This window comes from Tursiops truncatus, chromosome 2, assembly GCF_011762595.2.
Source record: "Tursiops truncatus isolate mTurTru1 chromosome 2, mTurTru1.mat.Y, whole genome shotgun sequence".
NCBI lineage: Eukaryota > Metazoa > Chordata > Mammalia > Artiodactyla > Delphinidae > Tursiops > Tursiops truncatus.
In genome coordinates, this window is record NC_047035.1 from 31,750,511 (window position 1) to 31,867,835 (window position 117,325).

Below are 117,325 nucleotides of genomic sequence, written 5' to 3' on the forward strand. Positions count from 1 at the left end.
GAAGATTTTTAATCACAGTTTCAATTTCAGTGTTTGTAATTGGTCTGTTTATATTTTCTATTTCTTCCTGGTTCAGTCTCGGAATTTTGTGCTTTTCTAAGAATTTGTCCATTTCTTCCAGGTTGTCCATTTTATTGGCATAGTGTTGCTTGTAACAATCTCTCATGATCTTTTGTATTTCTGCAGTGTCAGTTATTACTTCTTTTTCATTTCTAATTCTATTGATTTGAGTCTTCTCCCTTTTTTTCTTGATGAGTCTGGCTAATGGTTTATCAACTTTGTTTATCTTCTTAAAGAACCAGCTTTTAGTTTTATTGATCTTTGCTATTGTGTCCTTCATTTCTTTTTCATTTATTTCTGATCTGATCTTTATGATTTCTTTCCTTCTGCTAACTTTGGGGTTTTTTTGTTCTTTTTCTCTAATTGCCTTAAGTGTAAGTTTAGGTTGTTTATTTGAGAAGTTTCTCGCTTCTTGAGGTAGGATTGTACTGCTGTAAACTTCCCTCTTAGAACTGCTTTTGTTGCATCCCATGGGTTTTGGGTCATCGTATTTTCATTGTCATTTTTTTTCTAGGTATTTTTTGATTTTCTCTTTGATTTCTTCAGTGATCTCTTGGTTATTAAGTACTGTATTGTTTAGCCTCCATGTGTTTGTATTTTTTACAGATTTTTTTTCCTGTAATTGATATCTAGTCTCATAGCATTGTGGTCAGAAAAGATACTTGATAAGATTTCAGTTTTTTAAATTTACAAAGCCTTGATTTGTGACCAAAGATATGATCCATCCTGGAGAATGTCCCATGAGCACTTGAGAAGAAAGCGTATTCTGCTGGTTTTTGATGGGATGTCCTGTAAATATCAATTAAGTCCATCTTGTTTAATGTGATATTTAAAGCTTGTGTTTCCTTATTTATTTTCATTTTGGAGGATCTGTCCATTGGTGAAAGTGGGGTGTTGAAGTCCCCTACTATTTTTGTTTACTGTCGATTTCCCCCTTTATGGCTGTTAGCATTTGCCCTATATATTGAGGTGCTCCTATATTGCATGCATAAATATTTACAGTTGTTATATCTTCTTCTTGGATTGGTCCCTTGATCAGTATGCAGTGTCCTTCTTTGTCTCTTGTAATAGTCTTGATTTTAAAGTGTATTTGTCTGATAGGAGAATTGCTACTCCAGCTATCTTTTGATTTCCATTTGCATGGAATATATTTTTCCATCCCCTCACTTTCAGTCTCTATGTGTCCCTAGGTCTGAAATGGGTCTCTTGTAGACAGCATATATACGGGTCTTGTTTTTGTATCCATTCAGCCAGTCTATGTCTTTTGGTTGGATCATTTAATCCATTTACATTTAAGGTAATTATCGATATGTATGTTCCTATTAGCATTTTCTTAATTTTGGGGGGTTTGTTATTGTAGGTCTTTTCCTTCTCTTGTGTTTCCTGCCTAGAGAAGCTCCTTTAGCCTTTGTTGTAAAGCTGGTTTGGTGATGCTGAATTCTCTTAGCTTTTGCTTGTCTGTAAAGATTTTAATTTCTCCGTCAAATCCGAATGAGATCCTTGCTGGGTAGAGCAATCTTGGTTGTAGGTTTTTCCCTTTCATCCCTTTAAATATGTCCTGCCACTCCCTTCTGGCTTGTAGAGTTTCTGCTAAAGATCAGCTGTTAACCTTATAGGGATTCCCTTTTATGTTATTTTTTGCTTTTCCCTTGCTGCTTTTAATATTTTTTCTTTGTATTTAATTTTTGATATGTTGATTAATATGTGTCTTGACATGTTTCTCCTTGGATTTATCCTGTATGGGACTCTCTGTGCTTCCTGGACCTGATTGACTATTTCCTTTCCCGTATTAGGGAAGTTTTCAACTATAATCTCTTCAAATATTTTCTCAATCCCTTTGTTTTTCCCTTCTTCTTCTGGGACCCCTATAATTGAATGTTGGTGCGTTTAATATTCTCCTAGAGGTCTCTGAGACTGTCCTCAATTCTTTTCATTCTTTTTTCTTTATTCTGCTCTGCAGTAGTTATTTCCTCTATTTTATCTTCCAGGTCACTTATCCATTCTTCTGCCTCAGTTATTCTGCTATTGATTCCTTCTAGAGAATTTTAAATTTCATTTATTGTGTTTTTCATCATAGTTTGTTCGGTTTTTTTCTTCTAGGTCCTTGTTAAACGTTTCTTGTATTTTCTCCATTCTATTTCCAAGATTTTGGATCATCTTTACTACCATTACTCTGAATTCTTTTTCAGGTAGACTGCCTATTTCCCTTCATTTGTTTCGTCTGGTGGGTTTTTACTTTTACCTTCATCTGCTGAGTATTCCTCTGTCTTCTCATTTGCTTAACTTACTGTGTTTGATGTCTCCTTTTTTGCAGGCTGCAGGTTCCTAGTTCCCATTGTTTTTGGTGTCTGCCTCCAGTGGGTAAGGTTGGTTCAGTGGCTTGTGTACGCTTCTTGGTGGAGGGGACTGGTGCCTGTGTTATTGTGGATGAGCCTGGATCTTGTCTTTCTGGTGGACAGGACCACATCCAGTGGTGTGTTTTGGGGTATCTGTGAACTTATTATGATTTTAGGCAGCCTCTCTGCTAATGGGTGGGATGTATTCCTATCTTGCTAGTTGTTTGGCATGGGGTGTCCAGCACTGTAGCTTGCTGATCCTTGAGTGGAGCTGGGTCTTAGCATTGAGACGGAGATCTTTGGGAGAGCTCTCACTGGTTGATATTAAGTGCGGCCAGGAGGTGTATGGTGATCCAATGTCTTGAACTCGTCTCTCCCACCTCAGAGGCTCAGGCCTGACACCTGGCTGGAGCACCAAGACCATGTCAGCCACATGACCATGTATGTGGGGAGTTTCTTGCCTTTCGGGAAGTCTGAGGTCTTCTGCCAGTGTTCGGTAGATGTTCTGTAGGAGTTGCTCCACATGTAGATGTATTTTTTATGTATTTGTGGGGAAGAAGGTGATCACCACGTCTTACTCCTCCTTACTCCTTGAAGGTCCTCCCCAAAGCCTCAATCTTTATCTTTAAATTATATAGGGATATTTCTGAATAATTTTTTTTTCACCACACTATGTGACTTGTGGGATCTAAGTTCCCTGACCAGGGATTGAACCCAGGCCACAGCAGTGAAATCCCAGAATCCTAACCACTAGGCCACCAGGGAACTCCCTGAATAATTTTTTTTTAAAGTCACACAAATTATGTTTCTAAAATACAATGGTGGGACAGGCACAGGATGGACACTCTCATTCCAAAAGGGAGAAATAGGAAAGAAGAAAGGAGCGACCAGTCCCAAGTATGTCCAAAATCTTAAGGCAAGAGAATAATTAATTCTCTTTGGCTCCGTGTTCTTCCCTCTAGGCACACTGGGGATTTTGTTTCACTTCCGGATCCATTGGAGTGAAGGTCCTGCCTTCCAGATACACTGGGCTGGCAGTTCTAGGTTGGACATCCAAGACTCCTGGAGGCCTGCCCCATGGTTTTGCTGAGCACAGCCCACACTGCAGTTCTCATGGACTGAAGTCATATGCCTGTGGCTCCCCAGGCTTAAATAATGTGCAGTGGTTCTACTAGTCTGGGGTCCTGGAAGTGACCTGCCCCCATGGCTCTGCTGGGTACTACCCTAGTGTGTGCTCTGTAAGGTGGCCGCCTCTCCAGGGTCATAGGCCCTCGGCTCCAGTAATCTCCATCCTTCAAAATCTGGGTGGAATTTGCACACCAATGGAGAATGCCCAGCGTGGACACTGCCAAAGCCTGCTGTCTGTGCCTTCTAGAGGAGTGGCTACTGTTGCCTGTGCTGTGGAGTGCTGGGAACGGAACCCAAGTGTGTGGCAACTCTGTCATGCCTCTGATAAGGCATGAAAAGGTCCTGAAGGCACTGGAGACCCCTCCTTTGAAATTGATCTGATGATCTCTGGATCACCCTTTGGAGCAAGGGGGTGATTCTGCTATTGTCTTGTACATAGCTCCTGACTTGTGGAGATGACTTACTAATCTTATCAAGTGGTTTGCTTGACCACATCCTTAGTGTTCTATTCAGACCATGCTTTCTCAGTCTTTTCTATATGGATGGCCTGGGAATTTTCCAAATCTTTAAAGTTCCACTGTTCTTTGATGAATAATTCCATCTTTAAATCACTTTTCTCTTCCTACATTTTACTAGAAGCTTATAGCAAAAGGAAATAAGCCAGCCACTCCTTCAACACTTTGCTGAGATATTTCCCCAGTTAAATATCCAACTTATTTTCTAAAGTTGTACATTCCACAAAACACTAGGACACAAACCCACTCCAGCCAAACCCACTCCAGCCAATTTCTTTGCTACTTGATAACAAATGGCTTTTCCTCCATTGTCCAATAACATAATCCCCATTTCTGCCTCATTAGTATGGCCTTTCCAGTCCATATCCTACCAATCTGTTCAAGATTACCTAGGTATTTTCTAAGGTACTTTCTAAGGAGGTTGGGGGTTTTCTATGCAACTTTTCTCTTTTCTTTCTAGGCTGTCACCGAGAGTCTGTCCACAGCACTGTAGGCTTTCTAGTCTTCTGCTCAAAACTCTTCCAATCTCTATCCAATACCTAGTTCCATGCCATTCACACAATTTCAGGTAACTGTTACCTACAACAGTACTTCCAGGAACCGATTTTATGTTATATTATGTTAAGGCAGCAAAACACCATTATTGGGTGACTTATACATAAGAGAACTTTATTTCTCAGTTCTGGAGGCCAGTAAGTCCAAGATCAAGGCACCAGCAGATTTAATGTCTGGTGAGAAGCACTTCCTGGCTCATAAATGACATCTTCTCACCATAACCACACAGGGTAAAAGGGTGAAGGATCTCTCTGAGTCATCTTCTATAAAAGCACTAATCACCTTCCAAAGACCCCACCTGCTAATACCACCACCTTGGGGGTGAGGATTTCAAACGTTCATCTTGAGCACACCCCAATCAAGATTCAGAAGTTTCCCATCACTCCAGAAACTTCCCTCCATCCCTCCCTTCCCTCACATCAGGAAAAGAGTGATTTAAATTCTATTCCCCTATATTACTATGGACTATTCCAGAACTTCATACAAATGAAGTCCTATATGAAGTTTCTTTGGTCTGATTTCTTTCTATCATCATAATATCTATGAGATAGATACATCCATGTTCTTACACATGTTGGAAACTTGTTCAGATTTATTGAGGATTATCCCACTGAATGAATATGCCATTTTGTTTGCCATTCATCTATTGAGTACTGGTTGTTTGTTTCCAGTCTCTGGAATAAACTTGTGAATAATGCTGCTATGAATATCCACATACGAATCGCTGTGGGGAACGTCCTATGGCTGGAATCACTGAGACGTAGGGCAAGTATAAGTTTAACTTTATTAGAAACTATTATTATCCAGCCTACCTTTTCTACTCGTGACACTATTTATTCTTTTGTTCCGTAAATCACCCCCAACACATTCCATTTTTATAAAGTATGAGAGAATCTGATTCTTTCCTCAAAATTCTTACAAAAAGAAGCTTCCACTCTCCTCTTCCATTTCGTAATTTCTTGATTACAAATTGAAGCCTTGTCTCATTTTGGTTTCAGGGAAAAAATGTCAATCACTGTCTTAAAATTGCACCAAACCACTGATTCTTCCCCTGTGACTTCTCCAAGAGACCGTGGGACCATTAAGCCCAAGCTATACACTCCGTTTTTCCTAATTTCTCCCATGTTTCCTCCTCTCTAAGAGCCCTGTGCCAGGATCCCCAGGATCACTTAGCACAGCCCCTCCCCCTCATGAATACACCATTGTTATGTAAGAGCTTCCCCCTCCCTCCTCCACCTCTCTGGGGAGGCCCAGCCTCCAGCCTCTCTCTGCTCTCCTCAGGACTAGACTGCTTTTTAGGAGTTGCTGTTGCAGGGATAGTCTTGCCTGCCTCCCGCTGGAGTGGATTTCTTTGGTCACAGGCTTCTTCACTCATGGGGCCTGCCTGGGCCCAGGCCCACCTGGCAGGTGATCTCTGGCTGCCTCTGCTCTGGCTACTCCTGTTTCCGACCTGCTGCTCCCATGACCCCCCAGGTTGGCGCTTCACTTCCTCTGAAATTGTGATCCCCAGGAAGGTGTCCCACAGAGTGCGTGGAGCTGCAACACAAGGCCAGCTCTCCTACAAGATTCGCTTCAGTGGCCAAAGACACGTGCTTCACATGAGAGTCAAGAAGAGCTTGCTGCCCAGGCATTTTCCTGTTATCACCGATAACGACCAAGGCGCCATGCAGGAGGACTACCCTTTTATCCCCCGAGACTGTTACTACTTTAGCTACCTGGAAGGGGTTCCTGGGTCCATGGGCACACTGGACACCTGCTATGGGGGTCTGCGTGGCATGCTGCAGGTGGATGACTTCACTTACGAAATCAAACCACTGGAGGCTTCTTCCAAATTCGAGCATGTGATTTCTCAGCTTGTGTCGCAAAAAACACCAGCAGAGGATGCAAAATGTAAGATTGAAAGTGAAGATACAAATCAAGCATATGAGGAGCCGATGACTGCTGAGATACCTAGAGCAGGTCCTGCGTATTTGTGGTGGCCGCATAGGAAATACTTAAAACTTCACTACACAGTTTCTAGATCATTATTTCTTAGGAACCCTAATCATACACGTATAATAGAGTATGTAGTGATTATAAACAACATATTGCATAGCATTTTCTACCAGGGTCAACTTGAGGTTTTGATTCGTCTTATGTGCATATGGGATCGCTCGGATAAGGTGAATTTACATAGGTGGCCTAATGCTGCAACTGCAGTAAGGGAATTTGGTTTATGGAAATGGTGGGGATGGTTTAAACAAATTCCTCATGATACTTCAATGCTTTTCACAGCACATAAAATCGTTGGGTCCTCATATTTTAGCTCCCATGAAGGAATATGCAACCCCAATTGGGGAGCATCGTTTGTATTTGTTTTAAATTATCACATATTTTTAGCTGCAACTGTTGCAGCACATGCAATAGGTCATGTTCTGGGCTGTGTACACGATGGTCCAGGTTGTCACTGTTTTCGAAGAGAGCACTGCATCATGGCTCCTGAGCCTGGTCTTCTAGATATGATGAGCAATTGTACATATAGCCAACTGTATAGGCGGGTTTCTATGTGGGATCCTTGTTTGAGTATACCAAATGTACCATACAGTAATTTTCCTTATGTAGCTTCTCGCTGTGGTGACAAGATCATAGATCAGAGGGAAGAATGTGACTGTGGCACCTTAAAAGACTGTGCTAGGGATCCGTGTTGTCAGAACAATTGTTCCCTCACCCGTGGCAGTGATTGCAATGAAGGAAGTTGCTGTGTTAAGTGTAAATATGCTCAACCTGGAACTCTTTGCAGAGATACTCTTGGTATTTGTGATTTACCAGAATACTGTAACGGGACAACGCATGTTTGTGCAGCTGACACTTATATCCAGGATGGAACCCCATGTTCGCCATTAGCTGTTTGTGTGAAGGGAAACTGTAGTGACCGTGATATGCAGTGTCAAGCCCTCTTTGGCTATAAAGTAAAAGATGCTGCACCAGCATGCTATAATACATTGAATATCTTAGGTGACCGATTTGGGAACTGTGGTGTGAGGGTGCTTCAAGGAGGAGGAAAAACTGTAAGATGTGAAAAAGATGATGTTCTGTGTGGAATGCTGCACTGTGCTAATGTGAAGGTACTTCCTGGTGGTGGGGAGCACACTACATTTCATCATATAGTAGTACAAGGTACTAAACCAGAAAGCTGCTTTGGGTACGATGCCCACTTTGGGACAGACTCACCAGAAATGGGGCTTGTAGTGGATGGTGCATCATGTGGCCCAGGATCATACTGTAAGAACCAAAACTGTACTTCTTTTCAAGACATGCGTTTTGACTGTGATGTCAAGATGTGCAATTACAGAGGGGTATGCAACAACCAAAGACATTGTCACTGTCAGCAAGGCTGGAAACCACCAAATTGTAGCCAGAAAGGACCAGGCGGCAGTGTAGATAGTGGCCCCCCACCTGCCAGAGAAATAGGTGTTCGAGCCAGGCTACTAGAGAATATAAACAGAGGAACAGCTCTACTGCTTCTTCGTCTTTCCCTTCTTTTGCTTTCAGCGGTGATAGGTGCCTTTTTCCATGTAAAAGATACTATGGGAAACAAAAAATAAACTGTTGGAAAAAATAACCTCTTGAACCCAAGTAAATACAAACTGGAACACACAAAATGGAGAAAATTACTTTGGCACTTACTGGAAGAAATGATCGATAATCACTCTTACAGGATTAATTACGTAATTCTATAACTCTTCCCAAGTTGTTATCTTGAAATAAAATGACTTGGCAATTTAAAAAGGGTCTGTGTGGTTAAATGCATTTAATATTTTATATCTGATCATAGTCTTACTACTCCTGTAGATGATAGTGGGAACTGTTAGATTCAACAACAAGAGGACTTATACTTATTTATGTTGTGCATACTAAAGTTTCACAGATATGCCTGTAGCACTCCTTGTTTGAACCGGTATGCACTTGTTTAATAGTTTATTAGACTTTCCCTTAGTTGATTATGTACTAGATTTGTGTCATTCGTTCATGTTTTTGCTAGTGTTAAATAAGCCTAACATAAAAGACACCTTGACAGATACAGTAGGAAGATCAAAAATTTTGGCTCATAAGTGCATGAATATCAACAGTAGTTCAACAACCTGCTAAGTATGTGATCTTGTCCAAAGTCATAGGCTTTCAGAGGATCAAGGTTATATGTGACACGTTACACAGAGAGATGAAATATACTTTTCTGGGGTTTTGTGATGGTCCAAAGAAAGGCCCCAAGAAGGGCCTGGAATATGTTAGGCACTTAATAAATGCTGACTCTTTCATTCTCATTATTATCTTGGGTAGTGCTAAAACAGAAGTATTCCAAGTATAAGAACTTCGGCATTTGATATCTTTTATTGTAAAGCCATCACACAAGGAGCCATTGATCACTGATTTATCACTTCTTATGGGCCCTAGTTATTAATGTCATACCATCTCACATTTAAAATCCTAGGAATTGCCCAAGCACAGCGAGTCTATAAAGTACAGGATGAAACTGCGTGCCTGATGTATAATACGTACAGGAACAAAAACTTACATAAAAGGAAACAGGAAGCAATCGCTTCATCAGAGAGTATTAGAAGCAGGTGTCATAAGTGAGATGTGTTATATTCGTGCTATTAAAATGTCTCAGACGTTGGATCAAATCCCTTTCTAAATATGGAGTCCAGATGAGGGTAGCTACCTAAGGGAAGAGGCAGGATGCAGCAGTAGAGAATCAATGGGATTGCCACTCTGTGACATTTTAATTTGTCCAACTTTTATAGAGTTCTCTTAGGCAGCATTTCTTGTCCACAGAGCTTATCCAGTAGAGTAATCTGGATCTTCATCCTTGACAGGTCTGAGACCCAGTTTACTATACCCTTGTCAAACATATGTTACTGCATTCGCTCTTTGCACCAATATCTATTAAAATCGAAGTTGGATGACCATTTACGAACATGGTTACTTTGCCTTGATCCAAAGGCACCTGATGAAAACAAAGTATCTTTCTTCCTGTGGGTCGGGGTGTGTGGTCGGGGTGATTTTGTTTCAAATTAGCAGTCCATTTGCCAAAAGGTGAAAACTGTGGCCCCTGTAGCTTTTTTTCTCTATTTCTATTTTTCTGATATCTATTCATGTCCTTATTGGTCTTTTTGCACTGGTGAAGGACCTTTTGTTTCCCTCAAGGTGTTTAATTTGTAGTACCATACAGTCAATTGTGTATGTTTTCTCTTTGGTTACCAGGCTATCTCCAAAATCTTGACCTAAGTGTTTTACCCTGAGGCTGAGTGTGATCTCCAGTCTATTTTATGTTTCTAAACAACATTTGATATTCCAGGTATAGGCCATACTTTTAAAAGGTGGCTGTCTCGTGTTAAGCTCCAACATGGGTATTCCTGAAAAGCAGTTTCTAATTGGTGCCAGATACGTGAGACTGAATCATTACAGCCAAGTTCATGTGGTTGGATTATTCCCAGTCAAATAAGGGCAGACACGCTCAGGGATAGCCTTAGAAGATTTTTTTTTTCCTATTGCTAGGGCTATGGCATATCAAGAAAGGGTGAAGTTCCAGAACAAAGGTAAGTGGGAGCACCAGAAGGTGAAGAAGAGAATCAAGGGGGCAGAAAGGAAAACAGGGGGAAGGATAGGAGGAAGGTGAGAAAGGAGTGGGGTTGTGAGACACACAAACATAGGTAGACATAGAAAGACAAGGTCTCTGGGACAGGAAGAAGCAATGTGAAAGTTGTATACTAGGGGTCACAGAATATTAGAATCTGTTCAAAATCTTTCCTTTCTTGGCTTCTTTGTACCAACTTGATCTCAGAGAGACAGCAATGAGCTGTCCTGAAGAGGGATCTTAGTTCCCTGCCCAGGAATTGAACTTGGGTAGCCTGGGTGAAAAGCCAGGAATCCTAACCACTAGACCACCAGGGACTAGAGGCTAGAAGAAAAGTCCCCATGGCTCTTGCCCCCATTTGAAAGCAAGAATGTTTCAAGGAGGCAAAAACTGCAAAAACAGGTACAAATTTATTATTAGAGACACAGCTCAATAAATGGGAGAGCACCGGAGAAACAGTTTGTTTATTTAATACTGAAGCAAGACAGAAATACACACCCAGAGAGAAAGGAGAGAAGGAGTATGGGTGTCCTCTCTAATCTAATGAGGAGTGCAGTAAAGAGGTGATTTAAATCACTTATATAGGATGGTTCTTCCGGGTCTTTGTTTACCTTTGGTCAATCATCTTGTTGCTTTTTTCACACCTGATCTGTCCTAGGGCCCTCCCCAACATGCACGTGCAACATTTTGCTAAGATGGATCCCACCGCAGAGGCCCCTGGGGGTATGTCCACAGGTTATTAGGGGGTGGCGCCCCTCCCTTTTTGACCCCCGAGGAGCCTTCCTGCGCATGTGCAGACAGGGAAGTTTTCCTTGACCTCAGGAGTGGTCATCTTATCTCTTTACTTCAGCAGAGCTCAGCTCCTGCCACTAACTTTGCCCTTGGAGTGTCTGGGGCGAGAACAAAGCTTCACTTTTACTCCACTTGACAAACACCAGCTGTGCAGCCCAGGGGCTCATCTATCTCTACCTCAAACTGAGGTAGACTGCCCATGGTGTGATGGCTATTCTAATGCCCTTTCTTCTAAGGTGCCACACTCACAAGTCTGACATGCCCAAGGAACCAAAGAGCCACTACAGTTTGAGATCGTACTCAATGAAACCATGCAACTTTGAGAAGAAATTAATAGAGTAAGGATCTTTCTGGCAGACCGTATTTCTAGAGTAAATCTGACCAGCAGTTTGGGTAAAAGAGGAGTTTGCCCGGGTAAAAGAAGTCTGAGGTAGAAGGAGGGACATGACCTACCTTAGGAAAAATGCCTAATTCTCTGCTTGTCCAAAATTCTCCAGAAAGCAGAAGAAAATTACTGACCTCAGTCTGACAAAAGGTTGACCTTCAAGGGATGGTCATGGCCCCGCAACTCCAACTATGAAGAAACAAACAAAAAAACCAAAAACAAACAAAAAATAATAAGAAGAGATGGAGGACTTACCTCCACACCAAAGATCAGTTGATCAGTTCTGTTTTTGACCCCACCAGGCAGTGCTGGAAATTCTTCCACCTTCTCCCAAGCAATGGCACCAACTTTTTTTTTTTTTTTAAGATTTCTGTGACTCCAATAGAGGGTAAAGCCTTCACTGAGTTGAGGCATAACAGAGAACAACAGCAGACCAGGTGACTTCACAGCTGAAGCAGGCTCAGGGTTTCTGTAAGAGGAAGAATCGGAGGAACTGTCCTATATTTTAACTTTAGCAGCAGTTTCACCTTTAACCAAGACGAGTGCTTGAGGCTCTTTCCTGTTATCCTGCCCCTTGAAGGAGTCCCGATAACCAACAGAACACTATTGCTGAGAACTGTTTCTGCAAGCCTTGTGGTAGTTTTAGATACTCATGGGGTATGAGTATAAGAAAGGAGAAAGTAGATGGGGAAGAGTACAACATACAGGAAAAACAGGAGACTCTCTATATTGTTTGTTAAAAAATTTTGCATCTTTATCCTCGAGGAGTCTGAGACCTCTCAGGCCAAGATTGTTGCACAAGTCCATTCCAGTTACCATTGCCCAAGCAAGGGAGTTCCAGGAGTCTGGCAAGAGTATCACCTGGGTTCCAAAGGTAATCCTCCAAGCCTCTACTGAGGAATAGCAGCCTTAACTTCCCTGCTACTCCGGGTCAATGACTCCATCCATAATGGTGACTCCTGCTCTCACAAGCTAGTCTTTGGACATATGATGACTGAGGGGCCTGATGGCCACTGTACCTTGCAGTTCCATGGCATTCATGCTGTATCCCTGGCAAAAATGCATTCTCTGTAGACCAAGACCTACCTACAGCCCCGGAGAATACACAGTTGCTGGGAGGACAAGCAGAAAAACCACCAGTGGATCATTAAGAGTCATGGTAAGTAGGGCCACCCAACTTCTACTCCTTGCTTCCTGGTCCCATATATTCCTCATAATGGATATACAGTACCATGTAGCAGTCTTTGATTGAACATACACACTGTACCCTGAAGGATGGCACTCTGTCCTTCCAGGATATTGTTTCTGAGCTGATGTTTCGGCCGTGCCTTCAGTAGCTCATTGCAGTGCAGTGTGCGGGTGGTTGCCAGTGAATATTTGATGTGGTGCAAACAATGGATTCCATTGGGATGGGCCCATTCCTTTACCTCATTCACTGAAGGCTGAGGTCTCTGTTCACATCCTAAGCCACGTGGGATTCCATGGTTAAAGATCACACATTTCATAAGCAAGCCCCCAATACTGATGCTGGCTGTGGCTCTGCAGGTACAAAAGGCTACTTATCACATCTAGAATTGCTATCTATTCTTGCGAGGACCAAATGCTGGCCCTTCCAGATTGGAAGGGGCCCACGGTAGTTGACTTCCCACCAATTAACTGCTAGGTCTTCTTGAGAAATAATGACTTCTCAGGACTTCAGCAATGATCTTTGTTGTGGCAAGTTGGACATTTAGAGACGGTAGTACCTGGACTGACTTTCTTGGCAAGTGGGAGTCTATGCTATTGAGCTCAGTGTAGCCACTACCTCTGCCACCATGGCCACTCTGTTCATGTGCCCATTGTGCCAGTTCCATGGTGGTTAATGGTGAAGATTGTCTAATGTTGATTGGCTGAGTCATTTTGTCTGCCTGGTTGCTCAGGGCCTTTTCCAGGATGGATGCTTCTTGATAGGCATGAAGCTGTGCTACAAAAATCCAATCAAAAATGTGCAGAAGGGCTTCCCTGGTGGCACAGTGGTTGAGCGTCCGCCTGCCGATGCAGGGGACACGGGTTCGTGCCCCGGTCCAGGAAGATCCCACATGCCGCAGAGGGGCTGGGCCCGTGAGCCATGGCCGCTGAGCCTGCGCATCCGGAGCCTGTGCTCCGCAACGGGAGAGGCCACAACAGTGAGAGGCCCGCGTACAGCAAAAAAAAAAAAAAAAAAAAAAGTGCAGAAGACCTACATGGACATTTCTCCAAAGAAGACATACAGATGGCCAAGAAGTGTATGAAAAGATGCTCAACATCGCTAATTATTAGAGAAATGCAAATCAAAATCACAATGACGTATCGCCTCACAACTGTCAGAATGGCCATCATTAAAAAGTCTACAAATGATAAATGCTGGAGAGGATGTGGGGGAAAGGGAACGCTTGTATACTGTTGGTGGGCATGTAAATTGGTGCAGTCACCATGGAAAGCAGTATGGAGATTCCTTAAAAAGCTAAAAATAGAACTACCATAAGATTCAGCAATTCCACTCCTGGGTATATATCCGGATAAAATGAAAACACTAATTCAAAAATATACACACACCCCAATGTTCATAGCAGCACTATTTACAATAGCCAAGACATGGAAACAACCCACATGCCCATCTACAGACGATTGATTTAAGAAGATATGGTATGTGGGACTTCCCTGGTGGTCCAGGGGTTAAGACTCTGCTCTACCAGCACAGGGATCACGGGTTCGACCCCTGTTAGGGTAACTAAGATCCCACATGCTGTGTGGCGTGGCCAAAAGATTTAAAAAAAAAACCTGTGGTATGTGTATACCCTGGAATAGTACTCAGCCATAAAAAATGAAATATTGCCATTTGCTGCAACATGGATGGACCTAGATAATATTATACTAAGTGAAGTAAGTCAGGCAGAAAAAAGACAAACATTATATGATATCACTTACATGTGGAGTCTAAAAAATAATACAAATGAATCTATATGCCAAACAGAAACAGACTCACAGACATAGAAAACAAACATATGGTTACCAAAGGGGGAAGGGAGGGAGTGGAGGGATAAATTAGGAGTATGGGATTAACAGATACAAACTACTATACACAAAATAGATAAGCAAAAGGGATTTACTATATAGTACAGGGAACTCTATTCAATATCTTCTAAGAACCTATAATGGAAAATAATCTGCACCATATAGTGATAGATAGATAGATACACATAGAGATATATAGAGAGATATATCTGAATCATTTTGCTATAAACTGAAACTAACATAATATTGTAAATCAACTATACTTAAAAAAGAGAATCTTCACACTTCCTGATTGCAGCTATATGAGCAGCCACAGAGCTCTACCCTAGAACACCTTTTTCTCTGACACTCTAGTCCTTTTTATTTCAGGCCCTGACCAGCTCACAAGGCTCTTAGCCACCTGAAATAGTCTAATTGGAGACCTTCCACATAAGGTAGACGACCAAGGTACTAGCCATAAAACTGCCCAAGAATATTAGTTTTTGTTATTTCTCTCTTTTTAGAGTCATCTCTGAAGAGGAATATTATGCAGTCATCTTCCATGTTTGGTTTGAACCCACATACCAAGCCCACCCAACCATGCACCAAAGTCAGGCATTTTATTCCTCATTTAGCTGACTGAACAAAACCCCCATGTGGGCATATATGGAAGCTGAGTGAAGTGACTGGTGAAACCATGGTGAGTGATACGATGACTTCAAATACCTGCTCATACAACGTACACATGTCTTCTCCTCTTGTATGAGCTTGGTATTGGATGTTCTATTTTGAGTTTTCTGTGAATTGCTGCCAGATCCATCTGATTTTATGGATTGCCAGGCCCAGAGAAACCTAGCTGATACACAATGATTCAGGACATGTGCTCATATGGGGCCACATGGACTAAAAGCTCACTTTGCTCAGGTTCCCCCAATGCACAGAGAGCTGTTTCTCCATAGTCTGATGGCATGGCCTTGTTACAAAACCCTACAGCCTATGTTGTGATTCTCCTTTGGGGCCTGCCACAGATTCCACACCACATCTTCACCCCTACCACCAGTTTCCCACAGGGTCAAAGACATCAGCCGTGCCAGACTTTATGGCCCAAATTATGGCTTCTGCTTACACAGGCTAGCAAGAAAGCAAGGCCCTTTCTTGCCTTGTGTTCCCACTCAAAGATGGCCACCTTCATTATCATCCAGCATCATATTCATAGGTGTGAAATGTTTGCTTCAGTAATGCAAAGAAGTATATATATCAGCCAGCACCTTCCTTGTGGTAAGGAAGGCACCATGAAGCAATTTGCCTTTACTCTCGGGGTATGTCTGAATATTACCTATACCACTGTAAACCTAAATACTCCGATAATGTGAATTGTCCCTGAATCTTTGTAAGATTTATCTCCTAACCTTGCAATGTATATCTCCTTATAAGCCCTCTAATGAACTAACCAACTCACGTTCGCCTGGTCCCATCAGCATGATGCTCTTGATATAATGAATCAGTACGATGTCCTCTGTATGTTCTGAGGGTCTAAATCTGTTCAGATAATATGCCAGATGTAGAAAGGTGGACATGGCCCTGGAGGCAAATATACAAATATGGTTATCCATGCCACATGAATGCTACCTTCTTTTGATGCTTTTTTCTGATCCAAATAGAAATTAAGTAGTTAACCAAATCAATGGCTGCATGCTATGCACCTGAGGCCATTTTAATATCCTCTAGCAATGATAGTATATCTGACATAGAAGCCACAGTAAGACATTATACTTGGGAGAGTTAGTTGTCTATAATCACTCATTAGGATCGATAAGTTTCCTGTAAAGGCTGGATTGGTGATTTCAATGGTGATGTGAAACGTATAACCACTACTGCCTCTTTTAGTCTTTAATGGTGACGCTTGTGTCTACCTTCCCACGGTGAACAAATTCTAGTTGTTTCTTCTGAATTCTAGTTGTTTCTCTATCCCTATCATATTGTCTCCCAAGGAAATGGTTGTAGGTTTCTTGGGGAAAGGACTGGGAGAATCACTACATAATCTATTTGTCATGATGTTGATATGTCCTTCCTCCTAGGAGCACAGCGATCTCTTTAGTCAACAGAGTCTGTATTTGAAAATTAGCTTTGCCACATGAACTGAGCAGGCATCACTATTTTTTTTTTTTTTTTTGGTGCGACCATTCTCAGTCTCCTGCTCCTCCCACTTTGCCTTCTTCTGATTATAGATGTTAAGCAGCACTCTCTGACTACTCATCTGTTTGTCTTAGAATGACATTGTCTGTTAGCACCTCAGAAGTCCTTAGGTGAAAGGTAAATCACTTCAGCAGCCCCTCCAATATTGGCAATTTTGATGCTAATTCTGGTCCTGTAGTTTCAGGCTCTTAAGTGCAGCCCCTGACCTCTGTTACTTGGGAGAACTCATTATCCTCAGAGCTCTTAACAAACACTGGTCTGTGACAATGTATCATCAGACTGTTCTACAGATGAGGGACTCAACTGAACTCCTTAAAGATGATGTTGCCCCTTGCACCAGTACATTTTAAATAATTTGTATTGATGTATAATTGACATATAATATTCTATTAGTTTTAGGTGTACATCACTAATCATTAGGGATATTAAACACTTGTCAGAATGGCTATCATCAAAAAGACAACAAATAACAAGTGTTGGCAAGATGTGGAAAAAAGGGAACCTTCGTGCACTGTTAGTGGGAATGTAAATTGGTGCAGCCACTATGGAAAAGAGTATGGAAGTTCTTCAAAAAATGAAAAATAGAACTACCGTACAATCCAGCAGTTCCCTTCCTGGTTACTTATCCTGAGAAAATGAAAATACTAATTTGAAAAGATAAATGTACCCCAATGTTCATTGCAGCATTACTTACAATAGCCAAGATAGGGGGGCAACCTAAGAGTCCATCCATAGTTGAATAGATAAAGAAGATGTGATATATATATATATATATGTATTTATATATATGTATTTTTATATATGTGGTATGCATTACATATATATATATACACACAATACATCTATAGAGTAAAACATTACTTAGCCATAAAAAAGAATGAAATCTTGTCATTTGTGGCAACATGAATGGGCTTAAATGGTATTATGCTTAGTGAAACAAGTCACCCAAAGAATGACAAATACTATATGATTTCACTTGTATGTGAAATCTAAAAATCAAGACAGGGCTTCCCTAGTGGCGCAGTGGTTAAGAATCCGCCTGTCAATGCAGGGGACATGGATTCGATCCCTGGTCTGGGAAGATCCCACATGCCGTGGAGCAACTAAGCCTGGGTACCACAACTACTGAACCTGTGCTCTAGAGCCTGCAAGCCACAACTACTGAGCCCGTGCACCACAGCTATTGGAGCTTGTGTGCCTAGAGCCCATGCTCTGCAACAAAGAGAAGCCATCACAATAAGAAGCCCACGCACTGCAACGAAGAGTAACCCCTGCCCGCCGCAACTAGAGAAAGCCCACGCACAGCAACGAAGACCCAATGCAGCCAAAAATAAAAACAATAAATAAATTTATAAAAAAATAAAAATAAATAAAAATCAAGACAAATGAACAAACATAACAAAATAGAAACATAGTCATAGATACAGAGAACAGATACAGAGAACAGACGGTTGCCAGAGGGGAGGCAGGGGAGGAGAGATTGAGAGGTAGAAACTTCCAGTTACAGAACTAATGAGTCATGGCTATGACACGTACTCTGTGGAGTATATAGTCAATAATCATGTAATGTCTTTGCATGGTGACAGATGGTAAGTAGACTTATCATGGTGATCATTTTGAAACGTATAGAAATATGGAATCACTATGCTATATACCAGGAACTAATATAGCGTTTTTGGTCAATTATACCTCGAAACAAACAAACAAACAAACTCACAGAACACGAGATTAGATTTGTGCTTACCGCAGGCAGGGTTGTGGGGAGGGATGAAGGTAGTCACAAAGTACAAACTTCCAGTTTTACAATAAGTAAATCCAGGATTGTAGTGTACCACAGGATAAATATAATTAACACTGCTGTGTGTTATATGTGAAAGTCATTAAGAGAGTAAATCCCGAGGTCTCATCACAAGGAAAATATAATTGTTTCTAATTGCTTAATATTGTATCTTTACGAGATGGATGTTTACTAAACTTATTGTGGTAATCATTTCATGATGTAAGTTACATCATTATGCTGTACACTTATACAGAGCTGTTTTTCAATTACATCTCAATAAAATTGGAAGAAGACATTGTAATTAAAAATATAAAATAAAAATTGTATAGATAAAACTTTAAAAAAATTAAAAATAAAGTGAAGGAGGCTCACCTGCTTATATTAAAGCATCAGCCTGAGGGGCAGGCATCTAATTTAACACATGCATCCGGGAGCCTGCTGGAATACTCTCCAGCGACAGAGACTGGCGGGTGCCGTCTTTGCACTCTCCCTTTGCCATGCTCCAGAGCACCCGTTTCTCCTGGAAGGGACCTTTTCCATGCGTCTGCCGCCCAGATCTTTGCGGCTGCTGCCAAAGGCGTGCATCTTAACTGCCTGGCTCTGGAGGCCAGGGGAGTTTGCGTTCCTGTCCCGTGGGACTGTAATAACTGATGTCACCTAGAAAGGCGCTCATACCCCTCTGTCTGGCACCCAGATATTTGTGGCTGCTGCCAGGAGACACCTCTACATTGCCTGGCTCTGGAGGACAGTGGGACTTATGATCTTGGGTCCCACAGGATTGTAGCCAAGAGAGAAAGAGTTCTTAAACAGCTACCGCCCCCAGGACACAGCAAAAGGCAACAGACCCAAATGCTTGGTCTTTCTGTGAAGGAAGCCTATTAGCTAACCATCATGACGGCGATCTGAGGGGCAGGCCTCTAACTAAACATTCATCTAAGGGCTGACTCTAATCCTTTTCAGAGACCTTGGAGGGCGGGCACTGTCTTAAAGCTGTCCCTCTGCTACACTCCAGCGCATCAGTGTCTCCTGGAGGGGAGTTTTACTCCACCATACGGCTGGTGACTTAGTTTTTTATGTCTGGTGGCCTGGTTTTTGCAGCTGCCACCCATGGGACACCCCTTGTTCACCTGGCTCTGGGGGACAGCGAGGGGGTGGGGTGGCTTGTATTCCCATCTCTCCCCTGCTTAGAAATCCCCTAGAAGTTTCCAGCTCCCCTTTAACATCTAGCTTCTCCACCCATCAGTCCATTCTAATACCAACTACTTACTCATTTATGCTTCTTTTCAAATTTGCCTTATTTTCTCATTGTCACTCTAGACTCCAATCCTTCCTCTTGGGTTTCTAAATTTTCCCTGGGCATCCACTCTGGGGCTCCACAAAAAGTGGTACTTTTTTGTTTGAGGGATACCCAACATATGTAGACAGTAAAGGGCTTTGCACCTAGGGAGGACATAAAGGACAAGCCATAAGAACTCAAATTCTTCCAGAAACCTTCAAACAACTGGCAAAGGAAGTTGATATCAGGTCGGTGATGATACAGTGTCGGGGAAAAGGCTCTTGAATCCATGAAATGGTAAATTCCTTTAAGGAACCAGTAAAAGTACCTATATAATAGTCCCTAAGAAGATCTTAATAGAGGAGGAATAAAATTTTGCACTAGACTTTCTTAAAATTAATTAATTAGTTAATTAATTTTTGGCTGCATTGGGTCTTTGTTGCTGTGCGTTGCTTTACTTGCGGTGACATGGGCTATTCTTTCGTTGTGGTGGCAGCCTTGTCATTGTGGTGGCTTCTCTTGTTGTGGAGCACAGGCTCTAGGTGTGCGGGCTTAGTAGTTGTGGCTCACGGGCTCTAGAGTGCAGGCTCAGTAGTTGTGGCGTGCGGGCTTAGTTGCTCCCCAGCAAGTGGGATCTTCCCGGACCAGGGATCGAATTCGTGTCCCTTGCATTGGCCGGAGGATTCTTAACAGCTGCGCCACCAGGGAAGCCCCTGAACTAGACTTTTGCAAGATATGGTTTGGCTCAATTAACGTGAATGTTTCCTCCTGTGTCACAGCCAACTGCCTAGTTCTTCTTAATGGTAAATTTCCAATTTCCATAGTAATTGTTATGTTCGACTTTTAAATGATCATTTATGTTTTATCACCAAAACATCAATTTATCTAGCTGTTCAATTGATTTACTGTAATAGACTATAACTTGAAATTCTCATGTAATCATTTTTATTTTCTTTGACACGTTTTTATTTTCTGCCTCATCCCTAACATTAATTTGTTTCCCTTAATCTATTAATTGATTCTTTGTACCAACCAGCTTTTGGTTTTATTGATCCATTCTTCTGGTTTTGTTTGTTTTCCATGTCTTTTATCTTAGCTTTTCTTTTGACTAATTCTCTCTTTATACTTTCTCTTGGTTCTTCTTTTTCTTTTTTTGTAAGTCGGATATTTATTTTCTGTCATCTTAAATAATAGATTTCATATGAAAATTTTTTCCTTTTTATTACTTGCCACATAACTTATAATTTCTATTTTGATACCCTTTTTGATTTGGGGGGTTATGCAAAGTAGTATTACTAATAGTGTTATAGATCTTAAAAGTTCTCAACACAAGGACAAAATATTGTAACTATATGAGGTGATGAATGTTAATTTATTGTGGTTATCATTTCACAATATATATGTATATCCAGTTATGTTGTTCACATTAATCTTATATAATGTTATGTGTCAATTTATCTCAATAAAACTGAAAAAAAATTAAATTAAAAAAAGTGTTACATGATGTTGAACTGGCACTTTAGTAAGCAGATTTACTTTTGAGGTGTCAAGTTCTATTTTTATTGGATGTGCATTGTGTTTTGTTGTATAGGAAACTTTATAGTACAATGATATTTGACTTTTTTTTTAACCGGAGCAACAGATGTCACTCAAGCACTTAAAACACACATACAGATAGGCCATTTTTTAAAATATTTATTTATTTATTTTTGGCTGTGTTGGGTCTTCGCTTCTGTGCGAGGGCTTTCTCCAGTTGCGGCGAGTGGGGTCCACTCTTCATCGCGGTGCACAGGCCTCTCACTGTCACGGCCTCTCCCGTTGTGGAGCACAGGCTCCAGACGCGCAGGCTCAGTAGTTGTGACTCACGGGCTTAGTTGCTCCGCGGCATGTGGGATCTTCCCAGACCAGGGCTCGAACCCGTGTCCCCTGCATTGGCAGGCAGATTCTCCACCACTGCGCCACCAGGGAAGCCCACAGATAGGCCATTTTTTTTAATGGTTTCCTTTCCAAAAAGTTTATCTTTAGATTAAAATACACTTTACTTGCCCTGGATTCAAAGATTTGTCTTTACATTTCTAAATATGTTTTTCTGCAAAGGTTTGTAAACATAAATTTCAATAGATAAAATCCTGTTTCACCATTGACTTATATCATAAAAGCACACATTCACCTGCTCAGAAAGGAAGCCCTGGTTAGCTTAATTGACAGTATTCAGAAAGCTTTCAATGGGCTTTATAGTCCCATGGCAATTGGAAAGTTAGAATTTTCCTGATTTTCTCTACTTCATGAAACTTGTTTTTAATCAACGTAGTAAGTGTACTTCAAGACAATGCAATTAACTTTGAATTTTTTTGCTTTCACTAATCTGTACAGAAGAGATCTCTTGCACTTTTGTATAGAAGAGTTACCTTTGATTCTCTGCAAAGTGTTATGCAGCAGATTTTTGTTTGGTTTAGGAATCAGTAATGGGGGATTCTTCACTGTATAGTATGGTATGGGAAACTCTTGCCACCTTTCCAGTTGCCATTTCATTTGTTTTTCCAAAAAGTATGAATTATGGTTTAGGACTATGAAAAAAGTCATGGAGGACAGAAATGTATTAGACACAGTCCCATTCATCTTGTAGCCTATACTCTATAAAAAGTAATAAGACAACTACATGAATAATTCTAAAACTGGATTGTTAATGATCACTATCAGGAGAAATGTGCAATAAAGGCAAAACGGTGAATTTCCTAATTGAATAATGTCAAGGACTAATTTTAAGTGGTTTGAAATTGGACTGAATTGGAAACTGAGTAGCCAACTCTCTAGTTCTAGCTATAGAAATTAGTTAGAATGGAGGGAAAGACTCCTTACTCCCTCCAAAAGGAGATCTTTGTGGAATGTTGACTTTGAGGTGTTAGAAAACCATTTAGGCTACTAGAAATGTAGCAGAAGTCATGCACACTGTGATAAAATTTGAAGCCAAGGTGAAAGTTCAGTTTACCCAGCAAAGAGGATACAGCAATAGTTCTCATAGTGTAGTCCCTGGACCACCACCACCAGCAGCAGCATCTGGAAGCTTGTTAGAAAACCCAGTTTTTCAGGTCCCATTCCAGATCTACTGAATCAGAAACCTTGGGGATGGAACACAGCAATCTGTGTTTTGATAAAGTCTCCAGGGGATCCTGTGCACACTACAGTTTGAGAGTCACTGGGACAAATAAAAAAAAATGGAAGAGAGCTAAAGACCCCAGTTGAAGGTTTATAAGGCTGAAGAAGACAAAAGGAAGTCTCAAAGTTGGAGAGGATCCATGGGAGCCAAACATTCATGGAAGCCATGCGAGGAGAGAATTTCAAGAAGGAGATAGTCAGTATTGTCAAATGTTATAGGAAGTTTAGTTCAAGTTGGGGCATTTGTACTAGTTCACAAATAGTACAGATGTGAACTGTTGTGCAAGCTTCTTAACCTTTCTGAGCCTCAATGTGTGCACCTGTAAAATGAGTCTGGAATCATGCTCTTCCAAAATTTTAAGATTTTTAGTGAATTAAATTATATACTAGATGTCAATTATGAAACCAGATGATTCATGAAGCAATCTTTCTGTACCATAGCCATTAAATTTGGCCATAGTTCTAAAACCTAACTTTGGTATTAAAGCTCTCAAGATTGGTGATTTTTTTTTTTTTTTTTTTTTTTTTTTTTTGCGGTACGTGGGCCTCTCACTGTTGTGGCCTCTCCCGTTGCGGAGCACAGGCTCCAGACGCGCAGGCTCAGCGGCCATGGCTCACGGGCTTAGTCGCTCCACGGCATGTGGGATCTTCCCAGACCAGGGCACGAACCCGCATCCACTGCATCGGCAGGCGGACTCTCAACCATTGTGCCACCAGGGAAGCCCCTTGGATTGGTGATTTTGATAACAACACTCCCATATACTTGCATGAGTTAAGTGACGGTAGAGCAGATACTGGAGGATTATGTAACTTGGCTAGATATCAAGAACATACTAGTGCTGAGGGACTGGCATGGACGGTGGAGATGCCTTGTTTTCTGGATGTAAATTTTTATAAACTGCCACGTGGAAGCGTGACAGTTAAGATGGCTGGGTTAACTATTTTTCTGTTTATTAACACTAGAAACACACAGTTGAGATTTGAGTCATATTTATGGGAAAGCAACAGAAGCCATACTGATGAGTTATTTTGTGTTTTTTGTGAGAATTGTAAAATGATGACAAATATCACTTTGATTTAACAGATAGATGTACTAAGGTATACAGTAGTGATGCTTAAAGTGAGAATATATATTATTTGTTAGGTGCTTAAATTTTTCACTGCCCCAAATTTTGTTTCATGAAAATCTTCCAGCATACTTGTAATTCTTACTATTTATTTGCTCCTTCAAGATCATTTCAAGGTTCTTAATAAGTGCTTATTTGGATGATGGAATGAATGGGAGACTGAAGACCTATATTCTCTTAAATTGAATATATGCTTTATCTGATAAGGGTAACAGATTATTAGCTATGGCATTACCTAGAATACATGTATATGATTTAATCCATTATTGACTATTAGCTGAGTGCCAGCCTTTATTGGAGTCAGATCCATAAGGTGACATTTTATGTAGTGAAAAGGTAAGTAAAGGTCTGGACTTTTAGAACAGTTCCCTCGGCATTTAAGATATGAGGAAAAGTTGGAGAAGTAATACACTTGACTAACCTGGATGCTGTATGAGTTCTGAAGTATCAAAAGAAGTGACTAAGGCGAGAGGCAATGCCATATACAAATTCTTGCACACTTCACAATACATTCTCTAATAAATCCTATGGCCCTATATGTTTCTGTCTCTGCACAGAGATAAGTTAAACAAACAAACATACAACAAAAAATGTAAGCCAAACAATTCAAAATAAAATACAAAGGAATCACAGCACTGAAGGAGACTATTCATAAACCTTAGCAACCCTGTTCACAAGACCATCTCTGCAATCCTAAATTCTCCTGTATTCTACAACTGCTCCAGACTCTTTCCCATGAATCCAAATAATTTCCTCCCAGCAACTATGTAGTATGACTTAACCTCTCAGGCTAAGTCTCCCCACCTTTCTTACTGCTCCAGTCCCCAGGTTTGCAAGGTGTCTCTTTTTTGGAGAGATTGGGAGTGGGGAAGATTGGAAGAATAGGGGTAAGGGAAGGGATTAGCAGTCTTACTTTAATAAACCTTACGCTGATCACTTTATAATCTTCCTGGTTCAGTTCAGGTGATGCTCTGGGGGAGGGTGTTGATACATTTGCTCAGCCCCAAAACTCAAAACAAAACCCCAAGGTTCAAATTCAAACCCTGAACTATTCTTTCCACTCTCCTTTTTTTCATCTTTCTTATATACTGTTTGGACAACAATGACTTTGTACACCAAAACCGACAATACAGTGTGATAGAGCTCTGTGATATATTTTAGTCAAAGACTAGTGGAGCTCTGAAGAGGAAATAATTTACATTGCCTGTGGAGTAAGGGAGGCTTCAAGAACCTGGTGTCCCTAAAGCTGCATCTGGAAGGTGTGGAAGTTCATGCAATACTCAGGGAGTTAATATCTCCTCCAGGATGGAGCATGGAGTGAATGAAGAACAGTGGTAGTAAAGGCAGGCCAAAGTCATATTACAAACGCCCTTCAATTACTTGCTAAGAAAATTGGAGTGACTACTGTAGGCAGAAAAAAAAAAAGAGAATCTCATCATTATTTATGTCTCTTAGATAACTGTCAGCAGTGTGGGAGATAGACTTGAGTTCATAATTAAGGTTTTGTTTTTGTTTTTTAAGTTTTTTGGCCGCACCCATGGCATGTGGGATCTCAGTTCCTCCCCACCAGGGATCGAACTGTCGCCCTCTGCATTGGAACTGCAGAGTCTTAACCACTGGTCTGCCGGGGAAGTCCCCCTATAATTAAGTTTTTTGTTTGTTTGTGTTGCTCTTTTAGACCCGGTGGGCCTAGATATGAGTGTTAACTAGATCAGCCTAAAGGCAGGAAGGAGATCAGGAATTTCTTTTCTACAGACACTTAGGGGCGAATTTAATAGATAGAAAGGTGATAAGGGATTAAACCAGAAATATTTCAGTGGCAACAGAGAGGCAGGGATAGATGGAAAGATTTCAGGGATGGCATGAGTCTTATGTCACCTGCTCTCTATACTATTATGTGATCTCAAACACTTGACAGTTGAGGCTTCCTCTGACTCACCCTGGCAAATGGCACACGTGGGGGGCTGTTTGCCAAGCTACCTGTGGTTCATTTGCTGCCCATTAGATTGCCAGCCTCTTTATGGCAGGGATCATCTTTTCACCTCTGTGTTCCTCGAGGTTCCTAATGACCTACAGAAAGGTGTGCTGAATGGTTGGTGACTGAGTGGAAACTAGACATTCATAAATGACTGAAGATTACAGGCTATCTGGCAGTAAAAGCACTAGCATTAAAGGTTCACTGATACCAAGACATTACATCAATTACCATTCAACCTAAACTCTCATAGCACTTTTCCTCCCTATTTTTATTAAGATGGTGAACTACCTGATCTCAGGGAGGCAGCAGTGAGGGGGGTGGTGTGAAGCAAGATCTTAATTCCCTGCCCAGGAACTGAACCTGGGTAGCCTGGATGAAAACCAGGAATCCTGGCCACCACGCCCCTGGTTCTTACCCCCAGTGAAAAATGCATTTCTCATGGAGACAAAACCTGTAAAAATAGGTACAAGTTTATTATTAGAGACACAGCACAAAAACAAGTGGGAGCGCACAGAGAAAGTTTGGTTAGTTAAGATAGAAGCAAGGCAGAGATGCACACCTGGAGAGAAAGGGTGTGGGCAGCCTCCCTAATGAGGAGGAGCCCAGGAAAGAGGCAGTTAAGTCATTTATACAGGGAGGTTCTTCCAGGTCTTTGTTTACCTTTGGCCAATTATCTGATTTCTTTTTTCACACCTGACCTGCCCTAGGACCCTCCCCAACATAAGTGGGCAACTTTTTTCCGAGATGGATTACAGCCCAGAGGCCTATGGGATGGCCTTAGCATCACATATTATGGGATAGTGTCCCCTCCTTTTTAACCCCCAAGGAGCCTTTCTGCACATGTGCAATGTCTCCCTTGCCCCAAGGATGGGAAATGTATGACTTCTTGATCGTTTAACAGGGTTTAGCCTCTCTCTGTCCCTGCCATAAAAGTGTCCAATGTCCAGTTATCTACTCTATTCCTGTTGTTGTTTCTTATATTGAAGTGCAGATCTCGAAATATAGACAGGAGTCTGGTCATAAATATGTAGTCTGGGGCCCGTTTGTCTTTTGCCTCAGGAATTGCAAACAGGGGGCTGGTAATGAATGTCCGGCCTGGAGCTCATCTTCTTACCCCAGGAGGTGTGAACAGGAGGCCAGTTGTAAATGCCTAGCCTGGAGCCCATCTATCTCCTGCCTCATCCTTATCCCACACGTAACTATAGAGGCTAGAGTACTGGCTTCAAAGTAACTTTTTCAAACCTGATTTTATTGAGCTGATTTTATGTGCCAGGGAGTGTTCTAAGAAGAGACCCACAACACAGGAGGTACAGGTTTCTATATCCTTTGACGGTTACTACAAACACGACTTAAGTCCCTAAGTCCCGATTGCAAACCCGCTTGCCGGACCAAACCTCTGACACTCGAATTTCTGGGGGTAAGCGTGAGTATGTTACTACGGATCGATTGCTTTTGCCTGGCGGAGACCTATCTGGAAGGGCCCTGCACTGGGAAGGCAAAGGAAAGGAGGTCAGTCAAGGACGTACTCCTCGGGAGGGACCCAGAGCCACTGAGATTAGGGAAGCCAAGCTGGCCTGTTTGGCTGGGCATCCAAGCGGGTCGGAGAGTTCAGTCATGTTCGCCCCCGCGGTGACGCGCGCCCTGCGCAAGAATAAGACCCTTCGCTACGGAGTTCCCACGTTGGTGAGCGCCGTGAGAAAAAAGTGGGGGAGGGATTCCGGAAGGGGTGGGACCACAAGTCTGGCTGGAAGGAGAGTTCTGTGAAAGTGTAGCGCGTGCGACCGGGAACCGCAGTCTGGGCTAGGAAGGGGCTGGCGTTTAGGCGGTCCTAGTCTCCTAGTCTCTCCCGGCGCTGGTAGTGGGATCTCGAGTCCCCCTTTTACCTCTTTGGTAGTTACCTGGATGTGCTTCTGGAGTGATGTCAGAACCAGATTTTAACCCAAGTCTGGGTGATTACTAACCTTCCATCCTACCCCGCTCCGCGCCCGCCCGCCCCCAGCTACAGCTTGACGACACTCTGCATCATTGGAACTAGTTGTATTTACTTAATTTAACTGTATAATTTCGGGCATCTTCAGGTGTCAGCTTATTAGTTTGTGAACTGGCTTAATTCTTCCAGGCTTGTGATGAGTTAAATAAATCCTTGTGAATTGAACGAAGCACGTTGTAGCAGCCCTCAAAACATGGTCGCTGAATTATAGTTGATATTTTTAAAGCACGTTGAAAGTAGTTTGGGTGTCTATTTCTTTGCATCTGTTCCTACGCGGAGTTCCCAGAAGGTTGCATTCGTCTTGAAATTTAGATTGTTGTTGGCTTAACACACCACCAACCCGAGTGGGAATCCAGCGAGACCACTCCGTTTCTTTTCAGTTTGACCTTGGCAAGTTACTTTGCTTCAGCAAGCCTTGATGTCATAGTAAATGAAACAATTTAAATAAAAAGCATGTGGACAAAGTCCACTTTCTTTTAAATAGTTTATTACTTTGGTATGGATTTGGTACAGCTGAAGTTACTAGCTTTTGCATTTAAGCAGGACTAAAGGAAAGAAGTGACCTTAGAAAAGTAATGAGTTTTTTTACTCATCTTTGATGAATGCGGATTTCTTGCTCATCTTCGGAAACTCCTTTTTATCTTTCTAAAAGTTTAAAGAAAGCTATAAGACAATGTAGCTGGTGGGGAATGTGTAAAAACTATCCTCCCTGTAGATTCCCCTGCCACAAAATAGAGATCCATTCAAAAATACTGTGATTGTAGTCACTACCTTGAGGTCACCTGCATGTCCCACTGGAAGACAGTTTGATTTTGTTTCTTATCTTTCAAAATCATCAAAGCTAAGCTCTTAAAACCAGTAGTATTAAAGTACCTTCTAAGGTTTCCCTCATTTGTTTTATTTCATGGAGTGGAGACTACCACAGTAGACTTCTTCCCAAGTGTATTTCTCTATACTGATCTCTGTGTCTATATTGGACCTGTACTATACTGGACCTAGGTCTGTGCTGTTTCAAAATATGGGTCCTAGACATATAACTACTTTTGTAGAGGAAAATGTTGAATTCAGTACTCTAAAACCCAACACTACTAGAAAGACCTCAAAAGATACATCGTCTTCATCATGTATCAGTCAAATATTCCGTAATTACTATACTACTATACTTCAAGTTGAAATTATTTCCTCTCTTAGATAAATGTTAATGCTTGCTTCGTAAGAATCTTTATTCAGCAACATACAGAAGAGGACTTAGAGTACCAGGTATAGGCCAATAATACTGTCCTTCCCTGCTCTCCCAAACCACTTGAAAAAGAGAATATATTTGTTGTCTCCCAAACCACTTGAAAAAGAGAGTATATTTGTTGTTTCAGTTTCCACACTGTGCATTTAGTCGGCAGAATTTACCTTTCTAATCTGACCAGTGACTACTGGTTTCTACATTCTAAAAAATGAGCCCATTTAATGTTTTCTGTTCAGTTGTTTTTAGTTTATTCAGTGTTATGCAGCTATCACCACAGTCTAATTTTAGAACATTTTCATCACCCTAAGAGAAACACCATACTCACTAGTAGCCACTTCGTGTTGTCCCCTACCCTTCTCCCATCCTAGTTAACCACTAATCTACTTCTGTCTATAGATTTCGTAGATAATATAACTTATGGTCTTTTGTGACTGACTTTGTTCACTTAGCATAATGTTTTCAGGGTTCATTCATGTAACGTATCAAAACTTCATTCCTTTTAATGGCTAATATTCCATCAGTTGGAATATTTATTTTTCATTGATGAACATTTAGGTTGTTTTCATTTCTTGGCTATTATGAATGATGCTGCTATGAACATTCATGTACGGATTTTTGTATGGATGTGTTTTCATTTCTCTTGAGTAAATAGTAGTAGAAATGCTGGGTCATATGGTAACTCCATGTTTAACATTTTGAGGAACTGCCAAGCTATTTCCCAAAAACTACGTCATTTTACGTTCCCACCAGCAATATATGAGGCTTCTGATTTTTCCATTCTTGCCAACAGTTTTCATTGTCCACTTTTGTTTTTAAATTAAACCCTTACTAGTGGGTGTGAAGTGGTATCTCACTGTGGTTTTGATTTGCATTTCCGTAATGACTAATGATGCAGGACATTCGTTCATACAGTGGATTATTGTTTATCTGTATATCTTCTTTGGGGAAATGTCTATTCAAGTCCTTTGCCCATTTTTAAATGGGGCTGTTTTTGTTTTTATTGGGCAGAGGTTTTCTTAAACACCTGGAAGCAGTAAGTTTCCCAGTGTTTGTCAAGGGGCTCTGTGTGCTTGATTGGGTATGCCTTCAGTACCCAGGCAGGTTACACTTCGCCTTAAGCTGTTACTTCTTGCTTGCTCAGAGCCTCAAGGTTAGCCACAGGTGAGTGTTTAGGGCCTTCTCAGATCTCTCCTGAGCTTACGCGCTGCTCTGGGCACGTGGACAGTTCTGCTCATGTGCATGTCCTTCCAGAGTGTCAGGAATATGTTTGAGCTTTTCAGAGTCCGCTATGGACACCTTATGCCTCATATTTTCCTTTGAGTTTTTTGCTTAGACTATTCCTTGCCCTGTTTTCTACCACCTCAGGCAGTATGATGTTAAACAATGGCCTCTGAAGTTTTTCAGCAAACACTTCCAGGGAGAAGTCTGTTTGCACTAGTTGAACTCCAAGTCAGGAAAACTAAAGACAGCCTTGTGAGTGGGTCTTCCAGGGAACCACCAGACTGGTCAAATAATGAAAATTCTCAGGGAATAAGACTTCAAGGAGCTCCACCCCATTATGCCCCTTCCAGCGGCTACTGCTTTATATCATGATTTTAGACTGCTGGTTTTCATGTTTACCAAGGAGTGTGGGTCGAGTCGTGGGAACAGGTAGGCTAAAAATGCCACCAAGCTTTCTGCTTTAACCGAGATTCAGTCATTCTCCTTACATAAATGTTCCCAACATCACTGCAGGCCTTTTTTAATTTCCAAAGTTCTGAAAAAATAGATTTGACAACTTTTGCCAGTGTTTTCATTGCGTTAATGGAGAAGGTTTTGGAGATTCTTACTCTGCCATTTCACTGATGTCACTTTTTTTGTTTTTGGGGGGGCTCTGGTGAGATTTTTCTAAATTTTCATTTGTTTATTGCTCTTTGAGGCACTTTTATGATGGTTCCTTTAAAATCTTTGCTAATGTCACTTGATAGTCTTTCCTAATTCAAGTTGCTGTTTCCTGATTCTTGTAACAAGTGAATGTTTATTTTATCTTGGACGTTCTGTATAGTATGTTAGGAAACTTTATATTCTCTTTAGGTCTTCTACTTTAGCAGCGGTCACCATGCTTGCATTAAGCTTGTGGATAGAAGTTAATGTAGGTAGAGTAGATCAAACACTGTGCCCTGGGGGTACTCCAAGTTCAGAGGGTTGGGGTGTACAGGAGGGACCAATACAGGAGACTGAGAAGGGTTCTCAGTGAGGTAAAAGGAAAACCAGGTTTAAGGGAAGAGAAGGAAAATGTGATCAACGGTGTCCAATTTTGCTCATGAAATAAGATGAGAACAGAGAGCTAAACGTTGCATTTAGTAACATGGATGTCCGTGATGGTTGGAATGGGTCTGAGAGAAAGTGGAAAGAGCAGCAAGCACAGACGACTTGTTTGAGAAATTTTACTGCAGGTGAGAACAAAGAAACGGGATAAGAACATGGGGAAGTAAGGTCTAGAGAAATTTGGTAATAAGATGGGAGAAATGATAGCATTTTTTATGATGAATCATGCAGTGTGGTGAGCAAGATTTTTGATGAATCACTGCCCTTCAGTATATAAGATGGTTGGGATCTAGTGCAGAAATGAAGATATTTAGCTAGGAGTGTAGATACCATGGTAATGAGTGGTCGGTAGTACAGTGCCATGTTGACACTAACTATGTAGCATTAGTACAGACTTCATAGATTAAGTGCACAGTTCTCCGTAAAACTCCCCTCATCAGACACCAGCTGAAAGCTGTGCGATATTAGGCCACCTGTGCTTCTGATCAACTGGTTACAAATTCAGTGGTTCCTGATAGCCCCGAGCGAAAACAGGTAGTTCCTGAGCGAAAACAGGTTCAGTAATTCAGTAGAATGACTCAGAACTCAGGAAAGCACTATACTTAGGATTAGTGTTTTATCATAATGGTTATGAATTGGGAACAGCTGAAAGAACAGGCCCTTAGGGCAAGGTCTGGGGAGGGTCCCAAAGGCAGAGTTTCCTTGTTTTCTCCCTGTGGAATCAGGGTATGCCACCATCCCAGCACATTGATGTGTTCACCAACCAGGAAGCTCATCCAGAGTTTTTTATTGGGATTCTATTATTGGGATTTTCATCATCTATGGTTGATTGGATCATTGGCTGTGTGACTGAACTCAATCTCCTGCCTCACTTTCCTCCTTGGAGGTCAGGAGGTCAGGTGGCTATCACATGGCTCAAGGTCCCAACCCTCTAGTCACATGGTTGACCATCCCCGCATGACCAGCCTCTATCCTGTGACTATCTAGGGACCCACAGTGAGTCATCTCATTAGCATAAACTCAGCTGTGGTCCCAATAACAAAGATGCTCCTGTCACTCAGGAAATTCCAAGTGAGTAGCTCCCTCCCAAGAACCCAGGACCAAGACCAGACAAATTCTTTATTATGTAACACGTGGGTATTGCAATGGCAGTTGTGCAGAAAAGAGATGATGGGGGCCTAGACTAGAATATTAGAAGAAGATATAGTCCGAAATTGTCAGATTTAAGAAATATTTTGACAGAACTCAGTGATGGATTAGATGTGAGATAGGAATTAGAGGAGCTAAAGATGACTCCAGAGACGCTGGCTTGAGTAATTGGATGAAAGTATTTGACCTTAATTGGGATGTGGAAGATTGATTAGCAGCAGATTGGGGCAGAAAGAGTGTTGGGGTAAAAAATCAAGAATTTTTTCATGTTAATTTATATATACCTGTTAAACTTTCAAGTGGAGATGTGAAGTAGGAGGGCAGGTCTTCACTTCAGTGGGATGTTTCCCACTGAGAATGTACATTTGGAAGTTGTTAGGTTATAGAAGCTATTTAAATCCATGGAACTGGATGGCATCACCTAGGGACTCTCTTGGTTGTGAATAGGTAAAAAAGGTGTGAAGACTGAGCCTTTTGAGATACTCCAACAATTTGAGATGGGAAGGTGAGGAAGAATGAATAAAGGGAGGCTGAGAAGAGTTAGGAAAATCACAGGTGTGTCTTTTTGTTACCAACTGGGGTTCTTGGCCTTCCTTAATCAACAGATATTGATAAGAGGCCAGACAAGAAATTCAGGCAAGACTTTATTAGCAGGGGGGAGCGAAAACAAGTTCCCTCGCTCGCTTGAACCCCTAGGGTGGGGGCCAGCTGATTCCTTATATGGGGAGAGCGTAGGGATGTGTCCATGGGTGGGGCTAAAGGGGTGGCTTAGGTGGTCTGCCCACCCCTTTGTGGTGTTGAGTGTAGGGGGCATGTGCAGTACCCTGCTTTTACTCCTGACACTGTGTTTTTGAGCCTGTTATACACCCAACAGTTTGTACTTCCCACGCCCTCACCCCTATTGCCCCTCGCCTCTCCCCACTGGTAACCACCTGTTTGTTTTCTATATTTGTGAGTCTGCTTCTTTTTTTGTTTTATTCACTAGTTCATTGTATTTTGTAGAATCCACATATACGTGCTATCATAAAGTATTTGTCTTTCTCTGTCCGATTTATTTCACTTAACATAAGGCCTTCCAAGTCCATCCATGTTGCTGCAAATGGCAAAATTTCATTCTTTTTTTATGGCTAAGTAAGATTACATTATACGTATATATACATGTATATATACATATATATATATATACACACACACACACCCCCCACATCTTTTTTTTTATGGAGTATAATTGCTTTACAATGGTGTGTTAGTTTCTGCTTTATAACAAAGTGAATCAGTTATACATATACATATGTTCCCATATCTCTTCCCTCTTGCGTCTCCCTCCTTCCGACCCTACCTGTCCCACCCCTCCAGGTGGTCACAAAGCACCAAGCCGATCTCCCTGTGCTATGCGGCTGCTTCCCACTAGCTATCTATTTTACGTTTGGTAGTGTACATATGTCCATGCCTCTCTCTCGCTTTGTCACAGCTTACTCTTCCCCCTCCCCATATCCTCAAGTCCATTCTCTAGTAGGTCTGTGTCTTTATTCCTGTCTTACCCCTACGTTCTTCATGACATTTTTTCCCTTAAATTCCATATATATGTGTTAGCATACGGTATTTGTCTTTCTCTTTCTGACTTACTTCACTCTGTATGACAGACTCTAGGTCTATCCACCTCATTACAAATAGCTCAATTTCGTTTCTTTTTATGGCTGAGTAATATTCCATTGTATATACGTGCCACATTTTCTTTATCCATTCATCCGACGATGGACACTTAGGTTGTTTCCATCTCCGGGCTATTGTAAATAGAGCTGCAATGAACATTTTAGTACATGACTCTTTTTGAATTATGGTTTTCTCAGGGTATATGCCCAGTAGTGGGATTGCTGGGTCATATGGTAGTTCTATTTGTAGTTTTTTTTTTCTTTTTTTTTTATAGGAGGCATTTTGTTGCTTGTATTGACCTTGCAGTCTCTTTTTTAGATGTTGGGGGTAGGAGTTTAGTAATTTATTTATTTATTTTTGCTGTGTTGGGTCTTCGTTTCCGTGCGAGGGCTTTCTCCAGTTGTGGCAAGCGGGGGCCACTCTTCATCGCGGTGCATGGGCCTCTCACTATCGCGGCCTCTCTTGTTGCGGAGCACAGGCTCCAGACACGCAGGCTCAGTAGTTGTGGCTCACGGGCCTAGTTGCTCCGCGGCATGTGGGATCCTCCCAGACCAGGGCTCGAACCCGTGTCCCCTGCATTAGCAGGCAGATTCTCAACCACTGCGCCACCAGGGAAGCCCTATTTGTAGTTTTTTAAGGAACCTCCATAGTGTTCTCCACAGTGGCTGTATCAATTTACATTCCCACCAACAGTGCAAGAGGGTTCCCTTTTCTCCACATCCTGTCCAGCATTTATTGTTTCTAGATTTTTATGATGGCCATTCTGACTGGTGTGAGATGATATCTCATTGTAGTTTTGATTTGCATTTCTCTAATGATTAGTGATGTTGAGCATTCTTTCATGTGTTTGTTGGCAGTCTGTATATCTTCTTTGGAGAAATGTCTATTTAGGTCTTCTGCCCATTTTGGGATTGGGTTGTTTGTTTTTTTGTTATTGAGCTGCATGAGCTGCTTATAAATTTTGGAGATTAATCCTCTGTCAGTTGCTTCATTTGCAAATATTCTCTCCCATTCTGAGGGTTGTCTTTTGGTCTTGTTTATGGTTTCCTTTGCTGTGCAAAAGCTTTGAAGTTTCATTAGGTCCCATTTGTTTATTTTTGTTTTTATTTCCATTTCTCTAGGAGGTGGGTCAAAAAGGATCTTGCCGTGATTTATGTCATAGAGTATCCTGCCTATGTTTTCCTCTAAGAGTTTGATAAGTTTCTGGCTTTACATTTAGGTCTTTAATCCATTTTGAGCTTATTTTTGTGTATGGTGTTAGGGAGTGATCTAATCTCATACTTTTCCATGTACCTGTCCAGTTTTCCCAGCACCACTTATTTGAATAGGCTGTCCTTTCTCCATTGTACATTCCTGCCTCCTTTATCAAAGGTAAGGTGACCATATGTGTGTGGGTTTATCTCTGGGCTTTCTATCCTGTTCCATTGATCTATCTTTCTGTTTTTCTGCCAGTACCATACTGTCTTGATTACTGTAGCTTTGTAGTACAGTCTGAAGTCAGGGAGCCTGATTCCTCCAGCTCCATTTTTCGTTCTCAAGATTGCTTTGGCTATTCGGGGTCTTTTGTGTTTCCATACAAATTGTGAAATTTCTTGTTCTATTTCGGTGAAAAACGCCAGTGGTAGTTTGATAGGGATTGCACTGAATCTGTAGATTGCTTTGGGTAGTAGAGTCATTTTCACAATGTTGATTCTTCCAATCCAAGAACATGGTATATCTCTCCATCTGTTTGTATCATCTTTAATTTCTTTCATCAGTGTCTTATAATTTTCTGCATACAGGTCTTTTGTCTCCTTAGGTAAGTTTATTCCTAGATATTTTATTCTTTTTGTTCCAATGGTAAATGGGAGTGTTTTCTTGATTTCACTTTCAGATTTTTCATCATTAGTGTATAGAAATGCCAGAGATTTCTGTGCATTAATTTCGTATCCTACTACTTTACCAAATTCATTGATTAGCTCTAGTAGTTTTCTGGTAGCATCTTTAGGATTCTCTATGTATAGTATTATGTCATCTGCAAACAGTGACAGCTTTACTTCTTCTTTTCCAATTTGGATTCCTTTTATTTCCTTCTCTTCTCTGATTGCTGTGGCTAAAACTTCCAAAACTATGTTGAATAAGAGTGGTGAGAGTGGGCAACTTTGTCTTGTTCCTGATCTTAGTGGAAATGCTTTCAGTTTTTCACCATTGAGGACAATGTTAGCTGTGGGTTTGTCATATATGGCCTTTATTATGTTGAGGAAAGTTCTCTCTATGCCTACTTTCTGCAGGGGTTTTATCATAAATGGGTGTTGAATTTTGTCGAAAGCTTTCTCTGCATTTATTGAGATGATCATATGGTTTTTCTCCTTCAATTTGTTAATATGGTTTATCACGTTGATTGATTTGCATACATTGAAGAATCTTTGCATTCCTGGAATAAACCCTACTTGATCATGGTGTATGATTCTTTTAATGTGCTGTTGGATTCTGTTTGCTAGTATTTTGTTGAGGGTTTTTGCATCTATGTTCATCAGTGATATTGGCCTGTAGTTTTCTTTCTTTGTGACATCCTTGCCTGGTTTTGGTATCAGGGTGATGGTGGCCTCGTAGAATGATTTTGGGAGTGTTCCTCCCTCTGCTATATTTTGGAAGAAGTTGAGAAGGATAGGTGTTAGCTCTTCTCTAAATGTTTGATAGAATTCGCCTGTGAAGCCTTCTGGTCCTGGGCTTTTGTTTGTTGCAAGATTTTTAATCACAGTTTCAATTTCAGTGCTTGTGATTGGTCTGTTCATATTTTCTATTTCTTCCTGATTCAGTCTTGGCAGGTTGTGCATTTCTAAGAATTTGTCCATTTCTTCCAGATTGTCCATTTTATTGGCATAGAGTTGCTTGTAGTAGTCTCTCATGATCTTTTGTATGTCTGCAGTGTCAGTTGTTACTTCTCCTTTTTCATTTCTAATTCTATTGATTTGAGTCTTCTCCCTTTTTTTCTTGATGAGTCTGGCTAATGGTTTATCAATTTTGTTTATCTTCTCAAAGAACCAGCTTTTAGTTTTATTGATCTTTGCTATCGTTTCCTTCATTTCTTTTTCATTTATTTCTGATCTGATTTCTTTCCTTCTGATAACTTTGGGGTTTTTTTGTTCTTCTTTCTCTGATTACTTTAGGTGCAAAGTTAGGTTGTTTATTCGTGATGTTTTCTGTTTCTTAAGGTAGGATTGTATTGCTATAAACTTCCCTATTAGAACTGCTTTTGCTGCATCCCATAGATTTGGGTCATCGTGTCTCCATTGTCATTTGTTTCTAGGTATTTTTTCATTTCCTCTTTGATTTCTTCAGTGATCACTTCATTATTAAGTAGTGTATTGTTTAGCCTCCATTTGTTTTTTTTTTTTACTTTTTTTCCCTGTAATTCATTTCTAATCTCATAGTATTGTGATCAGAAAAAGATGCTTGATATAATTTCAATTTCTTAAATTTTCCGAGTCTTGATTTGTGACCCAAGATGTGATGTATCCTGGAGAATGTTCCATGTGCACTTGAGAAGAAAGTGTAATCTGCTGTTTTTGGATGGAATGTCCTATATCAATTAAATCTATCTGGTCTATTGTGTCATTTAAAGCTTCTGTTTCCTTATTTATTTTTATTTTGGATGATCTGTCCATTGGTGTAAGTGAGGTGTTAATATCCCCCACTATTATTTTACTGTCAATTTTCTCTTTTATAGCTGTTAGCTGTTGCCTTATATATTGAGGTGCTCGTATGCTGGGTGCATATATATTTATAATTGTTATATCTTCTTCTTCTGGATTGATCCCTTGATCATTATGTAGTGTCCTTCCTTGTCTGTTGTAACATTCTTTATTTCAAAGTCTATTTTATCTTATGAGTATTGCTATTGCAGCTTTCTTTTGATTTCCACTAGCATTGAATATCTTTTTCCATCCCCTCACTTTCAGTCTGAATGTGTCCCTACATCTGAAGTGTGTGTCTTTTAGACAGCATATATATGTTTTTGTATCCATTCAGCAAGCCTGTGTCTTTTGGTTGGAGCATTTAATCCATTCACATTTAAGGTAATTATCAATATGTATGTTCCTATGACCATTTTCTTAATTGTTTTGGGTTTGTTTTTGTAGGTCCTTTTCTTCTCTTGTGTTTCCCACTTAGAGAAGTTCCTTTAGCATTTGTTGTAGAGCTGGTTTGGTGGTGCTGAGTTCTCTTAGGTTTTGCTTATCTGTAAAGCTTTTGATTTCTCCATCGAATCTGAATGAGATCCTTGCCAGGTAGAGTAATCTTGGTTGTAGGTTCTTCCCTTTCATCACTTTAAGTATATCATGCCACTCCCTTCTGGCTTGTAGAGTTTCTGCTGAGAAATCAGCTGTTAACCTATGGAAGTCCCCTTGTATGTTGTCATTTTTCCCTTGTTGCTTTCAATAATTTTTCTTTGTCTTTAGTTTTTGCCAATTTGATTACTTGTGTCTTGGCGTGTTTCTCCTTGGGTTTATCCTGTATGGGAACTCTCTGCCCTTCCTGGACTTGGTGGCTATTTTCTTTCCCATGTTAGGGAAGTTTTCGACTATAATCTCTTCAGATATTTTCTCGGGTCCTTTCTCTCTCTCTTCTCCTTCCGGGACCCCTATAATGCGAATGTTGTTGTGTTTAATGTTGTCCCACAGGTCTCTTAGGGTGTCTTCATTTCTTTTCATCCTTTTTTCCTTATTCTGTTCCACAACAGTGAATTCCACCATTCTGTCTTCTAGGTCACTTATCTGTTCTTCGGCCTCAGTTATTCTGCTATTGATTCCTTCTAGTGTAGTTTTCATTTCAGTTATTGTATTGTTCATCTCTGTTTGTTCTTTAATTCTTCTAGATCTTTGTTAAACATTTCTTGCATCTTCTCGATCTTTGCCTCCATTCTTTTTCCAAGGTCCTGGATCATCTTCACTATCATTATTCTGAATTCTTTTTCTGGAAGGTTGCCTATCTCCACTTCCTTTAGTTGTTTTTCTGGGGTTTTATCATGTCCCTTTTCTGGTACATAGCCCTCTGACTTTGCATCTTGTGTATCTTTCTGTGAATATGGTTTTTGTTCCACAGGCTGCAGGATTGTAGTTTTGTTTGCTTCTGCTGAACATTATTGCTACGATTTATGTCATAGAGTGTTCTGCCTATGTTTTCCTCTAGGAGTTTTAGAGTCTCCAGTCTTACATTTAGGTATTTAATCCATTTTGAGTTTATTTTTGTATATGGTGTTAGAGAATGTTCTAATTTCATTCTTTTACATGTAGCTGTCCAGTTTTCCCAGCACCACTTATTGAAGATACTGTCTTTTCTCCACTGCATATTCTTGCCTTCTTGGTCATAGATTAATTGACCATAAGTGCATGGGCTTTCTCTCTTGTTCCATTGATATACATGTCTGTTTTTGTGCCAGTACCATAGTGTTCTGATTACTGTAGCTTTGTAGTACAGTCTGCAGTCAAGGAGCATGATTCCTCCCCCCCTGTTCTTTCTCAGGATTGGTTTGGGTATTTAGGGTCTTTTGTGTTTCCATACAATTTTCAAAATTATTAGTTGTAGTTCTGTGAAAAATGCCATTGACAATTTGATAAGGAATGCATTGAATCTGTATAATCTGTCTATTAATTTTGTTGTTTTCTAGTGTTGTCTTTAGGGTTTTCCAGGTATAGTATCATATCATTTGCAAACAGTGACAGTTTTATTTCTTCTTTTACAATTTGGACTTCTTTTATCTCTTTTTGTTCTCTGATTGCCACGGCTAGGACCTCCAAAATGTGTTGAATAAAAGTGGTGAGAGTGGGCATTCTCTTACCACCCACCTATATAAATACAGCATTCTATCTGAAAGTAGCAGAATACACATTTTTTTTTTAAGAATACACATTCTTTTCAAGTGCATGTGGAACATTTTCCAGGATAGATCACATGCTAGGCCACAAAACAAGCCTCAGTAAATTTAAGAAAATTGAAATCATATTAAGCATATTTTCTGACCACAATGCTATGAGACTAGAAATCAACTACAGGCAAAAAACTGCAAAAAACAGAAACATGTGGAGGTTAAACAATATGCTACTAAATAACCAGTGAATCACTGAAGATTTCAAAGAGGGAATCAAAAAATACTAAAAGAAAAATGAAAATGAAAATGCGATGATCCAAAACTTATGGGACCCAGCAAAAGCACTTCTAAGAAGGAAGCTTATAGCAATACAAGCTTACCTCAGGAAACAAGAAAAATCTCAAATAAACAAGCTAACCTTACACCTAAAGGCACCAGAGAAATAAGTACAAACAAAACCTAAGGGTAGTAGAAGGAAAGAAATCATAAAAATCAGAGCAAAAATAAATGAAACAGTGACTAAAAATACAATAGAAAAGCTCAAGGTAACTAAGTGTGGTTCTTTGAAAGGATAAAGAAAATTGATAAACCTTTAGCTAGACTCATCAAGAAAAAAGGGAGTGGGCCTAAATCAATAAAATTAGAAATTAAAAGGGGAAGTTATAACCAACACCACAGAAATTAAAAGGACTATAAGAGACTACTGCAAGCAACTGTATACCAGTAAAATAAGCAATGTAGAAGAAATGGACAATGTCTTAGGAAGGCACAATCTCCCAAGACTGAACCAAGAAGAAACAGAAAATATGAACAGACAAATTACCAGTACTGAAATTGAATCAGTACCTAAAAAATTCCCAACAAACAAAAGTCTAGGACCAGTTGGCTTCACAGGTGAATTCTATCAAGCATTTAGAGAAGAGTTAACCTCTATTCTTCTGAAACTATTCCAAAAATTTGCAGAGGAAGGAACACTCCCTAACTCATTCCATGAGGCCAATATCACTCTGATACCAAAACCAAACATACCACAAAATAAAATTACAGGCCAATCTCACTGATGAATATAGATTCAAAAATCCTTAACAAAATATTAGCAAGGTGACTCCAACAAATACATTAAAAGGATCATACACCATGATCAAGCAGGATTTGTCACAGGGATGCAAGGATTTTTGAATACCTGATTATCAGTCAATGTGATACACCACATTAACAAATTGAAGAATAGAAATCATATGATCATCTCAAAAGATGTAGAAAAAGCTTTTGATAAAATTCAATGTCCATTTATGATAAAAATCTCTTCAGAAAGTGGGCATAGAGGGAACATACCTCAACATAATACAGGCCATATATGACAAACTTACAGCTAACATCATCCTCAATGGTGAAAAGCTGAAATCATTCCCTCTAAGATCAGGAACAAGGCTGGTGGTATTCTTGAATATACCATGTACATTTGACAAGTGAGGGTGAGGCTTATTGGGCCATTCCCTCTTATTATTTGCTATGTCCAAGTTTTCCCATCCTCAAAAGGGAAAATCATTCTGGAGAGTCACATCTTCACGGGTCAACTGTTTAGTTTAGCCAAGAGTCAGCAGCAAACTAATACTTGCTTTTCAAAAGGAGTATACCTGTAGTCATGTTGGGGAGATGATGAATCTGAAGCCTCAAGGGGTAGGGCCTCTTGAGTAGAAGCTGCCTCCCTTTGCAGGAGGCTCCATTTGCAGTATCATCAGTCACAGAGGCTGGTAACTCAAAAGGTTCATGGCTGTGTGAGCCCAAAGGTAGAGAGTGTGGAACAGCTTGCTGGCAAGTTTCCAAGACAGCCTTTTGGTTTGGGTCTTGTCTTAGTCCATTTGGGCTGCTAAAACAAAATACCATAGACTGGGTAACTTATAAAAACAGAGATTTACTTCTCACAGTTCTGAAGGCTGGGAAATCTAAGATCAAGTCTCCAGCAGATTCAATGTCTGCTGAGAGCCTGCTTCCTGGTTCATAGCCAGTGCCTTCTCACTGTGTCATCACATGGTAGAGGGAGCTAGGAATATCTCTGGAGCCTCTTTTATAAGGCACGAATCCCAATAATGAGGGCTCTATCCCTAAAAGCATCTTTTAAAGGCCCCACCTCCTAAAACCATCATCTTTGGGCGTTAGGATTTCAACATATGAATTTTAGGGGAACACAAACATTCAGGCCATAGCAAGTCTCACTCAAAGGATGCTGATTTCAGATTATCCAATATAAAGAAAAAATAAGGTTCCTCAAAGAAGCACATAACTCTCTCCAATATTCAAAGAGTTCAGTATGGTGCTAAACCTCCTTCTTGTGTGTTTGGGGGTCAAGGAGGCAGCAGTTTTTCCTTGTTTGACAGAAAGATTGAGCTTTGTGAATCCTCACAGAATCCTAAACAGTTTTGCTTGTTGAGAAGCCCTCTGGATTTTGTCACGGTTAATCAGACAACCCTGCTAGTGGAAATGTGCTAATGTCAGTCGGAGCCATGAGACTGTGGCTTCTGATATGCCAACTAACAAGGTATCATCTATACAGTGAAATCTTTGGACACCAGAGAACAGAGGCACTAAATCCAGACCCACTCTGCTTACGGCTCAACCAAATTAACTTCTAATGTTTTTGGCCCATCTAATGTCTAAATCTTCATTGTGGACATCCTTTATTTCCACTCTTAGAATGCTTTGACTCAGCAGCTACAGCTGCACTGCATTTTGGCTGGGGCTACAGGTCTTTCAGCCTCCATTATCATAATAACATCCTTCCACATCCTACTTTGGAGGAGAATGAGCAACAATTAAAGTAGCATTTGATTGACTTGTTTGAATCCTAACTTTTGCTACTCAGCCTCTAAACACACTTTAAAGGTAGGACAGAGGGGAACCCTTAGTCCCTTCTTGTCTACTACTTGGGCAAGACCATTCAGTAATGGACCCAGGTGAGTCTTCTAGTATCCTGTAAGCTGGCCTGTGGGGGCTTTTGTTCTTTTATTCCAGAAAACTATGTCCCTGTCAGCACGCCATCTTTGTCACCAAAAACTGTCCAGAAATGTGATAGGTCTAAGATTTTACCCTACATGCAACTTAACAAGTTAGCCTGCCACAGTTTCAAGGATGCTGGCAGAAGATAATATGATGCCTGGTTCAGAAAAAGGAATTTATTACTTATAGCACAGCAAGGAGCATGAGTTTCAAGTTCTTGTCAATTTAACTTACTGTAAAATCTCAGTGGGGTAAGGCAGAGGGGTCCTGGGGATACTGCACATATAGTACTTTTACATCATAACTGAGGAACTCTATGCTTTGGGAAACCAAATCTTTCATGGTAGGGTAGCAAACCTGCCCAATTTCTGCCCCTAAGGAAGACACTGTCTTTATTATATTGGACAGTAAACAAACCTGTCTTCTGTTCTGGAGTGTGACATTTTATCTTCCAAGTCAGTGCACTACGCAAACATCCTTGAGGATGTTCTAGAATAGTACCTGTCAGTGCTTCTGCATGTAAGATGTACAGAAATGTAAGAGATGCATGGAGAACTGTCTCCCTCCAGGTAAAGATATAGATAAATGTATTATCTAGTTCAGCCTTCTGAGAGGGACTGGAGGCAATTATACCCCAGTAGCAGTAAACACACTTCATCCCCAGATCTTGTGTTATAAAAAGCACAGTGTGCTCAAAGAAACCAGGTATCCTTGAAGAAACTGCTAATTACAGGACTCAAGCAGGTAAAATACAAGATAAGCCTGAAATATTTTGTGCCAAAGAGTAATGAAATGCTCAAATAATGATGGAGATATGTTGAAATGACACAGATACCAGCTTAAAGATGCTCCCGTGGGTCAAATCCAAGGCAATTTAGCATTAAAGTAAGTGAATTAGAGTAATCGACTATAAGCCTTTAATTATATGGAAGCCAACGAGTCCATACTGACACAATAAACAAAGGAAGTAAGGGAAGGGGGAAATCTGTTTATTACAGTAGAATGCCAAGTAATACATGTGGATAGAATGATGGGTAGAAAATCATCATTTGACAGTCTTCATTGTAACAACTCTTTCAGTGGAGGATTATCAATAAATCCTAAAATTAGTGGGTAAAAAATTGATGAGGAAAAGAGTAATAACATAGTCTTAAAGTAATTCTCCATAAATTTCACATTAATTATAAAGAGAAACATGGTCACTTTTCAGTAGAGCCATCTATTAGACAACACTGTAAGTGTTCAAAGTTAACATAACCAATAATAGGACTGACCGACATCTTTACCTACTGATAATATGTGCTGAGATGGACATAACATTGATCACTTTTGTGGTACTGATTCCAAAAATAAAGTCACAGCTAAACGAAAATTGATGGATTTTCTACAAAATAATTGTAGTATATTCTTGTCATGAAAGACAATAAAAGACTAAGGAACTGGTCCAGGCTGTAGATTAAAGAGACATGGCAACTGAATGGAATATGTTAGGACAGGGAAAAAAGATGTAAAGGACAATTAAGGAACAGTTGATGAATGTGGTCCATGAATTAGATAATAGTATTGTATCGATATTAAAAGTGCTGGGGCTTCCCTGGTGGCGCAGTGGTTGGGAGTCCGCCTGCTGGTGCAGGCGACACGGGTTTGTGCCCTGGTCCGGGAGGATCCCACATGCTGCGGAGTGGCTAGGCCCGTGAGCCATGGCTGCTGAGCCTGCGCGTCTGGAGCCTGTGCTCCGCAATGGGAGAGGCCACAACAGTGAGGGGCCCGCGTACTGCAAAAAAAAAAAAAAAAAAGTGCTGATTTTGATAACTATACTGTACTTATGTACAAGAATACCTTTTCTTGTATGTATCTTTATCTTCTTCCCTCCCTCCATTTCTCCTTCCCTTCCTTTCTTTCATCCTATTATCTTCTTTCTATTAACCTATGTATACGTTATATATATGAGACAAGAAAGTAAGAGCAAGAGCAAGAGAGAGAGGAAACACAGTAAAGAAGTAAATTATAAGAAACTGGAGACATGGGTAAAAGGTAGATGGAAGTTCTGTGTAGTCTTCTGCAATCTCTCTGTAACAGCTAATTCAAGCCTATATAGAAAAAAACAAAAACAAAAAACAACCCAACAGAAAAAATGGGAAAAGAGCAAGACTTTTCAGAAAAACAAAAAATGATAACAAATAAAAGGAGCCAATAAATAATTTTAAAATAATCTCAACAGCATTCATGAGTGAAAAATTCAAGCTAAAATAATATACTATCTTCCACCTATCATTTTGGCAAGGATGTAAAGGTGTGATGCTAATTCTATTAGGGAAAAAAGACTTCTCATATAATGTTGGTATAAGAATGATTGGTGCAAGTTCTTTGAAGTAAAATTTGGTGATATTTATTACAAATTAATATGTAGTTACCCTTTGACCCAGAAGGTCCACCTCTAGAAATTTTACTCTCCCGAGACACACACTGATTCTGAATTTTCACTTAAAACTGTTGTAGGAGTAAAATTTAACACAAATAAAAATACCTGTCAATAGAAGTTAAAAATCTTATGAAACATCTATATATGAACTATACCACTACAGATGAAAGTAGACAGATTAAATACATTATTAAATAAACAAATCAAGTTACAGATAATTACAGTGGGGGAAATAATATTCCTGTACTTCCTACCATATATCCATCTTGATCCACAGGAAACTCCAAATCTCTCAAACCTATCTTCAACTGCTTAATTAACATCATAGTTAATCTGATGGGTCGGGGTTTGACCTTCCTGTTACCAACTTTATGGGCCAATGCAATGAAAGCCAAGGTGCCCTGGCTATTGTCTAATCCATCTTTGGCCATCCTCCCAGCAGAAAGTTGTGGTCCCCATCCAGGCAAAAACAGGGTTGGTCATACCTCTCCAAGAAAACCTGAAGGGTACTATAAAATATAAATATAAATATATTTATATTTTGGGTGAGAGATACTAAGCTTATCTTCAGCCTCACATATAAGCCATATTTTCTGACACAGTTTTATGAGAAGCACTGATGTTTAGGGTTTAGGAGTACTTGCTCAAATTAAGAAATCCAATTTGTGATTCACCTGGTGATCATTTCTTGTTTCCTCCACTTGAAAGAATCCAGAGAGAAAGAGATGTGATGGTATGATTTGGGTCCCCTACCATTTCTGATGTGACACATAGAAACGTAAGTGTGTTTGGGTGTGTGTATGTGTTGTGTTTATGTATGTTTTGCTAGTTATACACTTGTATCACAGCAGCAGGCCTACCCTTCTCTACTACTCTTTAATACTGGGGCTGTGACTCAGCAAACTAATTTCCCAGATTCCCTTGATGGCTGCCTTCTGTCTAGGCTCTGCAAACCAGAGACACTAGCAGGAGTTTCCAAATTGGGAAAGGCATTTTCTTCCTGTTTGTACTTTCTGTCAGCATTTCTGTAGCAGCAAAACACAACTCTGGCTGTAACCTCCACCTTGTCTTGGTCATCCTATCACAAGCTGTCCCACCTCAAAAATACCACAGCTAGTTAGCTGCTGTGAGTCCTGGGTGGGTAATTCCCTATATTAAGTAAATCTACGTAGTTTGAAATATTAGTATGGTTTCTATTTTCATGACTAGACCTTGAAAGGTATTTATACATACTGAGAATTTCTAGATACTAATAGAAAAGTTAAACAATGTTACCCTTGGGGAGTGGAACTGATAAAGCTGGGAGAAAAGGGAACTTTCACTTTTATTCCTTCTGAATTCTGTTTTATATCTACTATAAACTGTTTCACTCCTACTATAAACTTGTTATTGCTGTCTGTAAATTATTTCACAGTATTTCAGCATATACACTTAGTTGCCCTAATCAGAAGTACAAATTTCAGTGATGACTGGCTAGGACTGAATCAAAAGCCCCTACTCCAGAAATGATTACTACCAGTTTTTTAGCTATCTTCACCCTGATCAATACCAGACATTCTATTAATTATTTTAATGGATTTTAGAAATAGGTTTTCATTGTTCTGAGTTTCACTGTTCTAAGTTCTGAGTTTCACTGTACTAAGAAATAATTAGAAAATTGTTTGAATTTCTGCCAAACTCACAGTCAAAAGTTGATGTCTCATTATTTTAATTGGTGAGTCTGGGCATCTTTTCATATGATTTTTTCTATATTTTTTCATTTTTAACTGTTCATAGAAAACCTTTTTAAGACTGAATAAATGTTCTTGTGTTGTATTATTATCTGACTGAAACCAAGCATACAAACAAAAAAGTCATAAACTACTATATACATTTAGAATTCCACCTTTTTGTCAACAGAAATAGAGATGTACGTATAGATATTGATATAGATACATAGACATACTTCTATTTGTACCATGAACTTAAGCTAAACATTTAAAACTCCGATCTCATCATTTTCTTTCTCCAGGTTCGCTAGTACACATAAAGCAACTAACTAACCCCACATTCCTTAACTGCTTTATTTTGACTAAAATGTTCAATGGCAACAGATATTTGACTGCAGGTAACCACTGGTAATAATTTATGTAACTGTTCTGTCACTGAATGCTATGGAGAACCAATTTCACATTCCTACCTTAGGTTCTGTTCCTCTGGAAACACTTTTGGTACCAATAACCTTTTCATTCAGGACTCAGTCAGGGTTGCAGAATCACTATCAGTGTTTTAGGATAAGGGATTCATATAAAGGATTTAGACCTTATACAACTATGCAGAAGTGAAAGTCCAAAAGGAGGTCCTGGTAAATCAGAGAAGGGATCACCAACCAAACAATCTGAGAAGCCACACACATCCTGCTTCTGAAGTAGGAATGTAAAAGGAAGTTATTGCTTCCTCTGGAAGCAGATGACCCAGCAAGTGCTATGACTGAAAGCAAGAACATGTAGAAAGAAGGCCAGTGTGGTTGCAAAGTTGGCAGGGGTGGGAAGGTGGTTAATAGGGGGAAGGAAACACTGTGGTAGTATACGAGTTAAAGAGCTAAAAAGAGGCCATATCATATAGGCCCTATGGGCAAAATTAAGACTTTGGCTTTTCTTGTGAGATGGAAAGCTATTGAAGGGTTTTAAGTGGGGAAATAATATAATCCAAACTACACTACTAGAGCAAGAAAATGTAAGAAATAAAGGATAAAGGTAGGGAAAGCCAAATCATGAAGCACTGTATGCCCTTCTAAGGAATTTGGCTTTTACCTGAAGGCTAAGATAAAACATTGATGGATTTTAAGCAAGACACTCATAGGATAAAATTTGGATTCTAGAAAGATAACCTGGAAACATATGGAGGATGAATTTAGGTTTATAAGACTACAGTCAAAGAGACTATTGAATAGGTTCCTAAAACATTGTAGATAAGACTTCAAGGATATTAACTAAAGAAATTAGTTAAAGAATGGAGAGGAAGAAATATTTTTGATACTTAAGCACAAGGATTGACTGATTGATGGAAGAAAGAAGGGAGGAAGGAAGCTAGAGAGCAGTCTGGGCTATCTCACAGGATTGGTCCTTAAATTGCTAGGTGTATAGAGATATGTTTCACCTAAATAGAGAATAAATTAATAGGAATAGATATTTTTTCTGAGTGTCTTAAATGAGGGGACTATAAGACTTGTTTAAAATTTCTTAGACAAATTTATCTCAAGCACATGTCAAACTTTATTAACTCCTTTTTTTTTTGTTTTGTTTTCAAACTGCTCCATCCCCACTGGGCTTAGGTTCATTTCATTCATCCTTTGATGCATCTGCTGGGGGCCAAGTGTCAGAGAAAAGTGCACATAGGTGATGTGGAACTGGCATCAGAGTTTGTGTTCCAGGGTCACGTGCTGCCACATCTTGCTTACAACAGCTGCACAAACGCAGCCACTCGTCCCCGGGGTCACCCAACTTCTCTGGAGGGCCATGGTCTGTGCACCCCTCTGCAAGATGGGGCATGCCAAGGGGCACCCAGGGCCTTTACTCCAGAAGCTTTGGGAGGGGGACCGCCCAACGCTCCAAGGTACGCTTACAGTTCCTCAGCCACTCATGGCGCCCACTGCTCTGCCCTTCCCGCATCTTTATTACCTTCTTAACAAGGAGGCCAGATAGATGACTAACACAAGAAAAGTGGACCAATTGAGAGAAGTTATGAAAGATTATATACGAGGGAAACACAGAATATTTACATAGACAGCTAATTGGGTTCTTTTAATTAAAAATATCAAAAATTAATTTCATAAGGTCATAAAAATATCATGTCCATATCAGTTGTTACAAAGGAAGTATGTGAATGATAACTGAAGATGCCAGGCAGGCCAACTCTCTCCAAAAGGAAAAAACAGCACATTTAAAAAGCAAGGGATAGGGCTTCCCTGGTGGCGCAGTGGTTGAGAGTCCGCCTGCAGATGCAGGGGACATGGGTTCATGCCCCGGTCCGGGAAGATCCCACATGCCACGGTGCGGCTGGGCCCGTGAGCCATGGCTGCTGAGCCTGCGCGTCCGGAGCCTGTGCTCCACGACGGGAGAGGCCACAACAGTGAGAGGCCCGCGTACGGCAAAAAAAAAAAAAAAAAAAGCAACTGATACTGGGTCTAATACTGGAATAACAAGGTTTCATTCCCAACAGTAGCATCTGATAGGGCCAATTACCAGGAAAGCAGGAAGGTCAGCAGAGACCAGAAGCAACAAGTTCTAATTTTAAAGAGACCGTTGCCAGTTTATACAAAAGCAAAACGAAGATGCAGAATATATACCTTAACCAGGTGTTAGCAATAGGACAAAATTTTCTTTTGACAACCTGAAAAAAAACAAGGCTGCCTTTTGGAGGCAAACATTCTGGATTTTAAGGGTATCATTTTGAGGGTATCAGCAATGTCAATGGGAACAGCTAGAACTAAGTAATACAGGCAGGAAAGCCAAGACACTAGAGGGAGCAGCAGATGATGAAACAGCAAAAGACAACTGCAGTAACACCTTCACCAAGTGATTGAGTTTTAGTTTTGCCATCACTGAAATACATTCATTCACTGAAGGCCTACCATGTGCTGCTATCTATTCTAGAGATAAAGCACTGAACAAGAAGGAGTGGGGGCAGATAGCACACCAAATGCAAAGATCTAAAGGAAAAACGTAGAGGAATTGAGGAATAGATAAAAGGCCTGGGAAGATGGAAAGTAGTGAGTGGGGGTGGGGTGGTGGTTGTAGTAGTAGATGAATTAGAGAGCTAGACAGAGGCCAGATCATGTGGGATCTTATAGGCAATATTAAAAAACTTGACTTTTATTCTAAGTCAGATGAAATCAATTGAAGGATTTCAAGCAGAGGCATGATATCATCTGATCTACATTTTTGTAAGACTGAGCCGACTGCTATGGGAAGAATAGATTGAGTGTGGAGAATGGCAGCAGGGAAGACTGTTAGGAAGAATAGCAGAAGTCTAGGCAATAAATACTGGTGGTTAGGAATAGGATGATAGTAGCAGAGATGGTCCAATACAGGGTGTATTTTCCTGTATGTAGAGACAACTGGATTTTCTAATGGGTTGTATGTGGGGTATGAAGGACAGAATAGAATTAAGAATGATTCTTCAGCAGGCTAGCGCCAGTGTCAGGACCCACAGGCTCTGCAGCCAGCTGCCCTGGGACATAACCCACCCAAGAGAGGGTCAGCACCAGCCCCAGAACCCCTGGGCCCTGCAGCCAGCCCCACCAGGACTCACCCTACTCACCAGCAGGTGGCATTAGCCTCAGGACCCCCCAGGCCATGCAGGCAGCTATATCAGGACCTAGACACACCCACCAGGGGCCAGCAGCCTCCGCGCAAGGCAGGGCCTGCCAGCCAACTGGACCAGGGGCCAGCCCCACCTACCAGCATGCCCACAGTATAGTTGGCTCCAAAACAAAAGGAGGGCCCACTCAGCCCATATAGGGATATCCGTAGATCATAAAGCTCTGGTGACCAGAGTGTGCTTCTGGGACACATAGAACATCGCCTACATAAGACCATTTCTCCAAGATAAGGAAGTGTAACCTTACTACCTAAGACATAGAAATAAACACAGAATTAGGCAAAATGAGGCAACAAAGGAATATGTTCAAAACAAAGAGACAAGATAACACCCAAGAAGAAGAACTAAGCAAAATGGAGATAACTTGGGAGAAGAATGGATGTACACAATGGAAGTTTAACTAAGAGTTAGAGAATATAAAGAAGAACTGAACATCTGAAGAATAAAATAACTGAAATAAAAAATACACTAGAAGGAATCATTAGTAGATTAGATGATACAGAGGATCATCACAGAGGAGTGGATCAGTGAACTGGAAGACAGAGTAGTAGAAATCATACAAACTGAACAGAAAAAAGAAAACAGAATTTAAAAAACTGAGGACAGTTTAAGAGACCTCTGAGACAACATCAAACATACTAACATTTGCATTATAGGGGCCCCAGAAGGAGAAGAGAGAGAAAGTGGTAGAGAACTTATTTTAAGAAATAATAGATGAATTTTTCCCTGACCTGGAAAAGGGAACAGACATCCAGGTCCAGGAAGCACAGAGAGTCCCAAACAAGATCAACTCAAAAAGGTCTACAACAAGACACATTGTAATTAAAATGGCAAAGATAAAGAGAGGATATTAAAAGCAGCAAGGGAGGGACTTCCCTGGTGGCACAGTGGTTAAGAATCCGCCTGCCAATGCAGGGGACATGGGTTCAATCCCTGGTCTGGGAAGATCCCACGTTCTGTGGAGCAACTGAGCCCATGTGCCACAACTACTGAGTCTGCACTCTGGAGCCTGCAAGCCCCAACTACTGAGCCCACATGCCACAACTACTGAAGCCCGTGTGCCTAGAGCCCATGCTCTGCAACAAGAGAAGCCACTGCAACGAGAAGCCCACGCACTGCAACAAAGAGTAGCCACCGCTAGCTGCAACTAGAGAAAGCCTGCATGCAGCAATGAAGATCCAATGCAGCCAAAAATAAATAAAAAATAAATAACTTTATTTTAAAAAATCAGCAAGGGGAAAGCAACTAGTTATGTACAAGGGAACTGCCGTAAGACTGTCAGCTGACTTCTCAGCAGATACTGTGCAGGCATGATATATTTAAAGCAATGAAAGGAAGATACCTACAACCAAGAATACACTACCCAGCAAGGCTATCATTCAGACTTGAAGGAGAGATAAAGAGTTCTACAGACAAGGAAATGCTAAAAGAAAGAGTTCAGCACCCTAAACTGGCTTTACAAGAAATGTTAAAGGGACTACTCTACGTGGAAAAAAATTTTTCTAGAAGTATGAAATTTATGAAAGACAGTCCCTGCTCCACTCCATCCAGTTGAGGGACATTTTGCCCTCTGCTTCTGGGTCCCTTGGGCAGCCACCCCTGTGGGCACACACCTAGGCGCCATTCCTGCCCTGTGCTCCCTCCTGCTGCCTTTCACTTCCTAGCTGCCAAGATCTTGGAAGCTTTGAAGCTCAGCAAAGAAGGGAAATCCATTGAGAATAGTCTATAAAGAGACAAGAGACAAGATGGCAGAGTAGAAGGACATGAGCTCATCTCCTTTCACAAAAACACCAAAATCTCAACTAACTGCTAAACAATCATAGACAAAAAAGACTCGAACATACCAAAAAAGATATTCTATACCCAAAGACAAAGAAGCAGCCACAATGAGATGATAGGCAGGGCACTTTCGTGATATAATCAAATCTCATGCTGCCGGGTGGGCAACCCACAAACTGGAAGATAATTATATTGCAGAGTTTCTCCCACAGAAGTAAAAGTTCTGTGCCCCACATCAGGCTCCCCAGCCTTGGGGTCTGAAATAAGGAGGATGAGCCCCCAGAGCATTTGGCATTGAAGGCTACTGGGGCTTCAGTGCAGGAGATCCACAGGATTGGGGGAAACAGACTCCACTCTTGGAGAATGCACACAAGGTTTCACATGCAATGGGAGACAGGGCAAAGCAGTGACTTTGTAAGATCCTGGGCCAGACCTACTTGCAGGTCATGGAGGGTATCCTGGGGAGTCAGGGGTCAGTTGTGGCTCACTGTGGGGGCAAGGGCACTGGTGACAGACACCCCAGGGAATACTCATTGGTGTGAGCTCTCTCGGAACTCACCATTTTGGCACTGATACGTGGCCCCACCCAATAGCCTGCAGGATCCACTGCTGGGATGCCTCAGGGCAAACAACCAACAGGGTGGGAACACAGCCCCACCCATCAGCAGACAGGCTGCCTAAAGTCATCCTGATCCAACAGCCACCTATAAACACACCCCCTTGACATGGCCCTGCCCACCAGAGGGAAAAACCCAGCTCCACACACCAGTGGGCAGGCACCAGTCCCTCCCACCAAGAAGCCTGCACAAGCCACTGGACCAAGTTCACCCACCAGGAGGCAGACACCAGAACCAAGAAGAATTACAGACCTGCAGCCTGAGGAATGGAGACCACAAACACAGAAAATGAGATAATATGAGATGGCAGAGAAATATGTTCCAGATGAAGGAACAAGATTAAACCCCAGAAGAACAACTAAGTGAAGTAGAGATAGGTAATCTGCCTGAAAAAGAGTGCACAATAATGATAGAAAGGATGATCCAGATCTCAGAAAAGAAATGGAGGCATGGGCCAAGATGATACAAGAAATGTTGAATAAAGAGCTAGAAGCTTAAAAAAACAAAGAAAACATTGATGAACAATACAATAGCCGAAATGAAGAATAAACTAGGGCTTCCCTGGTGGCGCAGTAGTTGAGAGTCCGCCTGCCGATGCAGGGGACACGGGTTCATGCCCCGGTCTGGGAAGATCCCACATGCCATGGAGCAGCTGGGCCCGTGAGCCATGGCCGCTGAGCCTGCATGTCTGGAGCCTGTGCTCCGCAACGGGAGAGGCCACAACAGTGAGAGGCCCGCGTACCGCAAAAAGAAAAAAAAAGAATAAACTAGAAGGAATCAACAGGAGAATAAGTGCATCAGAAGAACAAATAAGTGGATGGAAAACGGATTGGTGGAAATCACTGCTACAGAACAGAATAAAGAAGGAAAAATGAAAAGAAATGAGGACAGTCTAAGAGACATCTTGAACAACGTTAAACACACATTTGCATTACAGGGGACCCAAAAGGAGAAGAGAGAGAGAAAGAGGCTGAGAAAATATTTGAAGAGATAATACCTGAAAACATCCTTAATACGGGAAAGGAAAACACTCATGCAAGTCCAGGAAGCGCAGGGAGTCCCATACAGGATAAACCCGAGAGGAAAATGCCAAGACACATATTAATCAAATTGACAAAAAAAAAAAAAAGAGAAAATATTAAAAGCCACAAGGGAAAAGCGACAAATAGCATACAAGGGAATCCCCAGAAGGTTATCAATTGATTTTTCAGCAGAAACTCTGCAGGCCAGAAAGGAGTGGCAAAATATATTTAAAGTGATGAAGGGAAAAACCTACAACCAAGAATACTCTACCCAGCAAGGCTCACGTTCAGATTTGACAGAAAAATTAAAAGGTTTACAGACAAGCTAAGAGAATTCAGGAAAACCAAACCAGCTTTACAACAAATGCCAAAGGAACTTCTCCAGATGGAAAAGAAAAGGCCACAACTAGAAACAGAAAATTACAAATGGGAAAGCTCACCACTAAAGACAAACATACAGTAAAGGTAGGAAATCATCCACGTACAAAATATGATATCAAAACCAGCAATTGTGAGAAGAGGAGACTACCAATGAAGGGTATTGAAAATGCATTTGAAATTAAGAGACCAGCAACTTAAAACAACCTTGTATGTGTGTGTGTGTGTGTGTGTGTGTGTGTGTGTGTGTATATATATATATATATATATATATATATATATATATATATAGATGGCTATATTTAAACTTTATGGTAACTGCAAACATATAATCTACAAGAGATACACACACAAAAGCAATCCAAACACAACACTAAAGTTAGTCATCAAATCACAACAAAAGAAAACAAAGGAGGTAGGTAAGAAAAAAGATATACAAAAACAAATCCAAAACAACAAGATGGCAATAAGGACGTACATATCCCTAATAACCTTAAATGTAAATGGATTAAATGTTCCAACCAAAAGACAAAGACTGGCTGAATGTATACAAAAAGAAGACCCATATATATGCTGTTTCAAAGAGATGCACTTCAGTTCTAGGGACACATACAGACTGAAAGTGAGGGGATGGAAAAAGGTATTCCAAGCAAATGGAAATCAAAAGAAAGCTGGAGTAGCATTACTCATATCAGGCAAAATAGATTTAAAATAAAGGCTGTTACAAAAGACAAAGTAGGATACCATATAATGATCAACAGATCAATCCAAGAAGAAGATATAAAAATTGTAAATATATATGCACCCAACATAGGAGCTCCTGAACATATAAAGCACATGCTAACAGCCATAAAAGGAAAAATCAACAGTACACAATAATAGTGGGGATTTAACACCCAATTTACAACAATGGACAGATAATCCCAACAGAAAATCAATAAGGAAACACAGGCCTTTAAATGACACATTAGACCAAATGGACTTAATTGATAGTTATAGAACATTCCATCCAAAAGCAACAGAATACACATTCTTCTCAAGTGCACACAGAACATTCTCCAGGGTAGATCACATGCTGGACCACAAAGTCCTCGGTAAACTTAAGAAAGTTGAAATATCAAGCATTTTTTTCCCCAACAACAACAGTATGAGATTAGAAATCAACTTCAAGAAAAAAAAACTGGAAAACACACAACACGTGGAGGCTAAACAATATGTTACTCAACAACCAATGGGTCACTGAAAAAAAATCAAAGAGGAAATTAAAAAATACCTAGAGACAAGTGACAATGAAAACACAATGATCCAAAACTTATCAGATGCAGCGAAAGCAGTTCTAAGAGGGAAGTTTACAGCAATACAGTCTTACCCCAGGAAACAAGAAAATCCTCAAATAAACAACCTAACCTTACACCTAAAGCAAGTAGAGAAAAAAGAAAAACCAAAACCAAAGTTAGTAGAAGGAAAGAAATTATAAAGATCAGAGCAAAAATAAATGAAATAGAGATGAAGAAAACAACAGCAAAGATCAATGAAAGTAAAAGCTGGTTCTTTGAAAAGATAAACAAAATTGCCGAACCTTTAGCCAGACTAATCAAGAAAAAAAAGTGAGAGGGCTCAAATCAATAAAATTAGAAATGAAAACGGAGAAGTTACAATGGACACCACAGAAATAAAAAGGATCATAAGAGACTACTACAAGAAACTATAAGCCAATAAAATGGACAACCTAGGAGAAATGGACAAATTCTTAGAAAGGGACAATCTTCCAAGACTGAACCAGAAAGAAATAGAAAATATGAACAGACCAATCACCAGTACTGAAACTGAAAGTGTGATTTTAAAAGTTACAACAACAAAAAAAGTCCAGGACCCGATGGCTTCACAGGTGAATTCTATCAAACATTTAGAGACGGGTTAACACCTATCCTTCTGCAACTCTTCCAAAAAATTGAAGAGGAAGGAACACTCCCAAACTTATTCCATGAGGTCAACATCACCCTGATACCAAAACCAGATACCACAAAAAAGCAAAATTACAGGCTAATATCACTGTATTAGTGATATTAGGTGACTATAGATGCAAAAATTCTCAACAAAATATTAGGAAACTGACTCCAACAATATATTAAAAGGGTCATACATCAGGGTCAAGCAGGATTTATTCCAGGGATGCAGGGAAGTTTTCAATATCTGCAAATCAGTGTGATACACCACATTAACAAACTGAAGAATAAAAACCATATGATCATCTCAATAGACGCAGAAAAAGCTTTTGATAAAATTCAGTGTCCATTTATGATTAAAAACTCTCTGGAAGGTGGGCATAGAGGGAACATACCTCAACATAATAAAGGCCATATATAAAAACCAACAGCTAACGTCACACTCAACAGTGGAAAGCTGAAAGCATTTCCCCTAAGATCAGGAATAAGACAAGGATATCCAATCTCACCACTTTTAATCAACATAATTTTGGAAGTCCTAGCCATGGCAGTCAGAGAAGAAAAAGAAAATGAATCCAGATTGGAAAGCAAGAAGTAAAACTGTCACTGTTTGCAGATAACATGATAGTTTACATAGAAAATCCTAAAGATGCTACCAGAAAACTGCTAGTGCTCATCAATGAATGTGGTAAGGTTGCAGGATACAAAATTAATATACAGAAATCTCTTGCATTCCTATACACTAACAGTGAAAGATCAGAAAGAGAAATTAAGGAAACAACCCCATTTACCATCACATCAAAAAGAATAACATACCTAGGAATAAATCTACGTAGGGAGCAAAAGACCTGTACTCTGAAAACTATAAGACAATTATAAAAGAAACTGAAGATGACACAAACAGATGGAAAGATATACCATATTCTTGGATTGGAAGAATCAATATTGTCAAAATGACTATAGGACCCAAGGCAATCTACAGATTCAATAAAATTCCTATTAAATTTCCAATGGCATTTTTCACAGAACTCGAACACAAAATTTTTAAATTTGTGTGGATACAGAAAAGACCCTGAATAGCCAAAGCAATCTGGAAAAAGAAAAATGGAGATAGAGGAAACAAGCTCCCTGACTTCAGACTATACTACAAAGCTACAGTAATCAAAACAGTATGGTACTGGCACAAAAACTGAAATATAGCTCAATGGAACAATATAGAAAGCCCAGAAATCAATCCATGCACTGATAGTTAAGTAACCTATGACAAAGGAGGCAAGAATATACAATGGAGGAAAGACAATCTCTTCAATACGTGGTGCTGGGGAAACTGGACAGCTATATGTAAAAGAATGAACCTAGAACATTCTCTAACACCATGCACAAAAATAAACTCAAAATGGATTAAAGACTTAATGCAAGACTGGATACTATAAAACTCTTAGAGGAAAATATAGGCAGAACACTCTTTGACATAAATTAGAAATATCTTTTTGGCTCCACCTCCTACAGTAATGAAAATAAAAACAAAAGTAAACAAATGGGATGTAATTAAACTTCACAGCTTTTGCACAGCAAAGGAAACCATAAACAAAATGAAAAGATAACCACAGAATGGGAGAAAATATTTGCAGATGATCTGACCGAGAATCTCCAAAATATACAAACAGCTCATGCAGCTCAATATCAAAAAAAAACAAACAACCAATCAAAAAATGGGCAGAAGACCTAAATAGACATTTCTCCAAAGAAAACATCCAGATGGCCAAAAAGCACATGAAAAGATGTTCAACATCATGAATTATTAGAGAAATGCAAATCAAAACTACAATGGGGTATCACCTCACACTGGTCAGAATGGCCATCATCAAAAAAGTCTACAAACAATAAATGCTGGAGAGGGTGTGGAGAAACGGGAACGCTCCTACACTGTTTGTGGCAATGTATTGATAAATTGGTACAACCATTATGGAGAAGAGTATGGAGATTCCTTAGAAAACTAAAAATAGAACTACCATATGAGCCAGCAATCCCACTCCTGGGCATATATCCAGAGAAAATCATAATTCGAAAAGATACATGCACCACCCCCCGCAGTGTTCGTTGCAGCACTATTTACAATAGCCATAACATGGAAGTAACCTAAATGTCCATAGGCAGAGGAATGGATAAAAAAAATGTGTGTATATATATATATATATATATATATATGTATGTGTATGTGTGTATATATATATGTATATATGTATGTATATATATATGTGTGTGCATGTATATATGTATTTGTATATGTATATATATATAAAAGAATAATATAATGCCATTTGCAGCAACATGGTTGGAGCTAGAGAGTATCATACCAAGTGAAGTAAGCCAGACAGAGAAAGACAAATATCATATAATATCACTTATATGTGGAATCTAAAAAATGATACAAATGAACTTATTTACAAAACAGAAACAGATTCACAAACATAGAAAACAATCTTATGGTTACCAAAGGGGAAAAGTGGGGGGAGGGATAAATTAGGAGTTTGGTATTAACATATACATACTGCTATATTTAAAATGGATAATCAACAAGCACCTACTGGATAGTACAGTGAGCTCTACTCAATATTTTGTAATAACCTATATGGGAAAAGAATCTGAAAAAGAATGGATATATGTATATGTATAACTGAATCACTTTGTTATACCTGAAACTGACACAACATTGTAAATCAACTGTACTTGAATATAAAATAAAGATTAAATTAAAGAAAGAAACTTTCAAAAAAATTGTGAAAGAAAAATCTCATTGGTAAAGAAAACATACAGTAAATATAGTAGAACAGCCGTTCATAGCGCTAGTAGGAAGATTAAATGATAAAAGTAGTAAAATCCCTATATCCACCATAAGTAGTTAAGAAATACAGAAAATAAAAAGATGTAAAATATGATGTCAAAGAGAGTAAACATGGGTGTAGGGAAATAAAATTTCCTATGTAGGGAGGGTTATTAGAATGCATTCAAACTTAAGAGATCATCAACTTAATATAATCAAGTTTATATATGTCATTATATATAAACCTTATGGTAACCACAAATGAAAAGTCTATAGTAGATAAACACACAAAAAAGAGAAAGGAATCTAACATAACATAAAAGAAGTAATCAAATCACAAGGGAAGAGAGCAAAAGAAGAAGGAAAGAACAAAAAAGAACTAAAAAAACAACACCAAAACAATTAACAATATGGCAACAATTACATTCCTATCAATAATTACTTTAAATCCAAATTGACTAGATGCTCCAATCAATAGACATAGAGTGGCTGAATGGATATGAAAACAAGACCTGTATATATGCTGCCCACATGAGATTCACTTCAGATCTAGACACACACAGACTGAAAAGTGACAGGATGGAAAAAGGTATTCCATGAAAATGGAAATCAAAGAAAGCTGGGGTAGCAATACTTACGTCAGTGAAATCAGACTTTAAAATAAAAACTGTTACAAGAGGCAAAGAAGGACATTACCTGTGATCAAGGAATCAATTCAAGAAGAAGATAGAACAATCTTAAATATGTATGCACTTAACAGATGACCACCTAAATACAAAAAAGCAAATATTCACAGGCATAAAGGGAGAAATTGACAGTAATACAATAATAGGGGACTTTAATACCCCACTTACATCAATGAACAGATCATCATGAAAGAAAATCAATTTAAAAATTGGTTAAAAAAATTGGCCTTAAATGACACATTAGACCAGATGAACCTAAGATATATATATACAGGGAGAAAGTTCTATCTGAAAGCAGCTAAATATACATTCTTTTCAAATGCATATGGAACAGTCCCCAGGATAGATCACATGCTAGGCCACAAAAGAAATCTTGATATATATTAAGATTGAAATAATCTCTACTGACCACAATTATAAGAGATTAGAAATTAACTACAAGAAAAAAAAAAAGCAAAAACACAACTGCATGGAGGCTAACAATATGCTAGTAAACAAACCAATGGGTGCTGAAGAAATCAGAGAGGAAATCAGAAAATACCTGGAGACAAAATGGAAACACAATGATCCAAAATCTATGGAACACAGCAAAAGTAGTTCTAAGAGGGAAGTTTGTAGCAACACAAGAAGAATCTCAAATAGACAACCTAACCTTACACCTAAGGGATCTAGACAGAGAAGAACAAACAACACCCAAGGTTCGTAGAAGGAATGAAATGATTAAAATCAGAACAGAAATAAATGACATAGAGATGTAAAAACAAACAAAAACAATGGAAGAGATCAATAAAAGTAAGAATTGACTGTTTGAGAAGATAAAGAAAATTGATAAACCTTTAGCCAGATTCATCAAGGAAAAAAGATAGAGGATCCAAATAAATAATGTCAGAAATGAAAAGTGATAAATTATAACTGACATCACAGAAATACAAAAGATCATAAGAGATTACTGTGAACAATTACATGCCAATAACATGGACAACCCAGAAGAAACGGATACATTCCTAGAAGCAATCTCCCAAGACTGAATCAGGAAGAAATACAAAATATGAGCAGAACAATTACCAGTAATGAAATAGAATAAGTAATAAAAAACCTCCCAAGAAACAAAAGTCCAGGATCAGCTGGCTTCACGGGAATTCTACCAAATACTTAAGAGTTAACACCTATCCTTCTCAAACTATTCCAAAAACTGAAGAGGAAGGAACACTTCCAAATTCATTCTGAGGCCAGAAAAACCCCGATACCAAAAGCATACAAAGACACCATACCAAAAAGAAAATTACAGGCCAGTATCACTGATGTATATACGTGTAAAAATCCTCAACAAGACATCAGCAAAGTGAATTCAACAATACATTAAAAGGATCATACACCATGATCCAGGGGGATTTGTGCCAGGAATGTAAGGATGGTTCAGTATCCACAGATCATTCCATGTGAGACACCATATTAATAAACTGAAGAATAAAAATCATATGATCATCTCAAAAGATGCAGAAAAGGCTTCTGACAAAATTCAACAACAATTAATGATAAAAATCTCAACAAAGTTGAGTGTGGAGGGAACATATCTCAATATATAAAGTCCATTTATGACAAACCTACAGTCAATGTCATACTCAGTGGTCAAAAGCTGAAAGCATTTCCTCTAAGATCAGGAACAAGACAAGGATGCCCATTCTTGCAACTTTTATTTAACATAATATTGGAAGTCCTAACCACAGAAACCACACAAGAAAAAGAAATAAAAGGATTCAGATTGAAAAGGAAGAAGCAAAACTCACTGTTTGCAGATGTCATGATACTATATATAGAAAATCCTAGAGACACCACCAAAAAAATTTAATAAAACTACTAGAACTCATCAATGAATTCAGTAAAGTTGCATGATACAAAATTGATACACAGAAATCTGTTGCATTTCTATACACTAACACAAACTATCAGAGAAATTAAGAAAACAATCCCATTTATAATCACATAAAAAATAAAATATCTAGGAATAAATTTATCAAATGAGGTAAAAGACCTGTACTCAGGAAAACTATAAGACACTGATGAAAGAAATTGAAGACGTACAAAAATTGGAATATATACCATACTCTTGGATTGGAAGAACTAATATTGTTAACATGATCATGCTACCCAAGGCAATCCACAGATTCAATGCAATCCCTATCGAAATACTAATGGCATTTTTCACACAACTAAAACAAATAATTCTAAAATTTGTATGGAAACACAAAAGACCCCAAATAGCTAAAACAATCTTCAGAAATAAGAACAGAGGTGGAAAAATCAGGCTCCCTGACTTCAGACTATACTACAAAGCTACAGTAATCAGAACAGTATGGTACTTGCACAAAAACAGACACATAGATCAATGGAACAGAATAGACAGCTCAGAAATGAATCCATAGTTAAATGGGCAACTAATCTACAACAAAAGAGGCAAGTATATAAATGGAGAAAAGACAGCTTCTTCAATAAATGGTGTTGGGAAAACTGGACAGGCACATGTAATCAAAGTGGACTATCTCACCCCATACACAAAAATAAACTCAAAATGAATTAAAGACTTATGTAAGACCTGAAACCATAAAACTTGTAGAAGAAAACATAGGCAGCATGCTCTTTGATATCAGTCTTAACAACATTTTTTGATATGTCTCCTCAGATAAGGGAAACGAAAAAATAAACACATAGGACCTAATCAAACTAAAAAGCTTTTGCACAGAAAAGGAACCTATCAACAGAACAAAAGGCCACCTGCTTATTAGAAGAAGATATGTGGAAATGATATATCCAGTGAGGGGTTAATACCCAAAATATACAAAGAACTCATACAATTTAACATCAAAAATTAAAACAAACAGGTGATTAAAAATGGCAGTGAACCTGAATAGATATTTTCCCAAAGAAGTCATATACATGGACAACAGACACATGAAAAGATGTGCAACATCACTAATCATCAGGAAAATATAAATCAAAACCACAATGAGATATGACCTCACACCTGTCAGAATGGCTATCATCAAAAAACAAAAACAAAAGCAAAAAACAAAACAAAACAAACGAACAAGAAGGAATAACAAGCATTGGCAAGGACGTGGAGAAAAGGGAAGGTTTGTGCACTGTTGGTGGGACAACAGTGGTGCAAAATTGGTGCAGCCACTATGGAAAACAGTATAGAAGTCCCTCAAAAAATTAATACCATACGGTCCAGGAATTCCACCTCTGGGTATTTTTCCAAAGAAAACAGAAACACTAATTTGAAAAGATATAGGCACCCCTATGTTCATTGCAGCAGTATTTACAATAGCCAAGATATGAAAACAACCTAAGTGTCCATCAATATATGAAAGGATAAAAAGATGTGTGAGATATATGTGTGGGTATGTGTGCATTTAATGGAATATTAACCATAAAAAAGAATGAAATCCTGCCATTTTCAACAATATGGATGAATCTAGAGGGTATTATGCTAAGTGAAATAAATCAGAAAGATAACAACAAATACTATAAGATTTCATTTATATGTGAAATCTAAAAGAACAAAACAAATGAACAAACATAATATAAACAGCCTTAGAGAACAAACTGGTGATTGCAGAGAGGAAGGCCTTGGGGTGAGTAAAATAGATGAGGGAGATTAAGAGGTACAAACTTATAGTTATAAAATAAATAAGTCATGGGGATGTACAGCATAGGGAATATAGTCAATAATATTGTAATAATTTTGTATGTTGACGGTAACTGTACTTATTGTGGTGATCATTTTATAACACATAAAAATATCAAATCACTATGTTGTACACCTGAAACAAATATAATATTGTAAGTCAATTATACTTCAATTAAAAATAAATAGTAGAAGCTGGGGAAAATAAAAGAATTATTCTGAATATTTTTATTTGAATTGGGCAAATCCAGTTACCCAGGAAGAGGAAAGACTAAAGGAGGTATAGGGGATTAGGAATTCTATTTTCATCATGATAATTTAAGATGCCTGGTGACTGAGGAGCCTCAACATCAGTCCTCTACTGTCTATTTCCAGAGTTCTTTAATGTGAGAGAAATAAACTTCCTTAGCCTATCACATATAGAATTAAGTGTATATCTCTGTACTGGTGGGGTTTTTTTCATGATCTGTTTGTAGCCTATTTTTTGTGTCATCACTTACCAACCCATTCTGCTTTTTCGCTCATAGATTATGTTCTATTTTCTTTTCCCCAAATGCTCATTATCGTGAGCCAGCCAGGAGGTCTATTCCCATGGCAGGTTGACCCCGGCCAGGGGCAGCCCCTTCCCAAGCTCCCAGCAGCTGCTGGAGCTCATTTTGCTCCAGGGAACTGGGAGGGACTCTCCCTGACAGGCGCCAGCCGCCCCACAGCACAAGGCTGCTTGGAGCAGACAAACATCCAGAGCTATGGTCCACATTTGGTGTCACTTGGCGTAAGTCGCTCCCCCTTGTTCAGGTTGGGATTTCTCTCCACTCCATTTGGGCTGCTTCCCTTGCAGGAAGTGAGCCACTTTAGGTCTGTTCACTTTTGAGAGCTGGGCCACTCTGTTTGTAGGCCTCAATCTGTGAGTGGAAGTGGAATTTTAGACTACACCTCCTCTGATTTTCTGTCTGTGTGACTGTAGCTTATTTGTTGTTTGTGTGTGTCATCTTGGGGTGAGCCACTCTGGTTTGTGCTTTTGTTTGTGGGACCATGTTTGTTATTTGTTATGTTGTACGTGTGTGAATCAGTACTTCTATTGGCTAGTTGAGACGTCTTTGGTGAATAATGTAGCTCACAAGTGATGACACCAGGTATCCTTCCCTATTGCATTGGGTTTCACCTGTGTTGGAACATTGGTTGGGATTTTCCCTTTGCAGTGGGTGGGAATCTCCTTTTTGGTGCTAGGGAACTGTGATCCTGAGAGACCATTTTGCATTGCATTTGTTTGTTTGATATTTAATAACACCTGCCATGATAATCAGAGCTCTATTCCATCTTATAGAGCTTACACCCCTAGGGTGTAAGAAAGAAGATTTTTTTACCACTGTGTGGCCACTATGTTCTTTAGACTCTGGAGGAAATTTGGTTAAGATGAAACCCTTTTGAAATTCCAAAACTTGTTCTTTTTGCATATGTAGTTAGAGAAAGCTGGTTTGATGAAATACTTTTTTTTCAGAATTCTGACCCTGAGAAAATAAAAATATTTCTAGGAGAAAGCTTGGAGCTAACTAAGTAAATTTAACTTATTCCAACTGTTTTTTGGTGTTATTTTCCTTTTTGGTTTTGCATTTGCCAGATCAATTGCCACGACATATGCAGTCATGATTCCCTATCTTTCCATTTGCATGTTGTTTGTTGTTAAAAAGAGGGATCTTTGCTTGAAAAAGTTGAGGAAATTGTTGAACTTCACCCTTTTGTTTTTGTCCTGCAGGAATTAGATTTTGCTCCTTGTGTGTATGTTTGCATTTGTCTTGTGTGTAATTGTGCTGGCTATGGGAAACTCAAATTTGTTTCCTGAATGCAGCCCCTTGAGATGCATTCTCCAGAACTGGACCACTTTCAGTTATATTACAGCTAAGTTAACTTGTAAGTGAGCTCTATTTTTTTTTTTTTTTTTTTTTTTTTTGCAGTACGCGGGCCTCTCACTGTTGTGGCCTCTCCCGTTGCGGAGCACAGGCTCCGGACGCGCAGCCTCAGCGGCCATGGCTCACGGGCCCAGCTGTTCCGCGGCATGTGGGATCTTCCCGGACCGGGGCACGAACCCGTGTCCCCTGCATCGGCAGGCGGACTCTCAACCACTGCGCCACCAGGGAAGCCCCCTAAGTGAGCTCTATTTAATTGACTCAAAAGTAAGTGCTTACAAATGAAATACTTTTTAATATTTAGAAAGTTGGCCAAAATGAATTTCAGGTCCTCATGACCTGGGAAATGTTCAGTACTGAATTGATATCTGGCACTGAAGCTAGCTTAAGCTTGTTAAGTATAATACTTCTGTTGTACCTAGGTTATTTAGAGATCAAATAAGACCTTATATCTGTTGCAAATTTGTCAGCAAGAAAAATAACTTGATATAATGAAACCTTAAGTCTATCTAAAATAGCCTCTCCAAACTGGTAACTTGAAACTGAACTAAGTTAAATGGCAAGAATTCATTGACCATCTAGGTCATTTCAAATAGGATAAAATATTGGAACACTGGTTGCTGGGCAAATCTAAGTTTACCTACCTTTGCCTTCTTAGGAGAGGAAAACCAAAGCATAAGTTTCCAATCAGAAAATGCTGGTATGACAAACAGTTCACAATTACTTGCCTCTTAGTTTTCACTAAAAATTAAGGTACTTAAGAGTTGAGGATTCTAATCTAAATATGTAATTAAAGCTACTAAAATATTTTTAAAAACATTTCAGTTTACAGTAGGAAAGTAGGATATATGTTTTGAGTAAAAAAGGACTTTTATGCATGGTCAGGCTGAGATTAGATTAAATTTAGGTAAATGGATTTTGTTATCAATATTAAAAGTAAGCTGGTGCGAGACTAGATTTGGTTCCTCTCTGCTAAGAGAACAAGTTTACCTAGAATGCTGCTTTTGATAACAGGTTATATAAACTTCCTTCCTTTAAGTGATCTGTATTTGCTTTTAAGTTCTCTTCTCACTGTGGATAAGAAACAAGTATTGTCTTACAGTGACTGATGATCTTATTTGACCAAGTGTTTTGAAACTTTTTGGCAAACTTCCCAAATATCAAATTTTAATTAAAGTTCTTTTGACCTCCAGCTAACTTTGGGATTTGTTAGGGGGCCCCTAAGGCATCTCAAGGAGGAATATTTAACTAGTATTATTTGGTACATTGAATTACATGGGAAGCATTGTCAAAGGAGTAATAAGCCTTCCTTTATTATACTGTACAGATAAATGTTACTACTATAGATATTCTAGAAATTATATAAAGTTTCTGAAATGTAGATATGTCCTGGTATAATCTATCAGCCATAACTCTGGTCATATCATAGCAAATTGATTCAGTTTTGTCAACACATTGTGATCAGATTTTTAACCTTGCCTTTTTAAGTCTTTAATAGACAGTTAAGCTGATGCTTTGCAAAAGTGCTTCATCTTCAAGAAGATTCATAGGGAGGACTTTTTTGATAAGTGCAGGTCTCTAATAAAGTTCAGATTATACCACTGAACTGGGTAAGAAATTTAAAATTCTAATGGAAGACCTGATGGCTTCATAAAAAGATAACAAAAGGATTGGTTACGGAGTAAACTGGTATATATGGTTATAATGGTTATGCGTTTTGTCTGGAATATTACTGATTTTGATCTGTGTTCTCTAGATATAGGGAAGCCCTTCCCCTCAAGTTACTCGTGACTTAAAGCAATTTGGTAAATTATACTTCTATGAGTCTGGCTTTGTGGCAACAAGTCTCCCCCAGAATGCCAGGTCCATACTGGTTTTCAGGCTTATTCTCCTGAATTCCCCAGGGAATGAGATCTTTCTTATACAAGACTTGGATCCAGGACTTGGAACTTGGGATTATTTCCAACTCGGTATCCATGCCCCAAATCAAGGTAGGACTGTGTCCCATTTTAGCAGGAAGTAGCTAGAGTGGTCATCACCCCATTCCCTGAAAGACTTGGGGAAGGATGAAACAGAATTGGAGGTTGAAACCAAGTCCCCCTAAAACTGAGTTCCTCTGCCAAGTTCATGATTAACCACTCTATCCAAAACATACCTACATGTTCTCCTCAAGATTGAGGAATATCAAAGAAAAGGGGGGAATTGTAATAGAGTAGGGCGTGCAGCCATTGGCAGGTGGCAGTTACCAGGCAACCATTACTGCAAGACCACTAGCATGGTGGTTAGGGGGCCCATTAGGCCAACCCTCGGGTGTGGTGGTCACCAGGCAGAGAGTTAGGTAAGAGGCGGATCCTGGCCTTCTCCCCCTGGGCCCTACAGCTCACCTGGCCTCAGGCTGGCAGGTGAGCTGGGAGGCCCAGGGAACAGGCAGGGGGCTGTGTCCTGCAGGGCTCCATAGGCCTCACCAAGGTCATCCGCTGGCCGGTCCCAGGCCTTGAGGTGGTGATGAACCTCTCCCCCATCCCCACCTCTGCAACCTAATGGCAGTGGCAGTCTGCATGGGTTGCGGTCCATTGGACCTGGCTCCCTACCCCCCATTTAGGCAGCCTGAGGCACCTGAGGACCAATTGGGTCCTGGGCACCTGGCTCCCTCAGTGATGATGGCTGGGCAGGGACTGGGGACCTGGCCCTGAGGGCACTGCCAGCTGAGATCTGCCTATTTAGCTGGGCCTGGGTACTGGCGGGAGGACCCAGACTGGGTGCTAGACGAACGCTCCTGGGCAGGGAAACTGGCCCCCGCAGGGATCCCCTCCTCTTAGCCAGGACCTGGACCTCGGAGGGTGAAAGGTGAAAGTTATGCCTTGGGACCTTGCCCTTTCTTGTCAGAACAGAGAATAACATTTGTTTGGTGGAGATTTACAGGAACACCATCACTTGACCATGACCTGACCTCAAGAACAAAGGATCTGACACCAAGAAGTTTGCAACAACTAACCACGCCCCTCCCTCACCTTTCCTATAAAGGGGCTGTGCTGAAAGCGTTCAAGGAGTTTGGGTTTTTTAAGGCATGATCCACCCGTCTCCTTGCATGGCCCTGCAATAAACCATTCTCTGCTCCAAGCTCCGACATTTTGGTATTGTTTGGCCTCACTGTGCGTCATCAGGCACATGCACTTGTGTTCATTAACACCGTGATTACCCTGATTCCATAGCTTTTCTCAATTGTTTTCTCTTAGTGGAAACTCCTATTTCCTCTGTTATCTGCCTTCCTACATATTAAAGTTTCCTCATTCTTAAAAACTATACTTACATTAAGGTATAAAGACAATTTACATGCCTTATCTGTCACTCCACTTATTACCAGCACTTCCTAAACTTATTTGGTGACCTTTTTTCTTTTACTGCTCTTTGTGTTTCTTTTGAAACTGAGGGCTCAGGTGAAAAGGGCAATCTTCCCAGGTACAGATTAGTGACTCCCCTACCCCCACATAGTCTACAAGAAACTTTTATTTTTCTTCAACATTTCTTCATTAATAAGTTTCCTGATTTTCTTTTCCTATTTCTATCTGATGTCTTCTCTCTTGGCATTCCAATATCACCTACTTACTTTTTTTTTCACTTATCATACTTTGTTTTTCACTTTATTCACTCATTCAATTAACACGTGTTAGGAGGGCTGGAAGTTGAGGATGGCATGAATCTGAGTTTGAAGTTGAGAAGTCATTTTTAAAATTTTCATCTCATTTACTCATTTCAAAAACATTTTTAAAGATCTATTATCATGCCCTTTTTAAGATGGGGAAACACAGTTGGGAGATATTAGGTTACCCGATCAAAGCCAGACAACTGGAAGATGGAGCTGAAACTTGAGATCAGGTCTTCTAACATCACCTCCTGTGTTCTTTCCACTATTGCATATTAACTTCTCTCAGGATTGGCAAATAAGAGGCCTTCCTGCTGAATCTGCCTCTTTCTTGTTTTGTTTGATAAACACAGTAGCTTCTGGTTTGAGAAATCACCTGGAGTCAGACCACAGGGATTGATGGAAGATTGAAAAGTTCAATTCCAATTAAGGCATTCCAATTCAGATTAAATAATCAAACCAGAAGCTACTGTGTTTACCAGTCTTACTGCAGGGACTTTAAAAAAAAAAAAACATTGAATTTTCCCTGTTTTCCCTGTTACCAAAAGGAAGAGACCTTTACCCCTCTCCCCTTTCATAGAGAATTTTCTTGAACAAATTTGTAATTATAAATCCTTCCTATGTCTCTTTTATATGTATATAAGTCTTTTTAAAAGCTAAACAAGCCTCTTACCAGGTACAACTCAGTAAAGTTTTTCTTAAGGTCCTGGGAGCCAACTCTTTGAAATCTAAACATCCAGGAAGATAGTGCCCCATATCCTCGCACCATAGAAGTTAGCCTAGGCTCGTTGCTCCAAGCTAAAAGTACCTTCTTGTCACAGAAATAGAAAAGTTTTCTTTTTCCCTTCGATAATGGCAATTAACGAACACAAATGGCTACCCCAAGCGTGACCTACCAAAGAAGGTATAGCAACCGGTGTGGTTACGTAGTACCCTTACATGAGAACATGCACGTAATGGATTGTATCTGCTTGTCTATAAAAAAGGGTGAGATTCTTTCTTTGCAATCGCATTAGCAATTGCCTGTGACACCCATCCCAGTCTGGTTCAGGGCTTACTGAATAATATAATTTTTTTTCTACATTCAGTAAGATTTTCTGAGATGGCAGGAGATCTTAGTTTTCATTTTTCCTTGACAATATCAATTCATTTATGTTTCTTACCTTCCCTATCCCTACCCAGGATAGAAATGCGCTCCCTACTCACCTCACAGTTTGTTTTGACCACCAGGTGAGATAACGCCTCAGAACGGCAGCCAGAACCACGACTCCCAGCATTCCTGGCGCTCGCCGCTCTCCTTGCTTCCTCTTCCGGTTCAGGGGCTACTGAAACCGAAAGTGCGATGCTGTGGCCACCGCCGGGGTGATTTTCACCTTCGCCTGCGCGAGCCCTCGCTGACCCAGGTTGGCAAGCCAGACAAGAGTAAAATATGAACGGAAGAGTAGATTGCTTGGTTACTGAGGAGGAGATCAATCTCACTAGAGGACCCTCAGGTATGTGCAGAAATGATCATCGCTGGGAGTAGGGTACTTGAGGCTGTAATTGCAGAGCGGACACCTCTTCTGCAGAGCCAGATTCTTTTGGCCTTGGAGAAGGCAGGCCCCAACCGAGATATTTGCTGCAACGCTTGTGAGCACATAGAAGGCTATATTGGCATCCAGCGTTAGCCTGAGACGGATCTGAGGGATCCACCTCATTTTGCAGTCGGGTTACCACATATATTTATAGTCAGGAAGTTTCTTTCTGCTAACGGTACTAGAAAATCCTGGGGGAAAGCCTGCTTTTTAGCCAGCACCCATGAACACCACACCCTTCCTTCCGTTTGCCTGCTCTATCCCTGTTTCTATGAGAGACAGTTTAGTAAAAATGGGAGCATAAACGGTGTGTACTGTAAATGCATAGCCGTTTTCTTGGTGCTAGTATCCCTCCCTCCCTCCTTTCATTTCTGGGAAATTCATTTAGACGGTCAACTGGAATGTTAAACCAGAAAGAGACCTTAGAGATCTGCTACAGATGTTCCCAAAGCTGGTTTCGCCTCAAAATTATCCAAGGTTTTTTGGTTTTTCTTTTTTTTTTTAAAAAAAAAGGTTAATTCCCACCTCTGTGAATTTGGATTCAATACAGATGTTTCTTTGGTCCTTTTCATCCCTTCCTTCCTTCCCACAAGCCCGTCATGTGATTCCGATACTACCAAATCCTCACTTTCACCTACAGTGATTTTATCTCCTGATGCATTTCACTCCACTAGGCTCTTGATAGTACTACATGCTGCCCACTTTGGCTTTTGTTGCCTTTCCTTTACAGCTGTCTAGTGTATCAATTAAGAGCTTTAGCTTTGGGCTTATGTAGGTCCAAAAATGGTATCTAACCTCTTACTAGTTCTTTGATATTTATTAACTAACTTTACTGATGTAAGACTTAATTTCACATATGTAAAATGTGCATGATAATAGAGTACGCTTCCTCTGGTTATGAGAATGAAATTAGTTAATCTATGTAAAATATTTAGAACATTGTGTGCTAAGCACTGTGTGTTCACTACTATTGTTGTTTTTATTGTTAGTAGATAAATGGTTAGGTTAACACAGTAAATACTGCTAAATACTGTTATTTCAAGAGTCTCCAACAACTCATCAAGTACCATGAACTCTATCGGAAATAATTTTTTAAGTCTTTCACTCCTTTCTGTTTCCATCGTCACTACTTAGACCAGTCCATCTTTTCCCATCTGGAATTTTGCAGTAGCTTGACCACCACTCATAGATTATTTTTCATAAAATATGGCTTTCTTTTTTTTTCTTTTTTTTTTTTTTTTTAACGCGGGCCTCTCACTGTTGTGGCCTCTCCCGTTGCGGAGCACAGGCTCCGGACGCGCAGCCTCAGCGGCCATGGCTCACGGGCCCAGCCGCTCCGCGGCATGTGGGATCTTACCAGACCGGGGCACAAACCCGTGTCCCCTGCATCGGCAGGCGGACTCTCAACCACTGCGCCACCAGGGAAGCCCAAATATGGCTTTCTGAATCATCCATGCTTTGTCTTCTTTCTTGTTATAAAAAAATTGGAAATCAGCTTTACTTATGAGAGTGTAATTTATTACTAATCTGCATGGTTTAATGTCATGCTTCATACGATCTCCTAAACTTTTGTCAAAGGCTCATTCAGTGTGCCCAAGTCTCTTAGGTACATTTTTCTTATTTTATGTAAATTTCTCCTTCTCTCCCTGTTAATGGTTATTGACTTTTGAGGCTAACATGGAAAATTATTGTTAAACCAAAATCTGTTTTTCTGTACTTTTCATCCATTGGTACTTGTTCTTCTCCTAGGGCCAACTGAAACAATGGTAGTTCATTTTCTGATTGCCCTGCAAGTATTTAAAGGCATCTGGTTGTTCTCCTGTTTTGTCTCTTCTACAGCCTAAATATCCCTAGTTGTTACATTAGCTCTCTTGTGATGTGATTTGAAGTTTGATTCTTGTCTCTTGCTTAAGAACTTAATGTATTTTGACATGGTCCTTTTGCTGCAGTATCCACAGTATTTTCAGGATCTCCTGACTGGAGCAGAGCAGAACTCTGATATTCTCTTGCATATTCCAGTCACTAAATATTTTAAAAGTTTAGTGTAATATCACTTCACCTTTTTTGGTATTTACATAACAGTGTTGATTAATGTTCAGCTCACTATTCACTGAAATTTCTGATCCTATTGATCTTGCAGACCTGAAGTTCCTAGTGTTACCATTTTTCTGCATTATTAGAATTAGGACAAACGTTAAAGGACTGATTAAGAATACTTGTATATGCTAATGTGTCTCACCTCAGAGTTGTTTCATTTCTGTTTTGTATGTGCATTTATTCAAAAATGAATGAATTTATTCACCTAGTGACTTTTAATTTTTTCTAAGCATTTTCATGTTTTACTCATATAAGTTGATAAACTTAAAAGTTTAGATGAGTAGAGCCACAAACTTGGATAAAAACAGTCATTTGAAGTTTGATTGGTTCATTTAACAAGGTTCCAAGTTTCTGTTTATCACCTCCCAAAGCTAGTTACCTGGTATGTGGTATTCCTAAGAAGTCTCACAGTCTAACTCGGCTTTTCCTCACTGTGCCATCATGAAGATGCATAGGGAAGAAGTCAGTTATCACCACTAGAAGCTTCCAGTAATTTTGGTAGTCCCATAGTGTTCTTTCTTTCTATAGAAGAAATATGAAAAGCCTATAGTTCCAAGTATGCATCTCTGTTTGTAGTCAGCATTGTCACTCTTTGTTTCAGTACAGCGTCCTTTGTAGGGACCTGATAGTTTAATCAGGTAACTGCAAGGATGTACATACTTTTGCCTTTTTGTGTCAGTGTTCTGTCAGGGGCAAGAGTCTTGGGTAATTCCAGTGTTTAGGCCCATTTTGCAAGGCAAATGAACCTATTCTGTCTGATCTTGCTTACTGCAAGGGAAATAAAATCTTGGGGAAGTTATGACTATGAAGTGAGTATCTGGTGAGGCAAAAGAAAGCTTGGTACATAGCTTGACATCTATCCTATGCCTACTTCCTCAGCCATGTAAGGAGAGGCTTAGGCTGGACGACTTTGTAAGTTTCTTCCACTTCCAAGAGTTCATGATTCTTTGGCCATGTGTTGTTTTATGGTTCCTGCCATTTTGAACCAGCAGTAGGTGGTCTGAAGAATCAATCACAATCTCAAATGAAATGCCCTCAAGGGTTTGAAGAGTTTACTTTTTATCCTTTATGGAACACTCTTCTTTCTATGGGCATCCAGCTTGATTATAGTCTCGAAGCCTCCCACTTTTATCAAATTGAGAGTTTTTAATGTTGGAAAGACTCAGTTACTCTAAGAAGTATGACAAGAATCTAATTTAGCTTTTTTTCACTGTAACAGGTACATATTGGCCATAAAGACAACCCTACTTCATGTTGGATATTAGGATTCCTTGTTCAGGACTGAGTTATCAGTGAGTTTCGGCAAGTTGCTCCCGATTACCACCTTTAAAGAGGGAACAGAATCTCTATTTTTCTACTTTCTTTAAAGGAGTTGCAGAGGGTAATGGGTTGGTACAATGTTTTAATAATGAATAATTAAGGAAGTATTCTCTTTCTGGCAGTGTGCTAGTTACTTTTTATATATATATAAATTTTTTTTCTTCACAACCACCGTGAATGGTGATTAATCCACATTATTAATTGAGGAAATTGTCTCTCAGAGAGGTTAAGGATTTGCCCAAGTTCTAAAGCCAGTAAGTTTCAAAAGCCAGGAATTTAACCCAGATCTGTTGATTATAGTGTTCCATATACTACCTCCCACTATAGTAGCTATGTCTAAGGAGTTGGCTCCCAGCCTTTCTCCTGACCTTTATTTTGTTATATCATGCCTTATTTCCAGAATGATTTGAGGCATCCTATGACTAACACAATCCGCAGTGGAAAGTTTTTATAGTTTTCTGTTGACAGAGCTGACAGCGTATCAAGGTGAGAACCTAAAAACAAAAACCTCATAAAGTCCAAGCATCTAAGCCTCTACAGACCTGCCGTGTGCTTTGTGTTTAACCCCGAGACTGGTGCTAACAGTTTTCTGACCCTTCATATGCCAAATAGAGCTGAGAATAAAGTGCTGTATCCTTGCCCTATTTTCTCTTTTTATTTTTTGGTTTTTTTTTTTTTTTTTTTTTTGCGGTACACGGGCCTCTCAGTGCTGTGGCATCTCCCGTTGAGGAGCACAGGCTCCAGACGCAGGCTCAGTGGCCATGGCTCACGGGCCCAGCCGCTCCGTGGCATGTGGGATCTTCCCGGACCGGGTCACGAACCCGTGTCCCCTGCATTGGCAGGCGGACTGTCAACCACTGCGCCACCAGGGAAGCCCCCTATTTTCTCTTTTGATTATGTGACGTCTAGCCCTCATTGAATTTATGTTCCGATGGAGATATGACATTCACATGTAAAAAGTTAAATCTCAGTGCAGAGGTGCAGATGGTTAAGGACTGTGATGAGCATGAATGTAATAGGAGGACAAAGGAAGTGTGTAGAGAGGTATGTTAATCTAACCCTGTGCTAGAAAAGGTGAAAGAATGGAGGCATTGGTGGGGGCCAGACTGATCAATTACAAGAAGGTGGAACTTATGTTGCTCTTATAGACAAGCTTTAGGCTAGTGCCACAACCAGGGATGGCTTAAGGAGAAATAGAGAAAAGAAAATAAGTAAGCGTATTCTGAGATGAGTGAATAAACCAGCCTGGATAGAAGGAAGGGTTCATTTAGGAGAGTTAAGGGAGAAGAGGTTGCTAAGATAGGTAGAGACTGGATCATGAAAAGTTCTCAATGCTGGTGTGAAAACTTAACCTTTCTCTAAGATTCCATCTTGATTCCTTCCCCTTCCTATTCATTGATTCCTATTCATTCATTGATTAAGATTCAATTCAAGAGTCACCTCCTCCAGGAAGCCTTCTTCACCCAGGCTAGATGCCCCCTTATTATGAATCTCAGACACCATTTATTGTCTGTCATGTATTGCCAAACTAAGCACTTTGTCTCATCTACTCCCAGCAAGGAATAAATGGTTATTATCCCATTTTGCAAAGGAGAAAACCTTGACTCTCATCACACAACTCTTTAAGTGGCAGAGTTAAGAATTGGATCCAGTGCAGACCTACTAGAGAATGGACTTGAGGACACGGGGAGGGGGAAGGGTAAGCTGGGACAAAGTGAGAGAGTGGCATGGACATATATACACTACCAAGTGTAAAATAGATAGCTAGTGGGAAGCAGCTGCATAGCACAGGGAGATCAGCTCGGTGCTTTGTGACCACCTAGAGGGGTGGGATAGAGAGGGTGGGAGGGAGGGAGATGCAAGAGGGAAGAGATGTGGGGATATATGTATATGTATAGCTGATTCACTTTTATAAAGCAGAAATTAACACACCACTGTAAAGCAATTATACGCCAATAAAGATGTTAAAAAAAAAAAAAAAGAATTGGATCCAGGTCTATGTGACTTAAAAATCCAGGCTCTGAACGATCCTAGAAAGATCACAGAGTCCTGTGGGAACACAGAGAGAAAAAAATAGCGTTATTTCTATATTTGCTTCCTTACTTGTGTCTCCTCTTCCCTCTACTTCAGTCTGAGCTCTTCTGATTAAAAGGATATATATATTTCATCTCTTGTTTTCCTAATGCCTTGCCTGGTACATGACACAAAGTGGTCAGTAAATGTTCTTGAAAGGACTAGGCAAATTGATGAATATCAGAAAAGTATAATAGGATGTTGTTATATAAAGATAACCAGTAACATGGTCTATTTCAGCTTTCAAAAAGTCATAAACAAGGTTCTCCACTAAATACAATTTGAGAAAGAAGAATCAGTTTGGTCCTAATGTGATATAACGGTAGGAAACTGACTAACATTCCAGAAACAAGGAGATGGAATAAGTGGAAAAACACAGAGACTGAGAAAAGTATATGATACAAAGAATGTGTCTCTAAAGATTGCTTCAAGGATCAATCTTACTGAGAATTTTTTCAAGATAGAAGTAGAAAGGCAAGCTGATAGATGCTCAACTATAGAAACATTTTGTAAAGCCATGTGACTAGGCAACAAAGTAGCCAATGATTGTATTTGAGTAAATGCACAATTATTTATTGAGGAAAACTATCTATACTTGATTGATTGAATCAGAACAAACTTGGTTTCAGGAGGCTCAGAAATAAAAGGAAGCTGTTTTTAAAAATATTCATTTAGTGTTTACTATGTACACTATGATTAGGAATCATTGATACTAGGATAAAGAATAAGAAACGATCCCTATTTTTAAGAATTTTGCAGTTCAGTAGGAGGATAATTATGGTAGGCATGTGCTAACTATCCTCAAGAGGTAGAATATCCAGAGACTTATGGACCTTCATAAGATACGTTCCCAGTAGAGTCAGACTCAGTGGAACATTTCAGACAGAAGACCAAAGGAAATACTCAGTGCCTTTAGGAAGTGTCTTAGAAACGAATTAGATAATGTCCTTCTCCCCTTGTACAAAACTATGGTGTTTTCATGCCTGTTGCTATGCACAGCTTACCATATATTGGGCAAGAAGCAGCAGAATAAGAGAAAATTGATAAGAGGGCAACAGATAGGGTATAAATTGTAATATCAGGCAAAAATTAAGAGATCGAAACATTTTGAAAGCAAGGGAGCAAGTAGAGACATGATCTGGTAGAGACCGGATATACAAATTCAGTGCTTGCAAAAGGGCTTATCCTGGAGTGAGAGAATAAGGATGCTGTCGACTGAAGAAAATGCACAATCTAAATGTTGAGAAAATATGCACAATCTAAATGTTTTATTTGACATTCTTTCTGAGGACTTCAAGCCCAGAAGACAGCCTCTCAGATACCTCTGAGGGACTGCTCCCAAGAGGTAAGGGAGGAGCCAGAATATATAGGGGTTTTGAGACAAAGGCCAGGTAGTCAGAACATCAAAAGATTACCGTTAATGATAGAAAACCAGATATCCCAAGTTAGGGAATTTAGGGCTTTTCTATGTATGGAAAGATGCAAGTCTGGGCTCATTGAAAGCGTTCCTTTGATACACACCTTAGCTATCTAGGGCCAGTATCCTGTTCTTTCCCATCCTGAGTCCCCTCAGGCTGCACCATTGGGCGTGTCTGCAGTGGCTCAGGGCTTGGCGGTGGGTCAGCCCCTTTGTCTCCATCCTGAGTTCCCTCAGGGCTCATTGTCAGGAGCAGCTGTAATTTGATGGCTTGATGGTTACAACATCCTTTGTTTACCAAAATGGCAGGCAACACTTTTCACACGCAGTCCCTCCCCTTGGTCATAAATTCCCAACGTTTGGGAGACATTTCATGACTGATTTTTGTCCCACAGTGCTAGGAAGGCTCATTCCTAGATCAGGCAAAGATTCTGTTGATATGCCACTCAAGGTGCCAATTTCTGGATTAGGCCCTGTTGATAATTTAAAATTCTCTGGATCCGCCGTCTTACTAGTTTATTATGATCCAGGAAATGTTTTCCCTTGTTGCTTCTTCCCATACCTAGAGTTGCACTATTACAATTATTCTGTATAGAGTTATATAGGTTTAACTCTCAAGACATCACTAATTTTGTTGGGGGCCTGGGGTAATGCAGGAGACAACAATCTTATAAAATAGACAGGATATAAGTAATACGGCTAGTAACATTAACAAAGTCATACTGCAGCAGAGAGACAAAAAGCACAAATAATTTGGAAACAGAGAACAAATTAAAACGATAATTAGTATAACTAGTTGTAATCTGGTTGCAATAAACCATCAAGTCCACAGGAGAGCCAGCTGGAAAAGCCAAATTCTGGAGGGATCAGGAATAGGTAGATCAAATGCCTACCTAGATATTTGAAAGAGAAACTTAAGAGCAATAAAAAGAGGCCCAGATGTATGTCCTGGCATGTACTGCCTGAAACATCTTTGGTCTGTATTGACTGAAAAAAAAAAAAAAATGCACAACCTAAAAGTCGAGAGTTAAGTTTTATTTAGCAGACAAAATTGGACTTAAGCCTGGGACGCAGCCTCTCAGATAGCTCTGAGAGTCTGCTCTGAAGGGGTAAGGGAGGAGGCAGGACACATAGGAGTTCTTGCAACAAAGACCAGGTAGTCAGAACATCAAAAGGTTACTGTTAAGTAAAGAAAACCAGACATCTCAAGTTAAGGAATTTAGTGCTTTTCTGTGTATGGGAAGATGCAAAAGTCTGGGCTCATTGAAATCATTCCTTTGACATGCACCTCAGCTATCTGGGGCCAGTATCCTGGGCTTTCTCACCCGGAGTCTCCTCAGGGTACATCACTGGAGGTGGCTGTGGTGGCTGACTGCTTGATGGCAGGCGTGCTGCTTCCATCCTGAGTTTCCTCAGGGCTCACTGTCACGGGCAGCTATAATGTGATGGCTCGATGGCTGCAACAACCTTTGTTTACAGTGTTGCAGGCAGTATTTTTTTCATTCACACAGGCCATATTCTTTGTCGCCTCCATCAGATGGGGCACCAGGATGGACAGAGACGGACCATGGGCGTAATACATTTTTTGTTGCTGCACTGTCTTTCTGTTTCTTTGAGGTTTAAGATTTTCCCTCTTTCTCTCTTTGTCATGTTACTCTCTTTTGGGAGAAGTAACAAATAACAACTGACATATTTCATCTTTGGACCAGAGAGTCTCCAGAGAATATAATAGTTTTGGGTGAAAAGATGCCTAGTCATTTAACCTCTTGAATCACTTGTTTGAATCATTCATTCTTTCTTTCTTTCAATCTACACATTTATTGAGCAATGACTGTAGCGCATGTTGCTGTGCCAGGCACTGTGGATACAAAGAGAACTGAATTTTAATATAATTGCAGTGAGCAGTAAAGCATAGTGATTAAGAGCCAGAATACCTGTGTTCCTAGCTATGTGCCTTGGGCAAGTTACCTCACTTCTATATACTTTGATTTCCTTAGCTATAAAATGAGAGTATTAACAGCACCTATTCAGACTTGTTGTGAGAATTAAATGGGGGTTTTGTTTTGTTTTGTTTTACAGATACTTTTATAGTGTTGATTCTGTATCAGGCACTCTTCTAATCAGTTTACCAAAGATAACTCATTTAATTAATTAAATGGTGCCTGTCATTACTGCTGCTGTGTGGAAAATAGATTTCAGAGGAGCAAGAGTTGAGTCATCCAGGAAAGGCAGGGTAACCTATGTCATAGGCATTTTAGGGACATTGGGTTTCCCCTTCTATATTTCCCTCCTTTCCTTTTGTGCCTTCTTTTTCAGGTTATGAAAAAGCCTACTGGAGGCTCACAGAGACGTTATTAACGTTGCTGCATTTCCCCAGAATTAGAAATGTTAGGAATTCCTGGCTTAGGTGTTACTTCCAATGGCTTTAACAGTCGCTTGCCACCAACTGAGGTTTGTATGTGTCCTAGGTACTGGGTGGGCACAGGAGATACAAAAATGAAAAAAAGCCAATCCCCTGTGCATGGATGTTTATAGCAGCTTTATTCATCATTGGAACTATTGATAATTACTGCAATAGTGTAAAGAGCTAATTAAACAAGTAATTTCAGTGAAATATGTTTCTAGGCAAAAGGAAGAAGACATCGAAAATCTTGGAGACATGGAACAGCTGTGTGTGTGTAAGGGTGAAAAGCAGGGAGGTGATAATTATTATTTTTTTTTAATTAAGACTTTATTTATTTAGAGCAGTTTTTGTTTCACAGCAAAATTGAGAAGGTACAGAGGTTTCCCATATCTCCCATCCCCACATATGCATAGCCTCCCCCATTATTGACATCCCCCACCAGAGAGGTACATTTGTTACAATTGATGAACCTACATTGATTGACCCATTGTAAATACCCAAAGTCCATAGTTCATACTAGGGTTCACTCTTGGTGTTGTACATTCTATGGGAATGTACAAATGTATAACGACCTATGTCCATCATTATGGTATCATACAGAGTATTTTCACTACCTTAGATCCTCTGTGCTTCACCTATATATCCCTCTCTTCCCTCCTAACCCTAGTAACCACTGATCTTTGCCTTTTCCAGAGTGTCATATAGTTGAAATCATACAGTATGTAGCCTTTCCAGATAGGCTTTTTTCACTGAGTAATATGCATTTAAGGATCCCCACATCTTTTCATGGCTTGATAGTCCATTCATTTTTAGTGCTAAATAATATTCCATTCTCTGGATGTACTACACTTTATCCATTCATCTACTGAAGGAGTTTTGGTTCCTCTAAGTTTGGGTAATTATGAATAAAGTTGCTGTGAATATTCATGCATAGGTTTTTGTGTGGACATAAGTTTTTGATTCCATTGGGTAAATACCAAGGAACGCAATTGCTGGATCATATGGTACGAGTATGTTTAGTTTTGTAAGAAACAAAAGTGGCTGTACCATTTTGCATTCCCACCAGCAGTCAGTGAAAGTTCCTGTAACTCCACATCCTCACCAGCATTTGGTGTTATCAGTGTCCTGAATTTTGGCTATTCTGATAGGTGAGTAGTGGTATCCGATTGTTGTTTTCATTTGCATTTCCCTGATGGCATACGATGTGGAGCATCTTTTCATGTGCTTATTTGACATCTGTAGATCTTCTTTGGTGAGGGCAATTATTAAGTTTTGTTGTTACTGTATAGTGTAGAGCAGGGAGGGTCCAAAGCTGGCTAGAAAGGTAGGTTATAAGGATTTTGAGTTTAAACTTCATCTTCTATATCAGCATTTTTCAGTTCTTTTTAACTTTCAACTTTCATTCACATTAACATCTTGAGACTGTGCTTAGAATTTAAAAAAAAATCATTTTATCATATTTGCATTGAAAAGATACTGTGTGAGAAGTAGGGTACTGTAATCACATTTTTTGCCCAATTATCACCAAATAATCGGTGCTTCAAGTACCTTTAGACTGTCTTTTATTATTGATTAATAATAAGAGTCAATGATAGTTGCTTAGGATACTTGCATTTTCACACTTAAGAATTACCAGATTCATTTTTAAATCAATTTTATTGCAGTATGATTGACATGTAATAAAGTGCATTCATTTTAAGTGTAAAGTTCTAAGGAGTTTGGCGAATAATATACACATGTGTAATCATGACTCATCACTTTAGAAAATTCTCTGTGTGTTCCTGCAGTGGGCCCTTTCACCCATCCTCTAGGCAACCACTGATCTGATTTCTATCACTGTAGATGAGTTTTGCCTAATATAGAACGTCATAGAAATGGTATCATATAGAGTGTATTTAGGCTTCTTTCACTCATCTATGCATTTATTTGTTATTACTGAGTAGTATTTCATTGTGTAAATATACCACATTATGATTATCCATTTACCTATTAATGGACTTTTGGGTTTCTGGGTTTTGATTATTAAAAATAAATCTGCTGTGAGTATTCATATGCAACTCTTTGTGTAAACACGTGTTTTAATTTGCCTTGATTAAATACCTAATAATTGGGAGTGGGTTTGGTGGGTTTTATGGGTAAGTGTGTGTTTAGCTTTAAAAGAAACTGCCAAACTTTTTCAAAGTATGTGTGTCATTTTACAATTCTATCAGCTGTGTATGACAGTTCCAGTTATCTCACATCCAACATTTGCCAACGTTTGATATTATCATTCCTTTTTATTTTAGCCATCGTAGGGGTTGTGGAGTGGTTTTTTGTTTGCATTTCCCAGATAACTAATGATGATGAGCATATTTTTATATGTTTAATGGCCATTCATATATATTCTGAAGTATTTGTTTAAGTCGTTTACCCATTTTTATTGGATTGTTTGTTTTCTTATTATTGGATTGTAAGAGTTCTTTATATATTCTGGGCACAAGTCCTTTGTCATGTATATGTGTTGCAGATATTTTCTTTCAGTTTGGCTTGCCTTTCCTTTTTGGGAAGTAGGGTTTGTGTTTTGAAGAGTAGAAGGCTTTAAGTTTTATGAAGAACAGTTTGTCAAGTTTTTTTTTTTTTTTTCTTTTATGGTTGTGCTATTTGTGTAATGTCTAAGAAATCTTAAGTACCCCAAGGTAAAGAACATCTTCTTCTATGTTTTCTAATAGAAATGTTATAGATTAGCTTTTACATTTAGTTCCAAGATACATTTCAAATTAATTTATTTTGCATGTGTTTGAGTTAATCATTAAAATTCATTTTTATCTCTATCTCATATAGATATGCAGTTGTCTCAACACTTATTGAAAACATCCTTTCACCATTGAAATACATTATTATCTGTATCAAAAATCAGTTGACCATTTATATGTGGGCCCAATATTGATCTCAATTTGATTCCATTAGCCTGTCTTTCTCTATACAAATACCATAGTATGTTGACAAATGTAGCTTTATAGTAAACCTTGAAATAAAGTGTGAGTCTTCCAATTTTGTTTCTTTTCAAAAATGTTTTGACTGTTCTAGAACTTTAATAATATAAGTTTCAAAAAAAAACCACCCCAGAGTATTAATTTCCATGTAAATTTTAGAACCAGCTTGTCAGTTTCTACAAATACCTCTCTGTTGGATTTTGACTGGGATTGCATTAAAATTATCCATTTTATGAAATAATGCCATTTGCAGCACCATGGATGGATCTAGAGATTATCATACTAAGTGAAGTAAGTCAGAAAGAGACAAATACCATATGCTATCACTTATATGTGTAAACTAAAATATGACACAAATGAACTTATCTACGAAACAGAAACAGACTCATAGACATAGAGAACAGACTTGTGGTTGCCAAGGGGGAGGGAGGGGAGGGGAGGGATAGATTGTGAGTTTGCGATTAGCAGATCCAAACTGTTATACATAGAATGGATGAACAACAATATCCCACTGTATAGCACAGGGAACTATATTCAATATCCTGTGATAAACCCTAATGGAAAAGAATATGAGAAAGAATGTGTGTGTGTGTGTATATATATATATATATATATATATATATATGTATAACTGAATCACTTTACAGCAGAAATTAACACAACATTGTAAATGAACTATACGTCAATAAAAATATATAAATAAATAAAAATCCATTTTGATTTAGAGAGAATTGTATCTTAAAAGTACTAAGACATCTAGTCCAGGACATGGTGTATCTTCATTTATTTAGTTTTTTATTGTTTCCCACAGTTTTTAATATATTTTGATTTGTCATTCAACTAAAATGTTTTCTATTTTCCCTTATAATTTCATCCTTAACTCATAGGTTATTTGTTTTCCAAACATTTAGGGATTTTTTAGATATCTTATTTTTGAGGACAGTGTTTGTGTCCCTCCAAAATTCACATGTTGAAGCCCTAATCTCTAATGTGACTGCATTTGGAGACAGGGCCTTTACTGAAGTAATTAAGGTTAAATGAAGTTATGATGATGGGGCCCCGATCCTATAGAATTAGTGTCCTTATAGAAAGAGACCCAGAGAGCTCACTCTCTCTTTGTGTGTAACAAAGCAGTCATAGGACCAGAGAGCAAGATGGTGGCCACCTACAAGTTAAGAGAAGAGACCTTAGAATGAAATCTGTCTTGCTGGTACTTTGATCTTGGACTTCCTTAGCCTCCAGAACAGAATTTCTCTTAAGTCACTCTGTGGTATTTTGTTATGTCAGCCCAAGAAGACTAATTCAGTTATTTTTGTTGATTTCTAATTCATTTCTGTCTTGAAATTTATTGAGACTGACTTTCTTGACCTACCATCAATCCTTGTGAACATTCCCTTTGCACTACAAAAGAATGTTTATAGTTGCTGAGTATGTTGTTCAGTAAATGTAAATTAGGTCAAGTTCATTCTTAGTGTTGTTCAAGTGTTCTATATTTTTACTGACTTTTCTGTTTACTTGTTCTATCAATTACTGAGGGAGAAATGTTGAAATCTACAATAGTCCTTTTTGACTTGCCTTTTTCTCATTTCAGTTTTTGTTTCATTGATACTCAAATTCTGTTATTGGGTACATTCATATCTAGTGTTTCGTCTTCTTATGAATTGACTCCTTTTTTATTAGGAAATGCCCCTTTTTATCCCTTGTAATATTCCTTTTTCCAAAGTTTACTTACTAATACGGTCAATCCAGCTGCTTAGTATATCTATGTTCATTCTTTTTATTTTAAGTTGCATTTACCCGTGTATTTATGATTTCTGGTGGTATTCATTCCTTCATAGAGATCCAAGTTTCCATTCAGTATTTTGTTTTTGCCTGAAGAATTTCCTTTAATATTTATCATAATGTAAATCTGCTTAGGACACATTCTGTCAGCTTTTGTTCTGCTCACAAAGTGTTTATTTTACTTTACTTTTTGAAGGCTGTATTCACTGGACATAGAATTATAAGTTAACTTGTATTTTTCTTTTAGCATTTTAAAGATGATGCTTCATTGACTTATGGCTTGCATAGTTTCTGAGGAGAAGTCTATTGTCGTTCTTATCTTTATTCCTTTGTACTTAAGGTGTCCTTTTTCCCTGTGAACTACTTTTAAGATTTTCTCTTTATACATGGTTTTGAGCAATGTGATTATGATATGTCTTACTGTTTTTTTCTTTTGTATTTATCCTGATTGGGGTTTGTTGAGCTTCTTGGATCTGTTTGTTTATATTTTCATCACATTTGAGCTAATTGTTTTCTTCAGACATTTTTTTCTATCTCCCTTTTTTCCTCTGCTTCTGGAACTCTAGTTACATATATATTAAACCATGTCCTGTTATCCCACGTGTTACTGTGGTTTCCCTATTATGTCTTCTCACTTACCTTTTATTCTGTGGTATCAAATCTGTTGTTACTCACATCTAGTGTATTTTTCCTTCCAGATATTCTAGTTTTCAAACCTATAAGTTTCATTTTCCTAAAAAAATCTTCCATTTTCATCAGTAGAACAGGATAGAGAGCCCAGAAATAAACCCATGCATATATGGTCAATTAATTTGTGACAAAGGAGCTAAGCATATACAGTGGAGGAAGGATAGTATCTTCAGTAAATGATGTTGGAAAAACTGGACAGCCATATGCAAAAGAATGCAACTGGCCTACTGTCTTACACCATGCACAAAAATCAGCTCAAAATGAAGTCAAAAGCTGCTTCAAGACTGGGGGAAAAACTTCCATTTTCACATTATGTTTGACTTCCTTTAGTTATTTCCACATAGTTATAATAGCCTTTTAAACATCCTTGTCTGCTAGTTTCATCCTCTGTTATTTCTGGTTGTTTCTATTGACCAGTTTTTTTCTTGATTCTAGGTCATGTTTTCTTGCTTCTTAGCATGTTAAATTTTTTTAATTAGATTCTGGATGTTGTGATTGTTACATTGTTCAGTGTCTGCATTTTGTTTTCTTACATTAACATTTTTAATATTACATTGTTGAATTTGTTTTGGTAGGCAGTTAAGTAACTTGCAGGTCAGTTTCACCTCTTTAGACCTGTTTGTAAGCTTTCCTAGGGTGAGTCGAAAGTAGCATTCACTTCCGCGATAGTTGAGCCCTCCAAATGTTCTAAGTGGGTCTCCACTGAATTTCCTAGTGAATCGCTGAGGATTTCAATTCTGGTTGGTCAAAAGTTGAAAGTCTCCCTGCCTTGCTGAACTCTGAGAATTGTTCAGCCTATAACTTACTAGTTTTTATTTGTCTAGCCTTGTGGAGTTCCACTCAATGTATACATGGCCTCTTGGAAAGACTCATGCAAATACCTGGAGCTCTTTTTCTTTTTTTTTTTCTTTCTTTTTTTTTTTTTTTGTCTAACTTCCTCCTTTCCAGAACTTTGCCCTGCAACTTCCAGCAACCTCACCCTCCCCAAACTCTGATCCCCATTTCCTCCAACCAGTGAAGCTGCTAGATTCTATTTGGGTCTTATTCCCTGTGGTGGTGATTTAGAAATTGTCTCCACACAGAAAGCTATGGTGATCATAGAGGTACATGGTTTTAATTCAGCAGCCTATTAAGAAGATTATATACCGTGACAAAGTGCAGTTTATTCCAAGAATGTGAAGATGGTTCAATATAAGAAAACTGGTTGATGTGATACAACATATTAATAGAATAAAGGCAACAAAGCCCACATGATCATCTCAATATACAGAAAAAGGATTTGAGAAAATTCAACACCTTTCCACATTAAAAACACTCAGTAAACTAGGAATAGAAGGAACTTCCTCAACATGATAAAGGTCATATATGAAGAATCCATATATGGGTACATCATAGTCAATGATGTAAGATTGAAAGCTTTTCTTCTAAGATCAGGAACAAGACAAGTATGCTTGCTTTCACCACTTCTATTCAACATAGTGTTGGAAATTCTATCCAGAACAGTTAGGCAAGAAAAAGAAATCAAAGGCGTACAAATAGGAAAGGAAGAAGTAAATGGTCTCTGTTCACAAATGATACAATCTTATATGTAGAAAACTCTAAAGATTCCACCAAAAAAACTTAGAATTAATAATAAACTTAGCAAAGTTGCAAGATACAAAACCAGCACATAAGATTAGTTGAGTTTCTATACATGAGCAATCTGAAAAGGATGTTAAGTAAACATTTCCATTTACAATAGCATCAAAAATAATAAAATACTCATAAATAAATATAACCAAGGAGACAAAAACTTGTACATTGAAAACTACAAAATTTGGCTGAAAGAAATTAAAGGCATGAATAAGTGGAAATACATTCCGCATTCATGGATTAGAAGAGTTAATATCGTCAAGGTGACAGTACTATCCAAAGCGATCTGCAGACTCAGTGCAATCTTTATCAAAATCTCATCTGCCTTTTTGCAGAAATAGAAAACCCCATCCTAGAACTCATATGAAATCTCAAAGGACTCCCTATTAGCCAGAGTAATCTTGAAAACAAACAACAAAGTTGAGGGACTCACAACATCCTGATTTCAAAACTTGTACAAAACTGCAGCATTCAAAACAATGTGGTACTGACATAAGGACAGATATATAGAGCTGTGGAACAGAATAGAGAGCCCAGAAATAAGCCCTCTCATATATGGCCAAATGATTTTTGAAAGGGTACCAAGACCATTCAGTGAGGGGAAAGACAGTCTTTTCAACAAATGATGTTGGGAAAACTGGATATCCACATGGAAAAGAATGAATTTGGATCCTTGCCCTACATCATATACAAAAATTAACTAAAAATGCATCAAACACCTGAATATGAGAGCTAAGATTAAAACTCTTAGAAGAAAAGATAGGGAAATTTTTTCATGACATTGGATTCAGTGATGATTTTTTCGATATGACACCAAATGCACAGGCACAAAAGAAAAAAGATTAATTGGGTTTTACCAAAATTAATAATTTTATGACTCAAAAGATGCTATAAAGAGAGTTAAAGATAACCTACAGAATGGGAGAAGATATTTGCAAACCATATATCTGATAATGGATTAACACCCAAAATATATAAAGAACTCTTACAACTCAACAACAACAACAACAAAACAACCGGATTCAAAAATAAGCAAAGAACTTGAAGAGACATTTCTTAAGAAATATATAAATGGGCAATAAGCTCATGTAAAGATGTTTGACATCACTAGCCTTTGGGAAATCCAAATCAAAACCACAGTGAGATACCACTTCACATTCATCAGAATGACTACTATCCCAAAACCCCCCAAAAATGAAGGTGACAAACATTGATGAGGATGTGGGGAAATTGGAACCTTGGGCAATGCTTTTTGGAATTTAAAACGTGGTACAGCTGCTGTAGAAAACAGTTGGGCAGTTCCTCAAATTGTTAAACATAAAATTACCATGTGATCCAGCAATTCAATTCCAGATATACACCAAAAATAATTGAAAACAGGAACTCAAACAGACACTTGTACACCAGTGTTCGTAGCAGCAGCATTCACAATAGCAAAAATGTTGAAACAACCAAATATCTATTGACAGTTGACTAAACAAAATGTAGTATGTACATGCAATGGAATATTATTCAGCCTTTAAAAGGAATGAAATTCTGATACCTGTTACAACATGGATGAACCTGGAAGACATTATGCTAAGTGAAATAAGCAAGACACAAAGAACAAATATTTTATAATTCCATTTATATGAGGTATATAGAATAGGCAAACTCGTAGCGACAGAAAGTATAATAGAGGTTACCAGGGGCTGGGGGGGGGGAGGAGCGAGGAGTTATTGTTTAATGTATATAGAATTTCTGTTTGGTATGATGAAAAAGTTCTGGATATGGATACTGGTGATGGTTGCACAACATTGTGAATGTACTTAATGCCACTGAATCATACACTTTAAAATGGTTAAAGTGTTAAATATTATGTTGCATATATTTTACCTCTACACAGACAGTAAGTTGTTTGTCCAGTGGTGCTTGATTTTGTGTTACATATATTTTACCACAAAATGATTAGATGAATAGTGGGTTGTGTGACCAATAGAGCTTGACTGGTGTCTAGGGAAAATTAGTGAGATTATCTTGGGATAGAAAAACCCTGCAGGTAGATAGGGGGAGAGTAGAGTGTTTGTCAATCTAGTGTTCATAACAGTGGCTATCATCATTGGGGTTAATCGACTGTTTTGTTTCATTTTAATAAATTATTTTTTCCAGAATAACAGATTGTGAAACACTGCTTTTTTACTTTATAACCTTTAGATTTTAAAGAGAAGAATCTGAAGGAAATGAAGGATTTTTTGTTCTCTATCATGATAGTAAGAAATAGGGACCCTGACTATGGTGGGAGAACTACAGAATGACCAATTCTTCCTCTGGAATATATTATCCCTGAGGATTGTTCTACAACCATTATCCCAGCATTGCTTATTCCAGCCAGCCCCCAAACAAGTTGAATTCACAGACTTTTTTCTAAAGCAGTTGTTCATACTTTCTACAAAGATACAGTATAGCAAGATGGTTTAAAACTTACACTTAGCAATCAAACATCCTAACTTAGTGTCTGGGCTTTGCAAAGAGTTAACTGTGTGACCTTTTATAAAGTTACTTAATCTCTTCCTGCCTCACTTTTTAAATTCACCTGTAAAATGTGAGTGATAAACACTTCATGTGTTTGTTGAGAAGACTAAATGAGATAATATACATAGAGTACCTAGCATAGTACCTGGTACATATTAAACTCTTAATAAATATTAGTTGTTGCTGCTGCTGTTGCTGCTCTTATTTGGAAACAAGTTCAAGATCCAGACCTGGAGACAGGAGGAGTCCACAAGATGGCATGTCTTGTTTAATTTTACAGGGCTCTTATACTAGGCACATTTTCTTTCTCTCCCAGTCCTATGATGGTGTCATTCTTACGCCATCTGTACTTTTTTGTGGTTAGACTTCTCTTCCAAATTAGAGGCCAAGCAATCCATTTTAATCTTGCCACATTTAAAAAATTTATTGGCACGTTATAACCAGGGTTCACTATGGAGTACGTTTTCATTCACTCACTTTTTTAAAAAGTCTATTGAGTCCCCGTCTTTTTCTTTCTCCCTCTCCCTTCAACCCCTTTTGGATAGTAGATGCCAAGAACTGAATTAATTATACTCTTCAGCTCCATAATACATTGTCCTCATCAGTACGTGCAAGGTCCCTCTTTGGTTTTATTTTTACCTTTCATCCCTAAACCTCACCCTGTATCCTTCCCTCACAGATAATGTGTCTTTACATGTCCTTAAATATGCATGCATTTTTGTAAATAGGTAATACTGTTCTGCATGAATGTGTTTTTGAGAAGATTTTATACTATTAATACCAGCATTACATTTTAAAACTCTGTTACTTTGTGTATAATTATTCAGTGCTTCTGAATTTTAATTATCTCTCAGTTACCTGTTCCCCAAAGCAGCAATCCCCCACCTTTTTGGTACCAGGGACCGGTTTCGTGGAAGACAGTTTTTCCACAGATGGTTGTGGGGGGGGGGGGGTTCAGGTGGTAAAGCAAGTGATGGGGAGCGGCAGGTGAAGCTTTGCTCATTTGCCCGCCGCTCACCTCCTGCTGTGTGGCCCGTTTCCTAACAGACCATGAACCACTACCAGTCCACGGCCTGGGGGTTGGGGACCCCTGCCCCAAAGGATGAACACCTAAATTACCATCAGTTCCTCAATACCACAAAACATGCGGCAATTAACATATTCTTACATTACCCTTGATAGGTTGATCACATTGGTCCAAACAGATGCTTTTGACATTGAAGGGGACTATTTTAATTACAGAGACAACAGGCGTATATCAAGACTCCCAAACAAACCAAGATATGTGATCCACCCTATTTATAGAAGATTTTCCTAGGACGTAGCCAATAATCAGCAGTTATATACTGGGATAGCCCTTCCCCCTTCTGATTGTTTCTAGCTGGCATCTGGTTGGTGCATGTGCTGGCCTGGTTACTGCATATTTTAAATACCACCATTGCTAGAAACTACACATGAGGGAGATGTGTAGGTCACAGGTAAGAGACATCCTTCATTTCAATAAGTTTGAGTTCCAATCCATTCTTGTCTTATTAATAGATGGGTGGACTTTTTAATCTCTCTGTCTTCCTGTATTTCAAGACTTTTCACATTTGTACTTTATATTTATTCATCCTTTCTCCATCAGACTGTCTAGTTTGGGGTTGTCGCAGGCACTACTAGTTTTTTTTTGTTTTGTTTAACATCTTTATTGGAGTATAATTGCTTTACAATGGTGTGTTAGTTTCTGCTTTACAACAAAATGAATCAGTTATATATATACATATGTTCCCATATCTCTTCCCTCTTGCATCTCCCTCCCTCCCACCCTACCTATGCCACCCCTCCAGGCGGTCACAAAGCACCGAGCTGATCTCCCTGTGCTATGCGGCTGCTTCCCACTAGCTATCTACCTTACGTTTGGTAGTGTATATATATCCATGCCTCTCTCTCGCTTTGTCACAGCTTACCCTTCCCCCTACCCATATCCTCAAGTCCGTTCTCTAGTAGGTCTGTGTCTTTATTCCTGTCTTACCCCTAGGTTCTTCGTGACATTTTTTCTTTCTTAAATTCCATATATATGTGTTAGCATACGGTATTTGTCTCTCTCTTCCTGACTAACTTCACTCTGTATGACAGACTCTAGGTCTATCCACCTCATTACAAATAGCTCAATTTTGTTTCTTTTTATGGCTGAGTAATATTCCATTATATATATGTGCCACATCTTCTTTATCCATTCATCCGATGATGGACACTTACACCATCATTGGATGAATGGACACTTAGACACTTGTTTCCATCTCCGGGCTATTGTAAATAGAGCTGCAATGAACATTTTGGTACATGACTCTTTTTGAATTATGGTTTTCTCAGGGTATATGCCCAGTAGTGGGATTGCTGGGTCATATGGTAGTTCTATTTGTAGTTTTTTAAGGAACCTCCATACTGTTGTCCACAGTGGTTGTATCAATTTACATTCCCACCAACAGTGCAAGAGTGTTTCCTTTTCTCCACACCCTCTCCAGCATTTATTGTTTCTAGTTTTTTTGATGATGGCCATTCTGACTGGTGTGAGATGATATCTCATTGTAGTTTTGATTTGCATTTCTCTAATGATTAGTGATGTTGAGCATTCTTTCATGTGTTTGTTGGCAGTCTGTATATCTTCTTTGGAGAAATGTCTATTTAGGTCTTCTGCCCATTTTTGGATTGGGTTGTTTGTTTTTTTGTTATTGAGCTGCATGAGCTGCTTATAAATTTTGGAGATTAATCCTTTGTCAGTTGCTTCATTTGCAAATATTCTCTCCCATTCTGAGGGTTGTCTTTTGGTTTTGTTTATGGTTTCCTTTGCTTGTGCAAAAGCTTTGAAGTTTCATTGGGTTCCATTTGTTTATTTTTGTTTTTATTTCCATTTCTCTAGGAGGTGGGTCAAAAAGGGTCGTTCTGTGATTTATGTCATAGAGTGTCCTGCCTATATTTTCCTCTAAGAGTTTGATAGTTTCTGGCCTTACATTTAGGTCTTTAATCCATTTTGAGCTTATTTTTGTGTATGGTGTTAGGGAGTGATCTAATCTCATACTTTTACATGTGCCTGTCCAGTTTTCCCAGCACCACTTATTGAAGAGGCTGTCCTTTCTCCACTGTACATTCCTGCCTCCTTTTTCAAAGATAAGGTGACCATATGTGTGTGGGTTTATCTCTGGGCTTTCTATCCTGTTCCATTGATCTATCTTTCTGTTTTTGTGCCAGTACCATACTGTCTTGATTACTGTAGGTTTGTAGTATAGTCTGAAGTCAGGGAGCCTGATTCCTCCAGCTCCGTTTTTCATTCTCAAGATTGCTTTGACTATTCGGGGTCTTTTGTGTTTCCATACAAATTGTGGAATTTTTTGTTCTAGTTCTGTGAAAAATGCCAGTGGTAGTTTGATAGGGATTGCATTGAATCTGTAGATTGCTTTGGGTCGTAGAGTCATTTTCACAATGTTGATTCTTCCAATCCAGGAGCATGGTATATCTCTCCATCTATTTGTATCATCTTTAATTTCTTTCATCAGTGTCTTAAAATTTTCTGCATACAGGTCTTTTGTCTCCTTAGGTAGGTTTATTCCTAGATATTTTATTCTTTTTGTTCCAATGGTAAATGGGAGTGTTTTCTTGATTTCACTTTCAGATTTTTCATCATTAGTGTATAGGAATGCAAGAGATTTCTGTGCATTAATTTTGTATCCTGCAACTTTACCAAATTCATTGATTAGCTCTAGTAGTTTTCTGGTAGCATCTTTAGGATTCTCTGTGTGTAGTATCATGTCATCTGCAAACAGTGACAGCTTTACTTCTTCTTTTCCGATTTGGATTCCTTTTATTTCCTTCTCTTCTCTGATTACTGTGGCTAAAACTTCCAAAACTATGTTGAATAATAGTGGTGAGAGTGGGCAACCTTGTCTTGTTCCTGATCTTAGTGGAAATGCTTTCAGTTTTTCACCATTGAGGACAATGTTAGCTGTGGGTTTGTCATATATGGCCTTTATTATGTTGAGGAAAGTTCCCTCTATGCCTGCTTTCTGTAGGGTTTTTATCATAAATGGGTGTTGAATTTTGTTGAAAGCTTTCTCTGCATCTATTGAGATGATCATATGGTTTTTCTCCTTCAATTTGTTAATATGGTGTATCACATTGATTGATTTGCGTATATTGAAGAATCCCTGCATTCCTGGAATAAATCCCACTTGATCATGGTGTATGATCCTTTTAATGTGCTGTTGGATTCTGTTTGCTAGTATTTTGTTGAGGATTTTTGCATCTATGTTCATCAGTGATATTGGCCTGTAGTTTTCTTTCTTTGTGACATCCTTGTCTGGTTTTGGTATCAGGGTGATGGTGGCCTCGTAGAATGATTTTGGGAATGTTCCTCCCTCTGCTATATTTTGGAAGAAGTTGAGAAGGATAGGTGTTAGCTCTTCTCTGGATGTTTGATAGAATTCGCCTGTGAAGCCTTCTGGTCCTGGGCGTTTGTTTGTTGGAAGATTTTTAATCACAGTGTCAATTTCAGTGCTTGTGATTGGTCTGTTCATACTTTCTGTTTCTTCCTGGTTCAGCCTTGGCAGGTTGTGCATTTCTAAGAATTTGTCCATTTCTTCCAGGTTGTCCATTTTATTGGCATAGAGTTGCCTGTAGTAATCTCTCATGAACTTCTGTATTTCTGCAGTGTCAGTTGTTACCGCTCCTTTTTCATTTCTAATTCTATTGATTTGAGTCTTCTCCCTTTTTTTCTTGATGAGTCTGGCTAATGGTTTATCAATCTTCTCAAAGAACCAGCTTTTAGTTTTATTGATCATTGCTATCGTTTCCTTCATTTCTTTTTCATTTATTTCTGATCTGATTTTTATGATTTCTTTCCTGCTGCTAACTTTGGGGTTTTTTTGTTCTTCTTTCTCTAATTGCTTTAGGTGCAAGGTTAGGTTGTTTATTCGAGATGTTTCCTGTTTCTTAAGGTAGGATTGTATTGCTATAAACTTCCCTCTTCGAACTGGTTTTGCTGCATCGTTATTAAGTAGTGTATTGTTTAGCCTCCATGTGTTTGTATTTTTTACAGATCTTTTCCTGTAATTGATATCTAGTCTCATGGCGTTGTGGTCAGAAAAGATACTTGATACAATTTCAATTTTCTTAAATTTTCCGAGTCTTGATTTGTGACCCAAGATGTGATGTATCCTGGAGAATGTTCCATGCGCACTTGAGAAAAATGTGTATTCTGTTGTTTTTGGATGGAGTGTCCTATAAATATCAATTAAGTCCATCTTGTTTAATGTATCATTTAAAGCTTGTTTCCTTATTTATTTTCATTTTGGATGATCTGTCCATTGGTGAAAGTGAGGTGTTAAAGTCCCCTACTATGAATGTGTTACTGTCAATTTCCCCTTTTATGGCTGTCAGTATTTGCCTTATGTATTGAGGTGCTCCTATGTTGGGTGCATAAATATTTACAATTGTTATATCTTCTTCTTGGATTGATCCCTTGATCATTATGTAGTGTCCTTCTTTGTCTCTTCTAATAGTCTTTATTTTTAAGTCTATTTTGTCTGATGTGAGAATTGCTACTCCAGCTTTCTTTTGGTTTCCATTTGCATGAAATATCTTTTTCCATCCCCTTACTTTCAGTCTGTATGTGTCTCTAGGTCTGAAGTGGGTCTCTTGTAGACAGCAAATATATGGGTCTTGTTTTTGTATCCATTCAGCCAATCTGTGTCTTTTGGTGGGAGCATTTAGTCCATTTACATTTAAGGTAATTATCGATATGTATGTTCCTCTTCCCATTTTCTAAATTGTTTTGGGTTCGTTATTGTAGGTGTTTTCCTTTTCTTGTGTTTCTTGCCTAGAGTAGTTCCTTTAGCAGTTGTTGTAGAGCTGGTTTGGTGGTGCTGAACTCTCTCAGCTTTTGCTTGTCTGTAAAGGTTTTAATTTCTCCATCAAATCTGAATGAGATCCTTGCTGCATAGAGTAATCTTGGTTGCAGGTTTTTCGTCTTCATCACTTTAAATATGTCCTGCCAGTCCCTTCTGGCTTGCAGAGTTTCTGCTGAAAGATCAGCTGTTAACCTTATGGGGATTCCCTTGTGTGTTATTTGTTGTTTTTCCCTTGCTGCTTTTAATATGTTTTCTTTGTATTTAATTTTTGACAGTTTGATTAATATGTGTCTTGGCGTGTTTCTCCTTGGATTTATCCTGTATGGGACTCTCTGTGCTTCCTGGACTTGATTAACTATTTCCTTTCCCATATTAGGGAAGTTCTCAACTATAATCTCTTCAAATATTTTCTCAGTCCCTTTCTTTTTCTCTTCTTCTTCTGGAACCCCTATAATTCGAATGTTGGTGTGTTTAATGTTGTCCCAGAGGTCTCTGAGACTGTCCTCAGTTCTTTTCATTCTTTTTTCTTTATTCTGCTCTGCAGTAGTTATTTCCACTATTTTATCTTCCAGGTCACTTATCCGTTCTTTTGCCTCAGTTATTCTGCTATTGATCCCATCTAGAGTATTTTTAATTTCATTTATTGTGTTGTTCATCGTTGTTTGTTTCGTCTTTATTTCTTCTAGGTCCTTGTTAAATGTTTCTTGCATTGTCTCTATTCTATTTCCAAGATTTTGGATCATCTTTACTATCATTAGTCTGAATTCTTTTTCAGGTAGACTGCCTATTTCCTCTTCAATTGTTAGGTCTGGTGGGTTTTTATCTTGCTCCTTCATCTGCTGTGTGTTTTTCTGTCTTCTCATTTTGCTTACCTTACTGTGTTTGGGGTCTCCTTTTTGCAGGCTGCAGGTTCGTAGTTCCTGTTGTTTTTGGTGTCTGTCTCCAGTGGCTAAGGTTGGTTCAGTGGGTTGTGTAGGCTTCCTGGTGGAGGGGACTAGTGCCTGTGTTCTGGTGGATGAGGCTGGATCTTGTCTTTCTGGTGGGCAGGTCCACGTCTGGTGGTGTGTTTTGGGGTGTCTGTGGACTTATTATGATTTTCGGCAGCTTCTCTGCTAATGGGTGGGGTTTTGTTCCTGTCTTGCTAGTTGTTTGGCATAGGATGTCCAGCACTGTAGCTTGCTGGTCGTTGAGTGAAGCTGGGTGTTGGTGTTGAGATGGAGATCTCTGGGAGATTTTCGCCGTTTGATATTGTGTGGAGCTGGGAGGTCTCTTGTGGACCAGTGTCCTGAAGTTGGCTCTCCCACCTCAGAGGCACAGCACTGACTCCTGGCTGCAGCACCAAGAGCCTTTTATCCACACGGCTCAGAATAAAAGGGAGAAAAAGTAAAAAGAAAGAATTAGTAGAAGAAAGAAAGAAAGGAGGGAGGAAGGAGGGAAGGGAGGAAAAAAGAAAGAAGGAAGATAAAGTAAAATAAAATAAAGATAAAATATAATAAAGTTATTAAAATAAAATAATTATTAAGAGAAAAAGAAAAAAAAAACGGATAGAACCCTAAGACAAATGGTGGAAGCAAAGCTATACAGACAAAATCTCACACAGAAGCATGCACATACACACTCACAAAAAGAGGAAAAGGGGGAAAAATCATAAATCTTGCTCTCAAAGTCCACCTCCTGAATTTGGGATGATTCGTTGTCTATTCATGTATTCCACAGATGCAGGGTACATCAAGTTGATTGTGGAGCTTTAATCCGCTGCTTCTGAGGCTGCTGGGAGAGATTTCCCTTTCTCTTCTTTGTTCTCACAGCTCCCAGGGGCTCAGCTTTGGATTTGGCCCCGCCTCTGCATGTAGGTCGCTGGAGGGCGTCTGTTCTTCGCTCAGGACGGGGTTAAAGCCGCTGACTCGGGGGCTCTGGCTCACTCAGGCCGCGGGGGAGGGAGGGGCACGGAGTGCGGGGTGAGCCTGCGGCGGCAGAGGCCGGAGTGACGTTGCACCAGCCTGAGGCGCGCCGTGCGTTCTCCCGGGGGAGTTGTCCCTGGATCCCGGGACCCTGGCAGTGGCGGGCTGCACAGGCTCCCCGGAAGGGGGATGTGGAGAGTGACCTGTGCTCGCACACAGGCTTCTTGGTGGCAGCAGCAGCCTTAGCGTCTCATGCCCGTCTCTGGGGTCCATGCTTTTAGCCGCGGCTCGCGCCCGTCTCTGGAGCTCCTTTAAGCAGCGCTCTTAATCCCCTCTCCTCGCGCACCAGGAAACAAAGAGGGAAGAAAAAGTCTCTTGCCTCTAAGGCAGGTCCAGACTTTTTCCCGGACTCCCTCCTGGCTAGCCGTGGCGCACTAACCCGCTGCAGGCTGTGTCCACGCCGCCAGCACCAGTCCTCTCCCTGCGCTCCGACTGAAGCACGAGCCTCAGCTCCCAGCCCCGCCCGCCCCGGCCGGGGAGCAGGCAAGCCTCTCGGGCTGGTGAGTGCCGGTCGGCACCTATCCTCTGTGCGGGAATCTCTTCGCTTTGCCCTCCTCACCCGTTGCTGCGCTCTCCTCCACGGCTCCAAAGCTTTCCCCCTCCGCCACCCGCAGTCTCTGCCCGCGAGGGGGCTTCCTAGTGTGTGGAAACCTTTCCTCCTTCACAGCTCCCTCCCGCTGGTGCAGGTCCCGTCCCTATTCTTCTATCTCTGTTTATTCTTTTTTCTTTTGCCCTACCCAGGTATGTGGGGGGTTTCTTGCCTTTTGGGAGGTCTGAGATCTTCTGCCAGCGTTCAGTAGGTGTTCTGTAGCAGTTGTTCTACGTGTAGATGTATTTCTGGTGTATCTGTGGGGAGGAAGGTGATCTCCGCGTCTTACTCTTCCGCCATCTTCCAGGCACTACTAGTTTATTGACAACTACTCTTAGTGCAGTTACTCCATATAGCAACCACTACATAGTTTATAAAGGAGTTTTTCAGATTTTATGTTATTGGATGCTAACAACTACCTTTTGAGATAGAGAGGACAGAATTTATAATCCTTACATTACAGAAGAAGCTGAGGATCAGAGATACACTCACTTGTTTTAGTCCGCATACCAAGTAAGTTATGGAGTTGAATTTGTGGCCAGGTCTTCTGACTTTAATTGACTTCTGCAGAATCTAAAAGGTACAGGAAAAAGGATAAATTTCTATTTGTTGTTAAAGCAGGGACTGTCCAGTTTAGCTTTATGTTTTCCTCAGAATATAATGCAGTGCCTGACACACAGTAAATGATCAATAATTTTTACTGAGTAAGTGGATAGAGGATTACGTAGGTATCCATGGGGCCCAGGTTTAAACTGGTAGTATTGGTACTCAGTTCTTCGGTGATTCCCGTTTATTGCAGCGATGCGTCAAATTATAGATAAGTTCAGTTTGTAAATGTTGTAACCGTAGAAAGGGACTTCATGTCAGTCCAGAAATTCTCATATTAATTGGTGTGGTTCATTTACAATTGAAGTAGCAATAAGCATGGTTATAAACATGCCTATATAATGTGATGGGGGGAATAGACTACACTTGTTTGTTTATAGAAAATTTTGGTAACATTTTTTTTCCACTCTCCTTTTTTTTCTTTTTAATTTTTATTGGAGTATAGTTGCTTTACAATGTTGTGTTAGTTTCTACTGTACAGCAAAATGAATCAGCTATACACATACTCTGTTTTGGATTTCCTTCCAATTTAGGTCACCATCCACTCTCCTTTTTTTTTTTTTTTTTTTTTTTGTGGTACGCGGGCCTCTCACTGCTGTGGCCGCTCCCGTTGCGGAGCACAGGCTCCGGACGCGCAGGCTCAGCCGCCATGGCTCACGGGCCCAGACGCTCCGCGGCATGTGGGATCTTCCCGGACCGGGGCACGAACCCGTGTCCCCTGCATCGGCAGGCGGACTCTCAACCACTGCGCCACCAGGGAAGCCCCACTCTCCTTTGTTAATCACTGTTCTGTAGCTTTAAATAAGCAATAGCAGAGTCCCTTTTCTCCCTAATTACTATGTTGCATTCAGCTGCTTAACACATACTTCCTGTTTCCAGGATCCCCAGAGGCAGCTCTAGTGTTTGGTGAGGATATTGAATTTCATTGAAAGATTTTCTCCAGATAGTTTCTTCCAGTAGTGAGAGAGGCTGGTTGGCCTCAACCACCTTGCTCAAACCTGTCACAGTCTTAAAGTTATTTCAAAGCCTTTTATAATCAAGGTCCACCTACCTTTCCATCTGATCTAAATTAACTACCTCCCATCCCCTTTCCAATACCTCCCACCCACTATGATTCAAATTAAGAGTTTTCTGAGGGAAACCATTTAGTAACATAAAATTTTCATACCCTACCCTTTAAAGAAACTGAAATAGTCATCTTCCAGTGGAAGTTCTTTCTATTATGTATTCTTCTTTTCATTCTCTAGCTATAGGTACACTGTACACGAGGTATGATATTTCAATTAGACATTTCCTGCTGCTTCCTTCTTTGGCCATGTGTTTCCATAAATCATAGATCGATTCGCTACTGCTTATGTTAATATTGTGAGGGTCACTTATAAGCTTTCCTCTCACCTTTTTAAGTATCTGTTTTCTGTTGAAATCAGTAGAAGAGGCTACTGATTATGGCTGTTTTTTCCAGTTGTGCCACCAGATATTTGTTTTTCAATTGTTTCCTAACTATCTCCTTTCTCTTTGCACTGTGGCTTTGAATTCTACAGTACCTGACATAAAGAAAGCCCTAGGGAAGTTCCCTTTTCTTTCATTTCTTTTTATTGCATAGATAAAATCCCTATATAAATGGTTTTGTAAAATGAAGTCCTTCCCACAACTTAGTGTTTGGTCCATGGAAAAATTACCTTGGTAGTCAATTTTCGTTCTTTTTTAAATTCAGTTTTATTTTATTGTGGTAAGAACACTTAAATGAGATCTGCTCTCAACAGATTCTTATGTGTCTAATAAGGCTGTTGTTATCTATAAGGCACAATGTTGCACATCAGCTTTCCATAACTTCCATCTTGCATAACTGAAATTTTATCCTTGTTTAAAATAATCACGCATTGAAGTGAAGAATAGAATGGTAATTGCCAGGGGCTAGGAAAAGGGGGAAATGGGTAGTTGCTAATCAATAGGTTATCAGTTATCTATAGTGAATAAAACTTGGCAATCACTGTACCCAAGGATGTGGTTATTTGTACTTGAGGTATAAAAGGAAAGAAGAGTGAATTTGGTGATTTAGTCCTGTCATGAAGCATAAGTTACCTTTTTAGTTCCCAGGTTTTCTGCCAACGCCTACAGTACTGCCCCCTCAATTCAAACTAGGAAAAAAAAAAAAAAATGAACTCCCAAGGTCATTTCTTCCAAAGCACCACCATCCACAAACTCTCCTGACGTTAGGAGAAGTATTGAGGGGATGGTTTGCTTAAGAATCTCTCTCCTACTAAATAAGGAACCGTTCGTTTGCCGATTAGTTTAAAGCATAGCTTCTTCTAAGCAGGAAAGTCAAGATTTGGGGCCTCTGAATGCCACCAACAGAATCAAAATCAAATGTGAGCAGAAGTACATCTTAAAAGAATCAGCATTATTTTTTCACTGAGCTCAGTATAGATCTTTCTTTTTATATTCACCTAACCATGTTGATCATTGTGTTTGTATTTTTAGTCCTGCCTGGTCTGAGTGGGCAACTCTCGGTACTCTTGACCTCTGTTGGTGATACTAATCATTTACCTTGCCCATGACTAGCCACCAGCTACATCACAGTCTTAACTTCCCCGCCTCCTACCCCCCCACTCCCCAACCCCCACCCTTGCCACATGGCCTTTCCTTTCTCCTTCTCCTCTTCTCTAATCCCTTTCCTTCTTCTTCACCCCTATCTCCTTTACAACTCCTCCATGATTTTCTTAGGGCTGGGCTTCAACATCGTCGGTGGCACAGATCAGCAGTATGTCTCCAATGACAGTGGCATCTTCGTCAGCCGCATCAAAGAGAACGGGGCTGCAGCCCTGGATGGGCGGCTCCAGGAGGGTGATAAGATCCTCTCGGTGAGAACTGGCTTCCACCTCCTTCACTGTCCCTGGCTCCCTAGACCCTAGTCCCTACCCCCAACTCCTTCCTTGGGAAGATTCCTGCCTGCCTTTTTGGATCAGGAAATACAGTAAGGAAAACTTGAGAATGGGTTAAGATTAAAGTATAGTATGTAGTTAGAAACTATGCAGTTTAATATTTTGACAGATAACTGCATTCTCTCCAGAACACTGGGAACTAGGTTCCATGGTGAAGAAGGACTTGAAAAATACAGGGGTTAAGAAGAGAGCCATGTTACTCAAAAAGTTTTGGTTAAATGTAAATTATTGAAAAATGAGAATGGTTAGAAAGTTTTGAGCACTCTGTGCCAAGCAGTATGCTGAGAACTTTAAACTTATTTAATATTGTAGCAACCCTATGAAGTGGTACAATTATTATGCCTGTTTTGCAGCTAAGGAAGCTGAGGCTTGGTGAGGTCAAACAGCTTGCTCAAGGTCATTCAACTAGTGTATGGCAGAGGACTTGGTCTGTGAATTTGGAACCTCTACTCTTAACCCATATACTATATTGCCTCCTAAAAGATAAGTGAGGAGCTAGGGTTCGTTATCCTAAACAGAAAGTTGCATGGTTATTTAATAATAGAGTTTATGTATGGTTCTGTATAAAAACTGAAATTAGTCTTTTCTATTAAGGGTAGAATTAGGGAACAAAAAGACATAAACCTCAGTGTGAGAGAATTTATTAGACACAAGCCAAGATAAGGAGCCTTTCTTATGTGAGCCATCACCTCAGAGAGAAAAGAAATTATTTGAAGGCCACTCAAGTTTCTTAAAAAGGTATGGTAGGAGATAAATGTTAATGAAAAGAAAAGTAGATATCTAAGAAACTGAGCTCATTTGTCTTTAAAATTTTTAGCGAAGAGGACTTGACTATCAAAATAAAAGAATTATTACAAAGATCTCTACAAGATATAAAACACTACAAATATATGTACGACATTGATTCAAGGTTATGTTCTAGCCAATTAAGGAAAAAGTATGTGAAAGAAGAGAGGAAGAAATGCCAGGCAAAGAAAAGGCAAAAATATAAGACAGGTAACGGAGAGAAAAAAAAGACGACAGAAAGAGAAAAAGATGGAGCTTACGCAAGAGGAAAAGGCCAGCATATTCTCTATTCTATCTAGGGCTATATTCCCTGACTCCAGTTTCCCTGCCAAGAGTTTGCTCCAAAATTCAAATTCTAAATCCTGTTTCTTAAGAAATATTGCCTCACCATCCTATTCCCACTGTATCCTTAAGTGAACTTGTTAGGTATTAACCATTAAATTGTTCCATCTATTCTTGAGCTCACTTTATCTCTTTGATGTACTTAAGTACTCACTTATAATTGGCTTTGGAATCTCTGTAAAATGATGCTAAATTATTTATTAGCCTATATTCTCATTTATTCTTTACGGGATTCCCTAGTTTCCTCACATGGTTATTTTTCCATGTTGTAAAATTTGCTCCAACTCTTTCTTTTAACTGTTGCCAGATAATCAGACTAATAATATGTCCTTTCCTTAGTGCATATCCATTTTGGGTAACTAATAGAAGTATCATTAAGTGGTCTAGATTTCAGGTGAGTTATTAATGACTATTAATTTAATCTTTCCATTTCTCCCTAAATAATGCCCATGTTTTATCTTAATTTCAAGTTCTAAAATTAAATAACTGCATGATTTATCATGCAGTTTCTCCTTTCTCATCAAAAGTGAAATTTAATTTTTTGTGATCACTGTGGATGAATGTAAATGATTTTTAAGACCCTGTTGTATCTGACAACCATGAAACAAAAACAGATATTACCAATAGAAGAAAAGATCTGAAGTTGAGATGAGGGTTGGAGAGTCCTTACCCAAAGTTCATTTGTATGTGTGTGTGATGGTGAGAATGCTTTAATATTTATATAGGCTATCAGAGAACCTGGGAAAATTACATTTTTGTAAAAAAATAAACTATGTAGGTTTCTCATTTCTCCTGTGTGTCTACCTAAATGAAGGGAGGTAGATAGTCAAGAATAGTCAATTCTCAGTGAACTCTACATGTTTAATGAAACTTATAACTTCAGGGTGATGTAGCTGATTATAGGATACAGATTAATGTTCCATTTTGACCAAACCTGTTATATAACAGAATGGCATGGATTGGGCCATTAGTCAGCTGCATTTCCTATTCTCTTCAAACAGAATTCTTACTTTGGTGAATAAAAGAGTTGAGTAGTCATCAACATATATTAACTATTGTATTTGATGGCCTGCAGAGCACTGCCAGGTGCCATGGAAAATTAAAAGAAAATGAAAGACCAGTCTGTGGTCTTAGATCAATGGGGAAGACCCACCAGAAACCCTCATCCAATCAGCTACAGAGACGTTGAAATATACAGAATCCTTTAGACCAAGTACGTTTAAGGAAGAGTCTTTGTCTTCTCATCTCTATCTGCAGCATGTAGGCCTGTAGCTGGAACAGAGTAAGCATCTAGTAAATTATTTGCTCTGTGAATGAATTATAACTTTTTTGGTTTGGCTTGATTAATTGGAGCTAGATAATCTATTTTTTTTCTTCCTTCAACTTTAATGGAAAGAGAGGACCCCTCCCCCCAAATTGTAATTCACTTCAAGATTTTGGGGGAAAATGAAAATATCCAGAGTATAATCTGAGGTCAGTGCTTATTAAATTGAGCCCATTCTTTCTATATTTTATACACCTGTATTTGTATTATCCTATATAGTTAGTGCTCCAGTAACTCTTACATTATCCTAAGATAATGTTAGATTATCCTAAGGCAATCCAAAATTATTTATCATCCAAGAAAACATATTTTAACTCAGTTTACTCCTTTCCTAAGGCAAGAAATAGGAAACTCACAGATTGATAACAACCACAGTTAAAGCAAAAAATTGTATGACTCCCCATCAGTTAACTAGAATACCACAATCCCAACACTCTGAACATTCAGTTAACAAAATTTTCTAGCATGTTGCAAATCTGTCATATCTCAAGTTTAATATAACTTATAATATCATGAGTTAAGGAAACTGAAGTAGCAAGTTTAGCAGTATTCTAAAATTTCTCAGTTGAATGAATAGCTCTTGATAGTAAAAGTGAGGTCCAAGGAATCTGGCCTTCGCCTGGGAGCTGATTACAAATGCAGAGTCTCAGGAAGCTCCTCAGACCCAGACCCACTGAGATAAAAATCTGCATTATAACAGATCCTTGGGTAAGCCCATGAATAAAGTTTGAGAAGCACTGCTGTAGGCAAGTGTCTTTCAGACATTTTGAATTATGACCCATAATAGGAAATACATGCACACACACATAACTGAAGCAAAGTTTAACAAAATAATACCTATTTCTTCTATATATGATGCATTCTAATATTTTGTGTTTTCTTCTAATTTCACTTACTTAAAATTAAATACTGGTCTTGACCCACTGGATTGACTTCACTATCTTTTGGAATGGGTCAACAGACTTATATTTGAAAAATCACTACTCAGTAAATGGAAAATCACTGATGGAATCTGTGGATTAAGTAGGCTGGGTGTGGAGAAGACTCAGGCAGTTTAGGTTAAAGCTAACTCAAACTTCACCAGATTGCTAGGATGGGACCTAATAATTTGCACTTTTAACAAGTTCCCAAGTTAATGCTGCTGGTCCTGGGACCATACTTTGAGAACCTCTGGTCTATATTAGTAAGGATGGTGATAAAGAGAAAGTGAATTCCACATATATTTAGGGGTAAAAATCTACAGAACTTGGAGGTTAGTCAGTATGAGCTGGAATCTGTAAAAGCAGTTAGAGGAGGTAAATATTGGAAAGCAAATTTGGCTTTGGAGTAGAGAGATATATTGTCAATTGAAAAAGAATCATCATTTGTTTTATAGAGCTGGTTTACCTCCAGCATACTTGGACAAAGGATGAGAAATGGTTGTTTAAAAAAGAAACTCCCTTTGCATTTCTAAAAGGCCTCTTTTTTTTTTTTTTTTTTAAGCAATTAGAGTAACTGACCTCATACATTAGGATACCTTTAGAATTAACTAGGAGGGTTGAAAGGTATAATTGGCCTGTGCTCCTTTGCCTGATGTCACCCAATGTCTTTCTTCCCTGCTAGCAAAAGTAAACTCACATGAGGACCAAGATTACACACTGAGTCATTGGCAGCTAGAGCTGCTATTAGAGTCTAGGCCTTTCAGCTTTGTGTAATATCAATAAATGTCACCCAGGCTTTGTGTAGTTATGGCTTTTGCAGAGTATACTCTGCAGCCAAACCTCAGGAAATCGTGTGGCATTTATTATCCTCAAATGTTGTTCAGAGCAGTATTCAGGTACTATAGGGGTGATAATGATGAGTTGAGATCCAGCCTAAGTTATTTACAGTCCAACGTAAAGTGTTACAAGACAGTTCAGTTTGAGCTTTAAGATAGTTACATAGTATGGAGATTCAGGAAGTAAATCATTCACATCTAGTGCAGTTATCTAGAAAGGCCTTGTCAATGAAGTGGCACTTAACTAAATTGCTTTTTTAATGTGAATGCCACTTCAATATATAAAATGAATAAAAATACTAACATATAAACACCATGTGTCTTCATACAACTCTAAATTTTTTTAAACGTATAGTATAACACATAAAACTGAAACTCCAAAACCAATAAAAATTTAATTTACAACATTAATGTGATGGATAGTGATAGGCTGCAGAAATAAAATTCTTGCTTACGATGTAAATTTCTAAAGTTTAGTGTTGTTAGTGAAGGTTTGGGGGCTGGGCTGCTTGAGTTTGAATCCTAGCTTTGCTACCTCCATTCTGTATGTCCATGGAAAGGTTGCATAGCCTCTCTAGTTTTATTACTTATAAAATGGGGTTCCAAACTTACAGGACTATTGTGAAGATTAAATAAGTTAGTACATGTAAAATGGATAGACAGCTCCAGACATGATAATAAATATACAGTGATTCCCGGCTATTAAAACTGACGGCTACAGCAAAGATTATTTTGAGCTCAGTATTCCTGTCATTGAATGTCATGTAGTGACTCAGTTTTCCCACTTGGATTCATATCATTATGAAACTTGGCTCTGTTATGGAGCTATGACATCTTTGGCATTTGTTGACAAGACTGCATCACTAACTTATTTGTCTGCCTCTGAGAGAAAATACCTATTTCTTTACAATGAGAAATGCAGTTACCCTATGGGCAAGTTTAGTTACGTGAGTATTCCCACTACCATCAGCAATCTCATACCTATTCTCTCTCTACCAGGAATTAACTAGAAAACTGAGTCTGAGAATTCACTGTGATGGTTCTAGAAATTCTGTAGTTCTTTCCCTTTGACAAATCTACCGGCCAGAAAACCAAGACATAATCAGAAGGTGGCTTGGTAGCATGAAATCACAGTCTATCAACTAGAAAACCCTGTATTCATTTCTACACTATATAGGTAGCATGACTAATCGTATTTAAGATCAGTCTTGGGAGATAAATAGAATTTTTTAAAAGGGAAAGGTATTCAGATGATGGGTATAGCTTGAGCCCAGGTATGAAGGTAAGAATATATGTTTTATGTCCCAGGATCAGTGAGTTGTGTGATTTAGCTAAAGCATAGGATGTATGAAAGGGTAATGAAAGATTAAACTGGAAAGGTAGGTTTCCAGTCCTTCATTTCCTGGAGGACTTTGCATACCAGAATGAGAAATCAGGCATGCACGCTTTCCTCCCCTGCTCCCGGTTTTGTGTTTGTTTTTGAGCAATAAAGTGGCATGAACAGAATTATACTTCAGGAAGATTGATCTGGAGACGTAATGTTTGAATAGGTTAGAATGAGGGAGGACCCAGAGGAAAGTAAATTAGAGAGAAGGCGATCCCAGTAGTTCAACTAAGAGTATTCATAACCTAAAGAGAGGGGCAATAGAAAGAAAATAACATATGAGTAATGTTATTATGTTAGACTACAGGAGTTGCCAATATATTGTATGTAAAGATTGACAGAGAGAGTTTTTAAATATTACCAAAATTTTAGTCTGAAGGAATGGTAGTGTCAATAAGAAAGAAGTCAGGATAGTTTGGTTTTGTGGGAAATAAAAAAGAGGCTTTGGATATGTTGAGTTGGGGTCTTAACAGAATATGCCCCAGCTGGCAGAATAGGTACCCAGCAGGAAACCGGCAAATCCAGAAGTAGAAGTAGGGATGGAAATGTGGGAGTTGTCTAGCAGATTATAGTTGAAATTGTGAAAATTCACCATGGGAGAGAAGAGGACAAAGGACTATTGATACTGAGGAATATTTACTTACCTTAAGAAGGAAGGAAGGGATACAGAACAGTGCAAGAACTAAGAGATCCAAGTGTTCATAAGCTAAGACAAGAGAGAACTGCAGAAGGGAGGAGGTGGTCTGAACACTGAAAAAGGGCTATAGGATTTGGTGGTTGGAAGTTACTGCTGACCTGCAGGGGCAGCATGTTCTTCCCTGCCCGCCCCCCCCCACCTCATATACTAAGAACACAAGGAAATAGAGGGAGCGGATGGTGAGGAAGTGGAGACAGTGCATGAAACAGTTCTTTCAAAAAGATTGGCAAAGAAAGAGGAGAGAAAGAAGATGGGAAGAGGGTGATGGTGGGTTCCAAGGAATACTTGTGTGTGTGTGTGTTTTAATAGATGAGGGTAACTTTAGTTAAGAAGGAGCAGAGAACAATAATAAGGAGTCAAGAGGGTAAGTGACTGCTTAAGTTCTGTCAGGAGGCTGGAAGGAACATGATCAAGAGCACTAGTAAATGGGTTAGCCTAGATAAAGGACTCTAATTCAGAAGTAAGGGGGAAGCAGCACTAAGAGAGATCAGGGAACTGAGGGGAAAGGAAAGAAAGTGGAGAGAAGTGTTTGTCAGAAGTTCTCAGTATTCTCAAGAAAGATAAGGCAAAGGAATCTGCTGAGAAGAGAGATGTGATTGGAGTTGGAGTTTGATGGTAGGAAAGGTCTTGGAACAGCTACCACTGCATATTTATTAGGGAGTTCACCAGATGAGAAGGGTTGTAAGGATGCAGCAGGAGCCAGCTAGTATGCGTCTGTGGTAGAGAATGTGACTGTGTATCTTTCTCTAGGAATATTAAACACACTGATGACAAGGAAAGTAAATGCAGTGTGTTGCCCAGGACTGGAAAGCTGGCAGAAGATCGTGGGGATGAGGGATTCTAATAGTTTTCCAAGTGCTTTTTTGAAATAATAGGAACTCCTAGATGTGTAAAATGCTTTGATGAGGATAAAGGGGGAATTCACAGAGGTATAGGAAGTATGAAGAAAGTAGAAATTGTTTTTTTTTAAGAATTTGAGATATTGGAGCTGTAGCATGCCTAATGTTGAAGTTGAAGGCTTATGCCAATTGGCGATTAGAATGGAATAGAGCAGGAATTCTTCACTTTGGAAAGGTAGACAGTTTATAAGGCCAAAGTGTTGATAGATTAATTCACAAGGATATTGGCAGGAAATAGCGTGGAGGGACAATTTTGAACCTCTTGGAGAAGGAAAACTGTGACAAGGAAGATGAGAAGGTTGAATAAGTCAGTGACTTGATCTTCAGCTGAGGAAAGAATAGCTGGTGAGTCAAGGTGGAGGAATAATCGTGCAGAAGGAGCAGTAAAAGGCCAGGGCACTTTAGTCTTCCTTCCAGGATATAAAACCCCTATAGCCCTAGCTTCTACACTTACTATGACTTTAGGTAAACTACGTAGCCTTGCTAAGCTTCAGTTTTTTCATCTGTGAAAACAAGATAAAAATAGTGTCTACCTCATAGGATTATTGTGATTACTCAGTGAGATAATGTATGTAAAACATATAGCACAGAACCTACCAAATATATTAGATGTTCTTGCTGCCGTTGCTGACATTGACATGTATAAAAGATACGTAGATTTTGCATAAAGTACGCTATGCTGTGTCACTGATTGCAGCATAGAATAGATACCACTTGTGGCCAGTGTCACTCCTGACACTGAGCAGTGTTAATACCAGAGTCCTTCACATCTCTCACCTTTAAGTAGTAGGACTCACCTTCACCAAAACATTTTAGAAGTTTGTATCATCACAGAAATACGGTTTTTAGTAAATTTGAGGAGGATAGGGATATCCATGGAGTCAAGGGAAATTGTTCAAAAGAAAACAAGAACAATAGAAGGAGCTAGTAGATTTGTACCACATCAAACTAAACTGTGGAAGAGCTTCTCAGAGTTGTATTTCTAGAGCTGAAGCTGGCCATGCCAGGGATTAGACGTATAAAGGATAGAGTGATAACCTGGGAGACCATGTTAGCTGTAGGGAAGCAGGCTGATACTCGTGGAAGACATACATATACAGTAACAGAATCCCAAGTGTCAAAACAGGGCAGGCAGTAGGAGCTCAGAAAAAGGAGAGATTCCTTTTGTTGTTGTTGTTGTTGTAAACTTAGGTACTCTTCAGATGGCCCATGTAACCTCAGTTCTAGGAAAACATAGCTTCAAAAATGAAAAAAGTTACTCTGAGTTCTAAGTAACTTTACCCCTTCTTCTAGCCCTTGGAATTTGCTCTGTAGGAGTTTGTTTTTTAAATCTTTGGTCACATGAAAGTAAATCTTTGACTTATGAGAGTTCACATTCTACGTCTCTTACTACTTTTCCTTGCTGTTTTTGGCAGGTAAACGGCCAAGACCTAAAGAACCTGCTGCACCAGGATGCTGTAGACCTCTTTCGTAATGCAGGCTATGCTGTGTCCCTGAGAGTGCAGCACAGGGTAGGTGTCATTTGCTGCCGCCAGGCTTTTGTAACGTTGTGAATAAACCATGTGGTGTAATTTTCAGTGGTGTGTTTGGCTTTTTTCCTTTCACTGTCATTCTTTTGAAAAACCTGTCTGGCACAGGCAGGGGTCTTCTGAGACTTCTGCTTATCATTAAAGGAAATTTATAACAGTATGTTTGCAACCCAGGTCCTGGCTTCAAGGTAATGTGCCCTAAAGATAAAGCTTGACAACCAAATTAAAATAAATGGGGAAAAATACAACCAGAATCAATTTTATTTCTTACTAGGGAAGGAAATATATGTCTGCCCTTGAACATTCTTATTTAGGAAACTCTAAGTGCAACGATGGTGGGTTTTTTGATACCCACTATGTGCTTTTCCCTATCACCACAACGAACCCTTTTCTTATCAACTTGGGGATCCTCTTGACCAAAGTTCTAGTGCTCAAAGGGGAGCTCCAGGAAAAAGGAAATGGGATTCAGAATTCAGTCAAGTTAGCACCTATTCTACATCCATTCCTTAGTTCCTAGTGTTTTATAATTTGGATAATGAGAAGAGAAGCCTGAGTGGACATAATTCCTCCCATAGCACGAAGGACTTTGGAATGCATTTACAACACAGTTTAGTTGTACCTTTAAAGTTACTCCCTCTTGAACTGATGCTGTCTTTGCTTCATTAACTCCTGAGTGAGGCTTCAAAGTTCAACAGGAGATAGTTAAAAAAAAGTGGAGAGGGCAAGGCACGAAAGATATCTGAGAAAACAGCTGGGGTTGCAAGCAGAATCTCAGCGTGCTGGATTAGAAAACAGGTTGATAGGAGACATTGGTATTCAGCTGCTTCTGCCTTGGCTCTTCTTTGTTTTGAAAGCATGGGAGAATGTATGCAATAGGTAAAGGCAAGCAAATATAGGCATACGCTTTAGATACGATTAGAGTTCTTTTTGAAGGCATGTGAGAAGTGATTTCCAAGGTTCATTTTTTAGGAAACTTCCATAAATAACTCCAAACAAAACAGATTCTTCTGGTCAAGGAATTGGCCTAGCCCTAAAAACCATGTCTTTCTACTGAGTGTGTTCTCTCAGGACATCTCATCAGGAAATGAATGAAAGATGTAGAGGTGGGATAGAGGATAGAAAAGGTAGTTTGTTCAGTCTTGTCTTTCAGATTGAGGGCGTCAGAGTTTCATGGATTGTAATGAGGAGATTAAATCTAATTAAAGATGGCATCACAGTTGCTGCCACTTACCTATTAAAAGTTAATGTTAATCTAATTCGAAAAGATACATGTACCCCAATGTTCATAGCACTATTTACAATAGCCAGGACATGGAAGCAACCTAAGTGTCCAGATGAATGGATAAAGAAGATGGGTGTGTGTGTGTGTGTGTGTGTGTGTGTGTGTGTAATGGAATATTACTCAGCTGTAAAAAAAGAATGAAATATTGCCATTTGCAGGAACATGGATGGACTTAGAGATTATCATATTAAGTGAAGTAAGTCAGACAAAGACAAATACTGTATGATATCACTTATATGTGGAATCTTAAAAAGTGATACAAATGAACTTATTTATGAAACAGAAATAGACTCATAGACATAGAAAACAAACTTATGGTTACCAGAGGGGATAGTGGGGGCAGAGGGGGGAGAGATAAATTAGGAGTTTGGGATTAACATATACACAGTACTATGTATAAAATAGATAAACAAGAACCTACTGTATAGCACAGGGAACTATATTCAATATCGTGTAATAACTATAATGGAAAAGAATCTGAAAAAGAATATGTATATAAGTGAATCGCCTTGCTGTACACCTGAAACTAACACAACATTGTAAATTAACTATACTTCAGTTTTAAAAAATGGTTTAAAAAAAAGGTAATGTTAAGAAAGGCTACCTTTTACAAAATTGATTGAAATAAAGAAAGACCACCAGCCTCAAAATGGAATGCTTAGGCAATGAAAAATTATAACTGTTAGGATATGATTTATTTTTACTTATTTACCTTTGAGTCTTTTACTTCCGTTCCATATAGGTTTCACCTTTATCTTTGCCTAGTATTACAGAATAGGGGATGAAGGACAGGACCCCACCTTCGGAAGGAGTGGGTACCTTTTGGGAATTGGAAGTATTTCTAAATAATGGCATTGCACCTGTGTTAACATTGCTCAGATCTGCTCTTATTGCACTCTGATGACTGATAATCTTTCTAGAAAGATGGACACACCCTGCCCCTGGCCAGTAATTTCCAGGCTCCCTATAGGATCAACAGGCTTCACCTCATATCTTCATTTTCCTGGTATGATACACATATAGCTTGGTGGAGACAGTACAGAAATAGAAAGAGGTTATCTCAGGGGTCCCTTTAGGTCAGTAGCACAGCAAGGTTAAATGCCTCCCCATCAGATTTATTTTGTTTCCAAAGAATTGGTGAGATTGTTGTATCAACTCAGGACAAACAGAGAGGACTCCTGTTCGATAGTGCTTGGGGTTTGCAGCTTTGGGTGGTATAGAGACTGTAGACCTAGGTAATGTGTCAACTTGGACATTTCAGTTGTGGTAAACACACATTGGTCACTACAGTTAACATTTTTCTTCCCCTTCCAGTTACAGGTGCAGAATGGGCCTCTAGGACATCACGGTGAAGGGGAGCCAAGTGGTATTCCCATAACTGTGGTGCTGGTGCCCGTGTTTGCCCTCATCATGGTAGCAGCCTGGGCCTTCATGAGATACCGGCAACGACTTTGAAAGGCTTGCTTTCTTCCAGTGCTCCCGGAGAAGAAGATACATTTCTCTCTTTCTCTCACCCTCCTCCCCTGCCATTCTCCCATAACTTTCCCTCTCTCTACATAGCCAACACACAATTTAAAGAGACTGCTACCCAACCAGAACCTTGCTGCTCAAAATCTCTAAATCCTCATACTCTGGTGGGAGAGTAAAGGCATTGTTTGAAGGAATGCTGAAAGAAGGACTTGCTTAGAACAAATGAAGAGTTGTATATTTTACTAGGACCACCAATAGAAGTTCAGCTGCAACCCAGAGAGGGAGAGGTCCAGTCTTCCCATCACCATGCGTGATTCCTTTTTTCTTACCTGGCATGTGTCAAAGATCAGCTGTAATAAGAGGAAGAAAGGATTTTTCTCTTTAATGATCTTCATTGGGAAGTTTTTGTGTCCTTTATTTAATTTCTAACTACCTACTTGGGCACCTACTTTGTATCAAACAGAGGTGAATGAAGAGAGAATTTCTACTTTTTTAAGAAAGCAAAAAAAATACACACACACACATACATACACATATTCATATATGATAGTATAATAGTGATGCCTTATGGAGAATTAAAGAGAAATAACTCTGGTTTCTGGGTTTCTGATGTAAGAATTAAGGGATAATCTTAATTGAAGAATTCGATACATAGCAGGAGTGAGAGAGTGAGCCTTAAGAGAGGATGCAGCTAATTAAAAATCTTAGAACAATATTTCTTCTCATAATAGCTGCGGTGAAGTTGAGGTAAAATGACATAATCCAGCTTTGTGCAAGTCAGTCTGTTTAAAAAACTCGGGAGATGTAAATATAAACCTTACTAATCTCTGGGCTACCCTAGTGACTGTTTTGGTACCTTACAGACCTGATAAAGGATCAGCTGGAATGACTGTGGTCAGAGCTATAACTATGACGATGGGGCCAAACCAACCCAGTGAAAAAACTCAGGCTATCTACCAGTCTTGTTTCGACTAACAGGCAAAATCTGAGAAAGGGACTGCTGCCAGCAGGATGGGCATGGAATCAGCTCTGCTTCAATTCAGTTAAGTTGAAAGGAGTTGGATTGCTGCTGTTTTTTGAAAGGTTCTGAACGCTGGTTATGGCTTTTAATGAATAAATCATTTTGCGGGGAAGGCTTAGAAAAGAGTTTTGTTTGTTTTAGCGGCTAGGGAAGTTTGGTGGATGTTTCAAGGAGAAGCCTTACGGATGAATGGATGTTAGGGAATACCAAGGAGATAAATGAGGTGGGAACCCTCCTGTTCGTGTGGTATTGAAGGTTGGTTTTAAAGCACTAAGGAGAGCTGAACCAAGACTAATTTTCTGGCTTAAAGAAAATCATTTCCATCCTCTAAATATACTGGCCAGGCTATAGGCTTTATATAATCTTGACAGCAAGAGTATGAAGACTTTCCCTCAGGCAGTCAGTTGTGTCCAATTTTTAGCATGGACCATCTGGTAAGAATTTTATAAATGTTGATTGGACATCAGCTTTGTTATGACTTTTACAAAGAAGCAAAATACTTAGCCTCCATTCCTAAAGGGTTTTTTTTTTTTTTTGGTTCCAGTTGGGAATAGAACACCTTTACACATAAAATAATAAACAATTACCTCCATAGGCAAGGCAATGTAAGTTAGTGTCAAATTTATATTGCAAACCAAAGGGAACGGTTACTGAGAATAGAGGCACTTGAGAAAGTTGCATGGAGGAAGGGAACAAGTTAAGGACCCTTGAGGAGCTCACAGTCAAGAGAATTCATAAATAGATGAGAAGTTAAAAGTATATCATCAGGTTAAGTAATAGTTGAGAACAATAATAAAAGAAATGGTACTTTTCAGAGTATGATGCAGCTACAAAGACGTGCAGACACATTTTCTTTTTTTTTTTTTAGGAATTCAGAAAAAGAAAGCTGTCACGTAATGGCATCAGGCCAGAGTGGAAAGGGAAGGCTTTTAAAAATAAAAACCCCAGTTAAGACCTTGCCTCTGGGTCACCTATTGGTATAAGAAGAAACTTGCTGTAAACAATCCTAAGAGGATTTCTGCCTTCAGACCTGAACTGTTCAGTACCTCTGAGACTCACTTAGACAACTGCATTCAGTATTCCGGTTCTCACCTCAACCAGCCCCTCTGTGGAGGCACAACCTCGGGTGCCCTCCCTGTATCTGGAGGAATGTGCAGCAGCTTCTGCAGTGGGCCTGCTTTCCTCCCAGGATTCCTTTCGGGGTTTGGACATTAACTCCTGAGAGGACCTTGAGACATACAAAAGGAAGCAAATGGCAAGCAGGAAGGAAAGCTATTTTGTTTTTTGTTTGTTGGTATATGTAAATAAAAACACCTATCCCATCATTGGTAGAGGTTTTGCTTTGGTTGATAATAGGGGTTCCAATGCACTTTAATAATTCAGGTTTTCTCTGGAATTAAATAGCATTTAAAGATCAATATAGTAAAGGTTTAGGCAAGTATGCTACTTCAATTATATTCTTATTTCTGATTCTCTAGAAAATTAAATTATTATCATAGATGAAGTATTGGAGTCCATTGTAGGTCATTAAAAAATGCATCCTATTTATAGATTGACTAACATTTCTATCACTTTATCGATTGTAGGTAATATTCTTCCCACCTAAATTACTATGTTCAAAGTTTTAAAAATTGAATGAAAATCTTTTTTAAGACATTTACTTAAAACACTTTGCTACATTTATCATCCTATATTATACATACAATTCTAATAAGACATTGTTTGCTTCAGTCGTCTCTCTTTTCCTGCCAAGTTTTAACCAATGCTATTGATTTAACTTAATCACACCATCTAGAATGTATAATAGAAAAAGGAAATTAATACCTGTTACTACATTCTGTGCCAGGTACTAAACTAAACCCTGATTGGTAACACTGTTTCTTCATGCCTCACAACTCTGAAGTCTAAGTATTGTTAAAAAGACACTAAAGAAAAGAGAATAAATTGTTCTACTAAGATTACATAGGTGGTAATAGTAGAATCAGGATTTAAACTCAGGACTTCAGGTGCCACCACCAATATTTCCTTACTGGCACTGGTTCTCAAAGTGAGGTCTCTGGACAAAAACATCAGCACTACCTGGGAACTTGATAGGAAAGCAAATTCTTGGGCTCTACCCTAGACCTACTGAATCAGAAATGGAGTAGGGCACCCAGCAATCTGTTTTAATACTCCCTCCAGGTGACTGATGCACATTAAAGTTTGAGAATCACTGCTCTATGCCAATAGTCACCTTTTTCTCAGGTTAGAATCACCCAGAGAGCTGATAAAAATTCTGATGCCCAGGCTGCACCTAGATCAGTTAAGCAGAATCTCTAGGGGTGGGAATAGGGCAGCAGTAGAACAGAGTTCATGTAATTCCAGTGTGCAGTGTCAGGAAAAACAAAAACGCTCTGGCATTTAAACCTAGACACTATTTAAATTATTGAATTACATACGGGCATTGCTCCAGCCAAAAATGAGAATTGCACTTGGGCCTTTTTGGAGCCCAGCTCTCATTAGCTTCTGCCTCAAGTATAGATGTGGAATAAGAAGTGGAGCAGTATTTGGCTTCTGATTTGCTAAGCACTGACCAAACTCCAGCAAAATGTATTAGCGTGTCAGTGTGTGCCTCTATTAAATTGAAACCAAATCATAGAACATTGGAGCTAAAAGATTCTAGGATGAATCTGTCTTAAAGATGAGAAAATCAAGGTTCAGAGATGTGAACTAACTTAACCCAGATCAAAGACTTAGTCTGTGGCAGAGGTGCCCTTTCTCTCTCATATATATGTCTTGAATGTATCCACTATATGAACATAGACAAAGCTATCCTTTTTATCTCAGTCCACTTCCATCTTCTTTCTTTGGGCCTTGAATAAAGATCAGAAGAACTGACAGCTGAAGGGTATTGCAAGCATCATGCAGAATTGGGAGATTACACAGAGTAATCTGAGAAAGACCTTGTATCAAATTCAATCAGATGAGTTCTTCTGAGACTAATTCCAATAGTTCAAAACTAGAAAAGTATTTTTTT

General features: G+C 39.3%; 2 protein-coding genes and 1 long non-coding RNA gene across 3 annotated transcripts; 2 read left to right on the forward strand and 1 right to left on the reverse strand.

Annotated features, from left to right (window-relative positions):
• The first annotated feature begins 258 nt into the window (after window positions 1-258).
• On the forward strand, window positions 259-8,354 carry LOC101328409 (disintegrin and metalloproteinase domain-containing protein 20-like). The gene has a single exon (XM_019948636.3). It carries the CDS (start codon window positions 5,785-5,787, stop codon window positions 8,176-8,178), a length of 2,394 nt encoding a protein of 797 aa, XP_019804195.2. The 5' UTR covers window positions 259-5,784; the 3' UTR covers window positions 8,179-8,354.
• Window positions 8,355-15,867: 7,513 nt separating this feature from the next.
• Window positions 15,868-70,637, reverse strand: LOC141277950 (uncharacterized). Its single transcript, XR_012329922.1, has 3 exons — window positions 70,571-70,637; window positions 41,735-41,967; window positions 15,868-15,978 (listed from the first exon to the last, which is right to left on the reverse strand). It is a non-coding gene; the product is annotated as an uncharacterized lncRNA (long non-coding RNA).
• A 45-nt stretch (window positions 70,638-70,682) lies between these two features.
• On the forward strand, window positions 70,683-115,634 carry SYNJ2BP (synaptojanin 2 binding protein). The gene is made up of 4 exons (XM_073800315.1): window positions 70,683-70,857; window positions 101,602-101,738; window positions 110,423-110,518; window positions 113,133-115,634. Exons 1-4 carry the CDS (start codon window positions 70,794-70,796, stop codon window positions 113,271-113,273), a joined length of 438 nt encoding a protein of 145 aa, XP_073656416.1. The 5' UTR covers window positions 70,683-70,793; the 3' UTR covers window positions 113,274-115,634.
• The last annotated feature ends 1,691 nt before the right edge of the window (window positions 115,635-117,325 follow it).

What these genes read in the sequence shown, in the direction of transcription:
- SYNJ2BP (XM_073800315.1), top strand. Translation starts at nt 70,794, where the DNA reads ATGAACGGAAGAGTAGATTGCTTGGTTACTGAGGAGGAGATCAATCTC. An exon ending in TCTCACTAGAGGACCCTCAG is followed by an intron (nt 70,858 to 101,601) that starts GTATGTGCAGAA and finishes TGATTTTCTTAG; the next exon opens with GGCTGGGCTTCAACATCGTC. An exon ending in CCCTGAGAGTGCAGCACAGG is followed by an intron (nt 110,519 to 113,132) that starts GTAGGTGTCATT and finishes TTCCCCTTCCAG; the next exon opens with TTACAGGTGCAGAATGGGCC.
- LOC101328409 (XM_019948636.3), top strand. Translation starts at nt 5,785, where the DNA reads ATGAATACACCATTGTTATGTAAGAGCTTCCCCCTCCCTCCTCCACCT.